The 144,179-nt window shown below is 32.1% G+C and overlaps 7 protein-coding genes, 2 long non-coding RNA genes and 1 pseudogene across 10 annotated transcripts; 6 read left to right on the top strand and 4 right to left on the bottom strand.

Annotated features, from left to right (window-relative positions):
• Positions 1-41,406: 41,406 nt before the first annotated feature.
• On the bottom strand, positions 41,407-43,938 carry LOC113509098 (50S ribosomal protein L27). Its single transcript, XM_026892380.3, has 3 exons — positions 43,783-43,938; positions 43,532-43,695; positions 41,407-41,918 (listed from the first exon to the last, which is right to left on the bottom strand). Exons 1-3 carry the CDS (start codon positions 43,832-43,834, stop codon positions 41,715-41,717), a joined length of 420 nt encoding a protein of 139 aa, XP_026748181.1. The 5' UTR covers positions 43,835-43,938; the 3' UTR covers positions 41,407-41,714.
• A 635-nt stretch (positions 43,939-44,573) lies between these two features.
• On the top strand, positions 44,574-48,524 carry LOC128200869 (uncharacterized). The gene is made up of 3 exons (XR_008252934.1): positions 44,574-44,824; positions 46,601-46,726; positions 47,923-48,524. It is a non-coding gene; the product is annotated as an uncharacterized LOC128200869 (long non-coding RNA).
• A 1,406-nt stretch (positions 48,525-49,930) lies between these two features.
• Positions 49,931-73,786, top strand: LOC113521149 (cytochrome P450 4d2-like). The gene is made up of 11 exons (XM_052895631.1): positions 49,931-50,191; positions 55,326-55,432; positions 56,130-56,220; positions 61,014-61,199; positions 63,547-63,616; positions 65,775-65,971; positions 69,710-69,819; positions 70,740-70,873; positions 71,191-71,291; positions 72,183-72,362; positions 73,562-73,786. The coding sequence occupies exons 1-11, from the start codon at positions 50,041-50,043 to the stop codon at positions 73,714-73,716; spliced, it is 1,482 nt and encodes a 493-aa protein (XP_052751591.1). The 5' UTR covers positions 49,931-50,040; the 3' UTR covers positions 73,717-73,786.
• Positions 73,787-74,537: 751 nt separating this feature from the next.
• Positions 74,538-78,781, bottom strand: LOC128199949 (uncharacterized). 2 transcript variants are annotated; one of them, XM_031907673.2, is made up of 5 exons: positions 78,479-78,781; positions 78,265-78,397; positions 77,273-77,575; positions 75,824-75,990; positions 74,538-75,515 (listed from the first exon to the last, which is right to left on the bottom strand). In XM_031907673.2, the coding sequence occupies exons 1-5, from the start codon at positions 78,546-78,548 to the stop codon at positions 75,229-75,231; spliced, it is 960 nt and encodes a 319-aa protein (XP_031763533.1). In that variant the 5' UTR covers positions 78,549-78,781; the 3' UTR covers positions 74,538-75,228. The 2 variants fall into 2 exon arrangements, with proteins under 2 accessions (XP_031763533.1, XP_031763535.1); XM_031907675.2 differs by having other exon boundaries at positions 74,538-75,494; positions 78,479-78,776.
• Positions 78,782-82,311: 3,530 nt separating this feature from the next.
• Positions 82,312-84,214, top strand: LOC128200861 (transcriptional adapter 1-like; annotated as a pseudogene).
• Positions 84,215-84,224: 10 nt separating this feature from the next.
• LOC113510999 (uncharacterized) lies at positions 84,225-89,758 on the bottom strand. The gene is made up of 5 exons (XM_031907672.2): positions 89,395-89,758; positions 89,181-89,313; positions 86,821-87,123; positions 86,239-86,405; positions 84,225-85,100 (listed from the first exon to the last, which is right to left on the bottom strand). Exons 1-5 carry the CDS (start codon positions 89,462-89,464, stop codon positions 84,811-84,813), a joined length of 963 nt encoding a protein of 320 aa, XP_031763532.2. The 5' UTR covers positions 89,465-89,758; the 3' UTR covers positions 84,225-84,810.
• Positions 89,759-90,063: 305 nt separating this feature from the next.
• LOC113511000 (transcriptional adapter 1-like) lies at positions 90,064-92,642 on the top strand. Its single transcript, XM_052895676.1, has 3 exons — positions 90,064-90,811; positions 91,223-91,587; positions 92,342-92,642. The coding sequence occupies exons 1-3, from the start codon at positions 90,416-90,418 to the stop codon at positions 92,490-92,492; spliced, it is 912 nt and encodes a 303-aa protein (XP_052751636.1). The 5' UTR covers positions 90,064-90,415; the 3' UTR covers positions 92,493-92,642.
• A 1,147-nt stretch (positions 92,643-93,789) lies between these two features.
• On the bottom strand, positions 93,790-109,925 carry LOC113523478 (ATP-dependent RNA helicase SUV3 homolog, mitochondrial). The gene is made up of 20 exons (XM_052895572.1): positions 109,412-109,925; positions 108,976-109,096; positions 108,410-108,578; positions 107,330-107,519; positions 106,377-106,454; positions 105,889-105,980; positions 104,995-105,134; positions 104,413-104,547; positions 103,899-104,005; positions 103,197-103,390; positions 102,606-102,785; positions 102,042-102,190; positions 101,070-101,168; positions 100,067-100,173; positions 99,271-99,390; positions 97,731-97,742; positions 97,517-97,649; positions 95,960-96,262; positions 95,221-95,387; positions 93,790-94,259 (listed from the first exon to the last, which is right to left on the bottom strand). The coding sequence occupies exons 1-20, from the start codon at positions 109,830-109,832 to the stop codon at positions 93,970-93,972; spliced, it is 3,207 nt and encodes a 1,068-aa protein (XP_052751532.1). The 5' UTR covers positions 109,833-109,925; the 3' UTR covers positions 93,790-93,969.
• A 2,852-nt stretch (positions 109,926-112,777) lies between these two features.
• On the top strand, positions 112,778-115,156 carry LOC128200881 (uncharacterized). The gene is made up of 3 exons (XR_008252942.1): positions 112,778-113,155; positions 114,292-114,486; positions 114,923-115,156. It is a non-coding gene; the product is annotated as an uncharacterized LOC128200881 (long non-coding RNA).
• A 786-nt stretch (positions 115,157-115,942) lies between these two features.
• LOC113523477 (eukaryotic translation initiation factor 5B) lies at positions 115,943-141,773 on the top strand. The gene is made up of 18 exons (XM_052895617.1): positions 115,943-116,179; positions 116,261-116,320; positions 116,896-117,053; positions 117,450-118,624; positions 118,714-118,884; positions 118,985-119,122; positions 120,233-120,451; positions 120,995-121,108; positions 121,729-121,956; positions 122,211-122,393; positions 123,004-123,165; positions 123,548-123,678; positions 123,953-124,085; positions 124,395-124,502; positions 125,631-125,795; positions 127,040-127,147; positions 127,948-128,109; positions 140,144-141,773. Exons 1-18 carry the CDS (start codon positions 116,133-116,135, stop codon positions 140,249-140,251), a joined length of 3,570 nt encoding a protein of 1,189 aa, XP_052751577.1. The 5' UTR covers positions 115,943-116,132; the 3' UTR covers positions 140,252-141,773.
• The last annotated feature ends 2,406 nt before the right edge of the window (positions 141,774-144,179 follow it).

Raw genomic sequence — 144,179 nt, 5'->3', positions numbered from 1 at the left:
ACTTTTAGATTTGTGTGTGTGTATAACTAATTTAAGATTTTAGAAAATTATATTTATATATATATATATATATATATATATATATATATATATATATATATATATATATATATATATATATATATATATATATATATATATATATATAATATTTAAATGTATCAATTTCTTTTAAAAATCTCAGAGATTTTATAAATAAAAATGAACTTAATTATGCACAAAAACTTTACTTTTGTTTTTGCGTATTCTATTTTTATTACGTTTTTTTATTAAAATTTCTTGAAAAGGACACAACTAAAATTAATTATGTTTCACTTTATAATAATGAATACTTTTAGCAATTTTAAATTATGTTAGCCAATTTCGTAACAAAACAGAAAATAAATACATTATTCAAACTTGACTCAATAACTTCGCAACTAAAGTTTATTTTTTTCCATTTTACTAAGTAACTAAAACTAGCGAAGTTCGTCATTCATATTGTAGTGCAAATTTAAAAATATAATAGCTATTCCGAACTCTGAAGAGTCGAATGACACAGAAAATAGCATTAAATATTGCAAAGGCTGTCTCCGGTTTCGGTATTCTGGTCAGTATGGAAACTCGTTCAACTCTGTAAGTATTAACATAAGGCTCAAAATGGCTACCTGTATATACTTAGTACCATTGCTGGCTACACAATCGGACGGGAAGACAGATCCGGCGATAATGCACACTGAATAAATGATTCGAGCTATCACAGGCATTTGCAAATAGCCAAACCACCAATTTAGCCAATTGTTTAGGCTTTGTTATGGTCCAATCATACATATACACATTCGTCATTAACGAATCGTTATTAATAACCGATCGTTAATTTATATGCAAATACCGGATCGTGATTTAATACATTTGCGATCGCGCAATTGACAGTTCATCCTCAATAACTTTGACCGGTAATTAAATAATGATTATAATAAAATCAAACGTGGGAAATAAGTTCTAAATGTTTATTATTTAATCATACTTATTTGAATTGGAATAATAACATATAGATTAACTATAATGATAATAAATCTTGTTTATTGTCAACTCTCAATAATAATGCTAAATATAACAATGAATAAAACAATAATATTCTTTATATTAATTTGTGCATGCAAAGTGTTGAATAAATCCATTCTAATACTGAATCATACAAAAATACGAATCAGTCACAATTATTTTATATTATGACTTATTCGTATTTTTTATCGTATTCGTAATTTTATACGTTTGCAATAGCCTATCAATACAAGAGTATATTTATAGGCCATTTATTCACAATTTGTCGATGTGTGAATACAGCCTTGCATTGTCGTGGCCGTGTCTTTTCCTATTTGTGTGTATAAATTTAGATAATAGAGACAACTATAAATGACCAAACTGTATTTGATTAAACATTATCATTAAAATTGCTTTGAATTGAAAAAACATATTTTTACTATCAAACTTTCTCCATTTACATCAAATTCCACTTATATTAAAATTCCCTAACAGAATTTACTTAAAAGGTTTAAAATAACAACAACACAATATAAAAAAATCGCATATCGAATATTACTGTTTATTATGAAAACTATAAATACACAAAAGTAGGGCTCTTGGTATTTGCGCGAACTTATAATCAAATCAATAAGGTACACCAATTCTTTCGATTAAAAATGAATCATCAAAATTAATATAGTGAATCAAATGGCGAAGATATCGCCTAGAAAGTATAACTTTTATATATCATACAAACAAAAAATTAAGAAGCTCTTTTTAGTCAATCTCCCCCAATTTGTATGTTGAATAATAAAAAAATAAATAAAAAAAAACGACTTCGGTCATGACAAAACCAGTTATTTTGACCTAGAAACGAAAGTATATAAACCAATTTTGATAAAATTCCTATGAGACTCATCTGTAAGTATATCCTTTGAGATTCAGATAAAAAAAAGACATACCAAATCGGTTTAGAACCGAAGGAAGTATGAGGTAAGAAACATAAACAAAATACTACAGAATTAAAAATCATCTTTCTATTGAAATCGGTAGGAAAAGGATATCTCAATAAATTATTGTACCAAAATTCTGTCAAAGCCTACATACTAAAGCATGTGTACTTTATTGACAAATTAGCGAGGTAGCAAGCAATTTTCGAAGTTGTAACACCATAATACCATATGATTTATACGGCGATGATATTTTATTAAGCCCATAAAACATCTCGAGACCGTTTCACAAGAAACCCTTCCTTTATGCTACCTTAAAATATTATATTCTTTCGCGATGACAAAATTACTAGTAAAAAATATGTTCAATATGTTGGTACATTACATCTTTCTCACGGTCTGCTCGTTAAACTGGTAACGTGATATTGTTGGCTAAATTGGGTCATTTTATATCGGGAATGCACAATAACCGTTGTTTATGTACAGCTTTATTACCACTAGAATATAATCTATATCACTGAACGCAGTTTATTATCATTTCAATAAAATTAATTAATTAAAATATTTAAATACATATTTCATTAGCAATCAATCATGCTTAAACGGAAAAATGATTTAGAATGAAATTTGGTATATTTTAATATAATAAGTACCAGTTTAATTTACGTGTAATTTGATGAAGAAAGCTCAACTAGTTTCAGGACCATCTGGGAACCCTTAGTCTAGAACGGCTGTGACGTTACGCGAGTTTGAACACGAACCTAACTGCGGCCCTTGGTCCGTTGACTGCGACCTGTAGGCGTTCGTAGCACCATCACAGATAAAAACGATAGCGTCTTCGGATAGGTTTTATTAGTTTTTTTATACCACTGAGATGGCAAACAAGCATACAGCCCACCTGATGGTAAGCGGTTACCGTAGCTTATGAACGCCTGCAATACTAGGAGTATACGTGCGCGTTGCCGACCCTAAAGAAACCTCTTAACCGACTTTTTGAAGATGCCATGCTGTAGTCTTTTGAAAACAATTAACACATAGGTATTTTATATACCGATTTACGCGAGTACAATGACAAACATCAAGTTACCTGTATAAATTTATTTACTACAATTTGCTATAGCCACTAGCGATAGTTTTATGAGTTCCAAAAAAGACGCGATCATAAAAAGAGAGCCGTTGTAAAAAAGTTGCTTGCTTGAATATCAATTTCAGTACACTCTTGTTTCCGGCGAACATCACCTATAATATCATCACACAGCTTACGCAGCACTAAATTAATTTGTTGTTTCTGTTGCAAAAATAACAATGTTCGCGTTAAAACTATATTATATCACAGGTGATGGACACTCGATGGATAGATCGGTTCAGTAAATAAAAATGATTAATTTTGACATAATTGAAGTCATTTTTTGTGATCTACAATCTTAAATTATTTATTATTATTTTATAAAACATTAAAATAAAAATTTGATTGAACTATTCGATCATTGTAACAAAAACTCATCTATTAACACTGTTTGTTTACAACAGTACTTAGGTATCGCTGTGTTTTGCCAAAATATATTTTTTTCTACATCTTGGACGCGTCTGGTGCAGTCGCCGCCTCGTCGTCGCCACTGGCATTACCATCTCCCTTCTGTCTTGAGCTAAAATGTAGCATGCTGTTAATAATAACACAAAATTAATACTTTTTTTTATTAAAAATAAAACCAAATTAAATATTGATAAAACTAAAATGAGATCAATATAGAAATATAACCATTTTTTGTCTGTTCACAATCTGTAACATTACTTAAGAATTAAGTGTCATTGCAGTGTGCCAAAATATATTTTTCCAAACAATAAATATTATGTGTACAACATCTAGAATATTTATTTATTCGAGTAAAATATTTATTCATTAATATTTAAATAATAAATATTAACGAATAAATAATATTAATCTGATACTGTAACATATCCCAATACAACAAATTATACAAAATGATAAACATGTGTGCAATCACACACACTAACACAAACACACAGGCACACACACTCACACGCACACACACACACAAACTAATTACACCAATCGCCTGATTCTCAAGCATCATAAGAGCACAACAGAACTCCAGCAATCATATTAAAGATGGTATGAAAAAACGATGGATACTATACAATATCTTTTATAAATTAAAACATTGTGTGCAATCACACACATTGTCTTATAATTAATATTCCTTACAATCACACACGTACACACACTCACACGCACACACACTTTATACGCGCACACACACACACGCTGCACACAGACGCGCGCATACAAATTAGATATAAAGGAAGGCGCAAAATGGTTGTCACACAAACTAGCTATTTATAAATGTAAACGCCTTAATTCTCTATCTATGATACACTGTGTTATATATATATATATTTTTTTTACAACAATCGACGAGCATCTCAAGATGGCTACAACCCAGAACATCCAGCAATCAGGTCTGCTTGCAATTGTATAGGATGATGTTTGTGCCACTCTCCAAGAAAAAAACAAAAAAAGGAACTACTATACAATATCTTTTAATAATTATTAAAACATATTGTGTAGTAGTTCCTCTTATATTAATTATATTGTGAATTATAATTAATATTCCTTAAGATGTTCAATAGCTATAAGAAAAGAAACAAAGCCACTGTAAGCAGTCTTAGCGCTCCTACATTACCATTGAGCCTGTAATTGCCAAATTTATAGCCCCCACACTAACGCAATTGTGGTCTGTGACGGTGGCGTGTATCATTCCAAATTAGATATAAAGGAAGGCGCAAAATGGTTGTCAACGAATGTGGAATGAGTAGCTATTTATAAATGTAAACGCCTTAAGTACGAATCTATCTGTGATTATTGCGCCTTTGTGTTATACCGTTCAATAGTTAAATGTATATATATATATATATATATATATATATATATATATATATATATATATATATATATATATATATAGAATAGATGTAATAACTATCTTAGTCTATCTAAACCTATACCAACACTTTTTTTATTTCAATAAATCGAAATATGAACGCAATATCTACAATTGAAACTAAAAAAGCCAAAAACAATTAATATAAAAATAAAATATAAAAATATTTAGTTTGTAAATGCTGTCAACAAGTAAATTTGACTATTTAAATATATATATATATATTAGTTATAAATTAGATCATTGTTAAAAAAATCGCTATATTTAATGTCACATCCGTTATCTAAATTTATGCAGACCGAAAATCTTACGACATGTAAATACCATTAAGATGTCATTAAGCAAAGGAGCCGACTAAATTAATTACTTCTTCATTTAGCTTTGTAAAAGCTGAGCATGCAAGTTTCTCTAAATATAGATTTTCATAGATTTACTTCTACTACCTAATCATGATCATTAATCCATTTCCATTATCATAATTATAGGCTTCTATCATAATTCAAATTGTTTATAAAACGAAACTTAGCTCGTCCAACTTTAGTTAGAATAATAATGTCATAATGAACAATAACAAAAGATAAGCTACAACACATCCAACAATTTGGAACAGGTGAAAGTTGGGAACAAAAAGCCCGCTCTGAAGAAACAAGAAACGAGTAAATCCTTTGAAAATTTCATCTAAAAAGCTCTTTAACATCTAAACGTCGGCCGTGTACAACTCCGCAGAGGCCGCGGGCGTTTTCTTTAATTTATTTTCGAAATTAACGTACTTGAACCCCGATGGCAACTTAGTTGCGAATAGATAACAAAGCATCCCTGTGTACAAATGATACGCCAGATGTAACCTATTTCAACGTAAGTGCTATATGATTATGATAAATTAAGCAAAAAGATTGAGTTGTGGAAAGAACAACGAATGGAAGGATGTTGGAACAAATATCTTGCTAGTATAATATAATTGTAACGACAATGTCTGTATAATAGAGATATTAAAAAAAAAATATTGGTGTTAATAAGACTATAAAAAACATCAATTTTTAGAATTGTTCTCCGTCTGTCTGTCTGTATGTTTGTTCCGGCATCACGCAAAAACTACTGTCCCAAATTGGGAGTTGTTTTTACAATTATATTCCTGAAAGTCTACCTTAAAATTTTACGCCAACTAGGTCTATCTGATTGGTTTTTATTACATTCGAATTTACTACATCTGAAATTCACACGTATAAAATAGCTAGTAGACAATAAAAAGTAAAAGGGTACAAGTTCTAGACTGACCCAATGTGGTTATTTTTTTTTTTCTTTTGTATTTTAAATATAACCTGTTGTGATCAGTACATATACGGTCAAAGAGTTAAAATTAGATAAATGAAATACCTACACAAAAACATGGACTTAAAAAATAAAGTCAGATAACAGAATGATAGATGAAATTAACAGACAGACAATCAACAAATATAAAACCTACCATGATTAGTTCTCACACATTGTTTGAGAGTAAAAATGTAAATAACTCAATAGATTAATGTTAGAAAGGATAGAGGTTAGAAAGGAAAGAACCTTCATATGTAAAGCCATTGGATTTTTTATTTATATTTCTATGTCAAAAAATTTTATTATTCGATCTCGGGGAGGCAAATGTCTATGCAAAAGATTAACAAAAAAAAAAGAGTTGCGACAAAATTAAGGATGGCTAACTGTGAAATACGATGGCATATTTTAGTTTAGCCCAAACTTAAAAAATTGTTACATTTTTGGAATAGATAGAATGTACTTCCTCATTCATAGCCGTGTAGGCATAGAATAGGCCACTACTTCCTTTTCCGTGGGTGCCGTAAGAGGCAACTGAGGAAGCTTATAGTGGAAAGATGGGCAGCAACGTCCCTCTTAAAACATCACTATAAGCTAAAAGTGGTTGCCAACCAGTCCGCCAAGCGTGGCAACTACTGGCAAAACCGTCATTATGAGGAAGACTATATTCAGCAGTAGAAAGTTAACGGCTGATACAACAACTTCCTTATTCACACAAGTTTTTTCAACCTAATTTATTATGTTATTAGAGATACCTACTAATATTAACACCATAATGTATAATTCAACTTCGAAACATACCTACGACATCAGCTACGATCCGCTAGTTTCAACAACTTCTCGAGAAAGCTAAGTTATATAGTAAGTAACTAAACCCGCGGGCGTCTCTGTAATTTATTACACTGGAAAATTTCTAACGTATATCTGAAATGTTTAACCAGTTTAATGACAGTTTAATTTATATACCTGGTTGATATAAACTATATGATTTCTACTATATCAAATATTAAGTTACTTCCAGAAGATAATCGTGTAAAATAATCACAAAACAAAATATAGACGAATGAAATATTTGTGTTGTATCTCTATAACGCTATTAGATTATATACATAGATGTCCCTATAATAATACTTTGCCAGAAACAAGACAACTTTTTATCTATATGTGCATGAATGGGATTACCATAATGTATATTTTTTAGTCAGAATGTGGGAGAAATTATATTGTAAGATTAAAAATAAAAAATAAAGACAATAAAAAATTATTAGGAATATATTTAAAAGAACAAGATAAACAGTACATAAAGATTCGTAATGATGTTTATCTTTACTGAATACTTCGATTTATATCTAAGTATAGACGTAAAATATTTTCGTTTTTAAGTCATTGAAAATGGCCACCATTTTAATTAATACATATAAATTAGTTTGTGAGCAACATATGTATAACATATATGTTTATATTATATCACAAAAGAAGAGCATTTAAATTAAATTAATAAAAAATTAAAAAATCGACCTTATCTGGGAATTGTTTTAATCTAATTACTAGCAACACTAAAACAAGCGCATTATGTTTGAATTTAAAAAAATCAGCCAAACATCAAATTAACTCACAAAATTTTGACACGTTTTTGATATTCGATGCTCTATCTATTAAATTTAAGGATATATAATTACCCTGCCAGTTGCCTGAACTAATAATTATTTTTGTAGTTGATAATTTATTTATTGTACGTGTATATTTTTTAAAGAATAAAATTGCCGCCTTTTTTGGCTAGACTAAACGCTATTACAATTTTGTTCGAATTGTTTTCGAATCAAAATTGTTAACACATGAATCTACATTCTGGATTCAAATATTTTCACTTTAACATATGTACTCATCCTGTTACTCGTTGGTATGTTTTTTCTGAATTGAAATCACCAATTTTTTTGCCTAAACTTACTTGCTATTTACTCTCGTGTTTAGATAACAATGGAAAACAAATAAATCCCTCATCATCATCACCCTCACTATTCGTTTCAACAAACTTGCAGGACAGAGCGACTCAACATAAAGGAATATGAGGAAGATTGGCCTATATGTGAACAATGCTGGCCCATTGTTACGGCAACAAAGGAATGGATCTATTAATTAACTTGGACAGATCACTGTACTGTATGTACCTCTGTGGCGTGTACACGTAAATATGCCCTAGATTTGACGTGAATGCACGATACATTGTTATGTGTGCCTCGAAGCTATATTGATTATCTGTTAAATGACAAAATAGTAATTATTGGGTCTAATTGACCCATTTTAATGCATCCGTAAAAGCTTTTTTGTTATAGCCACTAAAATGCATACAGCTCAGTTTTCAAACATTCTTATTTTTTCATTAGTGCTGCTTCATTGGAGTAATGCTTGGATAATTATAAATTCTTATTCGCACTAATAAAAAATTACCGAAATTGTTACATAGTTTCAACAGATGATGTGTTTGTAGGAGATAGTACATATTACGTGAAAGTAGTCACACAAACTTGACGATTATTAGATATATAATTAAAATAAGTGAAATTATCACCAATTCTCATATTCATATATAACGTCAATGTGTATATTTACGCCACGAAGACTGTGAACCCTTCATGGATTTATTTACAAATTTTCAACCACGTTATACGTAAACCAAACAATATGGCGGAAATTAATTCGATTACAGATTTTTGCGAGGCGTGTTGAACGTAAACTTTTATTATAACCACCGACCTTCTTCGAAACGTGGAATATAACTTTATAACATCCCTTAGAAGTGCTATAATAAAATCCATTTAATGGATATAATATAATTGATATTTTTAGACGTAAATTTTTTATTTATACCTATTTTTTAAACATAAACCACTTAAGTACTAACTTATTTATTTATTCTTTACTGGTCACAGTACAGAAAGTTTAAATACCTAAAATGTCAACCTTTGTCCGTGTATATCAACATAATAAGTATTTTTTTAATGGGTGATAATGGAATGGTCCCTCCACTTGCTGTTGGTATACGCTGGCGAGGCACCAGTGAAGGATGAAAGGTGAGAAAGAAAAGGCGACCTGCCTTTTAGTTACTCATCGTAATGAATATACTTGGAATTTAGTACGATGGTTTCCTGGGGGAACCACGTGGAAGTCGACATGACAAGATATGTTGCTAGCAATCGAACTGGTAGTCCGCATTACTAACAATATATTGTGAGTATTAATTCTAGGTTGGTATCGTCATCGACATCTGTATTGCTTAATACAAATCCAAATTAGTCTAGCTTTTTAATCGCGATTGAGTCACAAACATCGAAACATTTTACGAATTTTTACATTTATTCACGTCCCTCGAATATATCTCGCTATGCAACCATAATTAAAGGTATAACAGTTAATCCCCGAATTTAAATAGGACCAAGCATATTTGTTTCGTAAAATAAATATGTATTTTAGCTAAAAAATAAAACAAAATATATATTTGCCTGTGCTGAATGTAATATATTTCCCTGGAGAGAATTTGTAGAATCTATAGCATTGTAACTTTTTTTTTGTTCGAAGTGCCGTAAGGCCTGTCGAGAAATTATTTTCAGCTTAAATGTATTTTAGGAATATTTAATATAACGATTCGCTCCCACATCTTGTGAAGAATGTAAATTTAAATAAATTATTATTAAAATTAGATAAGAAAGGTATGCTAGTCTAAAGCATTACAATATAATACACATGTTTATAAATATGGCAATATAAAACTAACCTCAATATATTGTTTTCTTCATGTAAAACATATGAACAATAATTAGATAATTAATAATATAATATTTTATTTCCATGGAAATTTTGAGCAATATTTTCTTAAAAAATGCTACTTCTACATTATACGAAGTAATCTGTTTACAAAATTTCAAATTTCTAACCTCACTGATTTAAAGTTTTTCATTTTTTAATTAGTCAATAGACATTCTAATATTTTTTGTTAACGGTACGACATTACACGATTTTAGCGCTACAATAAAATAGAAGAGCAAAATGTATGCAATTGTATGTAGCTTTTAAATTTCCAAATCTATTTTATCATTAAACTGTGGACGACTAGGATATTGTAGAAAAATAAAAACGACTTATTGAGTCTTTTTTTACGTAAAATTACGTATATTTTACTCTCCATATATATTGTAACAGCAAAATTGTACAATATCGTGTCATACTACAGTAAATTATAATAAATACGCCCAGTCAATCAGGATATTATTATTATTGTCGTGTAATCCCGTCATAAAATAGACCACCCCTCCCTTTCCCGTGGTTGTCATAAGAGACGACTAAGACAATATAATGGTAAAAATGGACAGCAGCGTTCCTCTTAAAACATCAAGCCTAAATAAACGATTGTCAACCCGCCTGCCAAGTATGGCAACTACTGACAAAACTCCTCAATTAGGGAAGGCGTATGTTGTTTTTTTTTATATACCACTGAGTTGGCCATCAAGCATACGGCCCTCCCGGTGGTTAATGATCATTGTACCCTATGAATATATATGCCTGTAATACCACATTTTTAAGAACTCCATGCTGTAGACTCTTAAAAAACTTTTTTTGTCATTCTTGGACTCCATGTGTAAATCTAGTAATTTATTACAGAATAAAAACAATTTGTAAGAAATTCTTAAGAATATTATTTTTCATTGTGACCACAATGAAAAATAATATTCTTAAGAATAACAACATATATAATACGTATAAATACAACACGAGACAACCATTTGAATTGAAACAAAAAACGATATATAAAATTATATCAATATATAGATGTACCCAGACTTAAATTTACATAATTGCTACAAAAGAGTTTCAATGGAATTTAACTATGTAACTATATATGAGTTAAAAATGTACTAAAATATATTCTTTAATTAAAACTTTAACACAAAAATATACTCGAATGGAAAGCTTGCTTTTTTTAGTCGATTAATCGAACATATCTAAATTCCATTTAATATAAAAAATCAATCAGTTTTTCTATGACAACGATATCACTTTGTCACATCGAATGGGCCCAATGATGGATGGGAATTGATGTGAATTTATTTTATTTTCCCCATAACTCGTTCAGTGACCGAGCATCGGTGTCATATGAAATTGATTGCCTGTAAAAACACCAAAAGTCCACCTCTGAATTATTTTTTGCGGTTTTTATCATTTTCAGTTATACACCGATATTGACACTGTACCTATTATTAAACTTCCTTTATAGCTATTACCATAAATATAGAATTACCATCATATCAGCCATTACCTGTCCACTGCTGAATATAGACCTCCGCTATTGTTTTATGGTTTTGCTAGTAGTCGCCACGCTTGGCAGGCGGAATGGCAACCACAGTTAGAATTTAGTGAAGTTTTAAGGGGGGCGCTGCTGCCTATCCCTGGACCATTAAGTTCACTTTGTCACCTCGTACGCAATCCATGATAAAGAAAGGGGTGGCCCATTATATGCCGGGACCATACGGCAAAACATAAAATACGTTGTGTATATATTATTAATATGGGCATGTTCCAGAACTTTTACGGAGTAAAATAGAAATCAAATGTAAGAAACCTTACATACTCTATTAACTTTATTTTTATAATTATTCTCATACATAGACAGTGGTTTCACATATCAGTGTTTTTGATTGCAGTGAATGGTTAATAGGTTACTAATATAAAGGTAAATACAAATACACACAATGGATATCAGAGGTTAAATATCAGAGGATGCTTTATCAGACATTGCTCGACTGTGTTTCGTTTTGAAGAGTTGAATGTACTGAGGTACGCAGATATAACATCATAGTCCTCAGGAATGGCGATATATGAGGGATACCATGGGTAATCTGTAATATCCATAATGTTGTCATGTTCATGTCATGTCTATAGGCAACGGTTGCCACTTTCCATCAAGAGTGCCATAAGCATGTTTGTCATTCTAAGTATCATTGAACAAGAATAAATAAAAAAAATGCATATATATATATATATATATATATATATATATATATATATATATATATATATATATATATATATATTCTTATATCGACAATATAGGGATATAAATAAATAATAATAAAGCAAATATCGGTAATTTATCTGAGCTAAGAACCTATTATAACATGTTGTTGAGAATTTAAAAGGACTATAGAAAACAAAAAAAATAAAGGTTTTATTGACAATCAACAACTGAAACACTGAAAATTTAACAATCGATCAAATATGAGAAAGTAATTTGACTTCGATCCGCACGCGACACGAAACTGGGCCAGAATAAAACACAAGACCTATTAGTATATACGAATGTATGGAAAATATCTTCTAAGAACAGAATTCGCATGCAACCGCGGGCTTTGAAAAACGTTGCGGAAAAGGCACGCTAATAGGACTGAAACACGAACAGTTCGACCTACCGACCGGGTTGTAACCTCATTATTGTCATGGACTATTTGTATTTAATTAGAACGATAAAATAATAGATAGGTATAAATCTGTATAAATCATAGATTAAGGATAGTAACTGCGTTAAAAATAAAAAATAAAAAACTTACATTCTTTATTACAAATGAATGAACTACACGAAAACAATATAACGACGTCGTAGTTTCTAGAGCTACTTACTTTACTTTTCTTTTTTATAACCTTAATACATCTATATACATATACATTTGTTTATATTGTTTAATTCTTTAAATAGAATGTATACGCGTGTGTGTGTTTAAATAAAGTATATTCCTTCATTTATTCAATTCATTCAAATTTAATATTTTTATAAACTTTCACACTAAAGTTCGACATAAAACGATAACATCCGTTAATAGTTCTCGGACATCGTCACAATTATTACATAGAGGAAATTTCGTAGCTAATAAAGAATTGATCTACAGGCATATTACATCAAATACATATCGTGCTAAGCCATCACGAGACAATCGAATGGCAGAATCCATAAAAAAATCAGTAGGCAATAAAAACCATAATGTTACCATAAGCAAGCGTCACAGACACGTTCTAACGATTTATGGCCATCCTTTCGACCGCAATGTTGCGTATATTTAAAAAAAATACATTCAGGTCCCACCCGGATGGGTCGGCACAGTGAAATATGCTATGTATCTTTCAGCTGAAATTGTGATTGGGGTTTAGGGAGCGATAACTTTCACTTTATGACCCAATTTTTGTCGGATAAACAATGGAATTTGAAATTTTATCGCGAACCCTCATCGGGGGGGTCATTATCGGCACACATTGTAGAATTTGAAATAATTTTTTCGAATTTATTATTACCATATGGTTACGATTCCTGCGTATTTAAGATTATCGATAAAAAATTAAGCATGAATAATTATATGTTGTATGTAAGTATTTACATATCTTATAAAACAGAAAAATATATATATACGATTTTTATATTGAAAATGTAACGATAAAAAACTATAAAAGTAAAACACGAGATTTTCACAAATTGATCATCTTAGCTCTTAACATAAAGAATCTTTGATTTCAAGTTTAAGTCTTTACAATTTAATTTACGTAATTAATTAATATTACGAAATAAGTTTATTGTTTTAAATTTATCAATGCCTAATAATTATTAAAAAAAAAGTTTACATAATAGTCACGTATTACGAGGAAAATTTCTTATCCATTTTATATATCATTATGAAAAATGGAAACTAAACTATATTATAAATATAAATAAAGTACAATTTCTATGTTCATTAGCTATTGTAAAGTTCGTTTCCTAAGAAGCAACTAAAATAACGCCAACAATGCTCAAAGCCACTACAAAATTAAACGGGTAACTTGTGAATTAACACTCACATAAACAGGTTGTGAGTACGGCAAACAGTGTCTTAAACCGCCTATCTTTATAGCCCTAAGGGTGCATCTAAATGTCCGAAGTCAACGACAATGAAATTCTGTTGTGTACATAAGAAAACGTTACTGTCATGCAAATTTAACAACCCCCGGATCTAATTACTCTACTCGACGTACCAACAAATACAGTGATAGAGCCTCTATGTTTGTTTAGTTTTCAAACATTCTAGACTTGCGGTAGACTAAAGTTAGACTAAGGTATAAGTTTCGTTCGCGTACGTAATAGAGAAGTTTGTTTCCGAGTTTCCGCAGTTTATTATTGAACATACTTGTGTGAAGAATGAGAAGACTATTCAAATATATCCTGTTCTACGTCTAATATTTTGATGTGGATTATAGATCCCAACTTAACGTAAGAGGTGGCTAAGGGAACTTAACAGTCAAGGAATAGGACAGACTCCCTCTTAAAACATCACCAAAAAGGTAACTGCGATTGCCAAATCGCATCCACGCCTACCAAACACGGCAACTACTGGCAAAACCTCCCTTATGGAATAAGCCTATTTTTAACAATGGACAGTTAACGGCCGATATGGATGATACATCCTAACGAATCCGACATCGCTCGCTTAGTGGGTGCTAAATCATATCAATATTTTTAAGTGACTTCAAAAAGAAAAAGCTCTCAATTTGTCTGAATTTAATATTTGCAAGTTCTGAACTGTTTTCAACAACAATTTTTAAATATACATATTATATATACATATTATATATACATATTTGTTACTAAAATAGTGATTCTTTCGGAAACTATTAATTTGAGTTTGATTGTGATTGATTTAAAATATAGAGACAACCCTAAGCGAGATAACAATATAAGATATTTTATATATTATACATAATACTTATAATAAAACACCTAGTTATACGGGATCAAATCAAAGTTCTTTGCCGTACATAAAATAAAAAATTTACCCGTGATATAGAAAATATTAGGACAGAAATTCTAAAGTAAAAATTATATTGAAGTCTTACTAAATACAACAAGTGCCGTGTTATAAGAATATGAAGTAAATGTTTTTTTAGTCTCTAATTATTTTGTTTAAATCCGCTACCATTAGCATGTGGATCATTGTCACACTTGAAGATTGGCCACCACTATTGCTGCCAGAAGTTCCACAACCTTTCTTATATAGTCATTAATCTCCGACTGCATTTTGTTCATGCATGTTTTGCAACACAAATAACCATTGGTATAGACTCCCGCAAGGTAACACCTAGTTCATTAAAATATTTTTTTTATCATTTTTCAGTCTATGTTTCTGTGATGAAATATTCAGTTTTCATCATCATCATCATCATATAAGCCTTTAGCTGCTGAACATAAGCTTCCTCCTTAGGGGGTTTCGCCAGTAGCTACCATGCTTGGCAAGTTAAGAGGGACGCTTCTGCCCATTCCTCGCCCTCCCTCAGTCGCTTCTAACGATACCCACGGAAAAGGAAGGGCTGACCTATTCTATGCTGGGACCACATGGCAAGTTCAGTTTTACTGGTAGAATATTCCTTAAAAAGTATGCTTACAATATGTATTACATTTTATATATTTTACGATTAAAGTTTTAAAGATTTTTTTTATTTTTATTAAAGTAATAAGCAAAAAAACTGTAACAGAAAAATCTTACTAAATATTGCTATATTTTAATGCATACACAAATGGGTCACCGACAGAGTATGCCATTGTAGCAATGCCGCAACAATAGCTAAATGGGAACAGTTGTCAGCAGTGGCTTTGTCCAATATCTACTCGATGCATAGGTCTAACTATGGCTTCCTTCGTTCGCTACAGGATTGAAAAGAAAATATTGCTGACATCTTTATTGTAAAACCAGTCCATTTTGCTATTTATAAGAATATTTCAATTTTATACTCGTACTAATTAATCCAGCATACATTTTGCCCTCTAACGCCCCCTACCAATTTTTTTTTTTTTTACTATCGGTATAAAAATATCCTATCGCTTAAATTAGGACAAACTGCATATATTTATAAAATTTTATGAAAATTGGTTAAGCAGTTCTAGGATTAATGTGAATGAATGTAGGATCTATTTATATATATATATATATATACATTGCTAATTAAATTTAGTACTGAAATGATTTTAAAAGGTCTCTATCTTGAAATGACTTAGGCCGGCGATGCATTACGCATTACTAGGTATTAGACATTATTTTAAAAATATTTTCCTTCTTGTTTTATCGTTATAAACTCATTTTATTTATACAGATATAGACCTAAAACATTTCTCCATTGGCTCCTATTACAGATGATAGACTTGTGTTTCATCAAAGTAGGTCTTGCATATTTATACAGCGAAGCAGCCAGATATATATAACAGGTATTAGTATATTAAAAAGAAAAGTTTTTTTTTTATAAATTAATATCTTAAATCATGGTAATTTAGATATTGTTTTGTAAAATAGCAACGTCAAAAATTTGTATATATAAGAGCAACACGAAAATAAACCCCGATTGTAAAAAAAATAGCAAAGATATCACAAAACTAGAAGCAAAACCTACAGACGCATCGAGCACCTCCAGCCTTCTGAAGTCGTATTATAAATATTACTAAATTAAACATAAAACCAAGAGTTCCGTTTTACAAAATCCTAAACAATAGCTACTTAATTAATATATAAAGCGACATGTAACAAACAATTGATCAACGACAAAAGCAATCACATTTCACATCTGTACCGTGCCATTGATTTAATTTATTTGTCACACAAACTCGATAACCCGCGGAAGGTTTTACAAAAGCAACATCCTGATATTAACACAATATTTTGTGAATTTCCAATATTAATTCGTGTTATCGACTACTCGCAGGCTTCCACTCGAGCAGGAATCAGCAGGATTTAATCTTCAAATGAACACGTCAACAACATTTGAATTTGTGTTATGCAAATAAATTAATACAATAATCCTTTACGTAATTTATGAATATAAAATCTCGTAAACGTATAATTAAAATATCGATATGTTTAGTCTACTAAATGTCTTATAAGTTTTGAAAAAATATAATTCTCTAATTGACAACTCATTTTTATAATTTTTTTACAGGTATTTTAAAACGACATAAATTATTTTGCCGAATCCAATAATTCAGTATGAGAATCGCAAGCATAATTATTATTACTCATATTATATAATTGTTATTCAATTAAATTTTAAACTTTAAATTTAGTATCTATACGGTTTTAAATGTTTCATAATTTAATAGCTAATTATTTTTAACCTACACTAAGATTTAATTCCAAATTTTGTTTATAGACAGCTTTTATCTTATCGTTTTATCTAAATGTAACTAAGTACACAAGTCTTCTATATGTCCCATGTGTTTTAAAAGGATGTTCACTGAGTTGTTACTTTGTTACTTATCTACCTATTTTTTATATTAGAATAAAACACTCGAATAAAAGCTGTTTTCACTCATGTATCTACACATATTACATGAATGAATTACTTTTCTAATAAAATATACATTGTACATAGTGATCCTCCTAAGATTTTACTATATATGTACGTACAAAAATTTAACGATTTCATCTCAATAACACAATGATAATGTAAGCCTCAATTCACAATACGAAGCTCGTCAATAATTCAGTAAAATACAGTAGGTACCATCAAACAACGGGCTTGGATAGATCGGAACGGCATGGGTTTATGCAAATAAATGAAAATTCTTGCAAGCAAACAAAAGCGGGGAGGCTTGATCGTATGAAAGTAAACATCTTATGGTGGCTCCTTTAAAATGGCTTTCGTGAACCATATATTAGATTAGCAGAGGAATTTTCATTTTCCCCGGGAAAGGTTAATTATGAAATAGGTACAATATTTATTAATAATAAAATATTAACGATATTATCTTAAATTTATGATCGTCCTAAAGCGCTATAGCAATATTTGATTGAATTTCAAGCAATTGTTTCTTGATTAAATCGGGAAATGTTTTAATTAAATTCCTAAATGTTAAGGTAGGTAACAAACAACAAACTCTAAACTCGGTCAATTTTGGTATCCCCGTAAAACTTTGAATCACATTTTCATCATCATCAATTTAATATTTTTAAGGTTTATTATTTCAGATCTAAATATACTGTAAATGGTGTACATTTGAACAAACGATGGACCAGTATTTTATAAACATCGTTACTACGATACCTGCAACTATACTAACTTCTTGTACTAACAACAGATTTTTAGGCAAATTATACAACATACAAAATAAAGTAAATTAAAAACTGACAAATAGATAGTACAATACAATATATAGTAAATATATATTATATCTATATGAGATACATACGTGTGCAAAAAATATTTAAATAAACCAAGGTAAGTAACAAAGAAATAATGCTATTTAGAGAGATAGGTGAGATAGAATGATATTTAACTTGACTTTTTGTACGAAGCAAGAGATTGTGCGAATCTAATAGAAAATGGTAATGAGTTTCAAACATGAAAAGCATGGACAGTGGAAGAACTGGAATGAAATTCAAAAGAATAAGCGGAAATTATTGTAACGAAGGGATCTTGCGCTGACTAATAATCTTTGTGAAAATGTCATGTCATCAGTATTTTAAGCTATGTAGATTTGATAGGTATATAATATTGCCACTTCTCGCTAATCTTCTCGGCTATATTGTTTTTGTTTTTTCCACAAAAAAATAAATAAAACGATATTACTGCGTTCCTGTTTTAGCATCCACTTTAGCGTCATCACTGAAATCTCCCTATTATTATTTAACATTTAAAAGTGTACGAACAAACATAATCGCCTTTGTGTTAATACTTATTGCAGAGTTGAAAGCTTTCACAACCTTTTCAGACACACTTTTTATAATAAAAAACCACAACACTCGAATTATTTATTGTCGCCATTTTCAATGTTCACACCGCGTTTTACTTATTCCTTAAAGAATATTTTTTCTCAAATAAGCCCCTTTTATAACTTGCTTAAAATTTTTCTGAATACATTTATGACAGAAGACTAGTTGGTTTCTGAATTTACTGCATTTATTTGCAAACTACTGCAAGAAAACTATTAGATAAATCTCACTTCAAATAAATGGGTGTACAGAAATCTTTTGAAAGTAGGTACGTGAATATTTTTAAAGGAGTAATTGTTATTTTTCGTATATGTAAATAAGGTGCAGATTTGAACGTATACTTTTCAAACTAAGCATACCCATGTATTTTCTACACATTGCACACGGATACAATATGTTAGACTTTTAATCTTTGTAAATGCATTGGATACTGATATTGGTATCGATTCCATACTCCCTTATTCATACAAACATTAATTGTCTTACAATTAAATTTAATTATTGAAGTGTTTTGTCTTTTTCTCTTGCGCTAAATTTTAATTAGAAAGGAAGTGACAAAACACCTCAATATAGACTTCACACAATAGCTAAAATAGATTTGTAGGAGTTCTTAATTTTTATGAATATGTTAATAATTAATTAATGTATATTTTAATAAATTATGTTTACAGGTTGCCACTTTCCATTAGGAGGCCGTCAGCTTATTTGCCATTCTAAATATCATAAACGTCATTGTAACGACTTACTTCCTACACTACACTTCATCCGCGTGCCCGTATTATACAAATCTAAAAAGCAGAGAATAACAAATAAAAAAAAATCGAAACCAAGATAATTTGATTACTCAAAAGCTTACACTATTTTTTCTTCTTTTTAGAGCTTCTCAATAAAAATGGTACTGTTAAAAAAATTTATTTCATTTTTTTATCTAACAATTTGAGCCCTATTTTGCACAGTCATTTTATTATAAAAGAATCACATTATCTCGTAAATGTCGTTCAATAATGTTCTCATTTCTTACTTGTACATCAGCTGTGAGGTGCCGTAAGTGCATGGAGGCCTCATCTCGAGCCAATTTCACGCGCCGTCGTCGCGGGCCGTGCGCGTAATTCGTTCGAAACATGTAAATATTAAAGCTTAACGCGACACTGAAAAATTTCATCTATTACTTTATTTAAATAATGTCCCGTATAATTTCCTCTTACTTTAGTTAATAGAATGACGTTTGTGTTCCATATATTTATTTATTTGACGCTGTTACAAGTAGGAAAATAGTGTGCTAATACATAGCTATAACGAGACAGAAAGTATTTTATATTTTAGTCCAGAATTTGGTGCATCCATATACAAATTTAAAAAAAATCATAACATGCGACCATAATTGACTGCTAAACCTCCAAACTTCTTCACAAAATTTCTTGTTTATATTAATGAAAATTATAGTGGATGATAAAAATTTAAAACTAATATACATATAAATATCATATTTTATAATAATATAAATTAATTAAAACCTGTAATATTCATTATTATAGTATTTGTTTTTTATCATGATTGCATAATCATATCAAAACAACATAAATTCGCTTTCATTACTATTCTAACAATAGTTACATTAGAAAAATCTAATATTTTTCTATGATATACTAGACTTCTCACTCGAATTTCTAGTTATAAGAAAATGAATTTGATAAAAAACTACGTATGTACGATTTTCTTGGAAATGTATGTACTTTAATGTAAATTATGAATTAATTTTAGGTCCTTATAATGTTATGTAACAAAATAATAAATAAAAAATATATTAAAAATATTTCCAAATACTTAGAAAACAAATACTTTAATTTAATACGTTTACACTGATATCACAAATATCAGCATTTTTACAGATGAATATTGGCGTTTTCTATATAAACAACCCTTACATAATTGTGCAAAACAAATGTTCTAGTAAACACTCAAATTTTCACAACTATGAACATTAGAACAGAGTATCGCAACCAATTCAACCATTGGCCCTCAATTAGTTTAGTTAAGTCGTGTGTAATCCACACATTGCAGGCATCCTGTGCATAAATTAGTCTTGTTAAGTGCAATACAGGAATTTAATCCTCATATTTCGTCTGCTCTGGGGTTCGGCATATCTTTCAGGTCTAAAATGAATTGTACATGAGCTAATTTGGGCAAGCCAACGTAAACTCAATTCGATGGTTTTACGAACTAATATCCTTTGCATGTATAAACTTCCATCCTTTTTCTGTTGCTCTATTACTAACAAGTGGTTATGGAAATTTACACCATATGTTTAAGGCACACGTCTTACATTGGGATGACTTTTTCACTCGTATAAGACCATTTTCCAGTTTTATTTCGTATGTTTAATGGTGCTCATTACTTGGCGAATGAAATCGGATTACCAGACGGTACCTAAGCTTGATCTCTGATTAAAACATAAGGCTTTTAATTTTAGATTGAAGATTACGAACTACGAAAATTTTAAATGATCACGACTCTCCTAAAATAGAATCAAAGGTACAATGTAAATAAATGATAACACTATTCTGTTTATACTACAAGTATACCTATAAGTAGTAAGTATATATAGCACATAGCAAGTATAAATCTATCTTTAAATCCTGCAAATTTACAACATATCACGTTTAGGCTTTCGGAGATTTGTGAAAATGAAAACTTTATTTTCAAACAAGTGATCAATATGGCATTATTTATAATACTCCAATAGTTAGAGATATTCTCAATCTGTTAAATTGTTATTTTAAATCATATTTTAAAAATATTTATTAAAACAATAGGTTTAATCCGCAACTTTGTCCGCAAGTTTGGAATATGTTTTCTGATTGGATAGTGTGTACTAAAATTTTATAGTATTTGGTTAAGCAATTCAGCTAGTAAATAAATTAACCATGTCACTTTTACATTTATTAATAAGCATTTAAGAATCTTAATTACGTAAATACCTAAATGGTTCTTTGTAAACTTAGTAACTAGTATTAACTAATGATTACTTTTTTATAGTAGATATATAAAAGCTATATCTTTTTAAAATAATATCGGTTGCAAAAATATAATATTCCTTCCTATATCACAAACTTTATTAGTTTTATCCAAATTTCTGTATGGTTCCGGCATAGAATAGGCCAGTCCTTCCTTTCCGAAGGTGTCGTAAGAGGCAACTAAGGGAGGGTGAGCGATGGGCAGCAGCGTTCCTCTTAAAACATCTCTAAAATCTAACTGCGGTTGCTAATTCGCCTGCCAAGCGTGGCAAGTGCTGGGAAAACCCACCAAGGGGGAGGCTTATGTCAGCAGTAGACAATTAAAAGCTGATATGATGATAAGTGAAAATTAAATACGTATTTACTCAAACATTTCATTCCACCTTTCAAACTGTATTTAGTAGATACAAAATTGAGTTAGATACTTGAAAAACAGTCGCTTAAAAAGATGTATTTTGTGTTATGTCTAGATTTAAAATATAATTTATTTTCTATACTCGTGTAATAACTGCTACGACTAAAGACAAACAGAGTCTGATCCATAAAAAAATACTGATTTCAATCGTGGCAAAACCATCTATTTTAATTTTAAACCTAAACTAATCAACCAATTTTAATAAAACATCTATAGAGACACCCTGAAAACGATATTCGAATATGTTCACATTAAAAAAATTTCGAAATCGGAAGTCTGAGGTAACAAATATAAAAAATAATACAACCAAAGTAAGAACTGCTTCCTTTTTTGAAATCGATTATAAAATAATTAGACAAAACAGCATGCTGCTGATCATAGACGTACTACTGATGGTATATTTGAAAGGATTTAAAGGAGTATACAATTTATCTATAAATAAATAACCTATTTATAACATCAAAGCCAGTGTTTTACCTACCTACTACCTCTATTTCTGTAACCTATTCAATACCTGTCTTTTATAGTTCTAAACTAAGCTCTTTCAGATTTGTAACTTCTTTCATACAATCTATCTAATTTATAACAAGTAACATCTTTTGTATAGTGGAATAGCTCTAATTTTGAGATCTGTCACAAGTCGAACTGGTAATACACCCTGAGCTAATACACAGACAGACATTTGTTTTTATTTCTTTTTATTACATTTACAATTTCGTCTAATTATTTTTTGTAAATAATCAGATGAATAGATAATCTAATTGTAGTCAATAAAAGTAACGAATTCTTTCAAACTGTGATCGTATATATTTGTAAATGTTTACTATAAATCTGCTAAAAGTTAATAACAACCTGGGGGAAAGCCTCTTTATATTATACTAGTTGTAATTTCTTTAGACGAGTCTCACGACAATCCCGACTTATCTTTGTTCCTTGACAACACTTTCCCTTGGGCTTACTGATGACAAACGTTACAGTTCACTTGATAAAAACCTTGCTGTTATGTGAATTAGGTTTAATTTTCTTCAACTATATCTTGAACACGTTACTGTGGAAATGCAGCAGTGGATTTATAGCACAGCGTCACAACTTTTGTAGTCGTTTTCATTTCACATACTACTAAGTTGACTGGTTTGTTTTCGCTTTTTTTTATTACACAACGCCATAAAAAGAAACTGTTTGTTTAAATTTGATATTTTATAAAAGAATATTAGACACAAAATACTCTTTAGGTGATTGATAATTCCATTAATAAATTCTTATATTTTTAATTCATTAATGGTAAAGACTTTTCTTCAACTCTAACTTGCAGGCCATAAAATATTCTTTACTCTATCTTACATGTGTTTTAATCCTTATTATATTAGTTATTCTAATCCTTCTTGTTTTAATAAATTTAATGTATATATAAACTCTGTAATTTTATTTTATTTTGTTTTCTACACCAAATTTAAATTTGATTTATTTTACATTGCCATTTGAACACTTAAAACAATAACTGTTTACAATATTTGTCAAATAAATAGGAATACATTTTTTCTAACAAGTAGTCTTATTAAGTGATTGCACTAAAATGTTCACAATTTAGTTAAAAATTCAAGCAAAACAATTTTTTTTTCTATATGATACTTAGAATCACAAATAAGCTAACAGCCTACCTAATGAAAAGTAATACCTACTCTTTCTCTATAGAATTTAGAAAATAACTTAATCGTAACTTGAAAACATCGATTTAACTATTTAATCGTATTTGAATAATTTACGTGCATTCGTGATACTCTGGTGAAATCGCGTGAATTCACATTAGCCGGTGCTATCGCGGTGTTTCTAATGCCCTTAACGTATGGCGGGCTCCCGCTGAGAGAGACATATAAATTGCATACGAATGCCGTTACTGAACGAGTGAGCTCGTTGTTTTAGATCGTTTGTTGGTGGTTGCTGCAGTTTTAGAAGTCTAACAGTACCAGATGAATATATTTTATACAACAACAAAGCACAATATAAAAGAAGGATACCTTTTAGAAGAAATTTCACAAAGTCTCTCGGTCGACTTAATAATATTGGAGGTAAGAAAAGATTGTTCGTCTATAAGCTAATATATTACAGCATTGCTACTAATATACCCTATCAGGTCGACCTCCACGCAGTTCTCTCTGAATACCATTGTAGTAAATGTTTATCGAATTTGTCGCTATTTGCCAATTGACCTTTTTTTATGCAACTTAAAATAGCAAACAAGCTGACAGCCCTATCAAAAATCATTGTTTTAGATTCTATTACGTTCATAAAGCTCCCCTGTAATAGTTTTTCTTATATATCTTCCATGTACAGACAGCGACACGATTTTTATACATATAGTATCATTTTAAACCTGTAGCCATGTCAAATGTCTCGAATGACATAAAGCATGACTGACATAAATCAACCGTCTGTTGGCTACAAATTTTTATCGTTCACCCACTAAAACAAAGACATCACGTGCCAAGAGATGATAAAATAAATTTTGAACATCCCCCATTACAAAGCTAATGGGCTGTATCTCGAAAGCTAGGGAATAAAAGATCCGTCGATTAGAAACTTTATGTTTGCAATTTTCCCGAGCCTCCCCCTGGAGCCTTATAAATGTTCGTACAGATTATAGAAACCCGGTATGATAAATAAATAAGAGATTTGCATATGATTTATAAATCTACAAAGTTCAGTAAAATCCGACGATTTCTTAAATAACCTTGTACCTTCTGTACCGTCCATGCTTGCTGTATTAGTTTTCTTATATTATATACGTGTATATATGTGTGTCCACAAATAAAATTTATTACATTTTATTTACTGTGAATATAGTTGAACGAAATGAAAGTGAAATACACCACCGACATTAATATGGGGTATAACTTAGGTACAGTTACCAATAAATTGGTAGGTTAATCTGAAACTAGAATCTAAAGACTATTACCTGAATGGACCTAGTAATATGGAATCTATCGGAATTTCCATTGCTTTGAACTCAATCAGCTGCAGTAATACGGTATTGTCGACTGAATTAATCGCAGATCAAAGGAAGTATTCCAATTGATTTAATACCTGCAACGTACATACATGTGCTGGTATGTTAATTAGTCAAACTGCCTTTCGGTGATAACATCAAATTATTATATAAATAAAAATTAATATTCTAATATCTTCGCACTTAATTCCTTGTGGAATTGGTAAAGAAAATGAAATAAAGTAAAAAAATATTAAATATTATAGTTTGGTATTTAACTACAATAGTGACTTAATTGTTTTTTATTTATTATTTTTATAGAAATAAACAAAAATTTTGAGAAAAATTTGTATTTACAATTTTTAACAGATATCAAATAAAAGCATGTTGCTAATTCCATTGCCTTTTTTTAATCTTGCCTTATATTTGCAAATCCTTTTTATAAAGTTGACAGGACTTAATAAGGATAATACCTGTGGTATACGTATTACTCATTTATTTTAATAAACAATTTTTTTTTTATACAACTTAGAGTGGCATACAAGCCGACGGCCCACCTGATGGAAAGTGGTAACCGTTGCCTATAGACATGAGCAGTACCATGGACATAACAGAGTATACTGTTTCGCCCATGATACCCCCCATGCTTTGCCATTCCTGAGGACTTAGATGTTATTCCTCTGTACCCTGTAAATTCACGCCTTTAAATTATTATATTATAATATACACCCTTCAAACTGAAACACAACCATGCAAACACAACTGATTCACGGTAAAAACATGAATGGGACAGAGGTACCCAAGCAATCGACTTTTGTACAAAGTCTCCCTCTGGTAAATTTTTAACTATCTGTATTCCGCGCTGTTGCCCGTGTAAATCGGTATTAATTTAAAATATAACCTATCCGTATACCAAGTTTCATTCAATTCCATCCAATACTTTTTATGCGAAAGAAATATCCATCGATCTATACATGTATGCATCGTTATAAACTTTCACATTTATAAAATTAATAATATTTAATTGATAAAGTAACAATAGAAAATAATATTTACCTTTCACAAAATCTTACAAACAACGGTTTAGAGAGATGATTTTTCACTCACAAATTACAAGTATTTGGTACGAGACAATAAGTCTTTATTAAAAAATGAAATTTTAAAGTGAAACGACAGCCTTTTTAGGGATCAACGTAGCGATCAAATTAAAAACGATGGAAATTGACAGTCGCCGTGAAAACATATAAATCTGAAGGCTAGCGGAAAATTAAAAAGCTTCCCGAGGCAGGCGCCGTTTGGCACGGCGTTGAACCGGCAATAATCAAGCAATTCCACATTATCTACTATAGCTATAGACAAGCCTCTAATTTAATTTTTTTTATATTAACACACATTAGATTATTATTGTATGTAAATAGTGCTGTATGTTCCCGACACAGAGTGAGCCATCCCTTCCTTTCCCGTAAGTGCTGTAAGAGACGACAAAGGAACTCGTCGATTAATGGTCGAGGAATGGGCCTAACTGCAGTTACCACGCGTAGCAACTATTGGCAAAACACTCCAATAGCCTATGTTCAGCAGTGGACAGTTAACGACTGATATAATAATAAATAATGGCTAATAATTATTATGATTAAATAAACCTTGTTCTATTAAGGAAATGGTCAAGGGTTTCCAGAACCGGCGTCCATAACATAGATGAGATGATTTAAGAAATTGCATGAAGAAGCAGTATATGTATAGATAGAAGCTTCTAGCAAGATAAATTACAATAGAAATAATCTTTATTGAAATAGATTTGTTTAATAGCTCTTTTAAATCCTCTATTTTTTTGATACTATTGCTGAGTTCGGAATATTGTTATCTGCATATATAATTATAATATTCACTGTAAAATAAACAAGTAAACTTGAGCAAACTAGTCCCCACGAGCAGCACCTGTATTTTAGGCAGCTTGATGATCTGGCCCACTGCGGATCTTTCTGCCGACCTTGCAAAGAACCTAAAAGATACATACATTATATGATTATTCTTGCCTGTATATTTTTCACGTATAAAGCACACAGATACATGATACACACACACAAGCACACAGATAGATGCTGCTGGTTTCTAACTATTATATACTAATTAAGTATTATATGTAATTTAGTACTTTGATGTTTTTTTTTCTATCATTTTACCGTAAAACAGGGTACTCGTATCTTATTTCGCATTCCGTCCACTTCCAATAGCATACTATGTATTTTCTATTTTGTAAAATATAAAAATAAGTGTCATTATTATTTAAGGTTTCCAAAGGTAGTGTTGAATGTTTTTCATTACACATAGTTATAACGACTTCAGTCCATATATGTACCTCGTACCATTTCATCGAATTTCGATATCGGACTTATAGTGTCGTTTTGGTTAATGATGCACTAATGCGTTTATACTGTTGCCATTACCCGGGAAGGCCACTCAAATGGCTCATTAGTACAAGTCAGTAGGTACAGTAGTAGTTATTTTAACTACACTAAAAGGAATGCTTAATAACCCGCAGTTATACACATATAATAAAATTGTAACTAAACAATACCTATAAATATTCATAGGAAATATTTAAGAAAAAATAATATATAGTGTTTTAATAAAAGCAGTAGATACCGAAACAGTAATATTTTTAACCTATCACATCAACCTCCTAAAAACCATCGTAATCAATTCCTAATATTTTTTTACGATGTACCAACTTACCTAATTTTAACTGCACCTATTCACTGGTACCCCGCAAGCGGAGTTACCATTTCATCATCATCCATCAAAAAACAGATTTCTTTTTATGATTAAATAGAACATACCAATAAACTTTAAGAGCAGTCATAACGTAGTATGGCAACGTTGTAATTATCTCTCAAATTTCAAACACATTTGACCATTTTTCAATATTCCTGATTAATTATTTAAAGATGCTCTGTTAGCGAACTCAAACTTTTCTTAAAGAATACATTACATATTAAAATAACATATAAGTCTACCACTAAAAACTGGAGCTACTTAATATTTTCCTTCAAAATTTTTCAAATACATTTTTGTCATCAAAATCCAAATTTTCTATGTAGCAATAGATAGATTTTTTATATTTTTACATGATTTTTACATGATTTAGGTCGCAAGGAGAGAACTTTTTAAATAATCAAGAATATTTAAAATTGTTAAATTACTTTTGAAAATTAACAGAAAATTTACAATTTGGTAAGCTGAAATTATGAACTCTGTTTAATTCGTGTACCAGTATGTTTAATGCAGGCATCCCTTCGTACAGAATTTCAGCCAAAGTTCTATTACTACTCTCTAGATTTTTAACAATCCGCTGTCCACCATATTGTTCCAAATTTAAAAATACCTATCTCTCCCGCTAAATACAACATTATCTGAAATTCTGAATGCACATTTGGACTGGCATTGAGTAGGCTTATGGGACTTATCGTTTCAGATTTTATGTTTTCGGATCGCGCTTTAGGGATGTTACCTTTATCGCATTTGCAAAATAACGTGGGAAGAAATAAATTTTATGCAGTTATTTTTTGCTTCTATATTAATCATATGAAGTACTTCACTAAGTATAAAAACAATACCGGTATTATAAATTCATAATTAATTATTTAATTCTGAACATAAAACATGAATTTTTTTTTGTTGTTTCTTTTCTCTTATCAATATTGAAGGCAAAAAAACTATGCCTATACAGCCGTTACCTTCAGTAACACACATTTTTACTGTTACGTTTTTATAAACATTTTAATATAATAAAAAAATAGACATTTTTGGGCTAACAAGTAATATTTTTTCAATGCTCAATTAAAATACAAGTGTCACCATTACCTTTTATCCGAAAACTTGAAATCCTTGCCCGGTACTAACAAGAAATAATGTGTTACTAGTAGAATATAGTCAAATTCGTAATTATTATTAAATAGTAAGAATTATTACAATACGACATACGATGTCAACATAACTATATTAAATTTTTATCTCAAAACAGATTTTCCAAATTGCACGACTAACAGAATGTGAAAGAGTTTAATTAATCGCCACAAAAAAATAGACGATTCCATTCGAAACGTATAAATTTAAAAGATGGCGGAAAATTAAAACAGCACCCGCGGTGCTTCCGCCTGAAAATAATTTAATATCAAATATACAATGTTACGTACCAACGAACAACACAGTGCACAACAGGAAAATATGCCATAAGGTTCGTTGTGTTGCCGTCATAAAAATTTTAGAGTTTTACGTAAATCTTGATTTTTATACTATTTACTATAAAGAAAAAAAAAACCAAAAAACATTGAAAATATAAATTACATTTGTATATACTATAAAGGTGGCGGACAATCATACAGCCCGTCTGATAGTGAACAATCACTGTAGCCTATGGACGCCTGCAATACTAGGGGTATCACGACCGTGAAGAAACTTAAATACACTCTTTTTAAAGAACCCCATACAGTAGTCTCTAGAAAACCTCTGCAGGGAGCACAGCCTGAGCGCTCGCGGGAGAAAACTCCTCTGAAATAAAATAAAACATTATAAAATATTTAAATAATTGATCTAAACAGAACAAAATAACTAATATAAGTTCATTCTAACCAAATGGTAAGCCGGAAAAAATGTGACATCCTCAAGATTGTTGTTAGTTTTAATTGTGTATTAATGTTAGAAACCTTCTTGTTTACGATAACGATATACATATTCCATTACAATTTTTGTACACAAATATTATGAAATCAGATATAGTTTTTTCGTGCATATATTATTTGTATATTTACACGAGTATAGGAAAAAATCGGAGGAATTAGATCTCGCGGTAAAATACCTATGAGATTGACAGGATAGTTCAAGACTGCTCTGGATAATTTTTCTATTCGTAAATATGGGTATACCCAAAGGGCAGCCTTATAAGAGAAATGGTGGCTTGTTATAATTAATAATTATTCAAAATACGAAACGCATTTATCTGAAATAGACATTGAATGACAGTAGGCACCTTTACATAATTATAATAGAATAGAGTAAAATAAAATTCAGAAGAAGAAAGCGGACATTTTAAAGTGTTGGCAGAAAATCTAATAATACTACCTCCAACAGCGTCTGGGATCAGACAATTTATCAATGACAGTAATTTCCTGAATCATGGTAAAATGTCCAACCAATATAATGTTTATTGTATAGTATATCTCTGCTACACAATACTTGTATGATTTTAGTAGATAATTTTATTTTTTAAGCGCAGCTTCATGTGAGAGACATATATATAATATGAGTATTTGTTTTATTAGGGTCCATAAATTATGTCATACATATACATACATACATACAGGAAAGAGGTCGAAGTGAGTAAAAAGGGGTGGGAGGAATCATAAATTTCGTGATGTTACATTTCAATGTCCATATTTAAGTATTAAAAAGCGAAATTTTAACTACTGATGAAAACTTTAAAAAATTTTTACCCCTATTTGTAGTTGGAAATAAAACTAATTTCGAAACTGCTGTTTTAAGATCACAAAGATACACACATTTCGACTATATACTTATCTCTTAATTCAGGCAAAGTAAATACTTCTACAAATCTATTTTGTCACTTTCATTCAAATTAGGAATTTAGTGTAAAGGAAAGAGACGAAACAGTTCAATAGATAAAATGGGCTCATGATACATTTGACGTTTTTATGAATAACGCAGTAATAGTATATAAATACTTTTGTACACCACATAGCAAAAGACAGTGTAGTAACTACTCAGTAATTTCCATCAACAAGAAACCATGGACCTGGAATGACCATAAATCCGCGAAGAGAACATTGGGCATCATAGTGCCATCAACATGACTAAAGGCGACAGTTACCACTTTCTATCAGACGAGCCGTTAGTTTATTTGCCATTGTTAGTATCATAAAAAAGTACATTCAACACAAAGCTGACAAAAGATAAGAGACTTCAACAAAGGTGCGATAAAGAAATTAACCGGGGAACCCGGCAAACAGCTTAATTGAGTTAACCTGTAAATGTCATGTCGGAATCAACCCTTTTTAACGCAATTTCATGCACGCGCTTGTAGTATGTACCTATCTCTGCTAAGAGTTCACTTATTCTCTGTCAAGTTACAAGATCATTAAAATTGTTAAAGTAATCCAGACTATTATATTATAAATGTAAAAGTGAGTATATTTGTGTATTACTTCATACAGCCTTAACGGCTTAACCAATCATTATAAAATTTGAAATATACGTACTTTATGAGATTAAGAAGAATTTAAACTACTTTTTATCCTGGCAAGTAAATATATTGGTTATCGGTCATGTGGACGAATTCGTGAATAAAAACTGGTTATACAATAAATTACCGATGAATATTAGGTATTATCATGATTTCAACCGTTAAGTGTCCACTGTTGAACATAAGTCTTAATCGCCTTAAAGTCCTAAGCCACCAGTTTCACTGATGCCATTCAAAATATATGATGTCGATTTATCTAGTAGGTTATCGTCCTACAGTGCGTTAGAAATTTTTATCATATTAATCATTATCTGTCCACTACTGCATATAAATCTCCCTCTATTGGGGGTTTTGTCAATAGTTGCCACGCTTGGCAGCCAGGTTGGCAAACCATTAGGCTTTGGTGATGTTTTAAGAGGGGCATTGCTTCCTATCCCTCGAACATTAAGTTTCCTTAGTTGCCTCTTACGACACCCACGGAAAAGGAAGAGATGACCCATTCTATGCCGGAACCACAGGGCAAAATTAAACTTTCACCAAACACCAATTATAAATAAATATAGATAAACGAAAATACTACTACTTTTACATTTATAGGTACTTAGTTAAATAAATTAGGAAATATCTTCCACAAGTCCATAATTTCATATTTCGTGAGCGTTTTTCCTTCATTACATATTTTTCGAGAGAAGAGTCTAATCTCCAGCTTGCTGAGGCACGCCCTGACTGTCTCAGGGAATTAAATTATGCCTTTCCATGAATATTAGACTCGATGTCGTAATCTTTTTGCGTTATTTAACCGAGCCTCCCCGGTTACACCCAATGAATCTTGATATAAAAAAAATACAATGAAAATAAACGACTTCAACTTAGATGAATGTACTACAAACACGAACATATGTATATGTGATATTTGTAACACAACTTCATTTTTAATAGTAGGTATAAATGTATGTTTGTGCATAGTGTCTATGTTTTATTTTATCTAAATTTAGGATATTTGTGAGGATATTTATTTACAATAATCAATCAACTACAAATTTTAGAAATAATCATAAAATTTAACAACCCACAATCTACAGTAAAACTAAAATATTTCATTATGTAACGTTGACAAATTCCATCCACGGGGGAAAGTAAATAATCACGCCAATGCATCCGTTCAGGCATGCAACGCTTTAGCCCTTGGGTAGAGAAGTTTTTTTATCGTACAGTCGAGATAAATGTCCGGTTAGCGGGGGTCCTACGTTGATTTATACATGGACGTCCATCAGAGCAACGAATTACGAAGGCACCGATGTAAATCACCTAGCGTTGGGCCGAGCCGATACGGCCCTAATACGTTTTCGATATAAATACGAATTCCAAATTGCGTGGGATTCAATCCTTTTTATTTTAGACGCTTTTAGAGATTCCTTCGTTTTCACTTATTAAGTTGCTTGTATGGAGACGCATTTTATATATTTGCAAGTATGCTAATTTTGTATCAGGACTCTTTCTATGTTTACTTTAAATCGTAGTCTAAAGAATAACAAGCCATAGAAAAAATTCACTTAATAAATCAGTATTTATAATTATATTCTCTATACTTACTCAAAAATATCAATAACCATTTTTACTAAGTTTAAATTTTGTATCATTTGGATATATTTAACATCCAATAAAAACTTTTAATTTCACATGCACAGAAGATACGTGAAACAGCTAAACTAGATAAATGTAACAAGTAAAATTTTAGGAATATAATTTTAGCTTATTTAAACAAATACAACTCCCTCTCTCTCGCAAAATTCTTTAATTATAAATATAATTGTATAACTCCATTAACTTTGTTTTAATGTACAATATAAAAGTCCTTTTATATTTACGACATGAAAAGTTGCTTTACTTTAATTACATAAAAATAAAAGTATTGGTCATTAAAACATTGCTCTTTAATCATAAAATAATAATAATAAAAAGCCCTCTCCTTGTTATAAGACCAATGTTTATTGTAGGGGTAGGTCGTATATTCAGAAGTTGATTGTTAAACTTTGAAACTTTTTTGACAAGTAATGGCACATCGATACTCTCTTGTGCTAACGGTGTTTTTCTACTCTAGTAGCCTAACGGTACCTACAAAATGCGATGGTTTTTAGGAGATACTATGACAAAATAAAAGAAATACATTGAATACTCTTTTTCCCATTTACTGTAATAAATATTGAGGTCACAGTGATTTTTCTTAAAAAATCTTTATACCTACTCACTACTGCAAACATATAATAAACACATTATTTTGTATAGTGTTTTAAATGCATATGAATTCATAATTTTTATGAACGATTCCGATTTCATTATCAACTTTGTGTAAGTACAAAGTTATAATATTAGGTACTTATAAATAGATATTATTTCTGTTACATATTTATTTATCTGTGCAATAGAAACTATTTAACTTGCTTACTATAATTCTGAAAGTGATACAACAATGATATTCACAAGAATAGCGACATCACTCGAGACTTTCATTACGGAAACACTGCGAGTGTTCGGCTTACACTGTAATTGGAACGGAACGTCTACACCTTACTTTTGTGTGAAATAACGACTTTATTTTAATGGACATATAGTCGTTACTTGAGTGAGGTATCCGATGCACAAATGTTTTGCTTTTAAAAATACCTTGGAAGCCGAGTGGAGGCTCGAGCGCTTTACAATCGGAATAGGGGTGAAAAATGGAACGTCAGACTTGTCTTTCACGTACAAATGTCTGTTTGGGTATAGAGACTGCTGTGTTCGATAAAATTGTATTAAATAGATGCACATTTATTAGCTAATTTTCTCATACTGATCTAGATTTTAAAACAGTACTTAATATGCCTAATTTATTTCAATCGTAATAGAGAGAGGTGGTAACAGGCATGTTTCTGTATATTTCCTCTTTTATTACGATGTATAACAAAATTTTATACATTAGAACATTTTTATATATATTAAAAAAAACTTCAATATAGAGCTGAGTTAGTTGTTTTTTTTTTCTTTTTTTTTGCGCGAAGAAGCATCCTGTAATAAAGATGTCAAGTCAAGTATATATTAGAGTTTACAGTAGTGGTATCTAAAGCAAACAAGTAAAGTCTGATCTTTCAAAGATAGGAAGAGATTTATTCTAAAATTTCAAAGATATCTGATATTTCTTTTATTTTTCTTATAAGTTATCAGATATAATGTGACCCTTGTGGCTATAAATAATTTTTCTCTATTTAATATTTCAAATCCCAACCGTTGCTGAGGCCTGTCACATAATATTTATTGAATTAAATCACTATTATCTATACAAAATAAGTGGAAAAACATAAATGGATACACCTAAATCATTCCGTGAAAGCTCATGACAACATTTTCAGGCAAAAAGTTTAATTTAGCACTTGAGTTATACTCAACAGCGGGTGTGAGTGTTATTGGGCGAACACTGCAATATGGCTGCCGAGAAAAATTACAAGTGGGAAATCTTGAGCACCCTTCGACTGCACCGAGGGGAATGGCGCGAAACTACGCGATCATGTGTCATATTTGTTATATTTCATGTGGCACAACACTGACTTGTTATGGTTTTATCATTGTTTATACTTAATTCACTCGATTAGCAATTAAATATATTACTTATTTATATCGTATGGCGTGTTTATCGCCTTCCTTTAATTCCTTATTAATTATTAAATATTAAAATGTGAACGATAACGTACTTGATACCATGCCACTGAAAACTATGGTTCTCGTGGAAAACATTGAAACAGAGCCAGGACACACTGTTGTATATTTTTTTTAAATCACGTGATTCAACAAATGTGTCAATACCCAAATATATTCATTAATTTCAGTATTTATAATACGTAAAGTGTGTATCATTCTGTGTATTATTCTTACAGTACATATAACATATATGTACTGTAAGTAGATACACACTAAAATTTTATTTTTTATATTAATTGAATATAACAACAGTTATCAGATTAATTGGACAATAATCAATGGCGGATTAGCCACACAGCAAGAGTAGCAAATACTACGGGCCCCCGCGCAATTGGTGATAAGCCAATGTTTTCTGACCGTAAAAATTACTGTCAGAAAACTGTAGTGGTGAACTTTCTTTTTCAACATTAAAACGCGTTAAAAATAAGATACACTTTGAGTCAAAAACGTCTGGATCAAGGTGATCCAAAAGAGCCTTAATGGATATTGAATACGATTTATTCAGTGAAGTTGATATAAATTTGGCCAAATTAAATCAAGATTGATTTTTTTAATATCATAAACTTGATTACCTAAAGCAAACCAGGAGCTCCTTAATTGAAATTTCTACAGGCCCCGCGCTTGCTTAATCCGACACTGACCAGGGGCTTCTAAAAAACCTCACGGGTGCTCATGCACTTTTGCATTTTTTTCAACTAGGTACATCATCATTATTACATCTGAAAGAACTACTTGCTGGTCAAGCAAACGCCACCTAAACAACAAATAATGAGATGAGGATTATTTTAGTTGTATTATGATGTCTAGCGTCATGAGTGATCCGCACCGACTATTTACCTCTCGTGGTTGCTAAAACCCCCGAGCTTCCACGGAGTCGACGCCCCTGGCAATAACAATTTAAGATGAAGTGCGGTCAAAAGCTTAGTCCCAAAGTCAAAATCATAAACCTCTGAACTTTCAAACTCATGCTAAGATCCTTTAAAAATTATTGTAACGTGCTTCCTATTTCGAAGCATACAACGAAGGTGATCTAGACATTTTTGAAACCAGATAGCACCACACTCTCTTAATTATAGTCGAAATAAAGAAATAGAATTAAAAAAATAATGCTTTCTACATCTAAACAAGTTACACCGTTCCTTCAATAACTGTTCAAGAAATGCAAATATTAAGTTGTAAAACGAAACCTGAGTATTTCCATATTATTACCAACGGGGTCGGCGTAGCTTCTTTACGATGAGAAGTCAACTGTGTGCTCTTTCTAAATAAACAAACGGCACGTAGTATCAAAGCCAGTCTGTTACTATAAATTCTCACCCTCCTAGCATTATCATCCAAAATGATATATGCCACAGGGGAACAAGAAGGAAATATTAGGTACAACTAATTTTAACCAAGTATTTTTATGATGAATATGAAAACCTTTAATGTATATATTTGGGATTATATACATGTAATCCAAATGAATCTATTAATTTTCTAATGCTGGGATAATCCGAGTCACTCAACATCCTCATCATATCAGCCATATCCACAGCTGAACAACAGGCCACCCCCATTAGAGGGGTTTGGCAGTAGCTATCACGCTTGGTAGGCGTGCTGGCAACCACAGTTAGGCTTTGATGATGTTCTAACAAAGAAGTTGCTACCAATTCCTGCCACGGTAAAAGAAGGGATGGCCTATTCTATGCCGGGACTACACGGTAAGCCAATCTCTCATGAAAGATATTACTGGAATGTATTACTTATTCCATATTATTATTCAGCTTAGTACAGGAACTTATTTCAAATGTTTCTTTTCTTGTACTTTGTTGCATTGTGCTTTGTTCCCCTTATTCGACTCTAACGATATCATGGGAATCAAAATGAATGGTGACACATTTGTATTTTTACTCCGTCAACATACACACACAGGTTCGTTTTTTATGATGAAAATGGAATGGTAACCCCAGTTGCTCTTCGATTTGCACGTGCGAAGTTATTATTCTTTTATGTGATATCTACTTGGAGTGGCAAACAAGCTGACGACCCATCAGATGAAAAATAGTAACGTGGCCTATACGAATAGACTTTAGATTATATAGATCATCAAGCCTCAAATACCGGCCAACTTTTTGTCATCTAATTGTCAAATTAGCTGACTCGTTATTTTATCAGTGTTCTATATACTTACACATACAATGTATCTAGACATATTATATAATAAATAAAATAAGTGTATATGCATTGAAAAGATGCAGAAATATTATGACATAATAAATATAGAAATTGGAAAGTAATCACTATTAACTATTTACCACGCATAATTAATTGTATAAAAAAGTTAACCCGTTTTTCTCAAAGTATTTCTATGGATACGTTCTATCTATATAATCTAATGAGTAAACATAAAGAATATCTAGGGCATCACAGAATACGCTGATATTCATGGTAGATACCCAACATGTGTTGCCATTTTTGCGAATTAATATGTTAAGCCATTCGAAAAAACTCGATCACTCGTAATATCAAGAAACTCCTATTATAGTTAAATATTATCCCCATTATTTATGAAAACGTTAATTTTTACGCTAATTTCTCAATTTGAAAGAAAGTGGCAAAACACTTCAACAACTAAAATAGGTTTGTAGGACGTTACAGTTTTTATGAGTAATTATAACGCGATTTTAAATATCATCATGGAATAAAAAAAAATCTGTAGATACGAGTATAACAGCAAATGTACAGGCCAATTTCTAGCCCGATCTTATATTTTAAACTCACGGGCACACTGATAAGCTCCAACTGGCTCCAGTCCGGACCGGTCAACATCCGGACCGGCCGGACGTCATTACAACTCCGGAAAATCGGCAATCTCCTCTCCCTACCTGTGATTTTTTATGCTCCTGTTACTTACATATGGCGCCAAATGTAGTAATATCTGTACCTACTGGTTACCTACCTATCGATTAACTACAGAAATATGTAAGCATAACTGTAGATACACAAACCTATCCGTTGATATTCATCCTTAAGTGTAATATTAAAAAGAAATTAAACTAAATAAATTGATTCTATGAAGCTTTGCTGTTCGTGGTTACACCCTTGTTACAAGGTATTCATTTTTAGTTATGGTCTCAAATAGCCCTATTACTAGCAATATACCCTGTCAAGTCGACCTCCACGTGGTGCTCCCTGAAACCATCGTGGTTAATTCTAGTTTAATTTCAAGGTGAGATAAACTGACCTACTTTCATCTGTCATCTCTCACTGGTACCCCGCCAGTGTATACCGATAACTCAGGCGGGGTTACCATACCATTATCACTCATTAAAAAAAAGTGTTCATGGACAACGGTAGCCCTAATATTTTTCCAAGAAGATCAAAATATACAACGAAAGAAATTCATTGCATTTATAATGGATCTTATTTGTTCGTATGGATGATCGTGTTTATTTAGGTACTTACCTAAGAAAATATTATTTGAAAGGGGAACTTCAAAATAAAATAAAAACAAATAGGTACATAATGTATCTAAAACTTTATAAAAGACAACTATGTAGTAATCATGTGTTTGCATGGCTGTGTTTCGGTTTGAAGGGTGTGATATGGCGTGAATTTACAGGGTACAAAGGAATAACACCTGAGTCAACGCATGGCATCGCATGGGGGGGTATCATGAGCGAAACAGTATACTCTGTTATGTCCATGAACTGCTCATGTCTATAGGCGATGGTTACCACTTTCCATCAGGTGGGCCGTCCGCTTGTTTGCCATTCTAAGTTGTATAAAAAAATCATTAATTAATGATTACTTCATAGTTGTCCAATCATCATCATCATCATCATCATCTCAGCCATTATCCGTCCACTGTTTATCACGGGCCTCCCCCATAGATAAGGAACATTCCTATGCCACCTATATCTACTGACTCCCTACAATCTAGTGGGAGGTCATCCTATTTGTTGAGGCCGTTTGCCAGTACAGAGTCGCCACTCAAGAACCTTTCCTCCTCATCAGTTATTTGTTCTTCAAGCTATGTGACCAGCTTGTTGTAGTTCACTTGTCTAACGTATGTCACAAAATAAAAAAGTCAAGTATTACTAGGTAATAATTTGTAAAGAAAATAACAAATTCATAGCACCATAAATTAATTTAAAAACCCGCACAATGACAAAACAGCTAAATCCAACTAAACTGAATATTTTCTAAAGCCATACAGCGCTCCAGTCGGCAATATTTTGCGATTTATACCCAACCACGGGATATTTATTAGACCAATAAAATTTGTCCTTAACTCACGGTAGCTCCCATTTTCTTCATATAACATTGCAGCGTGTGTACATAGTACGTATCTACGAATGTAAAATGCAAAGTTATTACATCCAACTTGTAGGGACCTATTTAGGTATATACATATACCTCCTCTATTTAGATAATTTTTTAATGGGTGATAATGGTATGGTAACCCCGCCTGCGCTAACGGGATACGCTGGCGGAGCACCAGTGAAGGGTGATAGATGAGAATGAAAAACAGGCCAGTTAGCCTCTCATGGTGAATTCATCAGGAATTAACCATGATAGTTTCCAGGGGGAACCGCGAGGAGATCGAACTGGTTGGGTATATTGCTAGCAATGGGATTTTGTCTCCATTACTAACAATCCCTGTCCCCCCTATTTAGGTATATTATATATATTTTTCTATTAATAAATGATAATGGATTGGTTCTTAGTACATTATAATGTAATGGTAACCCCGCCTTCGCGGGGGGGAGTGGATTGTTAGTAATGGAGTCTAATGAACCCACTGCTAGCAATACACCCTATCAGGTCGACCTCCACGTGGTTCCCCCTGGAAACCATCGTGAACAATCCCTATTTAATCCGTCACGATGGGCTAACTGGTCTGCTTCATCCTCACCGATCATCCTTCACTGGTGCCCTGCCAGTGTATACCAATAGCGCGGGAGGGGCTACTATTTCATTATTACCCATTAAAAAAAACCACCTACGCTATCTGTATACGCTGGAGGGACAGTAGTGAGAGATAATGATAGGTGAAAATGAAACAGGTCAGTTGGCCCAACGTGACCAATTCAACAATAAAACAATCATATTGGTTTCCAGGGGAACCACGTAGACGTCAGCCTGATATGGTATACCAATATAAATAAGCAATGGGGTTTTTATAAGTGAAAATAGTAACCCAACCTGCACTATCGGAGATCCAGTGAAGTATGATAGATTAAGATGAAACAGGCCAGTTGCTCCATCGTGACGAATTCAACTAAAATTTACCGAAATGATTTACAGCGAAAACCGCATGGAGGTCGACCTGATATGCTGTATTACTAGAACAGCCTCATTGCTAGGTCCCTGTTACTAACAATTTCTTTCCCTTCTAGCAATAGAGTTGCGAATACCCACTACTAACAATTTCTTTTCAGAATATTATATTACATACATGCCTTTATTCACATAAGACAGCCAATAAAATAATCATAAAAAAATAATTAGGTACGAGGGCGACAGGATATTGCTAGAAACTAGGTCTAGATTCCATTGCTAGCAATATACCATGTCATATATCGTAAAATTAAAACAGTCAATAAAAGTCTATAACAAATAAAATACTTAGCTTTTTATAACGCTAATGGTGTTCTAGATAAGCACCTATAACATTCCAAGCTAAACTTATTTAAAAAAAAAACCTTTCTGAAATAGGTCCAACCAATAATCAAACCTGAAACCGTTAATGCTAAGCAACGTTCCTACCACTGCATCTTGGTCATTTCATCATAAATAATCTCCATTCTCCATTAAAAACTATAAGCGCCCTCTGTTAACACTCACTTGAATTATTGCAGTTCCATATTTTTCAAATAAATTGTAGTTCTTGGGAAATTCTCTAGATGTCATTTTTAAATTTATAGATACAATTTGAGAAATTCTGTAAATTTCGTTTTTTACATAATGAAACTTAGTATGTAATTTAAAATATTGGCTAATAAAATTAATAAATAAAACAATTCAATTTAACTTTTATATTTAGATTTTATTACTATTATATTAACTATTTACAGATTATCTAAACATACTGAACACTGATCAGTTTTTTTATAAAAAATTAGTATTTGGACTAACAAATCCTTTACTCAATAACAGATCAGTGTCTTCAACAATGCATTGAGGTGAGTCAATTAAATGTATAATTTCATATAACCTGCTGAATTCAAGTGACGCCCTCTAATGAAGGCACAATATTAACACACTGAAACGGCTTCATTGACTAGGTTATACAAAATCATTTTAAGGATCAGACTATTATTACAGCTGGCTTGTTTAAACTTCATCAATAAGCTTAAATCTCTGGTGTTGAGGTTCAGGTATAACATTGAAATATTTCTTCAGTATTGTCTGTTGTTCACGACCACCGTATAAGCGCTGCACCCATGTATGCTCCCAATTGGGATCAAACTTCTCACATGTCACCACCACGCGGCCAGCCTCCATAGCAAAAAGAGTTCCATTTCGACCAAATCCAACCTGTACAATAAATAATGACAATTTAAAACAAAATTCGCAACAATCACAGCTTTTATTTTATTATTTCACACATTTATTATAATTCAAAATCAATCAATATAGTACTTTTAAAAGTTGTTAGAAAACATTTGCCAAAATAATGCATACATAAATATTACTGGTTTTTTGCTTATTACTTTGTATCTATGTAGATTTCAGAAGTAGGAAAACCAATAAAACCACTGCAATAAATCACTTCTAAATAGTAACTAAATTCTTCTAAATATATCTTGATATACAGAGTTTAAGTTAAATCTTCAGGAACACAGCTATTGAAACTGTAGTCAATTTCGTAGAGTAGTATTTGCATGATGCCAGAACCAACATACAGACATGAAATCTCAAAATTTATTATTCTAGATTATGTGACAATTGCTCTTGTTAAAACACCTTAAATCACTTTTTCTTTAATATCTCCTATGTATGGACATTGTCTAGTTACAATTTTATAATATTAATAAGATTAAACTATTCCAATAGAGCTTAATGAAAAGGAAACCAAATTTTGTTGAATTTGTCACAAAAATATTTATGACAAAGTTACACTGAAATTAAATTATTAACAGATTAACACATTCAATAATTATTTAGTTTATGAATTGTGCATACTATTATTGCTATATGGTCCTGGGATAGAATGAGCCACACCTTCCTTTCAAGTGGGTGTTGTAAAAGGTGCTAAGGGAACTAAATGATCAAGGGATGGACAGCAGCATCCTCTCCTCTATCAACCTTATTAAACAAGGGGCAAGGATTGTTAGTTATGTGGACTGCCAGTCCCATTGCTAGCAATATGCCCAACCAGGTAGACCTCCATGTGGTCTTCCCTGGAAACTATTGCTCTAAATTCCTGGTGAATTCAATAAGATGGGCTAACTGGCTAGCTTTTTCATTCTTACCTATCATTAAACACTGGTGCCCTGCCAACGTATACTGTTAGCGCAGGTGGAGCTACCATTCCATTGTTGTCCATTTAAAAAAACCTCTCTAAATATCACCAAGAGCCTAACTACGGTTACCCACTTGCCTGCCAAATGTGGCAACTACTAGCAAAACCCCACTTACGGGAGAAGCCAAGTTCAGTGGTAGATAGTTAAAAGCTGGTATATATTGAATATCAGCAAATCATCTTATAGTCCGATCAATTTAATACATATCAACATTTTCAATAAATGCTATTAGAACACGTTTTGTGAATGTTCTTTATAAAGAAACAGTAGAAAGCACTGAATAATATAAACTGTGTTTAACTCATAAATTGATAAAAATTGATTCTATGGGTGACAGTTGCCACTTTTTTCTCATTCCATATTGCATAAAAAAATATATATTTTTATAACATTAAAATCAAAATTCGCTTTTCTGGACAATTAGACATATAATTAAGAGAAATATGTTTCTTTTAAGTAACTTCTTATATGCAGTATTTACTTCTTGTAAGAGTATTTTATATTTACATTACTAAATAGCTAAGTTTATTTAGTAAACACTTGCTAAATCAAATTTAAAATAACTACTTATGTAAATTAAAGATTCTTAAAACAAAAAATCCAGATAATAAAGCACAAACTAACATTCAATCCAGGATGAAATCGAGTTGTTCTTTGTGTGGCCAGCATGTGTCCAGCTTCAACAAAGTGCCCATCCTGCACTTTCCAACCTCTACGCTTTGGTTTCACTTTACAGCTTGTGTTCTTCGTGCTACCACCAGTCTTCTTACTAGCATTTCGAACAAATTCTGCAAAAGTTCAAGATCCTATTACTCTCACTGATAAACAATTTTATAACCTAAATTCTAGGCGATAGGTGTTCATTAATAATTTACCTTTAAGAACGGAAGCAGTTTTATTTGCACCTATAAGAAAATTAAATGACATTTTACTGAAATTTTTAATATAGCTGAGAACAAAAATTAATTTTCAAAATATATTATAGCGATGCACAACTTTACTGACTACTAATTATTCGACTGAGCAAATCGATCGAATTATTCGAATGATTATCAAATCATTCGACTACTAATTTTATTTATCCGCTACTATTATCAACCGAGCAAAGAGGGTTGACGTCAGGCAGGTGGCCGGTCGTAAAACTAAAAACGAAGTCTTTTTGTAATATGGATAAAATCATATTACGCCGACCACAAATGATTGGGATAAGGGTAGGAAGATGATGATTATCAACCGACTATTAATATCATTCATTAGTAGCTATTGCTGTACGAGTCGACACGAACATAGCCGAATCGAGTCAATCGTAGATTTTTTAATAGATAAGACTATTGCCAATTTAAATTTAGTAAAAATTATCTATTATTAAATAATTGTCCATAAAAGTATATATAGTTTTTTGTAGAAATTTGCGTAAATACTTGATAGTGTTTTCTTCATCTTCGGCTTTTACTAAGATGGTAATGTAGCAGTAATGGATACAGACTATGGAATGAAATTAGTATTAGATTTAGAGGAAGGGTTTTGTTGTTATTTGTTACTAATTAGTAAAATCATTGGAATACGGAAATTAGTATATTACTAATTTAGTAGTCGATTTTAAAATTAGTAATTACTCATTAATCGAATTACAAAATCATCTCATCAACATCTCTAGTATATAACCAAGCGATATAAGAACGCAGTTCATCCAGCCACGTAAAACGACTTGGTCAGGAATACCTTACCAATGTACACAAAAAACTCCTTTCTTTTGTTATGTTGGCTAGCCCGATGTTGAAATTGGATATGAATAGGGTTATGATTATATTATATAGTAAAAAGTTTTATAGTAAAAACACGATAGAAGAAATATTAGAATTTTATGTCAAATTGCATGTTCCGATGCACATTTTTTTATCAAAAATAAACCAAAAGGTAACATTCATAAATACCTTTATTATTTTATACAATATTAGAACTCAATATCGTAATATTATTGATAGTAAATACACGTTTTCAACACTTCCTGTAATATATAAACAATTTCTAGAATAGATTTCTTAACAGACTCAATATTAATTATATATAGTCATATTACCACGTCAAAATAAAAAGAAATATACAAAGTTAAAACGGTCACGAATAGTAGGCAGCCATTTGCATCACATTTGACAGTATTTTTGTAAGTTGGCACTATTGTGATTTCATCGTTTAATTATATACCTTTCTTAGGTATACAATTACAAGGGATTACATAGAAGGAATAATAAAATAAAAACCGTAAATCATATGGTTGCCTCCTTTCTTCTTATGCAAATATAATAGTAGTTGCTAGTGTATAGAAAATGTTTGATATGTCAATTATTAGTCAATGACAAATTTTATTACTAGATTATATATTTGACACAGTTTATGTAGAAAGTATGCAAGCAGGTTGTATCTGAATTTGGTAGGATTATACGATCTTATAACGTTTTCTATACACTAGCCTGCTATAAATTGACAATTTTATCATTCCTTCTAAGTAATTCCTTATTCTTAGATCTAAATAGAGCAAATAGTCCTTATAGTAAAAAAATACAGGAGATGGGTATCAATAATATTTATTGAACATTTTGTATTGGTACCGGCTGTTGCTGCTTATCTATCACGTGACAACTGTTAACTGGACACAAACCTCCAGTCTAGATATTAGACAGCTTAACATTAATCTATCTCGATCTTGATATACATTGACTACCAACGCCCGCGCAATTGTAATGGCTACAAAATACTTATGCGGGCTTAATGCGGGCGTGCGTGCGTGCGTGCGTGCGTGCGTGCGTGCGTGCGTGCGTGCGTGAGTGCGTGCGTGCGTGCGCGCGTGCGTGCGTGCGCGTGCGTGCGTGCGTGCGTGCGTGCGTGAGTGCGTGCGTGTGGGCGCGCGTGCGTGCGCGCGTGCGTGCAAGCATGCGTGCGTGCGTGCGTGCGTGTGTGCGTGCGTGCGTGCGTGCGTGTGTATGTGTATTATGTCATATACATTAAATTATATAAATATCTGTTCTCTACAGGTTACTATGTTCGCTATGAAATAATTTTAGAAACGACAATATTGTGCTATATATCGTAAATATGAACATAGGTATTAAAAACATTTGATAACGTAATAGAGTCCGTCGGTCGAACACTATTTGGGATAATTAGTATAATAATTATACCTACTCTCGTTCAACTAAATAACATTGATTCTGTATGTACGTATTATGTAATGAAATACAAAGGTCATGTTAAACAGTATGTAGGTACCTACACACAGAGCAATAGAACCGAAATCAGTTATTTTTAAGAATTTATGTCTCTATTTATGTTCGTTTATTATCTGAAAATGTCTCAAGTAATTTTACTGCCTGCCTGCGCTATTGGCATACGCGTGGGGTACCAGTGAAGGATAACAGGTGATGATGAAAAGAGGTTAGTTATAGCCCATCGTGAGGAATTCTACCAATGTTTCCCAGGGGGAACCGAGTGGAGGTCGACCTGATCCTTAACAATCCCTTTCCCCCTGGAAGATATAGGTTAAACAATAATATTTTCAACAAGTGATGAGTTAATCTCACAAAAATCTGATTATTACATACTAGATTTTACCCGCGACATCCTCCGCGTGACCGGATATGTTTATGGACCAGAATAAAAAATAAACAAATAACCTATAGCCCCTTCATCCCATAGAGTACGAGTATACAGAAGCGGATTATCCTTCAGGAAAACTAGGCACGTGAATAAGGGCTTGAAGTTACAAATGAGTGCGCGCACCGAATTTTTAAACAAAAAAGAGTAACATAAAATTATTTGTTAGTAAGTACATATATGTTCTTATTGACAAGAAAAGGTTGAAATTACATTTTCTTTCCCTTGAGTTATAATTTTTATAATTTATAAATTATATTATTATTATATTTTTATAATAATAATAAATCATTAAACTAAATTTCTAATGTAAGTAGTATAATCATTTATTACATTTTAACATTTATTATATAAGTAGGTAGGTATTATATTTATATGTATTTATGTATTCTAAATATTAATAGTTGTAGCACTTCAGCTGCCCGCTAACGACATACTTTATTGGGTTGACTGGAAGAGATCTCTGTCAGAGATATTTTATATATTTTTATTTATTTCTTATTCCATAATATACTTAGTAGATAACATTTCAATTATGGACCCTGTTTATATATATATATATATATATATATATATATATATATATATATATATATATATATATATATATATATATATATATATATATATATATATATATATATATATATATATATATATATATATATATATATATATATATATATATATATATATATATATATATATATAATATATATTATAGCTATTTTTAAACAACGATATTATTAACAATTAATTTTCATTAACATTTTTATGAATGTGTTAAGTATTTATTTTTAAATAAATAATACATAACTTTAGTCATCAATATTTACTACTAGTACCAGATAAAATTTATACTTAATATAATGCCCGCTTGAGGGGCGCCGATGAGGTGTTTGCTTAGGCAGCTCTAAGTTAAGCCTCTAGGTTAAGCCATTAAGGTGAATAAAACAAACTCACTCATATTTATATATTTTTTTCTTTTTTTTATTAGAGCAACCAACTAGATATCTATTTTTACAATTTTTATCTTATGCAAATAGTTCAGGTATATAGTGTTGGCTTAATCACTGGTTACCACGGCATGCATTAATTTTTCAGAAAAAAAAAGGAATAATTTATTTATTGTAACCAAAAGAACATAAAAAGGCGTCGCTCATAAATATATAAGTAAGCTTGAATATACGCTTATTCACTTCGTATTAAAGAGGATGATTATTTATTTAGTAAAATGTTTCAGAACGGCAGATTTAAATGTATAATAATTACTATAATATTATGATTAATAAGGGTAGGTAAGAAAAATTTTAGTGGGAGTGAACTTTAAATCGATATAGCTCTTATTTTTTTTTATAACACAGGATCAAACAAACGTGCGGCTTACTGGCTGGAAAGGGTCTTACATGATCATCTAAAATAAAAAAAAAATATATAAGAAAAGAAAGATAATTTTTGAAAGGTTTTTGTATCCCTATTCAATTATATATTTCATGCCAGGGAGGGGTCCTGGTGCCTTGTGATACGGGTTCTTCGGATAACCAGTTTAGGCACCAGTTCTTTGCAACTTTAATGTATCTATGGTATTATTATAAATGATTCATTGTACTCAAAAAAGTTGTCAGATAAATAAACATTATTATATATAGTTTGTCTTTCATTTCTCCTTTACTGACATTGACGATTTTAGTGACGCTTCCAAGATTAAATACGACCTTACATTTTAGATTATAACTAAGACCAATTTACGTCACGCAATTGAATAGAAAATCCAAACAATTACAATATGTTTTAATCATTAATTTTGATTTCGATCTTAATTACTAAAAATATATTGTACTTGTTTGTAGAAATATCTAGTACAGTCAGCATTAAAATTAAAGAGATATTCGTGAGTAATGTATTTTTTGTTTAATGGAAATGGAGATGAAAATGAATGGAGGTTCCATTATTAACATTCCCCTTCCCCCAGTCACGTTTGGTTATTGTAACTACCACCACTTGCACCATCCTGTCTAATTCACCATCACTTTGCAGGAATGGTGAAAGATATAAAAAATCAAAGTAGATTAATATAGAAACACCGCATTTAACTCCTCGCCCTTATACACGTCTAAGGAACACTGTCAAACTCTAGATGTACAACTAGAGAAACCGCCATTATAAGAGTATATATTCCATCTATTGATGATATTATTGCAATAGCCAACTGTTGTGTGTCTAACAAAATGGCGGGTTTGCCAAAATCCTTGATAACCATCAAGTTTAACGCCTTTATATTACGTTATCATGAGATTTAAAATATCGTTTATATGATCTTTACAATTAACAAACTTGTATTATTGTTTAATCTTATTATCAGTATCAATTATTCGATTACATTGTTATTTTTATTGTTTATTGTTATTTAAAGTCTAATAAATTTTCCTAATAATTTTTGACAATGTTTAGTAATACTACTAATAAGTTTAGTAGTTTATAAGTATAATTGACTAATATTTTTATGAAATAATATTTACTTGAATAATTATTATATTATAATAATTTACTAATTATTACACTAATTAACTAATATTTATTAGTTAATGACTTATTCTTACTACAATTCTTGTTATAAATATAATAATGCTATAATGGCAATTAATTTATGTGTTCTGGAAAAGGACATAAGGTAATTTTATTTCTCGCCAGTGAACATATCGCGGTCACGCGGACGAAGTTACAGGCAAAAGCTAATATTTTTAAGCTAAAATTAATAAAAATACTATGCCGTGTGGTTCCGGTATAGCATGGGTCGCTTGTTCCTTTGCCGTGGGTGTCGTAAGAGGCGAGTAGCGGAGGGCGAGGGATGGGCAACAGCGTCCCTCTTAAAACATCTTCAAAGGCAACTACTGGCAAAACCCAACAAGGAAGAAGCCTATGTTCAGCAGTGGTCAGTTAACGGCCAACATGATAATCGCCACCTGATCGTTAGGAGTTCCGCCAATTGGAAAAAGGATCGAACCGTAATACCATTAGCAAAGATAATATAACACTGTACTAGTATATGACAGCGATCAATCACAGATTATAACAGTTATTAACTAGCAAGGGAGGTAAGGAATTTTTTAATTGGATACCCACAAATATTTTTATCAAGACTTAACTATTTTTATGTTTGTATTAAGTTTGATATAAACGAATTATTCTATTCTAAAAAAAAGCAATCAGACACGAAGTGATGCAAATTTATGGGTAATTAGTCTGCGGTATTAGTTTGCTGATTTTTACATCACCAATCTTGAGAGCTGGTTGACTTCGTTGCTATTTTTGTACTGACCGTACCATATATAATATTTCTATATATAACCAAAAAACAACACACTAGTTTGTTACTATCCATTCTACATTATATGCTTCACTACAATCTTGTTTTATATAAACAATAGGCAGTTGTATATTTGCCAACATATCGAACAGACGTGCACCAGAGCTGACCAAAGATGATCACCCTAATATTATTATTTACTGTGTTATTCGTCATCTTTGTATCATGGATAAATTTACTTATTGACAGACATAAGTTAAAACTAAAAGGCCCGTTTCCTTTACCAATACTTGGTAATGCTCATTTATTTATGGGGAGTGGAGAGGGTAAGTTTATTTTAATTAATTTTATTTTTTTCCTATTTATTTTCAATATTTATCAGAAAAAATTAGTATACTAACTGTATTTTACCTAAATTCTAGATATGTTTTTTTTAATTTTTAATATGTGCGTATCAAATAACAGCATTTAATTTTTACTTGTATAAATATATTTTTTCTTGTTATATATTTATTAAATTGGAACATTTTTTATTTATATATAAATTATATAGCAGGTATATATAATATTTCATAACAAATAAATTTATAATAAACATATAACCAAATTTACAATTATGGAAAACATTAGCAATAATTCATTACTTATTGACTATAATTATATAAAACATCTTACAAGAAAAATCTTTCAAACGTAGATTAAAAAAAAAAGAAAAATCTTTAATGTATATATATAGATATATACAAATAATAAACTCGAGCGACTGACGATAGGTAATAAGTCAGTTGTTTCTCTGTATAATACACATACCGCCAATTTTTCTCAGAAAAATGTTTTTCTTTTTTTTTTTGTACACCGCCATTTGTTTGCTTCCAGTTACAATATAATAATACAGTTATTTTTAGTTAACTATAATCTCATTGCTCAAAAGAATACTTGTATTCTTTTGTGAAATAAATATCTTAAATCGAAAGAAAAATCTTTAATATAGGAGTAAACTTTCGATTAAAACATAATCCTAAAAATTAATCAATCAATCATTTATTTGCACAAACTAAGGTATAGTATTTGTTCCACCATCATAAAGTACACAAATTATTAATTATATAATACATTAATTAAAGATAAAAATTAATTGATTAAGAATTATTAAATATATCACGTAATATTTAAAATTACTTATTATTAATTATTAATTTTATTGTTACTTTTTTATTTAATATTAATTAACTATTCTATAATTATTTTGTTTTAACAATCATTATCATCATCATATCAGCCTTTAACTGTTCACTGCTGATTATAAGTCTCTCCCTTGGGGGTTTTCCTAGTAGTCACCACGCTTGGCAGGCGGTTTAGAAACCGCAGTTTGGTTTTGATGATGTTTTAAGAGGGACACTGTTGCCCCTCTACACCATAAGTTCCTTTAATCGCCTCTTACAATACCCATGGGAAAGGAAGGGGTGGCCTATGCAATGCAGGGACCTACACGGCACATTTTGTTATATAATATGTTTATTACAAGTAAATACCTTTTGTACTAATACTCTTTACATTTGATTTGTCCAAACTAATGTTACAAAGAGAAAATATTTGATACATTTTTTTGTACTGAATATGAAAAAAATCTCGTTTATGTAATTACAGTTGTTTCATATATTTGATTAGTATCTGAGTAAAAAAGATATTAAATGCAATTTGCATCGCAGCATCGATTCATATCTTCATAACCATATATATTACGAACTTATTATTAAGCTTATTATAAAAGCTTACATAATTTTCATAAAGTAAATGTTTAACAATTTATAAACCGGTACAGAAACCTTTCTACGTGTCGTATTAGTAATATTAATATATCAGGGTCAAGTACGACTCCTTGCTTGTGGCAAGGAATGTAAAATTAAAAATAAATTAATCCGTAAAAGTACAAAAGTGGGAAGGTATTTATAGTATCAATGAGTAACATGAGCTGTTGTACTTAATTAAAAAACGTGCGAAGCCGTGGAGAGTCGCTGTAAAAATATACATATACAAAAAAAATGGGATATGTTATTTGAAACTAGATTTTTCCCCAGTACTTGGTAAGCGTAAATTTTAGGATTGAAAAACCAATGAAATAACGATAATCACGATAAAGCATAAATCTTCAGGAACACAACTGTGGAAACCATATTGTTGCAGTAGTTTTTGTGTGATATCGGAACAAACATAGAGACAGATATACACTCAAAATTTCTAAAAAAAAATATTCTTTCTATTGCTCTTATTAAGACCCCATTATTAATCATTTTGTCTTAATTATCTCACATGCACAGACATTATTTAATCACAGTTTTATTATTTTATTAACAGAATTTAGAATTAATAAGAAAATAAAATGCAAAACAAGAAGTAAGATAAAGAATACATAGCGAATAGTTTACCAATCGTTTACCAACAAAATGTCTGTTTAGGTTTCTTTGGATTTCCTACGTCTTAATTAATCCGTAATTGGTTGAAACACAATCCTCGGTATAAAATAATTTACCACACTATTCCTTAACAGAATAGTGTTCGCGCTTCATTTCGCAATACTTAACTTTCCTTTACTTAATTTTTTCTTTATCTAATTTCATATTTTTATATCTGTAAGCTTTGAAAATGGCATGTAAAATGATATGAGTCTTGAAAACTGAAGTAAGTTCTTAAGAATGGTAGCATACGTACCATAGTTTATTACATGAAATATTGCTGACATCGATTTTACTCGTTTACAAAATACCAAATATTAATCACTCGCTGAACTGCTAATGAAATTTGAGTTTAACTTTACAAAATAGCTCTTATTATACGAATATATTATATTGCACACATATATGTGCTCACAAGATAAAAAAATTTGTCCGCAGATTTATCTATCGTGTGAGCAGAGGTTATATTTTAAATATATCCATGTAAATGAGCCTTGAAATTACCTAGGCATCTATTTAGCTATAGATATTGACCTAGTCAATTAACAATTTATAGTTTTTTTTTTTTTTTTTAATTAAAACAAGTATATTTCATGGCAAGCAAGTTTGTTTTTGAAACGTAAGAAACAGGTAATTTGTAATTATAAACTCAATGTTTATATATCGACAATAAGTAGTTCTAACTTGTCCGCTCAACAGTTATGTATAGATAATAAATTTAAAAATTCAAATCTTCAAATAATAATAATAATTAAGTATGATGACTTCAATAGCTACGAGTATATTCGTAATCGATATATTTGTCGACTGTTACAAATTTGTGCCTCCAAAAATTCATTTCCTAGTTCTTCGTAACACAATTTTCTGAGATAAAGGAATTATTAGCACTGGGATCTAACAACCCCATTGCTAACAATATCTTTATGGGTCAACCTCCAAGCGGTTCACCCTGGGTACCATTATGGTTAATTTTTAAGGAATTCGTCCCGATGGACAACTATTAGCTTCCTATATAAAATGTAATTATATAATAAGTATATAAATTATTTTCGATTTAGTGAAAAACATTGATAACCTAATGATGGTGGTGGGGAAAAAGGGATTCTTTGTAATGGGGAGGTTAGTCCCCCTTGCTATCAATATACCCTATCAGGTCGACGTCCACGCGGTTCCCTCTGAAAACCATTGTGCTTAAGTTGACGTTGAATTTGTCATAATGGATTAACTGACCTGCCTTTTCATCCTCACCACTCATTTCTTACTGGTACCCCGCGCGTGTATACCGATAGCGCAGGCGGTGTTACCATTATTACCCATTAAAAAAAACAATATCCTAACTTGAGAATAAAACAATTAGTGTGTCTGTGTGACAGTTATTGTTAATATAAAATCCTCTTCTCTTCTATTAACAAATTATAGGCGGGTAACGTGTAAACTTGTTTGTCGCCTTTTAGTACTGAAACACAAGAAACGACAAAACGATTTCTTTTACTATGTATCGATAGGGCGCGCTAAACGTGTAAACAAGGCATGACACGGGCGAAGTACTGCGTATAATTTATTGACGTCGGAACTATTAAAAAAAACTAGTTTTATCGTCTCCCATGTTTCAGTACTAAAAGGCGACAAACAAGTTTACATGTTTCCCGTCTACAATGTGTTAAGAAGGATAGATTGCAAACTGGCCCCCGGCAAAGGGTTGTTAGTAATGCGGATTACCAGTCCCATTGCTAGCAATATACCCTGTTCTCCTTGGAAACAATCGTGCTGAATTCCAGATGTACTCATCACGATGGACTAACCAACCTGCTTTTTCATTATCACCTATCATCTCTCACTGATGCCCTGCCAGCGTATACCGTTAGCGCAGGCAGGGTTACCATTCCATATCATTCATTAAAAAAAAAAGACCGCGGCAAAGGCATAATTTATTATTATGAACGTAACATGCCCACATTTCTCCAAGCATTTTTTTTAATAGGTGATAACGGTATGATAACCCCACCCACGCTATCGGTATACACCGGCGAGGCACCAATAACGGATGATATGTGAGGATGAAGCAGGTCAATTAGCCTGTCGTGACGAATTCAACAAGAATTGTTCACGATGGTTTCCAAGGGGAACCACGTGGGACTGTCATACTCCATTGCTAACAATCCCTTTTCCCACTCTCCAAGCATTTTGAAATCCAAAATGACAGAAATTGAGGCTACCGCCATATATTTTTTTTATGGGTGATAATGGAATGATAACCCCACCTGCGCTATCGGTATACACGGGCGGGGTACCAGTGAGAAATGACTGGTGAGGATGAAAAGGCAGGTCAGTTAGTCCATTGTGACGAATTCAACGTCTTTTTTTTACAACAAACGATCATGCGGCTTACCTGTTGTTAAGTGACTACCGCCGCCCATGATCACCACAACACCAGCGGCATTGCAGGTGTGCTGCCGGCTTTTTAAAAATGAATATACTCTTTTCTTAAAGGTTATGTTATCGTATCGGTTTGGAAATACTGCTGCTGAAAGTTGATTCCAAAGAATGGTTGTGCGTGGAAGAAAGTGCCTTGAAAAACGCACGGTGGAAGACCGCTACTCGTCCAGATGATTGGAATAAAACTTTAAATCAAATTAAAATTAGTCACGATGGTTTCCAGAGGGAACCGCGTGCACGTCGACCTGATAGGATATATTGATAGCAAGGGGGACTAACCTCCCCATTACAAACAATCCCTTTTCCCTCACCACCATTATTAGGTTGTTATCAGTGTTTTTCACTTAATTGAAAATAATTTATATACTTATTATATAATTACATTTTATATAGGAAGCTAATAGCTCCCTATTAGCTTAAATCTATTATAGATATACCTTAATTTTTTGTCCATTAAATTATCAACACATTTATTTATATAATATCTTATATTTGTGTGTCTTAAATTAAACGTAAATTTAATTTACTTTTAAATTTCCAATCAATTCACTTATCAATATTCTTGTTTCAGAATTCTTGAAATTATTTGTGTATTATACGAAAAAATTTGGAGATGTTTTAAGTATTTACCTACTAACTAAAAGATACATCGTCGTGGTGGATCCCAAAACAATTGAGGTATATTATTGTTCTAGTAACATATCTAAGTATAATGTTGTAGTAGACAGTAACCCGTTTACCATCAGACGTGTATCATATGCTTCTTTACCATCATAATTGTATACAAAAAAAAAAAAACTAGTAACTCCTTTTGAAGGATAACAAATCTAAAAAACAAGCAAGTAATTTGTTTCTAATAACGGAATATACTATTTTATAAATTGACTATAAATTATTTTATAATTTTAATTATTTATAATCAACTGGTGGAATAGTCGTTTAACACACCGTCTCAGCTTCCGAGGAACGCGCGTTCGATTCCCGCATAAAATAAACATGTATATATCTGTTAGAATTGATCTAATATTTTTCTATGCATGTATAATAAATATGTATAGTATACTAAAAAAAAATACATAAGCAGTTGTCATAGTTATTGGGTGCTCATAGTACACATGTTTCAATGGAATTTAATAAAAAAAAAAAAAAACAAAATTATGTCGAAATTATCAAAGAAACGCCTCTAATTAAAACTAGTAACAAATCGGAACATTCAATCAATGAAACGATTTTTTTTTATTTGTAATACTACTATTGATCATCAGCGGACTGTCTCTTGATCAAGTTAACTATTTGTTCGTTTATATTTTGATTAAATTGTATTACACTGTGTAATTTTTCCAGTGGTATTTAAATATACTTTTTTTTTATCTAGCACATCCTCTCCAGCACCGAGTTAATATCAAAAGGCAGATCGTACGAATACCTCAAGCCGTGGCTGGGTGAAGGGCTTCTCACAGCTAATGGTAACTATCAAATCACATCACAAATAATCATTAAAATCGTCATCGCCATACATATTTCTATAATTGGAGTAACAATGGTAATTATTGTATTAAATTATGGAATTAATGCAAATTATTTATTGTTATCGTAGTACCTCAGGTACTATTCTTAATGTATGATGTAATGACAATTAGTTCGATCAATTAATATGAGACGAGCGGCCTATAGGTAATATCAAAGAGGAAATTACTATAGTTTAAATCAAAACTATTTCAAACAATTTTTTTTTTAACTTACAAGCTAAGGGTCCACCTCTTAGAAAGTCATAACTGTCGCCCTAAGACATGAATACCCATGATACTCCCATGCGTTGCCATTCCTGAAGACTAAAAGTGTTATGCCTCTGTGCCTTATAAGTATATTACCATATACCATCCTTCAAACCGAAACACAGCCATGCAAACCCAACGACTTCACGATAGAAGCATGAATGAGACAGAAGTATTCAAGCAGACGACTTCTGTATAAAGTCTCCCTTCTGGTAAATATCTACGTTAAAGTTTACGTTTACAATAATTGCAATATAAACTAAGATCTTCAAATTTATTGTAATGAACCGACGGTCCAATACAGTTATTTTCTAGACTACTAAGTTACTGATAGATAAAGAGTGAACCTTTAACCAGTACATATATATATTCTTTTATATATATATTCTTTATTGCACTTGTAAATTACAATGTTAATGCATTTATAAATATTGTGAGCAAGGGTGGACTTATCTCTGACAGAGATCTCTTCCAGTCAACCCAATGCAGTTAGAAAACATGTTGCTAGCGGGCAGCTGAAGTGCTACAACTATTAATATTTAGTGTACATAAACAAATATACAGTTAAATAAAATATTAAGATACATAATAAAATATTACATAAATACATATACTATAAATAAATATAATATCTACCTACTTATACAATGGATGTTAAAATAAATGAATATACTACTTAGAATAGAAATTTATTTCAATGATTTTAAGGTTTGACAGTTCAATTATAAAAATAAATAAATTGAGATACATATTGCCTGATAAGAAATTTTAATATAATTAATTTTATTATTAGACTACAAATATACTTTTATATCACAGTAACAATATTAAATACAGCAATACTAATAACATTCTGAACCCGGCATTAGAATCACAATAGAATTACGATTTAAAAGAGTATATAAACAAATGTATTTGAATAAAGATTTAAGTCATCACAGTTGACCAACATTGCAAAACTGGATAAAACTTGTGCGTTTCACTTAATAAGGTTAATCAACATTTAGTGCACGCTTCGAGGGACATGCCAAGGTGCACTAACCGGTTAGGACTAAACATAGTCCTATGTAACTTAAGTGAGCGTAGCCAAATATCCATAATTCCGATAAGAAACGATGATTAATTACTTGTGTTTTTTTAAAAACCTGACTCTCTTCTAATCCTTTGTTTCTAGGTTTTGTGTTATATTGTTATTTTTAGCTGTCACTAAATCGCACGACTTAAAGTGATGGTAAAAAAATTTACACTTTTTCTATTTTTTTACTATCACTTTCTAAACCATACTATATTTATATGGTCTTCACATCAGCCTTTAACTGTCCACTGCTGAAAATAAACCTCCCATTAGGGGGTTTTGCCAGTAATTGCTACGATTGGCAGGCGGATTAGTAGCCGCAGATAGGCTTTAGAAATGTTAAATATAATAATGAAATGTCAAGACCATGGTCATATATATATATATATATTTTATACAACTTAATGGCAAACAAGCTGACGGCCCACCTGATGGAAAATGGTAACCGTCGCCTATAGACATGAGCAGTACCATGGACATAACAGAGTATACTGTTTCGCCCATCATATCTCCCATATAATTATGACCCTTGGTAATTAAAAAATGGAAACAGGTAACTTAATTAACTTATTGAACACAATTATACTCGTAACTTAATTTGACGGATATTTATCTTAACAATTTTTTTAATAACTGATACCAGTCTGCATACAAATCTAACGTAACTATTAAATAGTCGTTATGTAATTGTATGCAGAGTATACTAATAAATAAGAAATCACATGTTTGCAATGATCATAAGTGACGGCAATTCAAAAATAAACCTTTGAAGAGGTAAAATTGACATATGAACAATTCAAATATAATAATTTCTTATTTGCTTAGCTATTTTATGAACTGTACACTCAATATTAGTATTTATATTTATGTCTCATTATTTAAAACATATTTGATAAAGAATCGTATGACCAAATCACAAATCAGTTTGACCGTGAAAATATATACTTAATTAATTTGCATTATGCATAAGTACATATCTTACGAATAAGATTGCGAAACAAGGCTCATATAAATAATCAACATATTCATAAACCAATTCCATTCAAAAATATTTTAATATAAAAAAATATACCAATTCGCACATCGCACTAAATTAAGTTATGAAAATTCATGTAAGAACAAATCTCGTTGAAAATACCTTGCTTCGGTTATATATATATATATATATATATATATATATATATATATATATATATATATATATATATATATATATATATATATATATATATAGTCTTTTTTTATAAAACTTGGAATGACAAACAAGCTGATGGCCTACCTTATGGAGAGTTGTAACCGTTACTATAGTCATCACAGAGTAACTACTAAGCTCAAGGTGCCTCCCATGCCTTGCCATACCTGAGGAATATGGCCTTCATATTCTGTAATTTTTTTTATGGTTCGCAGTACAGTATTTAAGGCATCCCGTCCTCACTATTGGATACGAGTGACGATATGCCTATGCAAAAGGTTACATGGTGGGCGCAATTTAGACGCAATATTCATATTATGTACTACTATATTCTACCCTTCAAACCGAAACATTGTTGTTTATTTGTGTAATCATACATGAATAATGTATAAAAACGGGTTCCTTCAAGAAGTTTGTATCAATGTTTAAACGCGTAAATAAATTTGTGCTCTTGACAGACACAAAATCATTTAATGATTTTCCTGCAATAAAAGACAAGATAATATTGTTATCAGTTTATTAAGAAGGAACTATGAATTTTCATTCAAATTAAATAATACGGTTTTATCGGGTTTATTACATTTTTCAGTCAGGTCAGGATTAGAAATCTGATAAACGCGATAAAACCGTATTAAGTTATTTAATTTATATGCGTAACAATCGCGAAAACATACGAAAACATTATGTATTTCCACTTACCATACAAATAATCAGACACATCTTCTTTCGATGGAATGTATCTCTTTACAGAATCATACAAACTCTCTCTTTGTACGTTCGCTACAATATTTGTCTTAGTTTGTTCATCTACTTCATCATCAAAAAGTAATAGCTACAGAACAGCTATTTCTTCTGACAATTACCAAAGGTTTGATTAAACTTGCTCAGGGCTACTTTGGAAATCTCTTTATTAACAGTTTCATATTCCTTAAGTCTTTTTAAAAAGCGCAAATCATGATTTGGTGCCTTGATCGCCAGACTACTTACAAGCCATGATTTTACATATATAACCGCAATGAATAAACAAATGTCTTGAAGGGCTCAATTATCCTTAGCGCTAATTTTGAATTAAGATTGCAACAGACATATTTTCAAAGAGTAAATGGCTCTAGCCACCCACCTGGCTTGATTCCACTCTATCTTTTCTACTCTGTGTGCGAATGCGTTGAATAGACGATTTATTTATCGGGAAATCATCACAGCTTTTACAGCCTGAAGTATATAGACAGAGTCCCTTATGCTCAATTGACATCTATCTAAAGCGGCAACTAACTTAGGAGTGATGAAGTCTTTTCTTCCTCTTTTTGAAGTTGTTACAGAACTTACCATTTGAGATGTCGATGACAAGGGATCCTGCAAGGCTTTCGTCAGAGCTGGTAGGTTGATTAGGATTTTCTTGCGTTTCGATAAAATCTTCTGTAGTTAAAGATGACGACAAACTTTCAGAACACATTTGCTCTTGTCTTTTTTTCTCCTCTTTTAATTCATTGTCATATTCTTTCTTCTTTCTCGGCTAACTTTTTATCTACTCTCGCTAAACATCTTGGACGCCCTAGATCTCTTTGTTTTTGTAAAAAAAATTTATCTTCTACTTTTATCCATTCCAAAGCATTAGCATGTGCTATATCAAATAAATTATCTAAATTGTTTGAAAGTCCTCACGGAGCTTGTAAACATCTTGCGTTTTTTTAAATTTTTTTGTAACTCTCCAGGCACGGTGAAGATCCACAAGTTTTTTTACACAGTTAGGCACAGCTCTAGTAAGGATTCTAGCTTTTTCCCAGAATATAATACACTCTCGAACGGCAAGATTTGCACTTTCATTAACAGTCAATTTATCTTTGCGAATGCTAAAAAAGAGGACTGCAAGAACTTGACGATTAGTCGGTAACTTTGCTTCAGTTATTTGATGGTTCACGTTACTAATTAAGAAAATACTTTTTTATTTATATATATATATATATATATATATATATATATATATATATATATACATATACATATATATATATATATATATATATATATATATACATGTATGTACTCTAAACTATAGGTACTCTAGAATAAAATAGAGAGCTAGAATTTCAAACTTCTATATTATCCCCAACGAATGTCATTGACCCTAGATAGTAATATCAATGTTACAGTTAATAATAATACAAATATGTTCTGTTTAATAATTGTTCTGACATCGTATTATCTGGTGTTACATAGGAGATAGATGGAAGACTCATCGCAAGTTCCTGACCCCGACGTTGCACTTCAACATCCTACAAAATTTCTTACCGGTATTCTTCAAGAACGAGCGAATCCTGCGCAAGAAATTGGGAAAAATTGCGGACGGAAGCGACATCGACTTGTTCCCACTGGTTGCTTTGGCAGCTCTTGACAATGTTACAGGTGAAATTATTATTATATTCCTACCTACTAGTTTTTTTGTTAATGAATAAAAATGGAATGATTACCCGCCTGTTTCACTAACGGGCTGTCAATGATAACTAATAGGATAGACGAGAATGAAATAAAGTCAATTAGCACATCAGTTGAACGTCGACTCACGTGATAACAAGTGGCAACCCTTAAGATCTGAGACCGAATAAACTGATACTCAAGAAAACTATCATGCGTTGCCGTTCCTTTGGACTTGAATATTATGCATCCATAGTCACTACGAAACTCAGTATTTTCACCGTCATATAGGTACCTACTTCCCTTTAAATCGAAACCGTTCCTTATTCATATGTGAGACATAGTCACAGTCATTTACAAAATTAATATAAAAACAATAAATAACACATTTTTTTCTGATATGTTCTTTCCAATGATACTCGTATTATCTCAATGTAAGTAATAATTCCCTACTTCGTATAGTTAGAATATATAAATAGAACATCGAGTCTCAAAAGCGGGTCATCTTTTTGACTCGTTTTTTTTATCAGTGTTCTATACACTTACACATAGAATGTATCTTGACATATTATTTAATAAATAAAATAAATTAAAAAGATGCAGAAATTATAAGACAAAATAAATATGGAAGTTAAAAAGGAATCACTCAACTATTTATCACGCAAAGTTGTATGAAAAAGTTGACCCACTTTTCTCGAAGCATTTGTATGAAGACACTCTATCTTTATAATCTAAGTTCGTGTACTAATAAAACCAGTTTATAGGAAAAACGAGAGGAACGAGGTTATTTAAGATCACCCCAAGCTTATGATGATGACAACTACTGATTTATCATTAAGCCTGTATAGAATTTTATTTGAATCAAATGATACCAGTCTGCCTATTTTTCTTTAACAAAGTTATATAATGATAATCATAAAAATTGGTATAGGTAAATTCTAATCGTATCTAACACTAATAACACGCTATCTGCTGTCTCTCAGACATAATAGTATTAAACAGATATTATTAGTTAGTATTACTATTAATAAATTTTTACATAACGTTATAGATATTTTTTTTATATACGAGTATTATCACGTTAAACATACGGATAAACAAGAAACAAATCAAACCTGAAATACCTGAAATACTACCAAGAAATATCTGTCATTTGTTACGGTATTTTTTTTAATAATGTACTCAACATCGATTCTATTGTGTATTCTAGTGTCTAAAACTTGTATAATATACAATACTAGAGCTAGATTTAAGAGGAGCAACCCTGATAATTGCTCAGAACGAAAAAAATTATGAGCGGAAAATTGAGACAGAGCGGCTCCGCTTATCCCGCGCACGCTTGCGTCACACGTTACTCTTATAAGAAACTTATTTAGAGAAAGAAAGTATTTTATTCAAATAACCTTAAATTTGAGAATTTTTTTAATAGTCATTTTTATCCTTCCACCGCCCATTCGCAATGCAAGAGCTAAAGAGAACAAACAAACTGACCTGTCGCTTTTTTAAAAAACTAGATTTTTCTAAATTAAGTTTTTGCTGGACTGATGTATCTTCAACGCTGATTTTCAGATTGCACTTATACAGGGCACCGTTTTATAATCAAATGTTTAAATATACGACATATGGTTGTTATAAAAAAAAATAAGTAAATAAATATATAGATAGTAACTTAAAAAACTACTGTAGTGACAAATTAAACAAAAAGAAAAACGTTACAAGTGAATTACAATTTACAAGTGCATCCAAGAGTAGTTTCTGTTTATGTAAGATATTCTTTTTTATTATTTTTTTAAAATGTAATGGCGTTTAAGTAATTTTAAAATGTAATGTGTCATTATCAAAAACTACTAACGTTTCCCCGGAGTTAACTATTGCAATTATTAATACTGAAATTGAAGTCATTAGGATAGCGTTCGTCGAGTAAAATTTAGTGGCAGATCTTGCGTTTGTATGAAAATGTGATGCCATCTCTACATCGTACATTCATCCATCAGACCTAACTGATCGTTCAACTCACCACATTTAAAGAACTACTTTGGGATAAATTTTTGACAATGTAGAATTATGGTTTCTTGATTTTTGATAGGTCGTGATTTGGGACAGATTCGTATCATGTTGGACTATTGGCCCATAGTGAGGTCCCGACAGAGTTTCCGATATCAAACTAGCTTGCGCAAGAGGCGCACTATACGACAGAATTGATAAACAGTTGGAAATTAAATTTAATATTTACATTATTTCTTAATTAAAGTAAATTCCATTAAAACAAATATTTCTTAGTTTCTAAAAGAAATAGTTTTATGTAAGTAATAGGTAGACATTCATTTACTGTTTACAGAATCAATCATGGGGGTGCCCGTCAATGCTCAAACGGATACAGAATCGAAATACGTCAAAGCTATAGAGAGGTAAGTAAAAATTGTATTACGTATGAATAGAATACAGAAGAAACTCCGAAAAGCCTTCGATGCGATGCTTTGAGATGCATGCATTTTATTGTATTGCATAACTTTACAAAACTCTAATGTTAATCATAAAAAAATAATAATGCTCATGTTATTCTCATGAAGAATTAATAATATAAAATTAATTGTTATACATTATAATTGTTTTACACACATACTCGTACATACATATATTTTATGCCTGCCTCCAATTGGGATAGGCAAAAACAGTTGCTTTTATTGGGTGGAATTTTTATTGCTGTTTTTATAATATATAATAATATCGATGTATGTACCTACCTATTTATTATATCTGGGCATACTGGACCAAAATTACCAATTGACGTGTCGTTCTCACTTTTTGCCTTAGGTCAAAATGACTTTACTTAAGTAGGTTGTGTACTAAGCTATATAAGTTAATATAGTTTTTTTAACTATCCCACAGGAACTCTTTAATTTTTCGTGATTAAAAGTACCACTATGCAAAATTTCGTTTTAATCGGTCCAAAACTTTTGGATATTAGCCCATACAAACAGACAAACAGAGAGAACAAAAAAAATTTGAAAAAGTCTATATATATATATATAATGGTAACCATAACCTATATACAGCATCACCCAATACATGACTTCAAAATAATTTGTATTATCTGTCGTATGCATATTATACCTTTATACTGATCTCTTTCAAAAGTTATTTGAAATACTCCTATGTAATTAAATTATAACATTGTATAATCTATTTTATATACATATACATATAAGAACAATGCCATAAGACTAACCAGGCTTTTATCATAATGAGAACGAGCTAATAATCTTTAATACATTGTTTCAATAATTCTATTGTATCTTCTTATTACACGATGAGTATGCATTAAAACAGTTGATTAAGTCCTTCTATATATCCGTAATTATATGTTACCTTAATTAAATGAACTAGCAAACTACTCGCGTGACATGACATATACTGTTGGATTTCTATTTATGCTTGCATTTCATCGTTTTCATCATTCAACCGTTAACTGCTCACTGCTGAACCTAAGCCTTCTCCGTAAAGAGAAGTTTTCTCAGAAGTTACCACACTCAGCAGGCGGGTTGGCAACCGCACATAATCTTTTAGGGATGCTTTAAGAGAGACGCTGCTGCCCATTCTTCTACCAATAAGTTCCTTTAGTAGCATCTTACGACACCCACAGAGAAAGGAGGGGTGGTCTATTCTTTACCGGGACCGCACGACCATGCTTGCATTTACTAATTTGAGAATTCGCTGATTCCGTTTTTTTTTTTAATCAATATTGTATTTATTTGTGGATAAAATGTATCTTGACATATTATCCTCGTTTCGGATTCCATCACGTAAAGAGACTCCGAGCATAGCCCTATCCATAGCCCGCTGAGTAACTTGTAGCTTTTGCATACGGGCAATCTTGTAGGACCACGTTTCGGTTCCGTAAGTCATCACTGGCAACACGCACTGGTTATTTTATATTTTTATATAGAGAATTATATATACAAATGCTATATTAGATAGAGAAGGATATAGGCTACTCTTTATTTCAGTCCGTAAACATATCGCGATCAAGCGTCTAAAAACTAGTAATTTATAAATGTAAAAATGTGTTAAATATGTTTAGAAATTTATTTATTACATATGTGATCATGCTTACGAGTAAATGATTAAACGGTTTTAAATATTATTTTATATATAATACAATTTCGTACACCGATGTACCAGAGGGACTTTGTACAAAAGTCGTTTGCTTGGGTACCTTTGTCCCATTGGTGTTTCTACCGTGAAGCAGTTGTGTTTGCATGACTGTGTTTCGGTCTGAAGGGTGGGATATGGCAGTAAATTTACAGAGCACAGAAGAATAACACCTTAGTCTTCAGGAATGGCAACGCATGGGGGTATCATGGGCGAAACAGTATACTCTATTATGTCCATGAAACTGTTCACGTATATAGGCGATGGTTACCACTTTCCATCAGGTGGGCCGTCAGCTTGTTTGCCATTCTAAGTTGCATAAAAAAAATACTGTAGTCTAACATTCTCAATCAAAGTCAGGAAACACGTCTAGTTTAGTTATGTTGTGAGTATAATTTAAAAATAATTTTTCAGGGTATCTCAAATAGTAGCCGTAAGAATGCGTAACGCATTAGCCGGGATTGAGGCAACTTTCAGACTGTTATCAATGAAGAGGGAACAAGACTCAGGATTGAAAATACTACATGGCCAATCAAATAGTGTGATCGAGACTAGACGCAATGAATTGAAGAAGTTAAATACTAATCGTTTGAGCGACGCTTCAGAATTTGGTAAGCAAAATTTACTATCTTATCTTACTAATACAATAAAATTGTAACTACATGACGTCTGTATGTGGAGATATTTAAGTAAAAATAATATGAATGATCTTAATGACACTAGTAGTGGTCAAAACAATCATCATCGTCATCATTACAATGATAATACCGGCCGTTAACTGTCCATTGCCTAACATTGGCCTCCCCAATAAGGGGAGCAAAAAGAATGATTTTTAGCAATATTATCTACCCATCTATCAATATGTTTGTTTCGGCACAAACTACTGCACCAAAATGAAAGCGGCGTTTCTTTTGTATTCCTGAAAGTCCAATTTAAAATAGCAGTTGTGTTTGCATGGCTGTGTTTCGGTTTGAAGGGTGGGATATGGCAGTGAATTTACAGGGTACAGAGGCATAGCACCTTAGTCCTCAGGAATAGCAACGCATGGGGGGTATCATGAACGAAACAATATACTCTGTTATGTCCATGGTCCTGCTCATGTGTATAGGCAACGGTTACCAATTTTCATCAAATGAACCGTTAGCTTGTTCGCCATTCTAAGTTGCATAAAGAAAAGCATTGCATAAGGGGGAGTTTTCCACTAGTTGCCGTGCTTAGCAGGTGGGTTAGCAACCGCAGTTTGAACCGCAGCTTAAAATATGGTGTACGTTCTATCTTAAGCCACCTATAAGTGGTTTATTTCATTAGTGTTTCTATTTCTGAAACCAAGCGCATTAAAAAGTGAGCAAAAAGCAAGTTTAAGTATTGATATAAAAATAAGCGTCTACACTTTCACACTCATTTCTGAAAAGTTCATTTTCATGGAATTTTTATCGCCAGAAATAAAACCTGGAACCAAAGTAACATAACCACTATTGCGTCAATTTTTAAATATATTTTTAATTCATCAGAAATATTTTACTCATTCTGGCTGTTAACTATTGACGTTTTTCTGTTCTAGTAATGCCAGTTATGCGATCTCCAAATACTAAGATATATACTGTTATAATCGGTTATAGGTCATAAAAGATTCATCACTGTTTTGACCATGTGTTGACGTAAGTCCCTTTATCATGTTGTCTTCGTTGGCTTGGCAGTGACCTAAATATAATAAAAAAGTCATTAAATATTCTCGTACCTATCGTCAGTACTGATCGATAATGTGTACAGCATTCTCCATTTTTATTTTCCTGATAATCTACAAATATTAAAAAATTGCCAAAACCCATCTAACCATTCTGAAATGAGAATTTTAATCCTCTTTACAATAAAGGAATAGGAGGTATGTAATATGTATTTTTCGATGTTTTGACCCAATGTATAATATTAGAATGTATAATATAGACTATAAATAACTTGTTAGATTTACTTAGAGTCGATTATGGAAATAATCCATAGAATCGATTGTTGATTTCTAAACTGTTTGATAACAACTTGTGATAACATAAAAATAAATAGAGGAGAGGGTAATATAAGAAATTCCTAATAGCATCACAAACTGCACATATACTTCGCAAACAATTGCTTATTATTAAAAATGGTATTAGATATCACGATTACTTACAAATCGCAAGATGGATTAAGAGTGTTTATAACAAAGTGTAGTAACGCCGTAATTCTCTGTCAAATTTTAAAAACAATTGAATAATATTTAATGTTTCTGATTAATTAAAACGCTTATTCTACGAATTAAAACGTAAATCACGCAATAATATTCTTGTTAAATTAGAACTGAAAATTTGGTTTTGAATGGCAAAAATGTATTTGAAAAATAACGCAGCAAACGTAATCGTAGTAAATAATTTGTCAGAAAAATTTATACATATTAAATTGTTTTAAAAATTAACAGATAACTATGACGTTGCCACATTTTGGTAAGGAAAATTTATGAACATAGATATTGTATAAAATACTATTATAATTCATAATCTAAGGTAATATGAACGCTCCTTAATACTTTTTTCCGACGAACGATGCCATTTAGCATTTAGTAGCAAAGGACTAGAATAATTCATGATAGAAATTTAAATTACTAAATCGTTCTACAAAGACAGCTCTAACGTCCATTTTAGATAATTTAATTAAAATCAATTATATTGCAATTTTCGGCTATCCTTGTTTGTATTATCGTGATTTGTGTCATTATGTTATGTCCACTTATCATAATTATTATTTTACATAAGTTTTATAATAAAAAAAGATGTCATGATCAATTGGTGTCCAAAGTGTATCACAATTATTACTCATTAAATAATTATATTGCAACTTTCGTATTGAAATAAAATAATAAATTAAAGGCTGTCAAGATTGTTTATAAAATTAAGACCACTGCATGATATTAATTTAAATTAATACATATAATAAAATCGTAATTGGTCGCTGTCTGTACATAGAAGATATACATATAAGAAAAACTATTATAGGGGGACTTTATTAATGCAATGGAATCCAAAACAATGATTTTTATAATTTTTGTCTGTTTATGTTAATCTCAGAAATGGCTTAACCGAATTGAATGCTGTTTTTACTGATGCATTGCGGTTGTGTCCACTTAATATTTAGTGTTTGTTTTATTTCAATCGGTTAAAAAAAATACTCGTATATCAATCTAAAGAATCACATTATTTAAGCATGTGTGTGTTGACAAACCAACACACACATTAAATAATGTGATTCCATGTGGTAGTTCCATGTTTATTTCACTGGATTTGCAGCAATAACGAATTTGTTATTGTTTTGGATATGATTTTAATATGTAAGCAACTGAACTATATAAATTTACAATATTTTGAATATATATGAAACGAGGAGGTGACGTTATAAGTAAAGTATAACGAATGACGTGAATGTGGCTGCTGATTCGAATTCGAATCGTCGCAATTTGCTCCACACTTCACGATACTTGCAGCAACTATAGATTATGCAGTAACACACATATAAAATGATATAAATTAATCGATTAGTTAAATTGGCTGAATCCTTATGAAGGTATTAGGTACGTAATTATCATTTAAGTACATAATACAATGAGGAGTAAGTGATTGCTTAGAGGTCGTAGGGTTAATGCAAGTTAAGCAACCCCGGCCATGGTTCCAACTAGGATAGGTGACCACAATCTGTATTATATGAGATGTAGGCTACTTTTTACCGCGGTCAGTAAATATGTTCCGGTCACGCGGACGAAGTCGAGAGCGAAAGCTAGGATCAAATAAAACTTGACATGTATGCATATTTAATTGTAATGTATTCGTAATTTATAAAGTAACTGTACAAAAGATTTTTTAAAGAGCGTGGACTTTCAGTACAGTACATAAACTTGTCATAAATATTTATATAATTTAATCATAATTAGACATATGGCAATGATGTGTTTTGCTGAATATAGGCTTACCCTCCCCTCTATTGATTATTTTGCCAATAATTACCATGCTTGACACGCGAGTTGACAACCACAAAAAGGTTTTGGTAATGATTTAAAAGGTATGCTTCTACTCATGTCTTGACCATTAAATTTCCTTAGTCGCCTCTTACGACACCCACGGAAAAGGAAAAGGTGATCCATTTTATGCCGGGATCGCATGGCGATATTATTATATGAATATATAGTATATATACGTATAATAATACGGTAATATATAGTAATACGTATATACGAGGTATGTAATACGATATTCATTTATACTTCCACTACCAAAACGAAAAAAGCAGAATTTTAAGACTTATTAATTTTGAATATTATATTATTGAAGGTATCAAAAATAAACACGCTTTCTTGGACCTGTTACTGCTAGCAGAAGTTAACGGTAAACCCATAAAGGATGAACATGTAAGAGAAGAAGTTGATACCTTCATGTTTGAGGTAAGTTTAAAATATTTATATGATGTTAATTCATCATTATACATTAAGATAATAAGTGTGACCTTGTCCAACCTAAACGTTTTTACGAGACTGGTTGAGTCTTTCTTAAAAATTGTCTGGTACTTACCCCATAATACAAGCGAAGCCTAACAAATACATGCCTAAATATACTCTATATTTGCGCCTTTTTTATGGAACCAGCCGTCTCTGACATACGAGTATGATTTGCCCTTGTCTCATTATTACGGGTGATCCAGGATCGCTTGTTTGCATTCCAAAATTTTCAAGACCGAAACCCAATTTTTCAAATTCATGTACGGGCACGAAAAATTATTACTCAACAAGCTATCATCATCATCATCATATCAGCCGTTGACTGCCCACTGCTGAACATAAGCTTTCCCCATAAGATGAGTTTTACCAGTAACTGCCACATTTGGCAGGCGAAATGTTTGAACCCTCTTCAACATTAGTTGCAATATGAGCAACAACGTCCCTACTATGCTGCCCATCCCTCGACCGTTAAGTTCCCTTTATCGCCTCTTACCACGCCACAAGGAATGGCCTATTCTATGTCGGGACCACACGACGGCAACAAGCCATATCAGAGGCTTTTGTATATACCTCACCGAAAAAGCATGAGATCCAACACAAGAAACTATTAGCCTAATATATTATTGACAATGGAGTAAATTTTGGAGAATTATATTACGAATCACCGTGAAAACAAATTTAAAGTAATTTTGACTCAAATACACAATAAGTTCATTTCAAAATGAAACCCATTGCCCCATTATTAGTAGTTTATGCAGTATGTTTTTTTTTTTTTCTCAATTCATTATCAATCATTATGAACATTGTAACTATTTCTTTTCTTAAATTATCAATTACACATTTATAAACTGTGCCTAAAATTTTAGGGGCATGATACCACGACATCTGGTATTGTATTTTGCCTCTATAATATATCCAACCGCGATGACGTCCAACAAAAACTTTTTGATGAACAAAAGCAAATTTTCGGTGACGATTTAGAGAGAGATCCAACATATTCGTAAGTATGAAATATTTTTGCGTATCCTTTGGTCTGGTTTTTATATTGACTTAGTATACCGTACCACGTGGTCTTTATATTCTTCTGAATACATTTCATAATTTTTCACTGGAAATAAAATGGAATATTGTAATTGGTAACTTTTAATGGATCAGACTTTAACTGTCCAATATTAAACATAAGCCTCGCCACGTTTTGCAAGCAGGTTACCAACCGCAGTTTGACTTTGTTAATATTTTAAGAGAGACGTTACTGCCCATTCCTCGACCATTAACACGAAACACGGCAGACTAATTTATTTTTTTTATGTTTTACAGTGAACTTCAACAAATGAAATATTTAGAAATGGTCATCAAAGAATCCCTTCGGCTATACCCATCGGTTCCTTTGATTGAAAGACTTATAACTCGCGATACTGGTAAGAAATACGCTAATACCTAATATATGTATTTTATATACTTATTTCCTTACCATTATTTCATTTCTAGTTATATACCACGGCTAAACAGTACACAAAATATATATCCTATCTATTAAGATGTAATCTACTCACGTACTAAATTTTGTTCAAATCCGTCCAGACGTTTAATTGAACTCATATTTATAATATAATAAGTAGAATAGTAAGATTTGTACATATACTTATCAAGAGCAAAAACTTAAGTACTTTAATACTTTTTTATACATACTTCATGTTGCTAAAGACACAAGGATATTATGAATAGAAATTAATAATATTATATTATTAGAAAAATAACTTCTGATAACTCGGTCCGATGGAATTTGAACTCACGCGTGCCTGCTATCTGAGCCGAGTGTGGTTCCAGTTACACCACAGAAGAAATATTAGTATTTTAATGGATGATAATAAAATGGTACCACCACCTGGTATAAACTGGTAGGCCACAAGTAAAAGATAATAAGGAGTAACCTCTGATCCGAGAAGCGTTTCTTTCAGAAAGGTTATCTAAACTCAGGTTATCTAATAAAAAAAAAGCATTCCCATGACACTTATATTAAAATATTAAACATATTTACGACCAACCATATAGAAATTGTAATAATACATCCATATGGTAAGGTCTAAAAAGTTGCAACTGTGTATTCCAAACTACTTTTAATAATTTCCGCTTCTGGTCGTAAAATAAAAATGCTACCATTATTGCTACACGTCATACGATAGTAATTACTTAATAATTTATCTTTAGTCAAGACAATTCTCCTAATAGCCCTCTCTTGCTTGAATCTAAAAGATATTTACCATAAATATATAATCAATCGACTGTGTACAATTCTCAACCCTTTACAGAAATAGATGGCCTCAAAATACCAGCCAATACGGCGTTGCTTATCGACATATTTCATATGCACCGACATCCTGATTTGTACGAAGACCCCGATGAGTTTAAACCAGAACGTTTCGATCCATCGATTCCCAGAAGTGCGTTCAGTTGGCTGCCATTTAGCGCTGGCCCAAGAAACTGTATTGGTAAGTTTCTACAAGATTGCAATTTACTTATAACTTAATTCTCTATCTTCACGCCTACCCTAAAGGAATTGATAGTAATAGAGACTAGCAGCCCATTACTCACAATATACCCACCTAGATCGACATCCACGCGGCCCTCCTGAAAAGCATCCTGGTTAATTCGTGGTAAATTAATTGCAATGCACCAACTGACTTGTTCTCATCTTCACCTATAATCCTTCACTGTAGCTGCGCCAATATATGAATATAGAGATAGCATAGTTCAAACCGACAAAATTGTTACCTACTAACAAGAAGAGTTTATGTATAATCTCTTTCAATACCAAGACCTAAAACTATACTATAGAATATAATGTAATGAAAAAGTAACCAAATATTACTGAAATTATCACAAAAATACTCTAAATAAATATTTCCCTATAGTAATATCGTGATGATATCAATGAAGATTAACTACGATAGTTTCCAGGATGGACAGCTAACAGAGTATATTGTTAGCGCAGAAGACTAATGACCCCATTAGGTACTAACAATCTCACCCCTGCTGTACTCGAAGCTTAAAAATCCTGATGACGATAGCATTTTCAATACCGTGCGGTACTCGTCCGCACGAGCATGGATCAGCGACAGCACTCACGTTCAAATAAGTTTGCCAACTATTATATAAACCGTACTATAATGATGTAGAATGGACTTTCCCATGATTTATTTCCTTCGTCCTATAATTTCCAGTCCTTTAAACATAGCGTGCAAAAGAATTTAGTGAGCGGACATAGTGCGACCACTCGTTGAGAGTTGAAGGTTCATTGACCATGTCGTCTCTGTGTTCGCTTAGGATGGTGTCGTCATGTCATACTAAAATAAAAAAAAAATTCTTCACTTGAACTAAACACCTAACTAAGAGATACGTTCACAAAAACAATATTCATCATCATCATCACATCTGCCTTTAATTTTCCACTGCCGAACATAAGCCTTCCCCTGGGGGGATTTTATCAGTAGTTGCCACGCTTGGCAGGCGGATTGGCAAACGCAGTTAGGCCTAAGAGATGTTTTAAGAGAGACACTGCTACCCATCCCTCGCCCTCGCTTAGTCGACTCTTACGACACTCACATGAAAGAAAGGGGTGGCCTATTCTATACAGGAACCACACGGCGACCAAAAAAAAATATTATTAACACAAAATTATTGTTTACAGGACAGAAATTCGCTATTTTGGAGATGAAAATTACTTTGGCTGGAATAATCAAGCATTTCAAACTGTTACCCTCCAATATTGAACCAAAATTGACACCAGATCTTATTTTACGCTCCACAAATGGAGTGAAAGTTAAGTTTATGCCGAGAACATAAATTCTTTTTTATAGCAAAAACCCATAAATAAGTTTTGACAATATACTAAAAATAAAAAGTATGTACCGTTTCCCTGTTTTTTCTTTAGTCCTTGAACAAATGCTAATTTAATATAAAATTTTATAAATTATTAGATATATATGAAACAGATTACATATTCTTCCTCTCCTTAGTATTGGTATTATGAAGAATTCGTACTAGAATAGTATAAAAAAAAACCTTTATGGTACAACTTTGTACATCTGTCTGTCACAACAATCTTACTTACACAGTATAATAAACTACACTGTGCCAATGCTATCATTATTATTTTGAAATTTGGAATAGTTTTAAACAGAGGCGAATTATTCTTAAAGCAAACTAGGCACGTGCCCTATGCATGAGATTATAAAAGAGCGTGCACGCAGAATTTTTAATAAAAAATAAAAACAAAATTGTGTCAGTGTTTCGACCTACCTGCACCTATTTACATAATATAATAATAACAATAAAAAGAACTTTATTGCATAACCATAATTGTAACAAACTTAACACTGGAAATTACAGTAAAAGTAAGTACGACTTTTTTGTACATTTGGATTAGCTTAAACATCTGTGACTGAACTAGGTAATAATTCTGTATCTCAGACGACAGCGCTCAATCGTCATTAAATACTATAATATTAGTTCAGCAAAATTTTTAGTGCTACATTTTACTGTTTTGTTTATGTAAATTATTTTAATTAAAAATATCACAGGCTATCTAAAACAAACTGATGGAAGTGATTCGTAATATTAAAAAAAAATACTTCAGTTCTTACATAGTTTATTTTTTGTTTCAGTGTACCAAACACAGTGTCCAACGATAATAAACTAACTGTAGATGAATTTTATAATACATTGTTAACTCATGAAAATGTATTAACATGTCATTCCGTATACGCAGTTAAAATAAAGCTATTAATAATAAAACAAACACACTCATAAATTTAAAGTCTTGTGTCTAAAATATTTTATAGATAAGTACAATTAATTATAAGTAGTAAATTGTATATCTACAATTTAATTAATTATAATAGATGTAAAAAGTAAAGTATAATTTATATAAACTTTAATTTCATTAATTATTTTATCCGACCTTTCTCAACATTTATTTATACCACAACCATAGATTGTTTTTACTCCCATAATATTCAAAATCTACCGTCTGAACAATATAACCCTCATGGTACCTGTCACCCATCGGGCTCACCTGATGGTGAGCAGTTACCTCTACTTATTAATTTATTTTTTGAACATAATAAAAAGATAAAAGAGATTGAGAAAAGGCGTGTGGATATAATAATATAGTGAGTGTATCATGATAGAATTAAATAAATTATAATTACTTATGTCAAATTAAGCATAATTAATATCTATTCGATTTGCGAACAAATCTCACCACTAGATACATTCGTCAAATTCACAACTTTGTGTCTATTTATCATATCGTTACACTATACGTTATAGGTAAATACGTTTTCTTGCTGATCTTTACTGTGTAGCCGTTACTGGCGACGAACTTGATTCAGATGGTGACTGAACTACAACTTCAGGATCATTCCGTTCTGGCTGCGGAGACGGTTGTGGTGAACTCTGCGTTGCCCTTAATCTTTGCCGTGCGTCCATGTCCGCGATCTCGATCTCTTCCAGCGATGGCAGAAACTCCGAGAAAATCCTGTGCTTCCACGCAACAACGCCGATCAAGCAGAAAGCCACCGTAAAGATTGTAACTCCATATATGAGGACAAACTTAGATCCTGTTGACAATGTATACAGTCCTAATGGAAAGAGCAATGGTTACATTTATGTTTTACACAAAACTTAGGTATGTCTTATATCAGTCATGTGAAAGTTTATCCTTATCCACTACATGAGTTTTGTGCATAGTTTTGTGAGTAAAAATTTTTACTGCTATTCCTTGAGTAAGTATCTACGCTGTTTAAAATGCTAATAACATGGACAAATCATCGATACAAGTATCTACTTATTACTTCCAAAGTTATGATCCATAGTTCCGTTAAAATTACATAAATTTTATCGTATATTTAATGTTAACACAACGACCTGGAAAACGAAAATTACATACCTTCCACTTTAAGCATGATAACATCAATATACTCTTTTCCATCGTCCAGTCCAGCTCCACAAGTCCAAGAACCGATGTCCTCATATTGTACATTCCGTATTGTTACCGCGCAGTCACCACGGTCCATACTTCTGGTTGGAGGATAATAATATTTCTCCAAAATTGCACTGGAAATATTAATTCAAATTTATTTTACATCAGATAACAAGAGCTATTTTGTTAGTTGTTAGATGTAGATTTGAAGCCGTATTGGCTTAAAATCTAACATCTACACTTAATATTATAAAGAGGAAAGATTTGTATTTTTGTGTGTATGTATGTTTGTAATGAATAAACTCAAAAACTACTTTGCCGAATTCAAAAATTCTTTCACCATTAGAAAGTTACATTCACCCTGAGTAACATAGACATATATTTATTACTAGAAAAGATTAGGAATCCTTACTAAAATTTTAGTAACGTAACTCAAGGTGTAAATAATGCTGCAAAATATCTTTTGTCGCGTGCGCTGCGGAAACTATTAGTGATAGAACAAAAGTATGTTCTACAAAATTGAAGAAAATATCTATAATTACAAAAAAAAACTTCGCGATGCTATATATCTAACTATTATCGTTATGTTACAATAACCACTTTTTACATTTTAAAAGTTGATAAAAAATATCGACCAAAATTACACCATGTTATTCATACTTCCGTTTAAATCCTTATTCAAATAAATCATATTGTTTTCAAAACCGTTTCAATTTATGTAGAGTACTTTTTGAATTGTTCAAATCGGCTATTTCATTCAATAGATATTACAAATTTAATAAGTTATAGAAATAGAAAAAATAACGCTGTCGCGTTGTACGTGTTATTCATACCTATTTATTAATCCTTACCCAAATAAATTATTTTGTATTCAAAATTGTTTCAATATCTGCAGATTACTTTTGAATTTTTCAAATCGTAGATATATTCCATTCGAAAGATATTATGTTAAAAAGCCAAATATAGAGAAGGCGCTGCCCGCCGCCCGCGACATTTCGGACGCGTGGCTAACTAGTCAGGCATTGTCGCGGTGCGAGAGAGGGGCAAATGGGGGCGGGTACATCTATGAAATAGGTAGCTAGGTAAAATCAGATAAAAATGTAATATGTAAAAATGTCCACCCGTACGAAGCCGGGACGGGCCGCTAGTTATGTTAATAAAGAAGGTTATAATTTAGTAGGCCGTATACCTGAGGGGCATCCGGTCAGGACGGCAATGAAGCAGGGAATAGTTATATAATGTTTTAGTATTGGTCCTGATGAAATGCCCTATCACATGTACATAAACATTTTTAGCTATCATTTCAAGGACGTCTCTTCCCAAAAATAAAATACTCGTTAAATAAATTGGCTTAGATTACGCTTCTTTCTTTAGTACTTAATTAATTAAAAATGATTAAAATAATATCTTACGTACTTAGAAAAATTCACAGCTGAATTAATATTGAATGCGATCCGGTTTGGAGGCTCAAAGCGGCAGTATACTAAAGACCTCAATCCCTCTGTAGTGACGCATTCCAAAGTGATTTCTCTACCATGTACAGCTGTTACATTCTGCTTTATAGCGGCAACACGGTTCACTATTCTGACCATTATCTTCTTCGTTGTTTCCACGCCTATAGCACTTTTGCCTAGGTGACAAGTCCATTCTCCAATATCTTGTTTTGTCACATTCACTTTATTAAAACAACTACCCAGGTGAAGCTCTTGACCTTTAAACCTAAAAATAAGATATCTATAAAGTAATGATCTCAATGGGATTGCCAAATCTACAAGAATAATATCCCTTCAATAGAAAAAAAATGCTACTAACTATATACCTAGAGCATTAATAGTAATACCTACGTTTACATAAGGTACCTTCCTTAGTAACTTCCTAAGTAGGTAATAAATACTACATAAGTAACTGGGTCTTTCGTAGTTACTAGTCACCCAACATCAAGTGGACAGGGGGAAAGGATTTGTTAGTAATGTGGTCTAACATACCCATTGCTAGCAATATACCCTATCAGGTCAACCACCACGCGGCTCCCCCTGGAAACCATCGTGGTTAACTTCGTCGCGATGGGCTAACTGATCTGCTTTCATCCTCGCCTATCATCTCGCACTGTTGTCCCAACCAGCGTATACCGATAATGCAGGCGAGGTTACTATTCCATTATCGTCCATTAAGTACAATTCAAGTAGATATTTTTATATTTTTAACGAAAATTTTCTATAGACAGTTATTTAATATTAAAGAAGGTAATTTTATAATTTTCGACATAAATAATTTTTAAAACAAAGTTTTTATCTGCTATTTTATAAATCGGTTCTTTAAAATCCTACCTAATAATATAAGATCAATGACATTTTCAAATAATTGACTAATTAGGTACCTATTACGACAAGAGTAACAGAACTACTTACGAACATCTTTCCCCAGTCGGATTTATCAATCCACAGTATGAGAGTGGCCCATCGGTCTTGCATTCTATATTAATCGTCTCGTTTTCCAACGCTAGTATAGTTTCAACACCGTCCACATCGAAAGTTCTATAGGCTTTAAAATTGTCGAAAAATTAATACTTATTACACATATTATTCATTCATATTTGTATAATAAACAATATATTAAACCCACCGTATATATTCACTGTGTTATCGTATAATATAAAGGTTAATATAACCAGAAGTAAATTTTGGTAATACATATTGTTGTTAATATTTTATGCAGCGAACCGGTCACACTTCTATAACAAACTACCCTCTCAATAAAGTTGATGAGAGAAGTGTCAATAAATCCCCTCTTTAGCTAAACGACGTATCGAATCAGTAACTACTCGTACCTGAATATAGAGCCGTAGCTAGACCGAAGTTTAAAGTGGAGCATAAAATATTTTTGGTAGGGCAGAAGCCATAATTAAGAGACTCCGAAAAGGCGAGCTTCTAAATTCCGCTTGTATTTTTTTAGACATATGTTAAGCGTTTTTATACATATGATGTTTTCGCGAATTTAAGACCGATATATATATATATATATATATATATATATATATATATATATATATATATATATATATATATATATATATATATATATATAAAAACGCTTTATAAATAAATAAAGAATTTAAATATATATATATATATATATATATATATATATATATGTGTGTGTGTATATGTATATATATATATATATAAATCAGCAGTTTAATATATATATATATATATATATATATATATATATATATATATATATATATGCAGTTATATATATATATATTAAATCTTATTTTTGTCATATTGAAATGACTGTTTTACAGTTTTATTTTTTCATTCCTTCCATGTAATTCTTTGTTCTTAGTGACAAATTTTACATTACTAGATAAAAACAATAGAACAATAAATTAAAGTTAATATAAAATTCCTTAAATACTAATACTAATTAAAAGTAATCCCCCAACGCACCACACCGAGGCAGCGTACCCAAGATACTGGCAGCATTACCTCTTTGGATTGCCAAACTTATCTTTTGGGCAAAGTAGCTACCAGCTCTTGGGTCACCAGTAACCTCGATGAGGCGCGCTGCGATCGTTCGATAAAAATTCTTTGCATCTGAGCCCCACGGGCCCATCTTCTCTACAGCAAATGGCAGAAAACAACAAGACCCCTCCAGATGTGAGTATTTACGCCTCTTTATTGCTTCCGCTGTCACCGCCGCAGCACCCGAACAAGAAGACGATTTAGATAAATGGCTTGGAGCTAACGTGTCTACACACGTCGCATCCCACACCAAGCATTTTCCCATTTTCCAAGGAACCAAAGTTACGCCATCAGGTCGTTTCCCATCCTCACGGAAAATGCCATTTGGTTCCAAAATCGCTGGTATTTGTGTCATCACAAGTGCCCTATGAATAATGTTATTGATCATGGCATGGCGAGGTATTCGACCTGCACTTCTCACACAAGACAGACAGATGGTATCCCAGCTCTTCAACTGAGGCTCCACAGCTACAACGATGGGGCTGAACTATTTTTACACCCAACCGCAAACCTATTAATAATGTAAAGGAGCAATCGTCGAGAAGCATTCCAGTATTAGTTGACGGGAATGTCTGCAACCAATATCCCGATTCCCTTTCAGCTACTGCTTGAAGACGGGCACGAGTTTCAGCGGATTCACAATGGGTTACAAGGTTCTGCTGTGTTTTAATACAGAGTCGTTCATCCCACTGCCTTTGTGAGTGACATATATTAGGCATATCAGATGAAGGACATTGCAACTGCCAAGCATTCACAGTCTCGCCCACTCCCCAAATCATTACTAGATTATATATTCGACACAGTTTATGTAGAAAGTACGCAAGTAGGTTGTATCTGAATTTAATAAGGTTATACATACGGCCGTATAACATTTTCTATATTCAATTTTATCACTCCTATGTAATTCCTTGTTCTTAGATTTTAACCGACTTTAAAAATAGGATTTTAGTTTAGAAACCGGTGTCAATATATTGGCAAATTTTATCTGGTAACACTGAATATCACTGTGTTGTCAGTTGGTAGTTTGACATCAATGTTGCCATTGTACAAAACAAATCGAAAAATACCAAATCAAAATATTAGTTTGATTCAACTAAAATAAAGATAATTTATTATTACGATACCCATTAAAAGTCAGAAACTTCATTTCATATTCATTAGTCAATGTTAAAAACACCATTATTTGTACAGTGGTATATTTTATATAAAGTTCTTAAATACTAAAAATACTGGCCTTTTTTTGGAGATATTTTGTATGTCTTTTTTAACGATTCTAAATTTGAATTTGAAAAAAAAAATTAAAAACAATTGATTTGCGCGGCATTACCAAGGTGAAATTCAATTGTTTCAATTTACCTATCATAGTTTTTGGAAATCTTTTTTGTCAAATTGATGTTTTAAAGCAAGTTAGTGATTAATTCGGAGTTTATGCGATTGTTCTCATCATGCAGCGGCGCCATTTAACAAGAGAGATGTTACGGGCAGTAGGCATGCTCTAAACAGGGGCTACTCAATGGACGGTGGCTAAGGCGATTGAAACAAAACAAAATGTGATATCAAGATTACGGTCACGTTATCGTGCTACTAGTGAAGTGGCTGAAATACACCCTGGCGGGAGGCGCATTACCACTTACCAGCAAGACCGATTATTGCAAGTTGCCGCGAGAATGCAACCAAATGTTACGGCCATGCAATTAATCCAAAGACTCCAGTCAGAGCACCAGTTGCTTATGAGTAACCAAACTGTAAGGGAAGACTGCATGAAGCTAATCTGCATGCTCGCAGACCGCTTCGTACTCCAGCGCTGCGCCGAGGAAATCGTGGACGAAGATTACAGTGGGCCCGTAAACATTTGTTCTGGGAGGATATCCAGTGATCTGTAGTACTGTTTACCGATGAGTCCCGATTTGATTTCCATCGTGATTCACGAAGAGTACATGTATGGCGAGTTCCTGGTCGTGAGAGCCGTTTGCGACACCCTCAGGAAATCCATCCTTACCATGGCGGGACAATTATGGTTTATGCGAGAATTCGTTTCGGTGGCAGAACAGACCTCGTTTGGATCAGAAACACCATGACCGCTGAAAAACACCGTGACCAGGTGACCAATTATCCATCCGTATCGACTACAAATGGGCCAATAATTCACACTCACGCAAAACAACGCCCGCCCGCACACAGCGCGAGTCATGACCAGCTGGCTGCAGGAGCACGATGTCGGTTTTGAGCTGACCGGCGCAATCACCAGACCTAAACCCCATAGAGCACGCGTGGGGCATGCTCCAAAGAAAGGCTCTGAAGGATTTTCCTGCAAACATTGCAACTGAAAAGCAAAATTTTTTGCATCTAAACAGGACCTGGGACAATATTCCACAGCAAGACTTTGATCACTTGATTCAAAGCGTGAAAAACCACTGCAGAACCGTTATTAATGTCATGGATGGTTTTACTGACTTCCAATTATTATATTATTTTAAAAAAACTTGAATACTTAGCTTTATTTTTCTTTTTTCTTATAAATAACATTCATTTTTAATTTTACCAATTTTCCATTTTTTGTCTTTACTTAAGTAAAGACGAAAACGAAAAAGAATTTTCCATTTTTTGTCTTTCTTAAGTAAAGAAAATATATTTTTTTTATTTTGAAGTATAGTTTGTAAAATGGGCTTTTCAAAAATATATACATATTGCATGTTATTTATATTTTTATTTTAGTAAATTGAGAAATTTCACAATATCTCTATAGACGATTTTAATGTGTATATCATTACCTGCCTGTTTCAATTTATTTACATTTTCTTCGTTAAACATAAGCCCTCTAATCCTTGATTTTTTTTTACTTTATTAGACAAAACAAACTATTTACAACCTATTCATTAAAATATTTATGAATATAATTTAAAAATAAGTAACCTAAAAGTTAGATAAATGTCTTCCGATACATTAAATATCGCAAGACGAAAACTCAGCAAAGTATTAGGTGAAACATCGTCTAAATATTTCAACAGCCTGAAACAGTGGTTTAGAATGAAACTTACAAAGGAATAGTTTGATGCTGAATCTCGTGCAATGTTGAGTTCTGATCAACAATGAATTTTTACTCACTCTCTTAAACAAAGTCGAGAGTTTAACTAAAATTTCCATAACAATAGCATAAGAGAAAGCGAACTCGCATAACAGAAACAACTGACGACACGAAACTCCAGAATATAGAAAATATCGACAACAAACAAGCCGATTTACTGGAGTACTTGCCTTCAAATTCTCCGCTTGGCGCAGGTAGTGATAGCGTTAAATATGCTGCATAGGTATAACTATTTATTCTTAGTACACTAATATGCTTGTACATTTACAATAGAAATAATGCTAAAAGCATTATTTTCCAATCTGCCTACAAGAAAAATCCTACTACGCATATTCTACACATGACAATTAATATTCGGGCAATTTTTACTGTATAAGATTTTAAAGATTGCCAAAATATTAGTTGTCATATACACAAAATGCATAATGATTCACACAGGCTATGCTACTATCGAATGTTATATAATTACACATTTTTTTCTTATACAGAGTAATATGCCTAGTAGGATCTCTTAGTTCAGGCAAAAAAATTCAAGTTTTTTCCTCTGAGTAATTCATATGGACTTTACAAATTCTGAGTATATTGTCAATCGCTAAATGTATATTTTATTTTTATTTTATTCTTACCCGACCATACCCTAGTAGTTGGTCGGTTTATGCTTGCAGCATGAGAGCTCGGCCTGGAACGTGCAGATGATGATGCAGCTGATATAATTATTGTGGCAAAAACAATAATTATATGAGCTTTCTTAAAAATGTTATAGGTGCTGTCATATCATAAAGAAAAGGCTACAAAATACGTCAAAAACACTTTATGTATGATGTTGGCTGTGATGTACCAATATGTGACTAAGAAATTAATCAAGCTGTATAACCCTCAGTTTGAGGGAAGAGTGAATGTTGATGATGGTGCCGATGCATTGGGACCAAGATGTTCATTTACAACTAATGAAGTGGAACAGTCTGTTATCTTTGAAATTGCATACAGGTAAGCTATCAATAAATTCCTATTATAAATAACATGAGAAATTGAATCTTGTGTTAATAACCAGCCGAGTTTATTATTTCAAAAATGAAGACTTCATCAATTTTACTTTTTTCATTAATGCATACAGCATTAAGGAATAAATTCACCATTTTGAACCAATTTCAATAATTATTTCTTAATCTGTAGGGTTTACTGCTGTGTTGATTCTCTACAAACCTTGTTATACATACTAATCTATTAAGTATATCCCACATAAGTCAGTATGTAAAGTATCATATGTGTAGAACTTATCCATGGACCAAATGTTTTTATACTTATTCAGCAATTTAGGTGTGATTGAGTGCAGCCGATTCTGAGATACAATTTCCCAAACTAATATAAACTCAGGTTCTAATAGATTTAAGTCAAAATTTTCATAAATTCAATTCATAAAAAAATAATAAAAGAGTTCTTACAGTTTTTTTTTTTTTTTTTGTTTTAGTGTACCATACACAGAGTCCAGTGACGACAAACTAACTAGGTATAGATAAGTTTTATAATACATTGTTAACTCATAAAAATGTTATAGAATGTCATTCCGTATACGCAGTTAATATGGAGCTAATAATAATAAAACAAAAACACTTATATATTTAAAGTCTTGTGTCAAAAATATTTTATTGATAAGGACAATTAATTATAAGTAATAAATTGTATATCTAAAAATTAATTAATTATAATAAATGTAAAAATTAAAGTATAATTTATATAAACTTTAATCTCATTAATTATTTTATCAGTCCTTTCACCATATATTTACACAACAACCTTATAAAATATTATGAGAGTAATATTAAAATAATATATTCAAAATATAACATCAGGACAATATAACCCATAGACTTAATATAACGTACTTACGTAATAATCTATGATATAATCATTTTACTTTATACTAAGTAGGTATATCTAGTTTCCAAGAATAAAGTTTACAATTAACATATCTATATATTGTTATAAAGACAAAAATCCAGCGTAATTCATATTTAGATGAAGGTGGAGAACAAGCATACGGCTCACTTGATAGTAAGCAGTTACCTCTAGTTGTTAATTTATTTTTGGTACATAATAGAAGTATTACAGAGTATTTTTTAAATAACAGAAAGATAAAAGAGATTGAGAAAAGGCGTGTGTCTATAATAATAAGTATAGTGAGTATATAATGATAGAATGAAATAAATTATAATTACTTATGTTGAATTAAGCATAATTAATATTTATCCGATTTGCGAACAAATCTCACAACTAGATACATTCGTCAAATTCACAACATTACGCTGTCTATTTACCATATCGTTACACTATAAATTTAGTTATTATAAGTAAATATATTTTCTTACTGATCTTTGCTGTGTAGCCGTTACTGGCGACGAACTTGGTTCAGATGGTAACTGAAATACAACAGGATCATTCCGTTCCGGCTGCGGAAACGGTTGTGGTGAACTCTGCGTTGCCCTCAACCTTTGCTGCGCCTCCATGTCCTCCATCTCGATCTGCTCCAACGATGGAGACTTCGAAAAAATCCTCTTCCTCCACGCAAAAATGCCGATCAAGCATAGAATCACCGCAAAGGTTATAACTCCAGTCACGAGGTCAGACATAGGTTCTGTTGACAATGTATACAGTCCTAATAAGAAGAACGATGATTACATTTATGTTTTACACAAAACTTACATCTTATGTCAGCCATGTGAAAGTTTATCGACCACATGAGTCATATAACATGAATTTTGTGCGTATTTTATAAATTTAAACACTAATACAGTACAGGTCATTATGCTTTCGAACTTAAAGTATAAACATTGAAACCACATTGCAATTTAAAGTACGTAGTCCAAAAGCCCGATAGATAGATAAATAAATCTCCGAGGTCAGTCACCTATCACAAATTTGATTAAATTATAGATTTAAAGGTCATCTATAGATACCAACATTTCATTTAATTTCATTTCAAACACACTAAACCCAGAAACAAAAGTATATAACTGCATGGTATACCATGAAAGGTATAATATTTTCACACAAATACCTCCCCCCCCCTCTCTTATCTCAGAAGTTACTGAAGTGAAAAATCTAAAATAATTATAGTTTATAAAAGTAAATCTGAATACTATAGGGAAAATAAAACGATGTATTGAATCACCACCATTTTTGAGAAATTATTATTTAAAAATCCTTCAAAATCAATTATGCAGTCCGGTTTACGAAACCGTACCACGGTTTCGTATACCTACAATTTATGATTATTTGAACAACAACCACAATTATAGCCCAAAATAAGAAATTACGAATTGTAGATGATTATTTCGTACGAGTAATGTAGTAAAGGACATTTTATGCCATATTTATATATACGGAAACATCGATATGTGAATTTAACTCGTACAAGTGCAGTTTTTTAACATATTTAGAAAGTGCATTCGAATTTATTAAAAGGTAGCCTATACTTTTCCATCCAAAATACTGGGTGTATGTCGAAATCATATAATGATTGGTTTAAATGTAAAGGGGCAAGAGATAACAAACAAACACATTTTCACAAGTATGACGTTAGTAAGAATTTTGATTGCTATTCCTTGAGTAAGTATCTACGCTGTTTGAAATACTTATAACATGGACAAATCATCGATACAAGTATCTATTTATTACTGCCAAAAATGTGACCCATAGTTCAGTTAAAGTTATATAAATTTTATCGTATTTTCAATGTTAACACAACGACTTGGATAGCAAAAATTACATACGTTCAATTTTGAGCGTGATAACATCAATATACTCTTTTCCATCATCCAGTTCAGCTCCACAAATCCAAGAACCGGCATCCTCATATTTCACATTGCTTATTGTCACAACGCAATCACCACGGTCTAAACTTCTGTTTCGTGGATAAAAATATTTATCCAAAATTCGGCTGGAAATTATTAATTAAAATTTATTTAATATATAACAATATTTATTTTTGTTAGTTTTGTTAGCCCATTTTGTTAGTAACACTAAGTATTTTAAATTATGTTAATAAAAAAGGTTATGATTTAGTAGACCGTATATCTAACGGGCATCCGGTCAGGACGGCAACGAAGCAAGGAACGATTATATATGCATGGACATCTTCAGCTATCATTACTAATAATCCCTTTCCCCCACCAGGTGATGGGTATATTATATTTTAGTCATCGTCCTGACGACATGCCCTATCACAGATGCATGGACATTTTAAAGATGGTGTTTCAACTCTCCAAAAAAATACTCATTAAGTAAAATAGATATGAAATTCTTTCCTCGATACTTATTTAATTAAAAATAAATAAAATAATATCTTCACATACTTAGAATAATTCATAACTGAATCAATATTGAAGGCGATCCCGTTCGGAGACTCAAAGCGGCAGTATTCTAATGACCTCATTCCCTCTATAACGGCGCATTCCAAGTTGACTGTTCTACCAGGGTTAGTCGTTACATTCTGCTTTATAGCGGCAACACGATTCACTATTCTCACTATTATCTTCCTCGTTGTTTCCACGCCTATAGCACTTTTGCCTAGGTGACAAGTCCATTCTCCAATATCTTGTTTTGTCACATTCACTTTATTAAAACAACGACCCAGGTGAAGCTCTTGACTTTTAAACCTAAAAATAAAATATCTATAAAGTAATAATCTCAATGGGATTGTCAAGTCTACAAGACTAATATCCCTAAAATAAAATAAAAAAAACTGCTACTAACTATATACCTAGAACATTAAGCGGGTATTCTGCTGTAGAATTTTTTTTTTATACATTTTCACAGTTTAATTATTTAGGAATATGTTACAAGAGGATTTTTCAAAATTCAAATTATTTTCGGTGTTACAGGTATTTTGCTGACGCGGCATCCAAACTGGCTCGGCTGGAACAAATCGAACAAAAAACTTCTTTTTATTCTCTCTACCAGAATCCAGAATCCATCCATCTCTCTCTCTCTCTCTCTCTCTCTCTTCAGTCGTACACTCTGGACATAATGGTCGTGGTTTTATGATAGTGGATCGTCAATGATTCCCTCCTTCGCGAATGAAGTCCTCGCAATGTGCCTCCATCTACTTCGGTTTACAGCCGAGCGAGAGCATTCCACAATAGACTGCTGTGTGGCCGTTTTGATGAGGCCTGAATCCATAATTCTCAGTAAAACCTTTTGTTCCTTTATATAATTATATAACTATAATATAACTCAAAATAATAATGAGTCTCTAAACCCTTTGATTTGGATTTTCGCATCAAAACATATTCATTCTGGAGCTAAGATAATTAAGATTTATTGTTGTCTGTATTTTTAATGAAGGCTTCATTTCTATTTTCAAAATGATGACGCTTATGGTAATCAAAATTGATCCAAAAGCTCATTCACTTACTGTGAAACGAGACAACGCCCAGATTGACCGCTCGGAGTTACGAGCATCCAACGCATCAAAGGAGGTCAGAACTGTTCGATTGGAAGAGAGAAACGCAGAAAATAGTTATTTTGAAGTCGAAGAAGGTCCGATGTATGCAGCAGGAATGACAGATTGAATAAATGTAAGGATAAAATATCATTTCATGATTTAGACTGTGAAAAACTTCACGCGAAACTTTAAACGCGTTTTTCTCGAAACTGTCTTTTTCAAAACGATACCCATGATTTTTCAAGTTCTATTGGACCGATTTACCTGAAATTTTTTTAGTCTTCTTTATGGGCTTCTCTATATCTAGAACTACCCTCATTCCCAAATTTCACACTTTACTAATTTAATTTTTAAAAATTTGAAAAATCAAAATAAGTGGTACAGAAATTGTTTTTTTTTGGCAACTGCCATTTTGTGAAAAAAATTTTTTCAAATTTTCCGAAGTCCCAGACATTGCGACATTACTCTAGATTAATAATTATTTTTTCAGATTGCTAGAAGGGTTGAAATCGAGGGTAAGATCACGTGCCAATTTTTTGAGATCCTACTGATATCCCATCAGCAGCAATTTTTTTCTGAATTTTTGACTTTTTTTTTCTATATTTTCGTAATGTAATAAATTACTTACAAAAAAATGGATAATAAAAATATTGATTGCTTTTTTTACGGCACATCAAAAATTACTTAAAATTCATGCCTCCACTAGAATACCCCTTAATTACTATTAAGGGGTATATCTACCTCTACATAAAATACCTTCCTTAGTAACTTACTAGGTAGGTAATAAATACAACATGGAACGAATTACTTGGTTCCTTGTAGTTACTAGTTATCCATTATCAAGTAAACAGGGGAAAAGGATTTTTTAGTAATGTGATCTAACATATCTATTGCTAGCAATATACCCTATCAGGTTGACCACCACGTGGTTTCCCCTGGAAACCATTGTAATTAATTTCGTCACAATGGGCTAATTAATCTGCTTTCATCCTCGCTGATAACGCGGGCGAGTTTATTATTCCATTATCGTCCATTAAGCACATCAAGTAGATATTTTTCTATCTTTAACGAAAGCTTTCTATACTTTGATAAATAATATTAAAGAAGGTAATTTTATAATTTTCAACTTGAATAATTTTGTAAAACTTAACTTTTCCCTACTATAAATCGGGTCTTTTAAAATCCTGCATAATATTATAAAGTCAGTGACATTTTCAAATAATTGACTAATTAGGTACCTACTACGATAAGAGTAACAGAGCTACTTACGAATATCTTTTTCCAGTTGGATGTACGAATCCACAGTATGATAGTGGCCCATCGGTCTTACATTCTATATTAATCGTCTCGTTTTCCAACGCTAGTATAGTTTCAACACCGTCCACATCGAAAGTTCTATAGGCTTTAAAATTGTCGAAAAATTAATACTTATTACACATATAACACATTCATATTTGTATAATAAACAATATATTATACCCACCGTATATATTCACTGTGTTATCGTATAATATAAAGGTTAATATAACCAGAAGCAAATTTTGATAATACATATTGCTTTTAATATTTTATGCAGCGAACCGGTCACACTTCTATAACAAACTACCCTCTCAATAAAGTTGATGAGAGAATTGTCAATAAATCCCCGTCTTAGCTAAACGACGTAGCTAGATCGAAGTTTAAGGTAGAGGATAAAAACTTTTTGATAGGGCAGAAGCCATAGTTAAGAGACTCCGAAAAGGCTAGGTTCTAAATTCCGTCTGTATTTTTTTATACATATGTTAAGCGTTATTATATAAATTATATTTTCGCGAATTAAGGACCGATGTTTATAATGCTGATTAAATAATATAAAATGAGTAGAGTTTAACTTCGTATCGACCCTACGTTATTTCTGTCACATTGAAATGACTGTTTTTTCTATATATTTTTTTATCAAATATAATCCCATAAAAAATTATTTTAATCGCTTCAATAATTTAGCACAGGCGGGGTTACCATTTCATCATCATTCATTGAAAAAAAACGTAGAAAAATACTATTCTTAAACTATAATTATAAAACAAATTTTAATGGGATTTCAGTTGGTAACTTGTGTCAATATATTAGCAAATTTCATCTGGTAACACTGTGATGTTAGTTGTCAATTTGACATCAGTATTGTCATTGTACGGAACAAGTCCGAAAAACTAAATCAAAATATTATTTTAATTCAACTAAAAATAAAGATAAATTAGTAATAGCCATTGAAAGTCAGAAACTTAATTTCTTAATCATTAGCATTGACTTATGAGTCAATGTTAGAAAAACCATAATTTGCACAGTGATAAATCATTACCTACCTGTTTCAATTTATTTACATTTTCTTTACTAAACATAAAGCCCTCTAAACCTTAATTTTTTTTTTACTTTTTTTAGACAAATTTATTCATTAAAAATTCTCAACTTATTCATTAAAAGATTTGTAAATATAATTTAAAAAACGTAACCTAAAAGTTAGATAAATGTCTTCCGATACACTAAATATTGCAAGAAGAAAACTCAGCGAAGTGTTAGGTGAAACATCGTCTAAATATTTCAACAGCATGAAACAGTGGTTTAGAATGAAACTTACAAAGGAAGAGTTTGATGCTGAAGCTCGTGCAATGCTGAGTTCTGATCAAGTGCGTTACCATAATGAATTTTTACTCGCTCTCTTAAACAAAGTCGAGGGTTTAGCTGAAACATCCTTAACAATAGCACAAGAAAAAGCGAGCTCGCATAACAGAAACAGCCGACGCCACAAAAGAAGCTCCAGAACATCGGAAAAATCTAACTTTGAACAAGCTGATTTACTGGAGTACTTGCCCCCAAATTCTCCGCCTGGCGCAGGTAGTGATGGCGTTAAATATGCTGCACAGGTATAACTATTCTATATAATTATTTATCCTTAGTACACTAGTAGTAATATGTATGTACATGTAATATAGAAACAATGCTAAAAGCATTCTTTTCAAATCTACCTTCAAGAAAAATCCTTATATTCTATGTGTGACATGTAATATTCTGGCAATTTTTATTATATAAAATTTTTAAAATTGCCAAAATATTGGTTGTCATCATTATGCACAGAATGCATAATAATTCTCACAGGCAAACCTATGCTGCTAATATTATATAATTGCATGTTTTTTTTTTTTTATACAGAGCTATATGCATAGTAAAATCTTTAAGTTCAGCAAAAATAAAATTTCAAGTCTTTTCCTCTGAGTAATTCATATAAACTTCTACAAATTTTGAGTATGTTGTCAATGGTAAATTTTTATTTTCAGGAAATATTCTTACCCGACCATGCCCTAGTAGTTGGTCGGTTTATGCTTGCAGCATGGGAGCTAGGCCTGGAAGGTGCAGATGACGATGCAGCTGATATAATTGTTGTGGCAACACAAAACTTTCTTAAGAATGTTATAAGTGCTGTCATATCACAAAGAAAAGGCTACAAAATACGTCAAAAACACTTTATGTATGATGTTGGCTGTGATGTACCAAATATGTGGCTAAGAAATTCATCAAAGCTGTATGACCCTCAGTTTGAGGGAAGAGTGAATGTTGATGATGGTGCCGATGCATTGGGACCAAGATGTCCACCTACAATTGATGAAGTGGAACAGTCTGCTGCCTTTGAAATTGCATGCAGGTAAGTTATCAATAAATTTCTATTATAAATAACATGGGAAATTGAATTGGAAAACTTCATCAATTTTACTTGTTTCATCAATGCATACAGCATTAAGGAATAAATTCACCATTTTGAACCAATTTCAATAATTATTTCTTAATCTGTAGGGTTTACCGCTGTGTTGATTCTCTACAAACCTTGTTATACATACAAATGTATTAAGTATATCCCACATTAATCATTATGTAAAGTATCATATGTGTAGAACTTACCCATGGACCAAATGTTTTTATTCTTGTTCAGCAGTTTAAGTTTGAATGAGTGCAGCCGATATGCATGATGCCGAGATGCAATTTCTCAAACCAATATAAACTAAGGTTCTAATAGATTTTAGTCAAAATATTCATAAATTCAATTTATGGTGGCCTATAGTAATTTTGACAAAATTAAAATATTAAGTTAGAGACAAGTTTAGAGAAATTACACTTCATAATTGACACCAGTAAAAACCATCTAAACATCTTTACTAACTGATATTAATAAGATCGCATCAGACCTTAAAAGATTGGCAGAGGGAACCAAGAGCCAAGGAACATATCACTTGTTTCATCCACTGTTATGACATGTCTGATGAATGTATTTCTTTATATACATTATTTTAATTAAAAATATTACAGGCTATCTAAAAACAAACTGATGGAGGTCATAAAAATATGATATTGTAACATTAAAAAAATACTTGAGTATTTATATAGTTTTTTTTTTGTTTCAGTGTACCAAACACAGAGCCCAATGATGACAAACTAACTATAGACGAATTTTATAATACATTGTTAACTCATAAAAATGTAATAGCATGTCATTCCGTATACGCAGTTAATATGGAAAGATTAGCTCTCATGCTAAATCATCCGAGCTATTAATAATAAAACTAAAATGTTAATAAATTTAAAGTCTTGTGTCTAAAATATTTTATTCATAAGTACAATTAATTATAAGTACTAAACTATATATCTAAAACTTCTTTAATTTTAAGAAATGTAAATATTGAAATAAAATATAATTTATATAAACTTTAATCGCATTAATTATTTTATCCGACCTTTCTCATCATTTATCTAAACATTTATTTACACCACAACCATAGATTATTTTTACTGCATTATTTTCATAATCTACCGTCAGGACAATACGAGGTTTGTCCGGAAAGTACGTATAAAAGTTTTTTAAAAATTTTATTTTACAATTATTCAGGTAAATCAATTTTATCCCCTTCAAAGTACTCTGTGACATAATGCACTTGTGCCAACGCCGTTTCCACTGTGAGAAGGCTCCTTGAAAGTCCTCTGGTTGTAGGTTTCTCAGCTGCCCCGTCGTAGCTTTTTTTATCTCATTTATGTCCCCCAAATGCCGCCCCCGAATACCAATTTGGTTTTTGGGAACAAGAAGAAGTCACACGGGGCCAAATCCGGCGAATAGGGGGGGTGTTCGGTCACCGTAATGGAATTTTTACTCAAAAACTCACGGACAACAAGAGAGGTGTGGGCAGGGGCATTGTCGTGGTGAAGAATCCAACGCCCCTCTCGCGCCAATTCTGGACGAACTCGTGCCACACGAGCTTTGAGGCGTCTGAGCACATCGACGTAGAATTTTCCATCAACTGTCTGGCCTGGAGGGACGAATTCTTGATGCTTTCTCGGCCCTCTCTGAATCTTTTTAGCCACTTGTGGACGGTTGGTTCCTTCACAGCATCATCCCCATAAACTGTTCTGAGATCGGCAAAAATTTCACGGCCATTCTTGCCGAGTTTCGAGAGAAACTTGATTACGACGCGCTGCTCTTCAACGGAAGCGGGCTCCATGCCGACGGGGTTTCGTTAAGAGGTAACTTCACAGATGGCGTGACAAGCCATACCGCACGGCGGTCAGACCAGAACTGAAGCATTGTTAGGGACATAAGGAAGGGGTCCTGCGCTTACCTGGCCTCCCCACTATTCCAGAACACTTTTATACGAACTTTCCGGACAGACCTCGTATAACTCATAAACTCAGTATAACGTTCTTTAGTAATAATCTAATATAGATATAACCATTTTAGTTTACACTAAGTAGGGATATCTAGTTTCCCAAGTATGAAGTTTATTTAGATTATGTTTTAAATAATAGAAAAGGTAAAAAAGATTTAGAAAAGACGTGTGTTTATAATAATACAGTGAGTAAATAATGATAGATTAAATTGTAATTACTTATGTTAATTAAGCAAAATTAATATCTATCCGATTTGTGAACAAATTTCACAACTAGATACATTCATCAAATTCACAACTTTACGCTGTCTATTTACCATATTGTTACACTATAAATTTAGTTATTATAGGTAAATACGTTTTCTTGCTAATCTTTACTGTGTAGCCGTTACTGGCGAGGAACTTGGTTCAGATGGTGACTGGACTACAACTTCAGGGACACTGCGTTCTGGCTGCGGAGACGGTTGTGATGACCTCTGCCCTGTCTCTGACTCTCGCTGCGTACCCATATCTTGGATCTCGATCTCCTCTGCTGGTCGAGGCGGACTACCCAAGAAAGTCCTCTTCTTCCACGCAACAACGCCGACCAAGCAGAGAATCGCCGCAATAACTATAGCTCCAAATATGATGCCAGACATAGATGCTGTTGACAGTGTATACAGTCCTAATAAGAAGAGCGATGGTTACATTTATGTTTTACACAAAACTTATGTCTTATGTCAGCCATGTGAAAGTTTATCCACCACACGAGTCATATAACATGAGTTTTGTGCGTATTTTATAAATTTAAACACTAATACAGTACAGGTCATTATGCTTTCAAACTTAAAATATAAACATTGAAACCACATCGCAATTTAAAGTACGTAGTCCAAAAGCCCCATAGATAGATTATAAATCTCCGAGGTCAGTCACCTATCACAAATTTTATTAAATTATACATTTAAAGGTCATCTATAGATACCAACATTTCATTTCATTTCAAACACACTAAACCCAGAAACAAAAGTATATAACCGCATGATATACCATGAAAGGTAAAATATTTTCACACAAATACCTCCCCCCCCCTCTCTTATCTCAGAAGTTACTAAAGTTAAAAATATAAAATAATTATAGTTTATAAAAGTAAATTTGAATACTATAGGGAAAATGAAACGATGTTTTGAATCACCACCATTTTTGAGAAATTATTATTTAAAAATCCTTCAAAATCAATTATGAAATCCGGTTTACGAAACCGTACCACGGTTTCGTACACCTACAATTTATAATTATTTGAACAACAACTACTAATATAGCCCAAAATAAGAAATTACGAATTGTAGATGACTATTTCGTATGAGTAATGCAGTAAAGGATATTTATATACAGAAACATCAGCGTGTAAGTATAACTCGCACCAGTGCAGTTTTTTAACATATAGAAAGTACATTCTAATTGATTAAAAGGTAGACTATAGTTTTCCATCCCAAATACTGGGCATATGTCAAAATATCGTAATGATTGGTTTAAACGTAAAGGGCAAGAGATAACTTTAACAGAACTACGTCACGTTAAGTTACATAAATTTTATCGTACCTATATTTAATGTTAACACGACTTGGAAAAAGAACATTACATACCTTTCACTTCGAGTGTGATAACATCAATATACTCTTTTCCATCGTCCAGTCCAGCTCCACAAGTCCAAGAACCGACGTCCTCATATTTCACACTCCGTATTGTCACCGCGCAATCACCACGGTCGATACTTTTGTTTTGTGGATAATAATATTTCCCCAAAATTGCACTGGAAATTATTAATATAAATTTATTTAAAATTAGATAACAAGATCTATTTTATTAGATACAAACTTTAAATAATATTAGTAAATAAGGTTATAATTTAGTAGGCCGTATACCTGAGGGGCATCCGGTCAGGACGGCAACGAACCAAGTGATGTTTTTTTTAATAGTTGAAAATGAAACGGTTACTCTGCCCGTGCTATTGATATACACTGGCGGGGCAACAGTGGAAAATGATAGATGAGAATGAATGCAAGTCAGTTGGCCCATCATGATGAGTTCGACTAAAATTAATTATAGTTTCCAGAGGGAACAGCGTAGAAATCGACCTTACAGAGTATATTGCTAGCAGTGAGGCTATCAGACCTCATTACTAATAATCCCTTTCCCCCACCAGGTGATGGGTATATTATGTTTTAGTCATCGTCCTGACGACATGCCCTATCACAGATGCATGGTCATTTTAAAGATTGTGTTGCAACTCTCCAAAAAAATACTCATTAAGTAAAATAGATAATAAATTCTTTCCTCGATACTTAATTAATTAAAAATAAATAAAATAATATTTTTACGTACTTAGAAACATTCACGGCTGAATTAATACTGAAGGCGATCCCATTTGGAGGCTCAAAGCGGCAGTATACTAAAGACCTCATTCCCTCTGTAGTGGCGCATTCCAAGGTGACTTCCTTACCATGGTTAACCGTTACATTTTGCTTTATAGCGGCAACACGGTTCACTATTCTGACCATTATCTTCTTCGTTGTTTCCACGCCTATAGCACTCTTGCCTAGATGACAAGTCCATTCTCCAATATCTTGTTTTGACACACTCACTTTATTAAAACAACGACCCAGGTGAAGCTCTTGACCTTTAAACCTAAAAATAAAATATCTATAAAGTAATTATCTCAATAGGATTGTTAAGTCTATAAGCATAATATCCCTAAAATAAAAAAAAAACTATATGGGGGAAAAGGGATTCTTACTAATGGAGACTGAGAATCCCATTGCTAGCAATATACCCAACCAGGTCAACCTCCTCGCGGTTCTCCCTGGAAATTATCATGGTTAATTCCTGATAAATTCATCATGATGGGCTAACGGGGCTGTTTTCATTCTCATCTATCACCCTTCACTGGTGCTCCGCCAACGTATCCCGTTAGCGCAGGCGGGGTTACCATACCATTTTCACCCAACAAAAAAAACTGCTACTCTAACCTACATACCATATATATACCAGAGGGAGACTTTGTACAAAAGTCGATTGCTTGGGTACCTCTGTCCCATTCGTGTTTCAACCGTGAAGCAGTTGTGTTTGCATGACTGTGTTTCGGTTTAAAAGGTGGGATATAGCGTGAATTTACTGGGTACAGAGGAATAACACCTGAGTCCTCAGGAATGGCAACGCATGGGGGGTATCATGAGCAAAGCAGTATACTCTGTTATGTCCATGGTACTCATGTCTATAGGCGACGGTTACCACTTTCCATCAGGTGGACCGTCAGCTTGTTTGCCATTCTAAGTTGTATAAAAAAACCTAGAATATAAATAGTAATACTTACCTCTACATAAGGTACCTAGATATTTATTTCCTAGGTAGGTGATTAAATACCTTACTAATAATTAAATAATAGGTAACTGGACATCTATGTAGTTACTAAAGTCAGCCAACATCAAGTGAACAGGGGGAAAGTAATTGTTAGTAATGTGGTCCCATATACCTATAACTAGCAATACACCCTATCAGGTCAATGACCACGCAGTCCCTGCTGAAAACCGTCGTGGTTAAGTCTTGATTTCGTCACGATGGGTTAACTGACCTATTTTCATCCTCACCTATTATCTCTCACTGCTGTCCCAACCAGCCAATACCGATAGCGCGGTTACGATTCTATTATCATCCATTAAGAACGTCGTATTAATATTTTTCTATCTTTATCGAAAACTTCCTATAGTTAGTTAAAAAATATGCAAGTCGGGAATTTTATATTTGCGCCTTAAATATAAAAAAAAAAATACTACTTTACAAATCAGCTTTTTAAAATTTTACCTAATATTATAAGGTCAATGACATTTTTAAATAATTGACTAATTAGGTACCTATTACGATAAGATTGACAGAGCTACTTACGAATATCTTTTTCCAGTTGGATGTACGAATCCACAGTATGATAGTGGCACATCGGTCTTACATTCTATATTAATCTTCTCGTTTTCCAACGCTAGTATAGTTTCAACACCGTCCACTTCGAATGATCTATAGGCTTTAAAATTGTCGAAAAATTAACACTAATTTCACATATTACTAATTCATATTTGTATAATAAACAATATATTATACCCACCGTATATATTCACTGTGTTATCGTATAATATAAAGGTTAATATAAACATAAGCAAATTTTGGTAATACATATTGCTATTAACATTTTATGCAGCGAACCGGTCACACTTCTATAACAAACTACCCTCTCAATAAAGTTGATAAGAGAGGTGTCAATAGGTCCCCGTTTTACGGGTGAATTCTTGATAATAGCGAAACGACGTATCGAATAACTATCTAAATGTAATATACAAAAACGTTCTGCCTGTACACCATTGTATCGTCACGTCATATGAATAAAGAATACTGGATATTAACTATTATTATGGTCACGTTCCGATTTATAAATCTATATTCATAATGAAATAAAAGTATTAAAATTTACCGTGAAGGCGGGTCTAAAATGAAAAGAAACTTCTGGCAAGGTGCGAATTCAAATCTCACCGACCACCTCAACTTATATAGGTAATGTTCGTATTTAAAGATTATTAGACTCTGTGTTGGGAGAAAAGAAGTGTCATTGAATATTATGTTATGTTATACTACTTAACATAGCATATATATATATGTATATATATATATATATATATATATATATATATATATATATATATATATATATATATATATATATATATATATATATATATATATATATAATACTACTACCGTAATTGTGATTGACGTTAGTTAAAAAGATTTTCATTGATTCAACATGGTGATCGTTGAATATATAACATGGTGATCGAAAAAGGGCGGGAAACGTTAAACTTAGCGATATTCTGAAGAAAGAAAGATTATTTTGTTAAACAACTATTACAAAATATCCAACGGTAATTAAAAAATTGGCTAAAATATATACTTTTAAAAGTTGCTTTTTGAGGGACTCAAGAAAAACAAAAAAAAAACGTTTTTAATTTCTGCTCTTTAATAAAGAGCAACATTGAATGCGGTGACTCAGAACTATTCTTTACTGTAGTCTATGAGTAGTGATAATTAGTCGTCTTTATGACATGGACTTGCATTGAGAAATTATTTCCTCGAAATTACCGTGGGAATGATAGATAATGGATTGACGCGATTGATGCAGTGATAAACAGCTTGTTAAAGCTAAAAACAAGTAATATAAAAAACATACATTACATAGTTAAGGTTAGATAAAGTTGGCAGTGTTTCGAATTAAAGTAAAACATAACAAAGTCGTAATATTCTATAGATCTGTTTTGTAACTTGTTCACTAGAGATTGTTTAAATTCATTTTTGGATTTTAACGCAACGCGATATAGGTATACTATATAATATAGGTATAGTATATAATAATGCTTACATGCCTAGTTTTTATTATTGTCGATAATTCAACGTAGATTGTACTACTTCATATTCAAGCCAGGACAAAAGGGGTGGGGTGGAGGGTTAAATATCATAAGAATGAGAATACTGCTCAAACCTATTCAACTACTATCTAAATTAAATAAAAATAAAGTCGTAATAATTATTTCAGATAATTTACTCAACATTCACACATCGTACATATTATACAACAAATTTACACTATTTATATCATTTCCTTCTATTTCTGTTCATTTTCTTTTTATTTCTGTCTATTTTTGTATCAGTGGTCAATTCTTGTTGTAGTTTCTTCAACATTTGTGGTGTTATTAATCCCTGAAAAATATTATAGATAATATAATAAATAAGTGAAGGTCAATCATTTTATGAACTTAGTAACAGTATAAAAAGTATTGCCAAAAAATAATAAAGAAATATTAGAATAGAAAGAAAATTCCATATAAATCAAATTTTATCTAAAGCCATTTAGGAATAAGAAGAATAATGTTTAATCAAGTAAACTTAATTACAAGCAAGAGTAGTATTTTTCTATGATTCTACCACTGATTCGGAATGTAATTTCAGTTGAGAAGAACAGGTGAGAAAATCAACTAATGCTGTTTTCAACAAAAGTTGTTTTTATAATTAGTAAGTTGTTTATCAATAGACTTGCAAACAGCAAAAGCGTTATTTAAATTATTAGACAAATCAAGTGAATTATTGTAAATATTACATTGAATTGTATGGCAAATAATGTATATTCAGATATAAATCATTCATAATATGTATGTATGTATGCAAATTTATTATCTATATAAAAAAAATTGTGCATAATTTATTTTTTTAAACTTTAATGCATAATCATATAATATATTTTACATATGGCGGACTTAACACTAACTGTAATTATCAAGACATGCATTGTATGCAAGAAAATATTTTAAGGGAAGGTTTAGACTTATTTTCTTTTAAAACATGTTTATAATTTATAATTTAAACGGAGACTTTAATACATTTCATATAATATACCCTTGGAGTCATATTTGGTCTGCGCGTATCTTAGAGTCCTTTTGTTGACACTTGATTCAACACTGTCAGGGTCCTCTCGGAATGCTTGTTCAGAGTTACGCAATAGCCTGTAACAGAAAAAAAGAAGTATCTCAAACTACTATACATTCTTACAGGAGTCCTTTATAATTTTGTTTTTTTTTTTTTATTGTTAGGGAGGCAAACAGAGAGTCCACCTGATTCGAAGCGGCTACCATCACCCATGAAGCCTTGCTATACGAGACGAGTTACTCGTATGTTACTGGCCTTTTAAATATTTGTAGACATGTTTTTTGAAATTTATTTTTTTATTTTTTTGTATTCCATATTCTAAGGGGAAAACTACAAAAGGAGACACATTCCACAAGCCAGGTGTACGAGGTAGAAACGAACAGGATGCACACGTAGTGATAGTGTGCCATGCACCGAAAAAATGTAAGTTAATTGTATCTATGGTGAGGGGTATGGTGGTAAAAAGGGTGAATAATGTATGGACTAAATAGGGATTACTCCGCTACTAAAATAAAAAATTTTTTTTACAAAGAAATCATGACTTTAAGAATGATGATAACGCTATAGATATTAAGGAATGTTAAAATATATTACTATTACACAAATATTATTTCTATCTATTTACATTATGGTGATTGTTCTTCTACTACTGAACATAAGCCTCCCTCCCTAAATCTTCAGTCTTCTTAACAAAGATTCATATAGCCCGGTCATAGTAGCACTAATAAAGGAGGTCAAATTATAATTATAAATCATTAAGATATCGGGAAATCGAAGTTGGAACCTAGATTTCGAAGTAATATGACAGTCACATATTATGATTTTGTATTTGTATTATTTTACTGAATTATGTGTTATTTTGCAGAAGTCCATATCACAGGTTATTTGATTAGAATTATGTTGTTTGTAAATGTAATATAATAAATATAAACAATTACAATTTTACGTGTACGTAAAAAAAAATAAGATTTACCTCGTTATTTGGAATATTCCCTGCTGAATGATAGCATCCAGTTCAGTCTCCATGTCGCGCACCAGTTTAATGTCGGGGAACATGTCCGGGAAACGATAACTAGGAAAATAAAAACACAACACAAAATCAATCAACACCCAGTAAATTGAATAACTATTATACTTGTTTCTAGGGTTACCAAATGCGATTTTTAAGTTTTACATAAACATCAAATTTTTACCCAAATCTATATGATTGCCAGAACTTTTACCCAATTGGAAGTATCAATTTTTGCCTGAAACGGCACAATGGCTAGATTGGTGACTGTAACAGGTTTTATTGTCATGATTACAATCATCAGGGAGGGAAAGGGATTGTTAGTAATGATATCTAACAGGCTCATTACTAACAATATATCATGGTAAGGGTTACCATGATTAATTTTATATGAATTCATCACAGTTATACGAACTGTCCTGCTCTATCCTCATCTGTCATCCCTCGCTGATGCACCGCCAGCATCAAACTTTAGTGCAGGAGAAGTTACCATTCCACTTTCACCCATTAAAAAAAAAACATCTACAACCATCTATCTAGATGTTGTTGAGCGTTAATCGCAATTTTTAGCAATATACCCTGTCAAATTGAGCTCCACTCGGTTCCCCCTGGAATCCATCGAGATTAATTTTGTTGGATCCGTCACAATAGGCTTCCTGACCTAGTTTCATCCTCTCCCATCACCAGTCACTTGTGCCTCGCCAACATATACCGACAGCATAGGCGGAGTTACCATTCAAATCTCACCCATTTAAAAAAACCATCAACCACTGCAAATATTAATTTTTTTCATATTTCATCACAAAGTGGGATAAAGCGCCACTAGCATCTCAGTGACTCCTTGAAACTTTTAAATCATCATTGTATCTTGGGGTATCTTGTAATCATCAAGGTACTTACCTCACTTGCTTGAATATATTAATTGCAAAATAATACCTCAGCCACAAATACAGCTCGAGCACATCAAACACAGATTCGAGATGCACCAGATCCATGATGGTCTTGGGCGCGGGCAGCGGCCAGTCCACCGCGTTACACATCCAGTTTCTCGTGATTGGCTCGTTTCTGCTGTACTGCCGCACCATCTACGCATACACGTGTACACTATAATAAAATCGTAATTTATGTCTGCATGAATTCAAACTAATTCATTTTTGTTGCAAAAATTCAAACTATTATAGTAGACAAACTTATAATAATACTATTTTAATTATTTGATACTAACAGCAATGTGTTCTTAATATTTTAACCTTTTTATAACAATAGTGACGGGCATAGTTTAATAAAAAAATTTTACAATTGTTTTAGATGGAAACTGTCACATCGTTGTTTTGTAATATTCTCCATAATCGTTTTAATGAATAAATAAATAGTAGATAAATTTTATATACATACATGGAAATTATTAATTTGCAAATAGCTGAATAAAACAATCATAAAATATAGAAAATATAATATTTTATACAACTTAATAAAAATAAAAATGTTTTAGCAACTTGCCTTCAGGAAAGTAGCGCATACGAATGGTAGTTTATTGTTGATGGGCGCGCAGCAAAATACATAACGCGCCCGCAGCGGTAGCGGCACGTGCTGGATCATCTCGGCTAGGAACTTGAACGCTTCCGTGTTGCACATGAAATATAACGAGTCATCCACTGTGCATAGATGGACGAATATATCCTGCAAGGTTACACACATAACGTATTTAAAATTATTTTCCGGGGAAGGGATAGGGGGCTAACTCTAAAGAAAGTACATTAAATGAGCTAACGGTTATACAGAGTGGTTAAATGAAATAGCTTTATTACATCAATTGAAGTTAAAAAAATCTTCTTGACCCTTGATCAAATTTCAAAATCTAAATATAAAATTAGAGTATCAGGTAACATACGCGAAATATTTAAAAAAAAACTACATATTGACAAAATTGTATGAGATGTAATACATACAAATCTATAGATCACTCTCATTTAACATATCAATCAAAGAAGAGTACTGTAAATAAGCCTAGAAATTTTAGAAAAACAATATTAACCTAACTATAATCTCTTACTTTTTGGAAGTCAATAAAAAAAATATATGAATACTTACCATAAGACTACTAAGGCTGGCGTGCGGTAAATGGTAAGCGTACAGCTCCATTTGTTCAGCAGTAGGATGCAGTCCAGCTTGTAGAACAGGCTCGGGGGATTTTGACAACAATGTCTTCAGCGTAGCCAGATCTTCCGACTTGAATGTTGTGACGTATCCAGTCTCCCAGGCGCTGCCGTAGCGACCCGCTCGACCTGTGCGTTGCAATTAACAACTATAGCACTACAGACACATTGAATGTACCTTTAATCATCGATGATACGAGACGGATCGCCAATACATTAAATTTAGGGGAAAAGGATTCTCAGTAATAGGACCAAACAGTTCCTTTACTAGCAATATCAATCAAGTCGAACTAACGCAGTTCCCCCTTGAAACAATCGTAGTGAATTCTTCTTGAATACATCAGATGGGCAAACTAACCTGCTTTAATCCGTACCTATCATCACTCACTTGTATCCCGCATGCATACTGATAGCGCAAGCGAAGATATCATTTTATTATCGTCTATTAAAAACTAATAACCGGATTTTGAAAAAAAAATTCAATGGGACCAATCTGTAAGTATATCCTTTTAGATAAAAAAAAAAGAATTCTTTAAATCAGTTTACAATTGACGGAGTTATAAGGTAACATAAAAAATACAACCGAACTGAGAACCTCGTATTTTTTGAAGTCGATTAAAAACAAAATATTAATTACCAGCAATTTGTAAAGCTTGCGATATGCTAATAACATCCATTTCTTTGTCTCCATCCTCATTGACAATAGGTTTTATTAACGAATAGAATATTACTCTGCGGATGCTCCTGTAATAAACAACAGGTAATGTAATAAAAAACATGGTACTGCTCATGTCTATAGGCGACGATTACCACTTTCCATCAGGTGGGTCGTCAGCTTGTTTGCTAAGTTACATAAAAAATAAAACTAACTAGCAAAATCTACTATTAAAATAAATGTGGATGTTTGTAAATATGTTAGGATGTTTGTACGATTGAATATCACGAACGACTGAACATACATAAATAAAAATGAATAATGTATCATATCTTAGACTAATATATAAGATCCTGTTAACTAAGATAAGGGGAAACTCATAGGACACAGGTAGTATTAAAAGTAATTTTTAAATTTTGTTCCAGCTAAAATCACCAGCTAACTAAGCCATAAAAACCAAACTGGATACTTTAGTTAAAGAAGTAAATTTACTTACAAATTAATACCAAGTCCGATAGCATCTGTGGCAACCATCACTTTACAGGAACTGTCAGGGTCATTGAACTTATTGGCCTGTGCTAATTTAGTTCCAGGTGGCAAACTCCCATAAATTACAGCTACTTCATGACCTCTAAAATAAGCATGTTCTTTGAGATGAACTTATAAATAGGTAAGTAAAATTGTAGCAAGCATTTTGGTTCTAAAAACATTACAGAAGCTTTTCTAATTTAGAAAAAAAAGATTATCTTTATCGGCAGGCCATCTCTTTGAATTTATGAGTTCAAAAATTTATATCTTATTAAACAAACCGTTTATAAATATATACCCTTATACAGTTTATAGTCTACAACATTTTACTAAAGAGAATAATAAATCATTATGATAAACATTGTAGACTAGACACTAAATATCTCAAAAACATACTGGCACTCAAATTGTTAACTAGATGACTATATAAAAAAAATTAAGATCATAATGCACTCATTCACAAAACATGTTTTTTTTTAATATATTGAAACACTGCCAAAAGGATCATTACATTTCTAACATTGGATACCTGCCTCAAGATAAGACTGACCTCTGTTCTATGGCTCGACTTACACTATAAATGTCATTTTTATTGAAACAAACTATACAATCGCCAGGTTTTACATTATCTAGGGATCCAAGTGCAGAATCTTCAACTTTTAATTGTGTCAGTCTTTTGTATGTTCGAACCTGAAACAAGTTTACATTTATTTTTATTCATTTAAATTATAAAACACTAGCGCAGGTAAAATCCGCGCCTTCGTCCGCGTGACAGAGACATGTTTATTGAACGGGATAAAAAAATAACCTATATTTACCTCCATCCATATAGTACATGTATACCAAAAATAATTTGTTAAACCGTTAAGGTGCTATAAGGCAACAAACTCGCCTTTCACTTTAATAGTATTAAGCAAGGATGTATATTTATTATAACAATGATGATTGGAATGGCAACCCCACCCGCGCTATCGGTACACTTCCTGTGATAGATGAGGATGAAGTAGGTACCTCGTGACCAAGAATTGTTGATGTTCCACCTTCCTGTTTGTACAATGGGGCTGTCACATTACTTCCCTTTCCCCCCGGTAGTTTGTAGAAGAGAACAATCACAAAGGATGGAACTAAAGTGTAATATTGTTACAATGCAGTAATTTCATTCGGGGTAAATGGTTAGTACTTACCCTAAGGGTAGATAGTTCAACCAAGAAAAAATAGTGCAATCAATATCTAACATAAAAAGTCTGTGGTTGCATAAACTTCCATTAACCAAATACCAAATCAATCAATACAAAAATAGTAACAAATATAACATATAACTCTATATTAGAACTAGAACAAATTTGTTAATTTGTTGCGACAATATATTCAGCAAAATCTGCTTCACCTTATGAAACGACCCCAATATAAACTACTGCAACAAGCAATAGGATAAATTACTTACCTCCATTTCTTCACCTGTGGTGTTACAAATTTCTTCTACAAGATTTATAGCACCAGCCTCACCACATAAATGAATTTCTTCAGCTTGAAGACCTAAAATAAAATGTCAACAATTCTTATAAAGTGTGTCTAATACACTGATCTATCACTAATAAAATCATTACAACAAATATGTTCAGATTGAAACTTGATTTTTTATCTGGGTAATAGCTTACTATCATTATTATTATAACATTAGACATCCATTGGCCTGAATTTAAACTTACAGTACAGTGTATTGTAGTATTAACCAATTTCAATAACATACTTTAAAAATTATTTATAAGTAAAATACATAAGACAACAAACTCCCTTTTTATTTTCAATAAAGTAATGTACATATCGTCATAGTCATAGAATACTAATGGATATATATATGTAATATTTGTCAGATCCATCAGTATTCTACAACTATGATGATATTTTGGATGTAACAGAAAATTGTGTTACCTAATATAGCTCTTGTCCAAGCCCAGCCTCGGCCTCTGTCACCAATCATTTGAATTTCATCTATTATAGCTACCTCATCTGTAACATTTAAAAAATAACACAAATCATATAACTGCCCATTTTTGTTTTTAAATATCAATTTAATTCACATGAGGTTCACTGAAAGAAATCTCTTATTAAGATAAGTTCGCCTTTGTACATTACATTTAAAATTTATTGCTCCTATCATTATGTTTGTGTAAAATAAAGAATAATAAATACAAGCCATAAGAATGGTTATTTCATAATTATATTGGAAGAAGTAATATATTATAAATATATTATATTATAAAAACACATATATATGTCAATATTATCCATATATATAATAATTCCATAATAAGTAATTCTTATTATGGAAAACACACAGCTAAATAATATTGGAGTACATACATACATACATAGACATATTAATTTAAAGATTCTACACATTTGTAATATATATCTGTATACACACCACCACAAAATAATACAAATTACTAAAAGTAAAGGATGTCATTGGACCATACAAAGTTATCCATCAAATCCATACATGCTTGCACCAAGACCAAAAGCAATTAATAATATTGTCATTGTCCAATGAAGTGTATGACAACAAAAATAAGGGCTTATTGTTAACAGACAAGATAAAATTTGGTAGTATCAAATGACCTCTACTGACCCGCTGACGCAACAATCAGTATAACAGAAAATGTATGTTTAGACATACATTGTAACAAACATTATTTAAAATTAAGTTACATTTTATAAAAAAACTTTTTCAATAATAAAATTTGAAATATTGTATCCTTAAAAGTGTTAGTTACCATAATTTATTCTTTTATCATAGTACACATAAAAGTGTTCAATTAAACTGGAAAAATTTCAATAATTTTATGTGTACTATATAATATAATTTAACAATTCATACTCACAACTATGATTGAGTGATGTCATTTCAACTGTACAAGCAACATGACTAGATGGTGTTAACTCAGCTTCATCAAGAAGCAAAGATTTAGTTTCTTTCTCAGGTGAATCTTCTGAATCTTCTGGAGTATCAATTATATTGTAATGAGAAGCATGCCTTCTCTCTTCACCTGTGATTAAATCACATGGAGTCCCCTAAAACAATTAACTCAATATGAAAAATGTATGCCAATTTATTTAATAAGTTTAAACTGCAATTTTCAAAGAGAAATAAATAAGAATTAACAATTGGAATTTATAAAAAAAATATATAACAAAAATATCATATTAATATTTGTCTCTTCTAAACTTTTAATTTGCAGTCACATTAGCAAGTAAAATATAATCATTGAATTAAAATTTGAGCTAAGATTTATTTTATCTTCAACTGTGCAAATGGTAGAAAATCCACATCTGTGACGTCCCCTGAGCAGACTTTACACAGACTAGGTATTTTTAACGTATAGGTTTAAAAAACCCGATTTTTCCAAAATCTAATTAGAATTATACAAAATTCAGATTAGATTTATATTCCAACTAGATTCCTTGTGTAATTTCTTACACTATACTTGACTTGAATTGCACTACAACTGTTCTATGAGAAATAAAATGGGATTACCTATAAATTGCCTTTTATTTTTCAACTATTAAAAAACTAAGACCTTGCTAGATGTAAAATTATATATTTTTTGTACAATATTATATACTTGATAAAACAAAAATAAAATAGCTTATGTTCCAATACATTTTTTTTATACAGCACTTGTTTATAAACATGGACCATAAAACAGTCCCTCTTCAATTGACACTTGTGGGTCTCCTATTTCATTATTTTACGTACATTCTCGGTGTTAAGGACAAGAGATAGTTTGTTTACAATAATTTAAGCTTATTGTCAAGCTAATTTAGACAAAAACAGTATATATGATATTATTATCTATAATATGTTCGCTAAATGGACGGAACACAGATGCACATTTTTTGTCAGTTGTCACAGTCACACAGTTGAGAGGTTATACCAAAGATGGAATAATATTAAACCTTACCCTTTTATTAGATTTATGATAAATTTCAGTAGCTAACAATTTTAAGGGGCCACAATAAACTCCTGACTTTGCAGTTAGGAACCTTTCCATAGCATGATATGTTTTTCCAGAATTTGTAGGTCCTGCATGGAATATAATCTTTCTATTCATACTACGAGCTTGAGTATACCTAAAATGATACAAACAAGTTTAAGTCAGGCAATACAATAAATATTATTCTTTAGTGATATAAAAATTAAGAGATCAATTGGTTCTACTAATTTAATAATAAAATGTAACTTTATGTATAGAGAAAAAAATATGATTGTATATTAATATACAAACATATAGACACATAAGACATAATATAAAGAGAATCATATCATGATTCATTTATAAAGGTGCATACTTTAATACAACACTAGAGTAAATAAGCTTCAATTAGATAGTTATTATTACAGTTTAGGAACATACTAGTGAAATATTTTTTTATTTATAACCTTTACTAAGATATATAATATTAATCCTATATCTAAAAGTATAAAATGATCATAAGAAAAAAATTTATGATTATCAATAGTGCTTACCAATTTGCTGGTGTTCTTAAATCTGATATTTTCTTTAAATCATCCAAACAATCTAAGTGAGGGAATGCCAGTCTAGCATGACGAAGAAAATATGGAAACAGGTCATCAACATGCCCTGCACCTAAAATTTAAGAATAAGTAGTTATACATATTGTGAAACAAACTACAACATTGGTTTATCGTTTTTCCCACAGTTCTGGCCACATAAAAGATGCATACATGTCTGTTACTGTCTGACATATTTTTATGCATAACAGAAAATTTCACTTGCATCTTCAGTTTGGACACCAGACAAGGGTGGACTCTGCACACCTGCTCCCCCCACGCCCCTAATACTACAATATTAATTACTTATCTGTATCTATATATCAATAACATGTATCTATATACACTAAAAATTGGATACTCCATCAACAAATAAAGAAAATAATTATACCTTGTAATATATCACTAATGGTTATATGTAAGTCTGGTGGTAAATCATGTTCTAAGCAATGTCTCCTAAACGACAAAAATGCCTGATGTAACAACTGGTCATCTAATCCATTATCTGATGCCAATACTCGAATTTCTGGTTTCTGATAAAATTTATTCAAAATTTTAAGCAAATCCTGCTTCTTTAAGCGACCTGTGAACTCCTCTCCAATATTTATGTCATCAGGGTTCGGCTTAACAGGCACAGGAATGAAAAGGGCTGACGGATTTCCTCGATCATGTTTCTTGGTTCTCATAAAAATATAACCTATGCTCCCCATTTTATTTTCACGTGCACATAACACATTATTTCTAAGAAATGGAGAGACACAATTTTGTAATCGTTCTGTATGAGTGAATACTCGAGTAAATCCTTTAAACATTTTGAAAAATAAAAATTAATAAAACTGAAATTTTAATTTCACATTGCGATCAGACGTTTTAAAATTGTCATTTTCTTTTTTTTTTTTTTTTTTAGTACGTTTGTTCCGTTTGGAACAGGCTAAGGTCGGAGACCATGCTGCCTAGTCTTCAAAAAGATAATTTGTCTGGAATTTTATTTTTCTAATGTCGCTTCAATTATTGTCATAATCTTCAATATTTCATTTGTCAAATCCGGTAAGTACATTTTCATAAATATCTTTTCTTGAGTTTTCTTAAACCAGTGGATTTATCAAATTAAAAATAAATAATTATAAAAAATCATTGTCTTGCAATTCAATAAAAGTATTCTTATAGCTCCTTGAATGTTGTAATAATATAAGTGAAAATAGCTTTGAAACAAGAAGGAAATCTTAAGAGAAGCGGGATTGAGTGCGGGATATTTTCGGGTTTTTTGAAGATAATCCTAAGTTCGTCAAACATAATGTGTCTTTGAATGACAAATTCAGAGCAATCAAAAAAAAGGTGATGTAGAGATTGGGCTGTATTTGAGTTACACCATGTGCATGATGGGGAAGCGATCATGCCCATTCGGTGCAGGTGTTCGTTGAAATGTCCGTGGCCGATTCGTAATCTACAAATATTGGTGTAAAATTTTCTGTTTGTGTCCTTTCCTTTGCATAACCACGGTTTTCCAATACGCAAATTAATTTTGCGGTACCATTTGCCTTTAGTCTGTAATATTTGATATCCCATTTAGTTGTAACGATTTTATGTATTCCAATACTACAATCTGAGTAACAAAGGGGTAAATCTTGAACACGAGCAGCACTTGAATTAATAATTTTAGCCAAAGTGTCTATTGTTCATTCCCAAACACTCCAATATGTGAAGGGGTCCATGAAGATAATATCTTTTCCATATATAGTACAGAGATGATAATATTTATTACGAATTTCTTGAATTAAGTAGTTTGATGATGAAATGAATGTGTTATTTTTTAATGCCATAAGAACACTCATACTATCTGTAATTATAATCCATTTCGAATATAGTACCTGTTTTTCTATGTATTCTAATGCTAAAAATATAGCTTTTGCTTCTGCTGTGTAAATACTAGCCAAAGTTGAAATTTTATAACCGTGACCAAATCTATTTGACAAATCGTAAAAAGCCACTGAAGTGCTAAGTGCATTTTTGGAACCATCTGTATATATCTGCCTGTAGTCAATAAATTCTGATAAAGTCTCATACATATCGTGCTTTTCTTTTATGTCTTTACGTATAACAATTTTGATCTTACAGAACTTACTCTCATAAAGGCCATTATAACAAGGAAGTATCTTACTACTATAGATGTTATATTCATCTCGTAAATTCAAATCATTGACAATAGTTTTATTCAAAAACATAGAAATGGGGCAATTTAATAATTTGAGTATGAGTGGGTTATTGGAAACTGAAAAAACTTTGAAGAGAAATTTGAGTTTTAGGTATTCGAAACGAAGAAGGATAGGAGGCAAATTACATTCTACTTGCATTGAGATAATTGGAGAAGTATACATAGCACCTAAAATAAGTCTTAAATTCATATTTTGAATTTTTTCGAGTTTTTCTACTAATTTATGTTCTGAGGCATAACAAAAGAAAGCGTAATCAAAATTACTTCTAACAAGAGATTTGTAAAGTAAAAGGATAATTTTAGGATCAGCTCCCCAGTTACGACCAATTACAGATCTTATTATATTAGTGGCTCTTAAAGCACGATCTACTAAGCAATCAACGTATAGATCCCATTTTAAATTTTGATGAATAATTACCCCCAGAAATTTAACGCTACAGTCTGTTGGAAGAGTTTGATTATTATATATAATATTCATTAATGGAACATATTTATGAACTTGATGAAAAACAACTACTTTACTTTTGGTTAAACTAATATCGAGGGAAAGAAGAGAAAAATATTTCTCAAGTCTTTTTAATGACTCATTTAACACTAATTGCATATCAATAATATTCTTTCCTTTTATATAAATTAATAAATCATCGGCAAATTGCAAGTTGTTCACACTGTTTCCTAAAATTGAATTAAGTTTATAGATATATAAAATATATAGTAGCGGGCTTAGAATACCACCTTGACATACTCCTTTAGAGCTTAACCTAGGTCCTATTAATTTACTATTTACTTTAACATACACTTCTCTATTACTAAGAAAATTATAAATCCATTCGATAAGTTTCATTGGAAGAAATGAGGATAAAATCGAAGATAGAACTGTTAAATTTACATTGTTAAAAGCTCCTACGACATCTAAAAAAACAGATAGAACATATTCATCGTTATTCAAAGCAGTACTAAGGTCGACATAGAAGTTCGCTAAACTTTCGCGCGCTGAATATCCACGGCGAAAACCAAATTGATTCGATGGTAATATACTATTACTTTCAATAAAGAACTCTAAACGCTGTTTAATTAATTGTTCGAATAATTTGCCTGCACAGGACGTCAATGTTATAGGTCTATAGGAGTCGAAATTTGTAGGATCTTTACCGGGTTTAATTACTGGAATCAAACAATCCATTTTCCATTCTGGTGGGATAATACAGTCCTTCCATAAATCGTTAAAAATTTGTAAGAGTTTAGTAAGGTTTATTTTATTCAGCAATCGAAACATATTGTATGTTAAGCGATCAAGGCCACTAGCTGTATCTTTTCTAGATTTTACTGCACTGGATATTTCATCAATTGAGAATGGGTCAGTGAGAAATTTTGGGCATGAATTAACAGAATTAAACTGTTTGTCATCAAAAGGTGAGTGTACAAAATCAGGAGTATATTTGCGTAAAAAATCATTGACCCATGATATATCTTTAAAATGATTTTGACGATGTTTTGAATTTAGTTTTCTCATATTTTGCCAAACAGTGGAAATTGGTGTTAATCTATTAAATTTGGAACAAAATTCCTGCCACCCCTGTTGTCTTACTTGCTTAATTACTAACTTTTTAACAGCTTGAACTCTTTTAAAATTTATGTAATTATCGAGAGTTGGATTTTGTTTAAACCTAAGGTAAGCCGCTTTACTATCATTGACAGCTGTCGCACACCTGTTATTCCACCAAGGTACTGCAATATGTTTGTGCCTCTTTGAAGTATTTGCACCGCTATTTGATAAGTTCCTACGTGGAACGGAACGTTCCACAGCTGTCAAAATAATTTTACAGAACTTATTGTAATTGTTTAAGGGTTCATTGACATCATACTCGAAATCCAAAAGTAATTGATTAACAGTTTCAGAATAAAGATCCCAATTAACGAGACGTAGGTTTATACGATTTAACAAAAGTTTATTAACTTCATCTATAGGAGCATGTTGTTCACCTGACGGAGTTGATGAAGAGTTCTTTGTGTTTATTTTAGTAAAAGTCGGCAGGTGATAACTTCCTAACGGATCATCATGAACCGACCACTCGCATTTTAATGATATGGATGGGGATACCATAGTTAAATCAAGGCCATTGGGTCTCCAAATATGAGAGCCAACAGTAGTAACTTGCTTATCATTTAATAGTACCAAATTACATTCATCTAAACAATCAAGAATGTCTTTACCTCTTGTATTAGTGGAGGTACAACCCCACATAGTATGATGTGCATTTAAATCTCCAGATATGATAGTGGGTTTAGGAAGAGACTCCAAAAAGAACTTAAATTTGGCTTTAGTAAAACTAGGTGTACTATTGGTAGGACAGTAAATACTGGCAACTGAATACCAAGAATTATTAACTTCAATACTAATAGCTATAGTTTGCAAAGAATTGTCGAAAAAAGAGTGAAGTTTTTTATATCTAATACTATTATGTATAATAATCGCTACTCCATTGTGGTTATTACCACAATCATTTAAGTTCTATACAATAATCTTTAATTTTTAATTTGTAATGTGGTTTTAGCCAAGTTTCTGAGATGAGAGCAATGTGAATATGATGTTCATTTAAAAATTGTGTAAAAATATGTCGATTGCTCAGTAGGCTCTGAGCGTTCCACTGTATGATAGTTAATTGGTCTCGATTGAATTTTGTGAAATAGGTCTATTACCAAAAGTATCATATAACACATTCAAAACACTTTTAGTGTTAATAGATGTGTTCTTTGTGTTATGTAGTGAAATAAGTTTGATTATGCTTTCTATTAAAAGTGATAAACTCTTGTTATCAGAATTTAGAATTGAAATTAGGTCTACATTTTTTTTAGGTTTGTTACCCAGTTTAGGAAATATTTCAGTGCTAAGTATATCTCCAAAAGAAGCAGGTCTGAATTTAGATCTATTTTCAGCAATTTCCTTTTGTTTAACAGGGCATTGCGGTGATACACTTGTGTGATTTCCATTGCAGTGTACACAAATAGCGTTTTCCATTCCAGTTGTACAAGTTTTATAATTATGCTCACCTTTGCAGATGCTGCAACGCTCAGAATTCTTACAGAATTTAGCTAAATGTCCATACCTCAAGCACCGGTAGCATTGTTTAACTGGTGGTATATATGGAGTGACATTGTAATAACCTCCAATATCCAGATATTCAGGTAATACAGATGCAGCAAAAGTAATTGTCACGGTTAGAGTTGGCTGTAACACATATCCATGAGTCAAGGTATTTTTTCTTAAAATTCTTTTAATAGCAATAATTTTCTTAGAACTCGATATCATAGTATATATTTTTTTATTAGATATATTTGTAGGTACATTTCTAATAACGCCTGTAACTTCTGTTGAAGAAGCAGGAATACTGGCCTTAAAATGGTAGTCATTTAAAAAAGTTTTATTATTTAAAAAAGCATTGGCTAAGTCTGGCTTTTGAAAGTATACTCCGATTTTGAATTTATTTATAGATCTAAGATAAGTTACCCCTTTATTAAAACGTTTTAAACAGGAGGAGAGTGAGAGCAAGTCTCTGGATCCAATGGTTTTCTGACTATCTGAGGATTCTACAAAGACAACAAATTCTGTCCCAGGGGATTCCTCGGGATATCTTCTAATATAATCTGTGACGTAGTAAGGTTTATACTTATCGGCCTTATCAATTTCAGATTCTGAGTCAGTAGAAGTATCTTCCGAATATATATCCTTGTCATTACAAGGTTCATGGTCTACATCACCTGAATCGTCATCTTTTTTTTTTCCTTTTCCTACAACTGCGCTTCCCCATGAATGCTAATTATATTACTGTCACTGAATTTAGTGAAAATATAATATTTTATTCAATAATAAGAATTGATAGAGATAGTTTTTATAAATTAATAAAAAAATTTAAAAAACCCGCTTGTTCTTATTCGAGTTTCCCGCCTCGCTGTCATTTTTCTGTCATTTTCTGTGTTTGACAGCTACAGCACATGACAGCACAGATTACTATGCTTTTTTTAGTACGTTTGTTCCATTGTGGTACTGGCTAAGGTCGAAAACCATGCTGCTTAGTCTTCAATATGATGATTTGTCTGGAATTTTATTACTATGCTATATCTGAATGTTATACTGGCATTCTCTTTTTATGGGAAAGTAATATATAAAGATTATTAACACAGACATAATAATGAAGCAGACCAAGCATGAGGACTGAAAGGCACACCAAAGCTCACATGTCTACATAACATTCGCACTAATATAAATGCAGAGACGAAGTTAGGGTATATGATAAGCATATTGTAGACATTACAATATCGCAGACGATGGTAATTAAAATATATATTGGTAATGAGTTGTAGATTACTCTCGATGCTGTTTAATTTCAATATTGAAGAATTGTCATGAATTGATATTTGTCATATGACAGATGTGTGGCAATATCTAATCCCCATACAAATCGTTATAAATTATCTATTTCTATGTCTTAATGTTTGTTTATATTATATTCTTAATTATGTTATATTTTTATATATATATATATATATATATTATAAATTGATTTGATAAAAAATATCCATTTAAATAAAATCCGCCGGATTTAATATAACGATACCATAGATTGAGGATAGTACATGGAAGCATGACTGTACTGTCTTTCTACGACATAATATGACAAAACATTTTGACATAGACTCAAATTTCATTTCATTTCGGGTTTTCCTTTTTTTCTGACGTTCCGAACGTGAAGGAAGGATACACGACGACTCGATCGTTTTCGGCTCGTTTAGTACTACAACCTGTGCATTGATTACGTTTCACATGATAGAAATTACTAAATATACAGAAACTGAACATTATATTGTAGGAATTGTGACTTAATATAAATTTGGAGTTAAAATGGGAAAAGCTAAAAAGGGTAAGAAGAATCCCAGTGCGGATGATGGGTAAGTTTTAGTGTTGCATATGTTTTCTCTTTTGATCGCTATTATGTACGATACGTCCTAATAAAGTTACGTATATTTCAGCGATAGCGATGTGGAAACAACAAATATTGACAACGTGAAGCCGGCACAGAAGGGTAAAAAGTGAGTGCGGACATGATTATAGGTTAACTGTTTTATGAATACTTCTCTTGATTATGTAGAATATGCAACCAAATGTAGTCTATATAGGTTATTAAATTCAAAACAAGAAAAATATCACGTGTAGTCCAAGGAACTAATTTGATCTAAATCCAGAAGGCTAAGATAGAATATGTTATGCCAAAATAATCATAACCATATTTAACTACATTCAACAATTTTATTGTGATATGAATGCAAATTTGGTTGTCAGTGTCAAAATTAATCAAAATGTTTGTGACTAAATTAGAGGTGCTAAGGGATGTGCTTACATAATTTTTCTATGTATAAAAGTATAACATACATTAATTTGTTTGATTACACATGTTTAAGCAACAAATATCTAAATGTTTTATTTTAAACTAGATTATTCAATACTAAACCTTTAAAAAACAAATGTAGCTTCAAATTTATGGTCAGTATATTTATCTGTTAAATACTCAATGTGTATTTTACAACTATAAGTTATTTTTTATTTCTAATAATAAGTTATGTGTATTATATCTTAGATAAATAAATTAAATATTTGTAATTTTTAGAATTACAATAGAGTCTGATGAGAGTGAAAATGAGAAGCCTAAAGCGAAAGCTAAACACAAAAAATCTGTGGATGAGGATGTCAAAGAAGTCACAAAGAATATTAAGAATGTATCAATTTCAAATAAGTCTCAAAAGAAAAAAGATGTCAGCAGTGGAGGTATGTTTCCATGTTATTTATTTATTTCATGAACTGGGTGAGCTTTACAGTCTCCTAATATGCTCATCCAAAAAACATCACTAAAATAATTATCATCATTAACTAAAATATACTTTTATTTATGACCTTGGTAATCATTAGACCATCGTAGTTATTAAGCTTAAGATGTTACTTCACATTTAGATGGTCACAAGTTCAATCTCCATGCAATACAATTATGTTCATAAATATGAATGTTTTTATTGGTTGGGGTGCCATCTATGTATAATAATAGAAAGTCTTTAAGTATCTATTAGTTGTCTAGTATCCATAGCACAAGCTCTGCTTAGTTTGGGATTAGATAGTTTTGTGTAATAACTCCAGTGATATTTATTTATTATATATAACGTTTTGTAGATGAGTCTGATGAGGAACCAGAGCAAAAGCCAAAGAAAAATAAAAAGAAAGATGAAAAGAAAAGTGCTTTTGCTCTTTTAGAAATAGAAGATGCAGATGTTTCACCTCCTGAAGCTCCACCTTCCTCAGATGATGAAAATATTGTTAAAAAACCACAAAAAAAATCTACTGAAAAAAAGGAACCTGCTGGTAAGAAAGGTAAAAAATCAAAAAGAAAGAAGGATGACAGTGATGAGGACATAGAAAAGGTATTGGCGGAACTGGAAATGGAATATGCTGGTGTTAAAAAGGAATCTAGTGTGATTCCTGAAACTGATAAACCAGTAGAGCCAGTTGAAGAAAAGTCAAAATCTAAAAAGAAAGGTAAAAAAGAGGAACTCAAAGTTGAGCCTGAAAAAAATATTGAAGAAAATGAGGCTAGTGATAATGAACATGACATAACTATTAAAACAGCAGCTCAAAAAAAGAAGGAAAAAAAGGAGAGAGAGAAATTAAAAAAACAAGAAGCTAAAAAGAAAGAGAAGGAACAGGAAAATAAACAAGAATCTAATGAGTCAAAACAGTCTACTAAAGCAACTGTACAAACAGAGGACAAACCTGTAATTAATAAGGCAGATAGCAGTCAAAGTAAAGTAGGTTCTGAAGAGAAAGATGGAGAAGGCGATACTCCAGCACCAACAGAAGGAAGTAAAAAGAAGAAAAAGGGTGAAAAGGTGGAAAAAGAAGAGAAAACTAAAAAAGGAGGGCCTACCAAAAAAACTATTGCTGCTATGCAGGAAGCTCTCAAAAAAGTTAAAGAAGAGGAAGAGCGATTGCAAAAAGAAGAAGAAGAAAGGATAAAACAGGAGGAAGAACGCGAACGTCAAAGATTAGAAGCAATTAGGTTAGAAAAAGAAAAAAAAGAGAGGAAGAAGCAAAAAGAAAAGGAGAGAAAAGAAAGACTTAAAGCAGAAGGCAAGTTGCTCACGCCAAAACAAAAAGCTGAAAAGGCTAGAGCACAAGCACTATTGGAATCTTTGAAAGCACAGGGTGTTGAAATTGGTTCAACAGAGAAGAAACCTCCAAGGCCTGGTACAAGAATAAAGCCACAAAGACTAAAAAGTCAAATGTCACAAGATGCTCCAGCAACTCCTATTGAGGATAAGAAAGTACAAGTTGAAATAGTAGACAAGAAGGTGTGATGAAATAATTTGCTAATTGAATTACTATATATTTTTTTGTGATTTTTGAAATACTTAAGTTAAATTTATTTTTTTCTAAATAGGATGAATCCCCAAAATTGGAAAAAAAGAAAAAAGAATCTGATGATGAATCTGTAAAAGATGCGTGGGATGCTGAATCTTCAGAAGAGGAACCTGAACCACCAAAATCTGAACCTGTACCATCTCCAACAAAGGAAGAAAATAAAACAGCTGAGCAAGAAAAATCTAAGGAAGTAAGTATATTAATTTGCTTGATCACTATGTAAATAGTTTTTATGTTTACATTAATTTATTACATTTTAACTAATATTGTATTTTTATATTGATGTTTAGAATGAAGAGGATGATGATAGTTCTGAAGAGGGAGATGATGAGAGCTCTGATGAGGATTCTAGTTCTGAAGAAGATTCTGATGATGATCAAATGACTGATGTACAGAAAAAAAGAGAACTTGTTCTGAAGAGGTTGGAGGTAAAATGAAATTTTGATAAAAATTATTAAAGATAATATTTTGCTTCTCTAAATAGGCAAACATTCTGATTATTTATTTGTGCACAATAAAATCTACTGATTCCACGAGTGGTCTAAACATGGTCTTTAGAAAGCTTATGAAACATGTAAATATTACAGAATTTCAATATCATCATATCAACCTTTAATTATTCACTGCTGATTATAAGCCTCACCCTCGGAGAGGTTTTGCCAGTAGTTGCCACTTTTGAAAGGCAGATTGGCAATCGCAATTAGTTGTAGAGATGTTTTAAGAGGGATGCTGCTGCCCATCCCTCATCCTCTCTTACTATTTTTACTATTTTGTCACATGTCAAGTAATTTCAAATTAATAAAATATTTTGTAATAATGTATACTACATAAAATAAAAAAAAAAAATCAAAATCCTATGTAGTAATTTATTTTTCACTGATTTGTATAATCTGCTTGGGCACCTTTGTCCTATACGTATTTTTACCGTAAAGCAGTTTGTATGGCTGTGTTTTGGTTTGAAGGGTGGGATATAACAGTGACGTTATAGGGTAGAGAAGAGTAATACCTGAGTATCATGGGCGAAACAGTATACTCTATTATGTCATGTCATGGTACTGCTCATGTCTATAGGCGACTTTCCATCAGGTGGGCTGTCAGCTTGTTTGTCATTCTAAGTTGCATAAAAAAACTATTTGTTTTTATTGCATTTAAGTGTTTCCATTATCATTTCTGTTATCCCAAAGGTTGTCTTAAAATATGTTCATTATTTTCCATGTTATTATGTTAGATTATCTGAAAGTGATCTCTTTTGTAAGTTCATCTTTGCTCACATTTTCTCTAATTATAATTATTACCGTCCTTTTGTGTGTAATAAAGAATATCATTCTTAATATATAAATATTCCATTTAACAATATTCATTTTTATGAATCTAAAACAGCTCAACGCATTTTGTAAATATGTGTGGTATGGTCTGACTTGAGAGATGAGTTAATTTTTATCCCAATAAGAAAAAATGGGACCTGTAAGTGGCAGTAGGGGGTAAAACAATGATTGCTTAGTTAGTTAGTAAGTTTATATATCCTGCACGATTTCTAGAAACGTCGCGAAGAGAATGAAGCAAACAAAGCTAGCAATCCTCTCCGTGCGGCCGTGGTATGCGTCCTGGGACACGTGGACACCGGCAAGACAAAGATTTTGGACAAATTGCGTCGCACCAACGTGCAGGACGGTGAGGCAGGTGGTATCACGCAGCAAATCGGTGCCACCAATGTACCAATTGAGAACATCAGGGAACAGACAAAACACGTTAAAGGGGTATGCAACTGCATTAAATATTTGATTAGTTTAAAATTAATGTGCAAAAAAAAATGAGCACAAAGCCCTTTATTCATCTTTATTTCATATCTTATTTATTACATTACTGAATATTAAAAAACCAAGTAAAATTTTCAATATTTTTCTTTACATATTTTCTGTTTCCAAAAGTTGATTGGGAAAGAACGCTAAATAGCATTAACTTCGCCTCTTATATTATAACGATTATGTAGTATGAAATAATTTAATTTGGCTATGACATGGTTGGGTGCCTCGAGTAAGTCATGCTCATTGAACTATCCGGATAATGTGCAGCAAAATCATGCAAATAAAGCCGATTCAAAAATGCTGAAATCTAAGTTTACTTGCATAAAAATATTTCTTTCTTTCAAATTTTTTTTTTTGTAATGTGGTCAATAAAGAATAAATAAACTTATAAAGTTGCAGATATGAGCTAAACTCCAGGGCATGCTATCTATTTCAAAGCTGTGGTCAATAATGTGGTCATAATATTTGTTGTAGTAATGTTGATTTCAATTTCAGGTGAACGAAATATTATTCAAACTACCTGGTCTACTTATCATTGATACTCCTGGTCACGAGTCTTTCAGTAATTTGCGGAGTAGAGGATCTTCCCTTTGCGATATTGCTATTCTTGTAAGTTAACATTGATTTACATACATGTTCATTTTAATATGTGTATACTGAAGATTGTTGGTACTTAATGGAATTTATCTTTTTATGTAACCCTGATAAGAGTTTTTTATGTCATTACATTATAATAAATTATTTAATAGAGATACTTAATGAAATCTCTAGAAGAATATGTGTTCTGACTTGAGAAATAATAATATTTATGGCTCAGTATAAATAATAAAAAAAAAATACTAATGCTTTTTTACAATAATTCCATTAATTTTAAATAAACTTATAGTATATAAAACTTTAAATATAAGTATATCACGTGTTAATTTATACTTTTTTTTGTGACTAAATTTCTTTGTTTGTGAAGCATGAAGATGTTTTAAATTTTCAATTTTAAGCTTTATTGTTTAGTTTCAAGCATTCTATATTGTATCATAAGGATAAACAATGTGGATCCTATAGTCTTAATTTTTATTATTGTACCCTTTCATTTAATTTGTAGGATCAATATGATTTGTCATTTATTTTTACTATGTGTTTGTTTCTGTAATTAGGTTTGGGTATTATAATTATCCATATCTTGTCTGAACTATATTTTTAACAATTTTTATTATTATATGTTTTTACTACAGGTAGTAGATATTATGCATGGGCTGGAGCCCCAAACAATTGAATCTATTAACATGCTGAAACAAAAGAAGACGCCGTTTATTGTGGCGCTAAATAAGATTGACCGTCTGTACGACTGGCAGAGTGCACAAAGGAAGGATGTTCGGGATATAATTAAATTGCAGCAAACTAACACGCAACTGGAATTTGAGAAGCGGAGCAAAGATGTTATCCTTCAGTTTGCTGAACAGGTGTGTTCGAATGAATCAAATACAGAAGTTTTGTAGTTACTATAAAATGGAGCTCATTGTTACGCATCGGGCTCCTTAATAATACAAGTGTGTGTGTGGGTGTGTGTCTGTGCGTGTACGCACGTACACATACACACGTATGTGTGTGTGTGTACGTGCGTGTGTGTTCGCGTTTCTAGAGGAAACTGTTGAGCTTCACCTGATAGGGTTATTAGCTCCCATTAATAACAATGCCATTCCTTCCACTCCGACAGGGTTTGAACGCGGCGCTGTTCTACGATAACCCGGACCCACGTACCTATGTATCGCTGGTGCCCACATCAGCAGTGACGGGCGAAGGTATGGGTAACCTGCTTGCTATGATCGTGCAGGCTTGCGAGGGGCCACTGCACAAGCGGCTGGTCTTCTCACATCAGCTGCTCGCCACTGTGCTCGAGGTTAGTCAGCCGTTAAAATATGTTAAACGAAGTTGTTGCACTAGACTATATCAATATTTCCTCTTGATAAAAGAAGGGATAGACATTGGGCACCCTTTATATAGACTTTTGTGCTATACAAAGTATGTGAGACGCAGGGCCTATATAAAAGATTCTGTATCCTATACATATAGTACACATATTTTTAAATAAATAACCTAAATACTGCCCTTCATTAGTGCTGGTTTATTATTCTACTTCATTATTTTGTAGAATTTAGTGGTGTTAAAATCTTGCTGTACACAAATCATAATAGGATTTGCATTGTATAACCCGGCGAATGTAAATGTAAAAATTTTTATTTATGTATGATTATCACCTTACATGATTTATGTAAGGTGAGTCTTATTAACCTCTTAGAAAATTCAAGCATAACTTTTTAGATTCTGTGAATAAAAGAAATTTAACAAAAATATGCAAAGAGGTTAAAGAGATAGTACATTCAGCTATGTATTTTCTAAATATTCACGCGACTTGTCTATATTTGCACAGTCATCAACCGTGAATATTTTGCATTTTTGTACTCGGTGTCAATCATAATTAGTACTAATTACGTATTATTAATAACCAGGTGAAAGCCATCCCAGGTTTGGGTACGACAATCGATACGATCTTGATCAACGGCACACTCCGCGAGGGAGACACCATGGTATTGGCGGGCACCGAAGGACCAATTGTCACGCAGATCCGCTCCTTACTTATGCCGCAACCAATGAAGGAACTCAGGGTTAAGGTATGAACAAAATATAATTAACTTTTTCTAATATAATATATATATTTTTTTAACATTTCAAATTATTGATTTATATTGCTTTATTCGACTATATAACTTTGGCGTAGCCAGATTAGGTTCAGACTCAGTAGGATTACGGTATCCGAACATATCTTAAAATATTGTCAATATGAAGTATATGTAATTTTTACAAATTTAATATATATTTTTAGTACGGGTTTTCGTGTACTTTATTGCAATCTGCAAATAAATCTAATGAACCGCGTCAATTAAAATACATCATATACACAGCTATGTTGCGTGGTTCCATGTACCATATTAGCTACAGATTGTATTATTGAGCTTTTATCTTAAAAAAATGCTTATATTTTCACAATTATAGAACGCATACATCGAGCACAAAGAAGTAGTTGGTGCGCAAGGCGTGAAAATTGCCGCTAAGGAGTTAGAGAAAGCTATTGCCGGTCTCAATTTGCTTGTGGCGCAGAAACCTGATGAAGTAGATATATTGAAGTAAGTAAAATATTTTATAATCGTCATGATCATTTTGAGTATTGGTAATACTCATGTGACGTGCCCTAATATCAAAAATTCTGTGTCACCTTTAACTACAATAACCCATTAATATGTGTTGGTATACTCGAAAATAAAACTAATGTATATGTAATATCATTTAAATGCATGATAGCTGCAATTTTTGATATTTTATAAAGCATTCTATGCCTTAGATGTATGCTGTTCGATTGGCCGAAGGTATTTAATTGGGTTTGGTTGTATATTTTATCAGGGAAGAGGTGGCGCGCGAGCTGAAAACTGCACTGTCGTCAATCAAACTATCAGAGCGCGGCGTGTACGTGCAGGCATCCACGCTGGGCTCGCTCGAGGCGCTTTTGGAATTCCTCAGGACTAGTAAAATTCCTGTGAGTTATTACATTTTCAAGGAATGTAATCAAAATTTGAAAATAGTTGAACCTGCTATTTATTATATGACATGCAATTTGTATGAAAGGTAGAAATTTATGAAAAACAATCGTGCCTTTGTAAAAATTTCAGAAGTTTTATATTTTGACTGCACCTTTTTTTTAGCTTTTTGAAGCTTAAAGAAAGGAAACTTTTTTAAGTTTCATAAATGTTGACATTCTGAATAATTATTTTTATATGAAGTAAAATAAGTATTGTTTGAGCTTAAGTATGTAACTCCTTTTAACATAATAAATTTACATTCACAGTACTCGGCCATCAGGATAGGACCGGTGGTGAAGCGTGACGTAATGAAAGCGTCCGCCATGTTGGAACATGATTCTCAGTACGCTACTATTTTAGCTTTCGATGTTAAGGTAAGTGTTCTTAATATTTAAATTTAATGTGCTTTTTTAAATAATAATAATATAATTATATAAATAATATCATTTCACACAACACCATCTAGTCCCAAACTAGGTAACACTTATACCATAGGATTGGACAACTGATGTATATATTAAACATAGAAAAGATCAAGATCAATACACACTGATATACTCATGGATGCAAATGTTTTTCTGTGTCCTCCTGACATACTAGAATTGGCCATCCCTTCCTTTCCCGTGGGTATGGTAAGAAGCGACTAAGGGAGGGCGAGGAATAGGCAGCAGTACCCCTCTTAAATAATTTTCAAACCCTAACTGCGGTTGCCATTCGTGGCAACTACTCGCAAAACCTCCCCAAAAATGAGGTTTATGTTTAACAGTGGACAATTAAAGGCTGACATGTTGATGATGATACAAATGTTTGTATTGTCTGAGGATCGTACCCACGAGCGTCAGTAGGTGAGGCTGTTTGTTAAATCGTGGGGGAAAAGGTACATAATAGAGATAAGTAATAGGATTTAAAATCCACATTGTTAGCAATACAGCCTATCAGGTCGACCTCCATGCAGTTTCCTTGTAAACCATCCTAGTTATTATTTTTATTTAATTCCTCACGTTGGGCTACCAGACTTACTTTCTACCTTACCTATATCATCTCTCACCGGTGCTACGCCGGCATGTACCGATAGCGCAGGTAGGGTTACCATTCAATTTTCAACCATTCGAAAAAGTATGTTAGAAAGAAAGAAAAATTATTTCAACCACTACATTTAATATTTTTTTATAAAAATAATGCAGTATGCATTATTATTATTACATCTTTTTTATAATTTTTTTAAGAGATAGTCTATTTCTTTGTTTTGCAACTTATAATGTTTATTCTAAGTACCGTGGACATAACAAAGTACACTGTGTCGCCTATGACACCCCTCACGTGTTGCCAATCTTGAGGACTAGGTACTACTAGATACTACTAATTACAATTTAGACTTAGTTTTCACAATTTAAGTCTATGTTTATTTTTAATAACACATTGATTATTTTATCAATGATTATATAAACTCTGGATGTATTTAACGGTTTCGTGAGTTATATTAATCCGGTACAATATTGTAGATCGAGCGCGACGCCCAAGAGATGGCGGACCAGCTCGGCGTGAAGATATTCGCGGCGGACATCATCTACCATCTGTTCGACAAGTTTACCGCTTACCGCGAGGAATTGAAGCAGAAGAAGAGGGAAGAGTTCAAACATATTGCAGTCTTCCCGTGTAAACTGAAGGTGAAACAATATAGAATCCTATTACTGCTGTAACGCAGTGTAGAATGACCCCTACTACATGGAGTGACGATCTGAAATGTATTGCAGGGAGTCAGTGGTTGCAGATGGCTCAAGGCCTTTCTTTATGGCAGTCTATGGGGGAGGCTTATATCCAGCAGTGGACGGATAATGGCTGAAATGATGATGATTACCGTTGTAAACGCGTTTGTTGTGTATATTTGTGAGGATGTGTGAATGCATGTTTGTTACTCTTTCACACAAAAACTACTATACAGATTTGAATGAAATTTGGATATGTACACCATTCTTAGATGAGGTAGTCAGTGCTTTGTTTTATGCAAAACTAGCCTTTATTCGCGACTTCGTCTGTGTGATCGAAATATGTTAGCTGACTGAGATAAAAAATATCCTTTGTCTTTCTCCATCTGTTAATGACTTTTTAAAAGTTATTAACAGATGGAGATGTTATTAATTCTTTAAAAGTTAGTCTTTTGCTAAGTTTGTAAAAAGTATAATCACTATTGGTAATTTTAGTATCTTTGGTTAATATTTAGCAAGAAACAGGTTACAGGTGTTATAATTTTATTTTAATAATGTAACCTAAGTGAGTTTTGTCCCAGTTTTAATCCCAGCAACAGTCTTGTTATACTTCCATGGGTAACAATATTGGTTGTACATTTATATCACTTATGTACTAATATTAGTATAAAGATAATATTGTACTGCTGTGTATCATTCCAATAAATAAATATATAGCATATCATATGTGTATATCAAATTTCATACTGGTTGGTTAGGTAGTTAAAGCACTAAGAGGTAATAAAAACAAACTGACTGAATAATACGCAATTCAATAATTCTCCAATGACAGAAGTCACTGTTAAAAAACTAAAATTAATCCAAATGGTGATGTATACTCGCCCCATATCACGTTAGATTCTAATTTATGTGTAATATTCATAGTAATTGTATGCACCAGCCATCATATCATATCCATCTGGTATTCAACTTTGATGTGATTACAGTTATGAACCTCCTTTTGTTTAGTTGTATTTATGTTTGCTATTGCATGACTCCATCGAGTTTGTAAACTGGTTTGGATTTTTTTTTTCTGAAAGGATATACTTACAGATTGGTTCCATAGAAATTTTATTAAAATCGGTTCAGTAATTTAGTTTTGAAAACAAAACTAGTTTTGCCACAATTGAAGTTTTTTTTTTTAATTATTTATGTATTATATGTAGGTGCTGCCTCAATTCGTGTTCAACTCCCGTGACCCTATTGTGGCTGGTGTTATGGTGGAAGCCGGAATTGTAAAGGAGGGTACGCCTATCTGTGTACCTAGTAAAGAGGTAAGATATATAGTTGATTTTTTGTCCAAAGCGTTAATTAGTTTTTACTATATATATATATATATATATATATATATATATATATATATATATATATATATATATATATATATATATATATATATATATATATATATATGTAATTGAAAACCATACAGTCAGTTCATTTTGGAGATTATGTTTCTACTTTACGTTTTAGCCTTTTATAATTACTTTTTATATTATAGTTTATTTACCTGTTCTTTGTATAGTCAGGGGCCGAGTGTGAGGGCCAGAATACTGTAACACAGGGTATCCTAGTACAGATTCTGTCCACTTCCAATGACAGCCTATATATATTCTAATTTGTAAAATATATAAATGTATTACCATAGTAATATTTTATATTCGCCTAATGCAATTAATTTATTAAATTTTGCTAATGATACACAGTGTATTTGGCTTTAATATCAAAATAATTATGTATTTTACATTGCAACTAGATGAATTGAAAAACACTATTTTGTCCAAAATTTTTTGATTTTTATTAAAAAAATGAAACCGCTGAATATAGAAAAATTAATATAGTATTATACTAAATAGATAATATATAGATTTATAGTACTAACACAATTTCCACTTATTGCACAATCAATAATAATTATATAAATAGATCTCTAGGAAAGTTATTGTTGATAACAATGGTCTAGTTTTCGAATACAACGACTTGACACGCCATCGAGAACAATTCTCACGATTGCACTCTTACTGTTCTGGTTACAAGGCTGAATTTCCATTGACAATATTTCATTATTGGACAGTTTGTGGAGCTGGGTATAGTGACATCAATTGAAGTGAACCACAAGCAAGTGGAGTCGGCACGCAAGGGGCAAGAGGTGTGCATCAAGATAGATCCGATCCCCGGCGAGTCGCCCAAGATGTTCGGCAGACATTTCGACGAGACTGATATGCTAGTCAGCAAGGTAAGCACATTTAGAACCAATTTAGATGATCCGGCAAAGGTTTTGCTCTCTACCAGGTCCATTTTTATTACCCGAAATTACATGAATTTATTTTACTAGAATATAGGTGATTTTTACATAGAAGAGATGGGTAATGCCCTTATACATTCTACCTTTGAGAAGATGTGTAAATATTTGATCATTTTTTTAATTAAATAGGTGCATGAATGCTTTTAATTACTAATATTGTTCATACTTTTAGATTATAATTGCATTATTTCACTTATAGTTTTAGATTCATGTCAATAATAAAAACAAAGTGTCTGTATAACAGTTGTCTAAGGAATAATATATTATAAATATTATATCATCATCAGCTATCATCTGTTCATTGCTAAAAATAGACCTCTCTCTTGGGGGGATTTGCCAGTAGTTGCCATGCTTGGCAGACGGTTTGCCAATCACAGTTAGGCTTTGGAGATGTTTTAAAAAGACGCTGCTCCCCATCCCTCACCCTCCCTTAGTCGCCTCTTATGACAGCAACGGGAAAGGAAGGGGCGGCCTATTCTATGCTGTTATCACACGGCAAATATATAATATAAAAATAGTATATGTATATTAAAATTTTCACACTATCCATTTTCTGATAGTTCGTTACTAGATGGCGCTTCACGCATCATCGACTATATACAGAAGTAAACAAATGTACACAGGCAAGGCACTCGATAAATATCTACTGGGTAATGCAAATAAAATAATAAATAGTGTTTAGCTTAAAATTAATACAGTGAAATCTAATAAAATTAAGTCGTGTAATAACAATAACAACTAAAACCGCTATTTTCTTGGAACAGAATTTTAAAATTTTTTAAGCAACTAAAAATGGCAAGCTGACGGCCTACCCATCGGAAAGAGGTCACCGTTGCTGTAAAAATTATATAATATACTTATTAAATCATTTATTTATTTATTATTATTTATTAGTGACAGTATTTTATAGATCTGAGTTCGATACTTTCGATGTCTAATAGAATGCAATGACTAAATTATTATTTATGTGGAATATATTGATGTTGATACTCACATGATTATGGTAGTGCGTCGACTGTCAAGACATTTTATAAGTACATATTTGGATGACTGCGCGCTCAGACCTCCCAGTATCCCGTAGCCCTCAGCTACAAAAAATAGTATCTTAATTAACTCGACTTTATGTACATAATAAGCTGTGACCGGTGTCTTTGATTAAGGCTATATATATATATATATATATATATATATATATATATATATATATATATATATATATATATATATATATATATATATATATATATATATATATATATATATATATATATATATATATATATATATATATATATATATATATATATATATATATATATATATATATATATATATATATATATATATATATATATATATATATATATATATATGTCTGCGTGACCGGGATATGTTGATTTGTCATTCTAAGATGGAATAAAAAAATAACCTTTTTTATTACATCTTAGAATGACAAATAAGCTGAAGGTCTAGCTGATGGAAAGTGATAACCGTCGCTTATTATTTTCTCCATCCTATATTATACGTGTATATTAAATTTCATGAATTATTTGAGACGTTAAGGTGCCAAAAGAGTAACAATTATACTTTTTACATTTAAAATATTAGTAAATAAGAAGGTTAATACGAAGTATATATAAATAAGAATATTACCGGTTGTTACTTCGAGCGATTTAATTTTTTTTTTTGTATATTTCGTGTTCCTTTGAAGAAATGTGCTCAGTTATCATTTCACGAGTACTATTATTATGATTCGGACTGTAAGCGATTAATATTAAATATTTTTATTGCATTTGACTGTATACGCCATAAAGTCAATATATAAAGTGAATTCATCCTCACGCATTAAAACTTAAATGGTTACGTACAGTGCAGTTTTAAAGTTTTCTTGCAAACATTCTAACCGAGGAATAAGCTCCCTGCTTAGATTTTCTTTAAAAATTACGTATGAATAGAGTATGAGGTTCTTTAATAAAGGTGTATTAGGGTGAGGAAGGGTGTATTAGTAATGGGGAGGTTAATCCCCATTGCTCTCAATATACCCTATCAGGTCGAACTCCACGCGGTTCCCCCTGGAAACTACTGTAACTAATCTATCGTTGAATTCACCACGAGGCTAACTGACTTGTTATTTTTACCTATCATCCCTCACTGGTGTCCCGCCAGTGTATACCGATAGCGCAGTCGGGGCTACCATTTCATTATCATCCATTAAAAAAAAAAGGTGTATTAATATTTCTTCAGGGTCGGCAACGCACACGTGACACCCTTAGTGTTGCAGGCGTCCATAGGTTTATTTTTTAATAACATTAACAGTAACGGATGATAGGTGAGTATGAAGCAGGTCAGTTAGCCCATCGTGACGAATTTAACAAGAATTGTTCACGATGGTTTGACCTAATCGGGCATATTGCTAGCAATGGGGCTGTCAAACTCCATTGCTAACAATTCCTTTCCCCCCGGCGTCCATAGGTTGTAATGACCGTTTATCAATAGATAGGCTATATGCCTGTTTGCCACCTTCTTGATATAAAAAATAAACTGAAATTGCTCATGATTGAAAATAATAGATGATAAATGTGTTCCTTTAGGAAGGTATAGATTTTGCAGTAGTTAAGACTGTCGCTACATATCAATATTCATCTCAGTTGGCTGATGAGTAGTTTAGCCTTGAAAACACAACAGACGGACAGACAGTCTCCTTCCGTTTGAATATTATCAGTATGCATTGTTACCATCACGATCGTTCTATACAGAGAACAATTATGTTCGTTTATAATCAAACTATGATATCACTCTGTTTTCATTTGCGAAGCGCTACACTCGGAATTTCTTCTAGGAAAACTTTATTTATATAATAGTGCATGTAACTAGGCAGATACATAGATATTCCTCGTCTCACAACATTGATTATAAATTAGGAGTCTCGAGCGCGCATCTCGATTATTTTGCTTCTAGACATTGGAACGATTTACAAGAAAATCTGGAAGACTTGCAAACTTTTTAGCAGTTTGTAGAGCAAAATATATTAGAGTTTCTAAATGTGCTCGTATTGCAATTTAAATATTAGTCATTTGAATACTTTTTTCTTTAACTAAAAAAAATATCATGTTCACTCTCTCTCTCTTTCAATAATTAATATCTTATAATAATTTTGACTCTTTTACCAAAGTGATAGAAAAGGTGTGACAAAAATATCCCTGGAATTGATAAGTGTTTTTTTTTACATTTTTATTTCGTTCCAGAATAATTTGTAGACCTTCACCAAATCCGCATTTGGTGTAATAATAAGTATAAGGAATCAGTAATTAAAATTTTTATTTTATATTACCTACCTAATTTACCCTTGATTTCGACTGCAATTAGCGATTGACTTGATGTATTCCCATAATTGATGAGGTCCATAGAAAAACTATAAGAATACAGCTTTATTTATTCTCACGGAAAAACCCTAATTATAATATCCGTATAAAAACGTTTCCATCAGTATGTTGTACAATACAAAAACAATATGTATATTGTTAGAAACAGATGACACAATAAAAAAATCATGTTTTATACATACGAGTATTACATCTATCGCAAAATGTACATATATTTACACGATGTTAATTTAGTGCGCTGTGTAAGATTGTTCTAGTACTACCTACCTAATTGTATATTGGGTGGAAATAGAAATAGACTATACTTAAATGGTTTTTTTTTACAAGCACTTCAGCCTTCTCGTGAGGAGGTAATATTTTTTTTTAATGTATGAAAATGAAATACACACTCCGCCTGCGGTATCGGTACTTAATTGCGGGGCACCAATCAGGAATAATAGGTGAGGAAGCAAGTCAGCTCATCGTGACGAATTCCATAATTATTAATCACGATGGTTTCTAGGGGGAACCACGTGGAAGTTGACCTGATACCATATCAGTATATTGCTAACAATAGGCAGTTAGACCTCATTAGTAATAATCCGTTTCCGACTAAAAACAGACAATTAGGACAGATAGTTAAACAATACTTAAAATTTACTAATTTGGCATTTTTTTTTTATCTTCTTTGACTTTTTGAGTATTCACAATTTACTTATAAAAGTACAAATAAAGATATATTGGTTACATGTACCTATAATTTATGATAAAGCTACGTACCTACTTATGTCCATGCTTGATGTTATCTCTATATCAAATTTGTTGGCGTTGGGGCCGCGGCCCGTGCCCTATGACTGATGCTCGGACGCATTACTGAATGGTGCTCGAGAACGTGTGATATTGATACTATTTTTGCTACTAGACAAATGTCACTGATTGACACTCTATTATTGGAACTAAAGCATTCATGCAGGATTATTTACTTGCGGCCAATACCTAAACTGTATGTTTGCAATCGAGAATAGAACGGAAACGTGTGTCCCGGTTGTTTGTTTGGTGCTCTTGCATCTCGGTTTACATTCGGCCCGCTATATTTGTGTGTAAAATGCAAGCTGCATATCGTTTATGAACGTGGTATGGAATATCCAAGTTCCTATTTTTTCTTATAACTATATCTATGCTTTTTTTACACGTTTTGAAGTGATTTCAAAACGAAGTAGATTCTGGATTCGTACTGTTCTGTACTGTGTTAATTTTTTGTATGTTACGTGATATATTCGCCGTTTTTTGAATCAATTTTGATAATTATTTTTGGAAATAAAAGTTTTTTTTTTATACAACTTAGAATGGCAAACAAGCTGACAGCCCACCTGATGGAAAGTGGTAACCGTCGCCTATATACATGAGCAGTACCATGGACATAACAGAGTATACTGTTTCGCCCATAATACCCCCCATGCGTTGCCATTCCTGAGGACTCAGGTGTTATTCCTCTGTACCCAGTAAATTCACGCCATATCACACATCACCCTTCAAACCGAAACACAGCTATGCAAACACAACTGCTTCACGGTAGAAACACGAATGGGACAGAGGTGCCCAAGCAATCGACTTTTGTACAAACTCTCCCTCTAGTGAATTCGTATACATAAATCTACCTGTCTGATAAGATTAAAGTTAAAATAGAAGAGCTATTGGTAAAAACAAACAATGCGAACTCTTTTTCCTCTTTAAAATTTATTGACTACACAGTTATAGTTATGAATATATATACAATTCGTTAATGAAATATATTATTTATGAATTATTATTTATATTATATATGTATGTATCTATATAATACAATTTTTTTCTGTATACTGAACAGTAGTAGGTCTACTCTCGAATTTAATATCGATGTTAATCCACTCTATTGCCAATGACAATTTTGAACTGCATTCATGAAACGACAATAAGAAATTAGGTTATAATTAGGATCAATTTACAATAGTTTCTATTACCAAATTACACTAATATGCGCTTATTAGAACAATATAAAACTATTAAGTCGCCAGTGTTGCAAATCGAGAGTGCGATTCTCAATTCCAAAATCGACCCATTGAAATTTATTTAAAGAGTAACCCCACTGGTCGTATTAGGGAACTCCGAGTTCATTGCTCGCGTGTAGCCTGACTAGGCCGCAGCTGAAAATCAGTGCTTTGCTTTTAGGCAAACTATCACTGAGTTATGCCCTGTTTGGGTCACTGCCACACACATGGCGAAAACATATTTATGTATTTTATTTTTGTGTTTAATTCTTAAAATTATGCAACTTATTTGATTGTATGAATTTAGTTGTAAATTCACGTGTGTCATAAATGATTTGTGACACATAAAAATTAAATATAATCCAAATAATTGAATAGGGTCAGGCCAGGTATGTACACTTTAATCATTTTAACGTTCAGTTGTAATACATAATGTAGTGTACGAATAATGTACCTAATCTCGCTGATTACATAGCATGACTGATCATGATTTCAGTCATTAATAATAATAATCTTTTTATTGAACTATATACAATATAATTGTATAATGCGCACGCACGCACGCACGCACGCACGCACGCACGCACGCTCGCACGCACGCACACACACACACACACTCACACACATACATACACACACACACACACACTCGTACAAAATCCATTGATTAGTTTTATTTTTAGTAATTTTATTAATTTTCTCCTGTGTTATTGTTATTTAAATTTTGTACCGCATGTTATGGAGCGGGCGTTAATAGCTGCGACACAGTCTCTTTGTGACTAATGCAGTTATTATCGAACCTACAAAAAACTGTAAATTAAGCTAAGGATCCCAAATAAACATTTTTATTATTATTATTATTAATTACATGTAGTTCCGACTCCTAAACTAGCGTTAACTGTATGTCAGGAGCTAGTGCCTTCTCAATTTATAATTTAGATAGATAATTTATTTACATTACTTACAGCACACAAATTACAATAAAAAAAAAACATACACATAATACACAGCAAAAGAGACAAAAGAATAAAAATAAAAAAGCACAAATAAAAAACTACAAAAAACAAAATATATAAACTAACAATCTCCTTTCTTACCCTTCCTTCATGCGTGTGCCATAGTAACACAAAATGGTCACAGCTCAGTTTATTGCTTTTTTCATTTAGTTATAATTCCACATATATAGAAGTTATATCGTGAAAAGTAGTAATGTAAAACCAACAATAGCGACATATCCGCGAACTACCAACTCTCCCATAGAAACAATGCTAAGTACAACTACTTAGAGACTAGGCAAGTGAAATTCCATTAACTTACCATAGCACCAGCATATAAAATGAATTGAAGAATTTCCATTCATCGTTGCAACTCTACAATATCAATGCAAACGGCGGTTTGCATCAATGGATCCCCTCCCTACACTTCCATTGATCGTATACTGCAGGGTGAACGAAGTGCAGGGGCGGGGGACGGGACAGGTCACTAGGTCGAGGGGAAATTGACACGGCGGGACGAGGGGACACTGGGTGCAGCTCGTGATACCGCTAATAATAGACAAGTAGGTGTCTTCGACTGGTATGTTTGTTTTCGATATATCTGCTAAGGATAAATATAAATATAGTATTGGGAGTTTGTTATAATCATTGAATTACTGTTATCACTAATATTATAAATAGTTTTTTTATGATTGTACGTCTATTACTCAATTATTAGGATGTGTGAATTTAACTAATATTGATACACCAACTGTCTTGAAACCCAGTAGACGTTAATTTCTACGATTGTCCATCGCTGTATTTAATGTTAAGAATTAACCCTTCTTTGCATGGTTTTTTATTGGTGAAATAAATCAAGGCGATATAATTCGTGTTCAAAATTAAAGGAAAAATGGTTAAAAAATAAATTTGACAGCTATTTTTTGATTTTTGCAACGGACATTAAAAAGGTATCCAGACACGATCAACTTAAAGTGAACTTGGTCTTTTATATAATTTTTGGGAATTCAATGTTATGATGGAAATTTCCACCATTATGCAAGGAAGGGTTAATGAACCAGTCTATTTCGTAGAACCGGGATTTTCAATACCAGCCCGTACTGGAATCGGAAATCCCGATTTTTAATACTTTTATATTTACCTACATATAAAATAATGTTATACGTGAAGTTTTCAAACATAATACTTCAAATAAAAACGTGTATTTTATTATATTATTTAATATATAAGCTGGCGATATATCTAAGACAGCTTATTACCCAATTTATACGCCCATTGTGGTGGAAAATAAAAATTATTATTATATATTTATGTATGACCAAGTAATCCTGTGTACGGGCAGTGTAATCCATAAATGCGATCAACCGAAAGCAGGATGTTCTTTTCTCAACTGTTAGCGCTTGATGCTCGTTTACTATGTGCTTTTTCACGCTACGTTTGAAGGATTCTAGATTATAGAATACAGAGAACTTATCATGGGATAGCTGATTTCATAATTTTTCGGCATGGCTTATATAGGAATTAGTAAACTTATTTGTACTTGAGGTATAATCAGTGTCCCTCTTGAAATATCACCAAAGACTAACTGCAGTTTCCAACCCGTCTGCCAAGTGTGGCAACAACTAGTAAAACCCCCTTAATGGGGGAGGCCCATATTCAGCAGTAGATAGATAACGGCTGACAAGTCATATGGTGTTTTATCGTACTGATAAAAACCATCAAAATCGGTTTAGAATATTATGTAATACACTAAAAATCCACCAACATTTTATTGAATGATAGTTTGATAATCCAAACAGTGACATGGATTTCATTTATAAACCGCCAAGTTCCTTTATATCTTTTATGGGCACTTATCTCAGTGCATTTCTTTACACACACACTTGCCCTTGTCTCGTTTCCGATGTTTTTCTTAATAACGTATATGTAATGTTCTCGTTGAACAACATAAAAGCCGATTGAACTCGGATGTTCTCCGTCACCGTTGCGAAGGCCGCAGTATTTTTGGCTCATGACGTCACAGCTTTCCATGCGTTAGGTGAGTGTTTGTTCACAGTTTGATCGTGTCCACATTCACTTCCAAAAGAGTTTTATTATCCATTTACTTTTCGGACACGTGATTAATAACCAAAGTTTCGTACACTATTAATTTTCCAGGAAGCTCCCGCTTTAGTAATTCCAATTCCTATTCGCAAACTCGTTTTACGCACGTCTCTACTGCAATCTCAGATATTAATCTAAATAGACATTACATTACTGCTTTGTACGCCAATGTTTTGCTCTAAGTAAGTTCATAAGAGCCTACTTCTACTCCGGCGAAATTTTGAGCCGCGTTTGTTTTACGTTGACGACAGCAGCATTACTGATGGCTCTTTCAAAAGTATTTGGCGCAGATTTACTATTAATGAATGCTTTTGTAACAATAACGAATAACACGACGATAAATAAAATATAGCAGCATTGACACGTTTAGATTTTTTTTAATTAGTGATAGTAGAATGGTTACTCCACCTGCGCTTAGTACATGCTAGCGGGGCACCAGTGAGGGATAAGTAAAGATGAAACAAGTCAGTTGGCCAAAAGTCAATTCAGCCGAATTCATAAACAATTAGTCAAAATGGTTTCCTGCAGGAGCCGCGTGGAGCACGGCCTGATATGGTATATTGCTAGCAAAAGGGTAAGATCCCCATTACTAAAAATCACGTTCAGTTTGTACAAATTGCGTCGTCGATCTCATACTATGTCTGTGATTGTAGTATCCCAAATTAATTTAATTTATCATAATATTCGGAGAGAGTGAACCAGTTATTTCTTTCCTGTATCTAGTGTTGAGGTCAAATCAAACGTTACGGATGTCTCTGGCTTCGCTTGAGCAGCCAGTTTCAATAGATCGTGCCCGGTAGCGTTGGCTTCTAAACGTCTCTTACTAGCACCAGTACTTATATATCAGCTTTAATAATGAGATAATCGATTCATTTCGTGCGTTCACTAAGTTTACGATGTGGGCGGCTATGATTGATGGCTGCTTTTCGACGTCCTTGTAGTCATCATTGCTAAATATATAAGAAAATTACTTAATATTCATAAGACTCTATCATTTAAGTTTTCGCAGGCTATTTTTTTTTTTATTGTTCCACATATGTTAAGTATTTAAGGGTGGGATTGCTATGTTATGGGCAAAAAAAGCAAGGAGTACACATGCGCAACCGCCGCGTGTCGCCGCATGCACACATACTCAATGACCGGGTCAAGTCCATTCTAGGTGATCCATTGATATTTCGCAGTGCGGTTTCATTGATGAAGTGTTTATTCATACATTATGTTGTAGGGCACGATATTGCAATATACATCTACTCTTTAAATGGTTTTAATACCTATACCCACGTCAGTATTTAATTATGTTTACACTGTAACGTCAATTAACATACTTTTACGGAAATGATTTAACCAAATGTTACAGATAGTAAGTATATTGTGTTTTATACCCATATAGTCAGGACTTACGACGTCATCACATCATACCCCGATTGTTTTAATTAATTAAATTATTTACATTTGTGTTAAGAAACTATCAATTAGTATGTATTTAAGAAATAATTAGTTTTTATTTTTGCAAAAAATAGCCAAATAAAAAAATCTTATTCTATTAACTCATGTCCCTATACCAATTTCTTTTTATTTTAGCAAATATTAAAATGCAGTATATTTTCAATATAAAGTCTCTTTACGATTTCTTTATTAATTTTATTTATACCTGCAAATTGTACAGCCTTCGATGTTCTAAAAATAGATAATCCGATATTCCACACTGTAATATGATTCTTGAGCTCGGTCCGATGTCGCTAGCGAAGGCCCCGGAGTAGGCCCGCTGCAGCTAGGTCGCAGCGGCGCGAGGGGTGCTTCTGACCCAATTTCTTGCTTGCACAACCTGTTCTATTTTCTCTATGACGTCATACCCCCATTCACCTCCAAGTGCTGAATCGATGCGTCCCAAAGTGGGTCGACCTGAATGAACCAATTGTACATTCAACGCGAGTTGCTATTTTTGGCTTCCCAGCCTCCGGAACCAGTTTTTGCGGATGTCTCGGTAGGCTGCAATTAAATTTCGCCACCCATGTAGTAGATTCTTTGGTTGGTTCATAGCAGCAACTTTACAATTTTTACTACATTTATATATGTTTTATTTATAAAAATAATGATTCAGCTAAATGGAAATTTCGCATGCTTCGTATTTATTTACAGATACAGACATAATATCTACATGTGACACATCCAAAATATTTTTAGATTAAGCTGTGTATATCTTTTTTTTTTATACAATTTTTAGGTAAAATCGTTTGTGTAGGCACGGCGTGTAGTATTTATTTATACTACACGTTTCTAAATGACAAATGCGGTCGTTGCTTGGATTATACGTAAACGTAATAAATTTGTTGGTTACATTACTGCAGCAACATTTATAAATTTACCACATGCCTCTTATGTGTTACCAGAAATAACAATATTATCATTCTTATTGTAAATGGAAAAGAAAATAGACGATTGCATTCGGTTTTTTAAACATTTCTTATTTTATTTTTATTGTTATGTACTTACCTATTATATACCTAAATTTTATTTCTGTTGGAAATGAATCCAAATTATTAAAAAATAGCTAGGTAATAAAAATTATAATAATGTATTAACCCACTATTAAGTGCTAAACTATTAAGAAGTTAAAAGACGCGATTTGACGGTATGATAATATTATGTTATATTGCCTATCGCAGTCCTCATGCGCAGATGCTCTTGAGGCCTAAGTTTTTTTTTAAGCTTTTTCCCCCGAATACTCAAGTTATTGAATGAAATTCCTGCCGAGGTTTTCCCTAGAAACTACAGCATGGGGTTCTTAAAAAAGCGCGTATTAAAGTTTCTTAAGGATCGGCAACGCACGCGTGACATCCCTGGTTTTACAGGCGTCCATAACAGGCTACGGTACCCTAGTTTACCATCAGACAGGTTTTATGCTTGTTTGTTACCATAGTAGTATAAAAAAATACATCTTATGTTAAGATTCCACTTGTCAACATACCCTTTGATAATTTTTGCTGACGAAACTGTGACATCGCATTTATCTGTAAATTTTTATAAAACATTTTAACAGCGTTCAATGTTTCTAGTTGATTATTTAAAAAGCGCTCTACTAGCGGAATAAAACGTTATTCATTTTTTTAAGTTGTAATTAAAAATTTTGATTATCAGAAATCTATTTAAGAATTTGGAAACAAAATACGAATATGAAATATCTGCAAAGTTTTTAATGGTAAATTTATATACAATGTATTTTATGATTAACGTTTCAGTTTGCTGTACAAAATCTAATATAAAATTAAGTTTGTTACTCTAAGTAAATGAAATGAAATTTGAATACTAAATGAAATTTGTAACACTATTTGATTTTAGATCGATACTGCCTTTGGTTATCACATCACTAATCTTGTCTATGGTTAGATTTAATTACGCGTTTGTTTACATTTCTGTTAGATTATATTGAAATAGATTGTAAGTCTATGTATGTAATTTATTTGTTAATTTGATGCAGATCTCACGCGCGAGTATCGACGCGTGCAAGGACTACTTCCGTGACGACCTCATCAAGACGGATTGGCAGCTGATGGTGGAACTCAAGAAACTTTTCCAGATACTCTAAATATGCCCAGAGTTCATTAGCTTTTGATCGATCGCAGAGTTGAATAGTAGAACGGTCGACTCTTAAAATAATGACGGTGTTCTTATTCAAAATACTTTTTTTTTTTTTCAATAAAATAATGAAAATCGTGTCTTATACAATCGAGTGTTACCATCAAAATTTATTGTTATAAGTTTTCGTTTATGTCTAACACAACCTCTCTACTAGTTTGTACTCTGCTTATACAATGGTGTAGTTACACTAGCTTTTTTGTCTATTCCATCTAACCGCAAACCAAACGGCGTCATCACAGAGGTTCTCTATTTTACAGTTTTGTAACCTGTATACCTAGCATGATATCATGAGCCATATTATAAAAAGAATTAGTACCGCCATGTTTAGTATCTCGAAATATTAGTTAGAAAATATAATGAACGGATTTCTATAATGAGAGTCACATTGTACATATAGTATTATACACATTTTATTTATTTAATGTTGTTGCCAACCTTAGGTATCTTGATATTTGGACCCAACGTTAGTTTTTGTTTGTGACTGATATCTCGAAATTGTGGTTCTGATGCTTTATATAAAGAGTCATCTGTACATATTCATTATGAATTATTTACAAAAATGTAATGCGTGTAAATAAATTTAATAACATTAACATCAACGCCAAGTGTTTACGTAATATTATTACTGATTATAGTGCAATAAACGATCTCGTTTGTAATTAAATGTGTCTTTACGTAGGGCAATATCTGTTTCTCCACGGTGCTTCTATTGTAGATGACGTATATCGAATTTTATTATTAATTCCAGTAGTTCCAATGATATAAATCCACGATGAACTGATTCGAGGTGGAACTCTGATTGACATCTATAGATACCGCATGCGAGGCAATGTAACGCGTACCACATACTACGAGTATGTGCATTTCTAAATATTTTTTATAGTTTTTTTTTTTACAAAGTAGTAAAGTTGATGAATAACAATAACGTTTATCATGTAATAAACGGTTGAACAGAATCGGTGTGTATAATCGACGCACTATATACTCTCTTTATGTCAGTAGCACAAATAATATATGTACTATACATTAAGTATTCATCTTTAAAAAATGTTCCGCGTTAAGACTTTATTGTGATGTGTATAATTTACAATCGAAGACCACCCAAACAGTCATTGGTATTCGCTGGCCTGTACTAAAGCTTTAACATGCGGTATTTTTAGGTGGTAATCTCTGAAATGAAATGGATGCACTGGTCTGAATGTTGTGCGTAAGAGTTGTATGGGAGGTCGTCTATTGTACAAAATTGCGGTTTGACAAGGTGAACGTATGTGGATATTCCTATTCTTTTAAAGCGAATTCTACAAGTTGGACGCGAATGAGGAACGCAGGACGAGAATCCATTGTGAAGGTACAGAAGGTTGTATTTTATATGTAGGTATTTTCCCTTTTTGAAATGCTTTGTATTATATAGATGGAATCGGACATATTCTTATATTGAAGAAATTTTATTAAACCACTTAATATTTATACTCGTGTCTTTAATTTCTATGGCCTCTTATCAACTTACCTCGCTTTCTTCATTTCCATTAGGTGATGCTTAAGTAACTCATATGTTCATAGTAAAATTATACCCTGTTTCCGATATGGACCCTTAGATATTTTCAATCTTGAAAATTTTAGTTATGTTTCAGTGTACCTAAGATATTTTAGTGAAATAATATTTATCATTAATATATAACATACAGATAAGGATATAAAATTTGTAAAAAGGAGGGTTACCAATTAGGGTACAACGCATTTCCAATTATAAAATGTATTGAAAATACTTTAATATTACGGCTTACATGTGCATATTTAAGACAACTGCAAGCTATTACTATACCTCTATATATTAATAAATAAATCACCAGGATGATGTAATCGAATTGAGATCAATTAGTACTGACATCCATTCGAATTCTAATTTGATCCGAAAATTTCTGACGTAAGGGACACGCTAAGCTGCCTTCGAACGTCATAACTTCCGACGGGTTGAGTCGATCCCTTTTTACACAAAATCAATCTATCTTAAATACGTATAAATGTCAATTTTTTACTAATTAAAATGAACTTGTAACCATTTATATTGCATAACTATCTAACTATAAATAACGCAGACTTTGGCGTTGTTGGTTTACGCTGGTAGAGTAACAGTGAAGGATGATAGATGATGACGTCAGGTCAGGTTGCCCATCATAACGATGTCACCAAATATCAATCATGATAGCAATAAGGCTATTAGTCCCCATTACCAATAATTTTCCCCATCCATGATGGGTAAGTTAGACAGGCTCTCTAACCCTATCAAATTGTGTTCATAGGCAGCCTCAGCATAAGACAGCCTATACATAGAGTAAATATGGGCGGAGCAGTCATATTTTTATGTCCATTGTTCATGTCTATGTGAAAGTTCTATACAACTTAGAATGGCAAACAAGCTGACGGCCCACCTGATGGAAAGTGGTAACCGTCGCCTATAGACAAGGAGTACCGTGGACCTAACAGAGTATATTGTTTCGCCCATGATACCCCCCATGCGTTGCCATTCCTCAGATGTTATTCCTCTGTACCCTGTAAATTCACGCCATGGTACAGGTTACCGTTTTCAATCAGATGAACTACCTGCTTGTTTGCCATTCTCACTAATAGGCATCTAACAATGATAATGAACGTGAAATTTGGCTCCACCGAGGAAGGTGACTCAATAAGTGTGCTTAAGCAATGACAACTTAATAGGTTCCAAACCTAGGTCGATGTTGTTTGTCATCAATAATGTTTCGCCCGGAAGGCCAGGAGTCCTCATTCCATTCACCGGGAAGACCAATGCCGTGCAAGCTACACCGTTGATTGGGTGGAGCAAGTACTAGCCGCTCCACTTTTATGATTGCGCTTCCGCGTGACGTAGATTATGCAATATAAATTTTTCTTGAATTATGACTGAAAGCACATTGCTCGTTATCATCAACAGCGTAACTTATGACTGTATTTATGTTAGACATAAAAGAAATGTCCATTTATTATAAATTCGCTTGTTTTTTTGGATGCAATTTGAGGTGGTTGTCATGGAAACGAGCTTTGCGTAGGCAAGAGGGTGGTGTTTTCAGGGTCTAGGTCACGCCCCGGGCTGGATGGCGCATGCGCGGGCCGCAGAGCTCGTTAGAGGAACCAGTCCAGTTCAAACCTCGCCGCGCACTTCCTCATGGAAGGAACTTTTTTTGCACATCCTGAACCTCGAGTGATAGTAAAATATTTGTTTCTGATCATCAAAAAAGTGTTTTGTGCAAGTGGCAGTTACAGTGAGGTGATAAAATATATCGCAGCATTTATTCTATTATTCCCATGGTAATTATTATATTTGTTATTTTATAACTAATATCCTTAAAATATAAATATTACATAGTAAAATTAAAAGATAGTTAAATAATATTATTATTGGTATCAAGTACATAAATCTACAAGTAATAAAGCAATGAATTCCCTAAGGAATTTTCTTATTTACCTTTCTGGCATTAAAATTTATCTGGTATTATTTAAAGTACTTATTACAAAATATTCCTATAACTGCATAAAGTATCGATACTTATTTTTTTATGCTACTGGTAAAGAATTAAGTTCAATCAGATGTTAAATAGTTATTTAATATACAATTAAATATGTTTAATAGCATTTGCATATTAATATATAATTATATCAAGCTCATTTGAAATATTGTTGTCTAAGTTGATATATCAAGTTGCAATAGAGGGATAGTAGGGTTATAGGGTTCCGTACAAAAAGATGAAAAAAAAAACATACAGTGATGCTCCTGTAGGTTTGCATGTTTGCCTGTCTTGCCTTGCAAATATGCCTCTTCGACTTCTGTCAAAGAGGGCCTAATTTGTATACATATTTCAAAA

The sequence above is a fragment of the Galleria mellonella genome, unplaced genomic scaffold (genome assembly GCF_026898425.1).
Source record: "Galleria mellonella isolate WM207_F2 unplaced genomic scaffold, CSIRO_AGI_GalMel_v1 utg300, whole genome shotgun sequence".
NCBI classification, from domain to species: domain Eukaryota; kingdom Metazoa; phylum Arthropoda; class Insecta; order Lepidoptera; family Pyralidae; genus Galleria; species Galleria mellonella.
The sequence above is the reverse complement of the archived record's forward strand: the minus strand, read 5'-3'. Positions and strand labels throughout refer to the sequence as shown.

Excerpts from the sequence above, each read along its gene's own strand:
- LOC113510999 (XM_031907672.2), bottom strand. The coding sequence starts at position 89,464 with ATGTATTATCAAAATTTGCTTCTGGTTATATTAACCTTTATATTATAC. Across the intron at positions 89,314-89,394 it reads TAACACAGTGAATATATACG|CCTATAGAACTTTCGATGTG; the intron begins GTGGGTATAATA and ends ACAATTTTAAAG. Across the intron at positions 86,406-86,820 it reads TCAGTTATGAATTATTCTAA|CCGAATTTTGGATAAATATT; the intron begins GTATGTGAAGAT and ends AATAATTTCCAG.
- LOC113509098 (XM_026892380.3), bottom strand. The coding sequence starts at position 43,834 with ATGTCATTTAATTTTCTTATAGGTGCAAATAAAACTGCTTCCGTTCTT. Across the intron at positions 43,696-43,782 it reads AACTGCTTCCGTTCTTAAAG|AATTTGTTCGAAATGCTAGT; the intron begins GTAAATTATTAA and ends GAACTTTTGCAG. Across the intron at positions 41,919-43,531 it reads GATTTCATCCTGGATTGAAT|GTTGGATTTGGTCGAAATGG; the intron begins GTTAGTTTGTGC and ends TTTATTGTACAG.
- LOC113523478 (XM_052895572.1), bottom strand. The coding sequence starts at position 109,832 with ATGTTTAAAGGATTTACTCGAGTATTCACTCATACAGAACGATTACAA. Across the intron at positions 102,786-103,196 it reads CCAGCCTTAGTAGTCTTATG|GATATATTCGTCCATCTATG; the intron begins GTAAGTATTCAT and ends GTAACCTTGCAG. Across the intron at positions 96,263-97,516 it reads CCAACTGGAAAAAGATATTC|GTTTAAAGGTCAAGAGCTTC; the intron begins GTAAGTAGCTCT and ends TTTTATTTTTAG.
- LOC113521149 (XM_052895631.1), top strand. The coding sequence starts at position 50,041 with ATGATCACCCTAATATTATTATTTACTGTGTTATTCGTCATCTTTGTA. Across the intron at positions 55,433-56,129 it reads TGGATCCCAAAACAATTGAG|CACATCCTCTCCAGCACCGA; the intron begins GTATATTATTGT and ends TTTTTTATCTAG. Across the intron at positions 56,221-61,013 it reads AGGGCTTCTCACAGCTAATG|GAGATAGATGGAAGACTCAT; the intron begins GTAACTATCAAA and ends GGTGTTACATAG.
- LOC113523477 (XM_052895617.1), top strand. The coding sequence starts at position 116,133 with ATGGGAAAAGCTAAAAAGGGTAAGAAGAATCCCAGTGCGGATGATGG. Across the intron at positions 117,054-117,449 it reads AAAAGATGTCAGCAGTGGAG|ATGAGTCTGATGAGGAACCA; the intron begins GTATGTTTCCAT and ends AACGTTTTGTAG. Across the intron at positions 122,394-123,003 it reads TGCTCGCCACTGTGCTCGAG|GTGAAAGCCATCCCAGGTTT; the intron begins GTTAGTCAGCCG and ends ATTAATAACCAG.
- LOC113511000 (XM_052895676.1), top strand. The coding sequence starts at position 90,416 with ATGTCTTCCGATACACTAAATATTGCAAGAAGAAAACTCAGCGAAGTG. Across the intron at positions 90,812-91,222 it reads GCGTTAAATATGCTGCACAG|GAAATATTCTTACCCGACCA; the intron begins GTATAACTATTC and ends TTTTATTTTCAG. Across the intron at positions 91,588-92,341 it reads GCCTTTGAAATTGCATGCAG|TGTACCAAACACAGAGCCCA; the intron begins GTAAGTTATCAA and ends TTTTTGTTTCAG.
- LOC128199949 (XM_031907673.2), bottom strand. The coding sequence starts at position 78,548 with ATGTATTACCAAAATTTACTTCTGGTTATATTAACCTTTATATTATAC. Across the intron at positions 77,576-78,264 it reads CCGACTGGGGAAAGATGTTC|GTTTAAAGGTCAAGAGCTTC; the intron begins GTAAGTAGTTCT and ends TCTTATTTTTAG. Across the intron at positions 75,516-75,823 it reads TATCATGCTTAAAGTGGAAG|GACTGTATACATTGTCAACA; the intron begins GTATGTAATTTT and ends TCTTTCCATTAG.